General features: G+C 42.7%; 2 protein-coding genes, 2 long non-coding RNA genes, 1 pseudogene and 1 gene segment (V, D, J or C); all 6 read right to left on the bottom strand.

Moving 5' to 3' along the window:
* Positions 1-2,806: 2,806 nt before the first annotated feature.
* LOC135564884 (Ig lambda chain C region-like) lies at positions 2,807-4,286 on the bottom strand (the record flags this gene model as incomplete). The annotated part of the segment is given in 2 exon segments: positions 2,807-3,382; positions 4,247-4,286. Coding segments are annotated over 2 exon segments (366 nt in total), but the record flags the coding sequence as incomplete, so codon positions are not given.
* An 18,823-nt stretch (positions 4,287-23,109) lies between these two features.
* LOC135564883 (NLR family CARD domain-containing protein 3-like) lies at positions 23,110-34,376 on the bottom strand (annotated as a pseudogene).
* A 16,806-nt stretch (positions 34,377-51,182) lies between these two features.
* Positions 51,183-54,458, bottom strand: LOC135564743 (uncharacterized). The gene is made up of 2 exons (XR_010461255.1): positions 51,819-54,458; positions 51,183-51,679 (listed from the first exon to the last, which is right to left on the bottom strand). It is a non-coding gene; the product is annotated as an uncharacterized LOC135564743 (long non-coding RNA).
* Positions 54,459-54,494: 36 nt separating this feature from the next.
* LOC135564737 (NACHT, LRR and PYD domains-containing protein 12-like) lies at positions 54,495-87,496 on the bottom strand. Of its 4 annotated transcripts, XM_065010714.1 has the most exons (16): positions 87,427-87,496; positions 83,988-84,132; positions 76,259-76,375; positions 74,784-74,927; positions 72,336-72,452; positions 72,001-72,085; positions 71,643-71,871; positions 69,492-71,268; positions 69,022-69,195; positions 68,407-68,580; positions 67,085-67,258; positions 65,389-65,562; positions 63,706-63,879; positions 63,426-63,472; positions 62,708-62,844; positions 54,495-58,347 (listed from the first exon to the last, which is right to left on the bottom strand). In XM_065010714.1, the coding sequence occupies exons 2-16, from the start codon at positions 84,113-84,115 to the stop codon at positions 58,327-58,329; spliced, it is 3,672 nt and encodes a 1,223-aa protein (XP_064866786.1). In that variant the 5' UTR covers positions 84,116-84,132; positions 87,427-87,496; the 3' UTR covers positions 54,495-58,326. The 4 variants fall into 4 exon arrangements, with proteins under 4 accessions (XP_064866786.1, XP_064866785.1, XP_064866783.1 ...); XM_065010713.1 differs by lacking the exon at positions 54,495-58,347 and having other exon boundaries at positions 58,900-62,844; positions 74,784-76,050; XM_065010711.1 differs by lacking the exon at positions 54,495-58,347 and having other exon boundaries at positions 58,900-62,844.
* Positions 87,497-92,797: 5,301 nt separating this feature from the next.
* On the bottom strand, positions 92,798-98,717 carry LOC135564742 (uncharacterized). Its single transcript, XR_010461254.1, has 3 exons — positions 98,641-98,717; positions 96,001-96,133; positions 92,798-93,327 (listed from the first exon to the last, which is right to left on the bottom strand). It is a non-coding gene; the product is annotated as an uncharacterized LOC135564742 (long non-coding RNA).
* A 5,313-nt stretch (positions 98,718-104,030) lies between these two features.
* LOC135564740 (epidermal growth factor receptor kinase substrate 8-like protein 1) lies at positions 104,031-119,260 on the bottom strand. The gene is made up of 7 exons (XM_065010730.1): positions 119,209-119,260; positions 116,511-116,619; positions 116,019-116,159; positions 114,967-115,099; positions 108,569-108,734; positions 107,321-107,453; positions 104,031-104,560 (listed from the first exon to the last, which is right to left on the bottom strand). Exons 2-7 carry the CDS (start codon positions 116,583-116,585, stop codon positions 104,474-104,476), a joined length of 735 nt encoding a protein of 244 aa, XP_064866802.1. The 5' UTR covers positions 116,586-116,619; positions 119,209-119,260; the 3' UTR covers positions 104,031-104,473.
* Between the last annotated feature and the right edge of the window lie 69 nt (positions 119,261-119,329).

Here is a 119,329-nt window from a genome sequence, read left to right as displayed (position 1 = left end):
AGATGAGGACACAGATGAAGACAGCAGACAGAATAAATGGCCTTCGTCCATGAAGATTAGAGGAAGGAGGATCCCTAAGCCTTGATCCGTTGATTGACAGGTGAACTGTACAACAATAAACGATAAACTGTCATCTAGTGTAGATGCACACCAATGTTTTATATTTATGAATAGTTTATCGTTATAGCTATCATTATAGTTATTGTCCTTGGTGTGGACGGGCCTTTATAGGACTGATATAGTCTTAACTACATTACTACTACATCCCTCTCTGAACAAGATCAACCAGGAACTGAAGAGAACTTTGTGCTCACAAACACACAAACCTTCATAAACATGATCATTTGTGATTGTGTTGATGATGTGTGATGGACATAATGTAGTCTAGAAATGTTATAATCATTGAAATCCTCATTTCATATTATAATAAAATATTTCTACCTATAGCATCTGTAAATACCAGTGGTGGAAAAAGTACGCAATTGTCATCATTTTATTTAGGAATGTAGTGAAGTAAAAGTAAAAGTTGTCAAAAATATAAAGAGTAAAGTACAGACACTCCCCAAAAACGACTTAAGTTGTACTTTAAAATATTTACATTGTTGTCACGTTCTGACCTTAGTTCCTTTATTATGTCTTTGTTTTAGTATGGTCAGGGCGTGAGTTGGGGTGGGTAGTCTATGTTCCTTTTTCTATGTTGTGTTTATGTGTTTGGCCTGGTATGGTTCTCAATCAGAGGCAGGTGTCTCTGATTGAAAATCATACTTAGGGAGCCTTTTCCCACCTGTGTTTTTGGGGTGATTATTTTCTGTTTTAGTGTTTTCTGCACCTTACAGGACTGTTTCGGTTTTCATTTATTTTCATGTTGTATTTCAGTGTAGAGTAAATAAACCATCATGAACACATACCACGCTGCGCATTGGTCCGATATTGACTCCTCCTCCTCAGAGGAAGAAGAAAACCGTTACATATGTACGTTGGTAAAAACTGCAAATACAGTCCATGATATAGGACTATTTCTGTAATACCGTTGAAACACAAGGTGGCAGCATATTACAATATTTTTCTCACTTCTCTTCCCCCTGCTATTTGCAGATATATAACAGATTCATGTGCAAAATGCTATTGTACATTGCAGTAAGATTATAACACTTTTGCATATTGTAGCTATAAAATATGAATATATTGAATATATCATGTTATTGTATTCTTGTTTTAATTCCTCATACAGTGAAATAGTACCAGAAAATATTGTCAAGGAAATAATGTGATCCCCAATCACATGATTTCTTTACAAATCAACTATATTTTAGATAGATATGGATGATTATTAGATATATACTTTTAGAATACTTTTAGAATGATCTCATGGTACAATCATATCATACTAATGAAGGTTCTCAATTAAGTACTAATTTAAACTAAACTTGTGGTCCATCTCTGGTTATTCATTAACATTACAGTAAACCTGCCCTACATCCTGGATATCTAGATCAACTATTTCTGGATCTGACTAAACCCTCATGTAAAGCTGCTAACACTGATGTTCATCAACATGCTCTATTAGAGTTCAGTTAAACTCCCCTCATGTAGAGCTGCTAACACTGATGTTCATCAACATGCTCTATTAGAGTTCAGTTAAACTCCCCTCATGTAGAGCTGCTAACACTGATGTTCATCAACATGCTCTAATAGAGTTCAGTTAAACTCCCCCTCATGTAGAGCTGCTAACACTGATGTTCATCAACATGCTCTATTAGAGTTCAGTTAAACTCCCCTCATGTAGAGCTGCTAACACTGATGTTCATCAACATGCTCTAATAGAGTTCAGTTAAACTCCCCTCATGTAGAGCTGCTAACACTGATGTTCATCAACATGCTCTAATAGAGTTCAGTTAAACTCCCCTCATGTAGAGCTGCTAACACTGATGTTCATCAACATGCTCTAATAGAGTTCAGTTAAACTCCCCTCATGTATGTTCATCAACATGCTCTAATAGAGTTCAGTTAAACTCCCCCTCATTTAGAGCTGCTAACACTGATGTTCATCAACATGCTCTAATAGAGTTCAGTTAAACTCCCCTCATGTAGAGCTGCTAACACTGATGTTCATCAACATGCTCTAATAGAGTTCAGTTAAACTCCCCTCATGTAGAGCTGCTAACACTGATGTTCATCAACATGCTCTAATAGAGTTCAGTTAAACTCCCCTCATGTAGAGCTGCTAACACTGATGTTCATCAACATGCTCTATTAGAGTTCAGTTAAACTCCCCTCATGTAGAGCTGCTAACACTGATGTTCATCAACATGCTCTATTAGAGTTCAGTTAAACTCCCCTCATGTAGAGCTGCTAACACTGATGTTCATCAACATGCTCTCAGTTCATTAGAGCTTAAACTCCCCTCATGAGTTAGAGCTGCTAACACTGATGTTCATCAACATGCTCTATTAGAGTTCAGTTAAACTCCCCTCATGTAGAGCTGCTAACACTGATGTTCATCAACATGCTCTAATAGTTAAACTTCATGTAGAGCTGCTAACACTGATGTTCATCAACATTAGAGTTCAGTTAAACTCCCTCATGTTCATCAACATGCTAATAGAGTTCAGTTAAACTCCCCTCATGTAGAGCTGCTAACACTGATGTTCATCAACATGCTCTAATAGAGTTCAGTTAAACTCCCCTCATGTAGAGCTGCTAACACTGATGTTCATCAACATGCTCTAATAGAGTTCAGTTAAACTCCCCTCATGTAGAGCTGCTAACACTGATGTTCATCAACATGCTCTAATACAAACACTGGTTCTTTAGAATGTTCTTTATTGAATATCCACAATACAGCAAAGCTCTAACTATTCCTCTATTATACATCTGCAAAACAACCCATTTCAAATATAACAAGTCTACTTATCATGTAGCCAATGATATCAGTGTGATTAGCTATTTATCTTTTATGGAATATAATGTATATATGCAGGTAAAACTTGTAATGAATTAACAATAACTTGAACAGTGATGTAGACTATCAAATTGACATTACAATGGATCTCAGGCTATTCAGTGCTGCATTCAGACTTCTTGATGTCTTTCTCAGCGAACTTGGATCCCGCGGTGACTTTACATGAGAACACTTTGTCCTGGTTCCATTCTGACGTGTCAACGGTCAGACAGCTGCTGAGCTGGAACGTCTTGTCAGCTTGCGGTACCGGGCCACTCGTTGCGATGCCGCCGGTGACCGGATTCCCTCCCGCTGTCCAGCTGACATCGGCGTAGCCCATGGCCATCTGACTGGCCAGACACATCAGGGTGACTTTGCTGGACTTCAACTCATCGCTGGACGGAGGGAGGATGGTCAAGACAGGCGGAGGGAGGGTAGAGTCTGGACCAATAGAATGAGCAGAATAAATATTACGCAAAATCATTTGATAAGTTAGTAGAATGAAACGGGGTTGTGTGATTATACTGTAGAATAAAAAATACGTTTTCTCAAAGGCTTCAAACAATTAACATTCTGGCCTCATAAATTAAAAGGCACTAAAACCATGTAATTCTATTGTTACATGTTACTCACAAATCTCTGTTTGTACCTGGTCTTAGTTTTAAACTTCCTAAGTAACTCTCCATATGTGACTTTTCAGAGGTGAAGCAGATTTCTGTACAAGTGGATAATGAGTTCAGATCTCTAGGTTTAAACATAATCAAGTAGTCAGATGTGCTGAATGAGGGATACAATCAAACATATATCCTACTACTAGTCGCCCAGGAAACAGAGTTACCAACTGTAATGTCCTAGCCTGCAATGTAATGAATCATGTAGCAACATTGTGTAACTACCATATACATTGTTTTATCATTATTTAATATAACGTGGGACCAATACCTTAAAGGTTGATACAACTTTATGTAGCATTCACATTCAAATCTACCTCAGAGTAAATAGATGATTATTGTATGAGACATTATAAATGAGTATTGTTGTCAAGTGACAGCAGTAACCTACATGGTCAAATTGCCATTAGATTTGTTAAGTTTAAATGAGAAATCAACAACTACAGATGTACAGTAGGCTATGAAGATGTCACATGGTGTCCATGACTCTTGATAATCAGTCAACAAAGTAGGTTATTTACACTAAATAAATATGAAATAAGAATATAATGTTCAATATGTAACTCTATTAACTATTACGTTTTACAAAAAACCTTGAAAACAAAACACATAAGGTTAAATAAAGGGAACTCACCAGTAACAATGAGCTTGGTTCCTGGTCCGAATACCACAGTGATTCAGTTTGTTTACACAGCCGTACAATAACCTCCTCACTCTCTACTGAGAGGACAGGAACTGAAACATCCCATCCAGACAGAGCTTCACTCTCTCTACTGAGAGGACAGGAACTGAAACATCCCATCCAGACAGAGCTTCACTCTCTCTACTGAGAGGACAGGAACTGAAACATCCCATCCAGACAGAGCTTCACTCTCTCTACTGAGAGGACAGGAACTGAAACATCCCATTAAGACAGGGCTTCACTCTCTCTACTGAGAGGACAGGAACTGAAACATCCCATCCAGACAGAGCTTCACTCTCTCTACTGAGAGGACAGGAACTGAAACATCCCATTCAGACAGGGCTTCACTCTCTCTACTGAGAGGACAAGAACTGAAACATCCCATCCAGACAGAGCTTCACTCTCTCTACTGAGAGGACAGGAACCGAAACATCCCATTAAGACAGAGCTTCACTCTCTCTACTGAGAGGACAGGAACTGAAACATCCATTCAGACAGAGCTTCACTCTCTCTACTGAGAGGACAGGAACTGAAACATCCCATCCAGACAGATCTTCACTCTCTCTACTGAGAGGACAGGAACTGAAACATCCCATCCAGACAGAGCTTCACTCTCTCTACTGAGAGGACAGGAACTGAAACATCCCATTCCGACAGAGCTACACTCTCTCTTATCTAAGACGACAGGAACTGAAACATCCCATTCAGACAGAGCTTCACTCTCACTGCTGAGAGGACAGGAAATGAAACATCCCATTCAGACAGGGCTTCACTCTCTCTACTGAGAGGACAGGAACTGAAACATCCCATTAAGACAGGGCTTCACTCTCTCTACTGAGAGGACAGGAACTGAAACATCCCATTCAGACAGGGCTTCACTCTCTCTACTGAGAGGACAGGAACTGAAACATCCCATTAAGACAGGGCTTCACTCTCTCTACTGAGAGGACAGGAACTGAAACATCCCATTAAGACAGGGCTTCACTCTCACTGCTGAGAGGACAGGAACTGAAACATCCCATTCAGACAGAGCTTCACTCTCTCTGCTGAGAGGACAGGAACTGAAACATCCCATTCAGACAGAGCTTCACACTCTCTACTGAGAGGACAGGAACTGAAACATCCCTTTAAGACAGGGCTTCACTCTCTCTACTGAGAGGACAGAAACTGAAACATCCCATTAAGACAGGGCTTCACTCTCACTACTGAGAGGACAGGAACTGAAACATCCCATTCCGACAGAGCTTCACTCTCTCTTATCTAAGAGGACAGGAACTGAAACATCCCATTCAGACAGAGCTTCACTCTCACTGCTGAGAGGACAGGAACTGAAACATCCCATCCAGACAGAGCTTCACTCTCTCTACTGAGAGGACAGGAACTGAAACATCCCATCCAGACAGAGCTTCACTATCTCTACTGAGAGGACAGGAACTGAAACATCCCATCCAGACAGAGCTTCACTCTCTCTACTGAGAGGACAGGAACTGAAACATCCCATTCAGACAGGGCTTCACTCTCTCTACTGAGAGGATAGGAACTGAAACATCCCATCCAGACAGAGCTTCACTCTCTCTACTGAGAGGACAGGAACCGAAACATCCCATTAAGACAGAGCTTCACTCTCTCTACTGAGAGGACAGGAACTGAAACATCCATTCAGACAGAGCTTCACTCTCTCTACTGAGAGGACAGGAACTGAAACATCCCATCCAGACAGAGCTTCACTCTCTCTACTGAGAGGACAGGAACTGAAACATCCCATTCCGACAGAGCTTCACTCTCTCTTATCTAAGAGGACAGGAACTGAAACATCCCATTCAGACAGAGCTTCACTCTCACTGCTGAGAGGACAGGAACTGAAACATCCCATTCAGACAGGGCTTCACTCTCTCTACTGAGAGGACAGGAACTGAAACATCCCATCCAGACCGAGCTTCACTCTCTCTACTGAGAGGACAGGAACCGAAACATCCCATTAAGACAGAGCTTCACTCTCTCTACTGAGAGGACAGGAACTGAAACATCCCATTAAGACAGGGCTTCACTCTCTCTACTGAGAGGACAGGAACTGAAACATCCCATTAAGACAGGGCTTCACTCTCACTGCTGAGAGGACAGGAACTGAAACATCCCATTCAGACAGAGCTTCACTCTCTCTGCTGAGAGGACAGGAACTGAAACATCTCATTCAGACAGAGCTTCACTCTCTCTACTGAGAGGACAGGAACTGAAACATCCCATTAAGACAGGGCTTCACTCTCACTACGGAGAGGACAGGAACTGAAACATCCCATCCAGACAGAGCTTCACTCTCTCTACTGAGAGGACAGGAACTGAAACATCCCATCCAGACAGAGCTTCACTCTCTCTACCGAGAGGACAGGAACTGAAACATCCCATTCAGACAGGGCTTCACTCTCTCTACTAAGAGGACAGGAACTGAAACATCCCATCCAGACAGAGCTTCACTCTCTCTACTGAGAGGACAGGAACCAAAACATCCCATTAAGACAGAGCTTCACTCTCTCTACTGAGAGGACAGGAACTGAAACATCCATTCAGACAGAGCTTCACTCTCTCTACTGAGAGGACAGGAACTGAAACATCCCATTAAGACAGAGCTTCACTCTCTCTACTGAGAGGACAGGAACTGAAACATCCATTCAGACAGAGCTTCACTCTCTCTACTGAGAGGACAGGAACTGAAACATCCCATCCAGACAGATCTTCACTCTCTCTACTGAGAGGACAGGAACTGAAACATCCCATCCAGACAGAGCTTCACTCTCTCTACTGAGAGGACAGGAACTGAAACATCCCATTCCGACAGAGCTACACTCTCTCTTATCTAAGACGACAGGAACTGAAACATCCCATTCAGACAGAGCTTCACTCTCACTGCTGAGAGGACAGGAAATGAAACATCCCATTCAGACAGGGCTTCACTCTCTCTACTGAGAGGACAGGAACTGAAACATCCCATTAAGACAGGGCTTCACTCTCTCTACTGAGAGGACAGGAACTGAAACATCCCATTAAGACAGGGCTTCACTCTCACTGCTGAGAGGACAGGAACTGAAACATCCCATTCAGACAGAGCTTCACTCTCTCTGCTGAGAGGACAGGAACTGAAACATCCCATTCAGACAGAGCTTCACTCTCTCTACTGAGAGGACAGGAACTGAAACATCCCTTTAAGACAGGGCTTCACTCTCTCTACTGAGAGGACAGAAACTGAAACATCCCATTAAGACAGGGCTTCACTCTCACTACTGAGAGGACAGGAACTGAAACATCCCATTCCGACAGAGCTTCACTCTCTCTTATCTAAGAGGACAGGAACTGAAACATCCCATTCAGACAGAGCTTCACTCTCACTGCTGAGAGGACAGGAACTGAAACATCCCATTCAGACAGGGCTTCACTCTCTCTACTGAGAGGACAGGAACTGAAACATCCCATTAAGACAGGGCTTCACTCTCTCTACTGAGAGGACAGGAACTGAAACATCCCATTAAGACAGGGCTTCACTCTCACTACGGAGAGGACAGGAACTGAAACATCCCATCCAGACAGAGCTTCACTCTCTCTACTGAGAGGACAGGAACTGAAACATCCCATCCAGACAGAGCTTCACTCTCTCTACCGAGAGGACAGGAACTGAAACATCCCATTCAGACAGGGCTTCACTCTCTCTACTGAGAGGACAGGAACTGAAACATCCCATCCAGACAGAGCTTCACTCTCTCTACTGAGAGGACAGGAACCAAAACATCCCATTAAGACAGAGCTTCACTCTCTCTACTGAGAGGACAGGAACTGAAACATCCATTCAGACAGAGCTTCACTCTCTCTACTGAGAGGACAGGAACTGAAACATCCCATTCCGACAGAGCTTCACTCTCTCTTATCTAAGAGGACAGGAACTGAAACATCCCATTCAGACAGAGCTTCACTCTCACTGCTGAGAGGACAGGAACTGAAACATCCCATCCAGACAGAGCTTCACTCTCTCTACTGAGAGGACAGGAACTGAAACATCCCATTCAGACAGGGCTTCACTCTCTCTACTGAGAGGATAGGAACTGAAACATCCCATCCAGACAGAGCTTCACTCTCTCTACTGAGAGGACAGGAATCGAAACATCCCATTAAGACAGAGCTTCACTCTCTCTACTGAGAGGACAGGAACTGAAACATCCATTCAGACAGAGCTTCACTCTCTCTACTGAGAGGACAGGAACTGAAACATCCCATCCAGACAGAGCTTCACTCTCTCTACTGAGAGGACAGGAACTGAAACATCCCATTCCGACAGAGCTTCACTCTCTCTTATCTAAGAGGACAGGAACTGAAACATCCCATTCAGACAGAGCTTCACTCTCACTGCTGAGAGGACAGGAACTGAAACATCCCATTCAGACAGGGCTTCACTCTCTCTACTGAGAGGACAGGAACTGAAACATCCCATCCAGACCGAGCTTCACTCTCTCTACTGAGAGGACAGGAACCGAAACATCCCATTAAGACAGAGCTTCACTCTCTCTACTGAGAGGACAGGAACTGAAACATCCCATTAAGACAGGGCTTCACTCTCTCTACTGAGAGGACAGGAACTGAAACATCCCATTAAGACAGGGCTTCACTCTCACTGCTGAGAGGACAGGAACTGAAACATCCCATTCAGACAGAGCTTCACTCTCTCTACTGAGAGGACAGGAACTGAAACATCCATTCAGACAGAGCTTCACTCTCTCTACTGAGAGGACAGGAACTGAAACATCCCATCCAGACAGAGCTTCACTCTCTCTACTGAGAGGACAGGAACTGAAACATCCCATTCCGACAGAGCTTCACTCTCTCTTATCTAAGAGGACAGGAACTGAAACATCCCATTCAGACAGAGCTTCACTCTCACTGCTGAGAGGACAGGAACTGAAACATCCCATCCAGACAGAGCTTCACTCTCTCTACTGAGAGGACAGGAACTGAAACATCCCATCCAGACAGAGCTTCACTATCTCTACTGAGAGGACAGGAACTGAAACATCCCATCCAGACAGAGCTTCACTCTCTCTACTGAGAGGACAGGAACTGAAACATCCCATTCAGACAGGGCTTCACTCTCTCTACTGAGAGGACAGGAACTGAAACATCCCATCCAGACAGAGCTTCACTATCTCTACTGAGAGGACAGGAACTGAAACATCCCATCCAGACAGAGCTTCACTCTCTCTACTGAGAGGACAGGAACTGAAACATCCATTCAGACAGAGCTTCACTCTCTCTACTGAGAGGACAGGAACTGAAACATCCCATCCAGACAGAGCTTCACTCTCTCTACTGAGAGGACAGGAACTGAAACATCCCATTCCGACAGAGCTTCACTCTCTCTTATCTAAGAGGACAGGAACTGAAACATCCCATTCAGACAGAGCTTCACTCTCACTGCTGAGAGGACAGGAACTGAAACATCCCATCCAGACAGAGCTTCACTCTCTCTACTGAGAGGACAGGAACTGAAACATCCCATCCAGACAGAGCTTCACTATCTCTACTGAGAGGACAGGAACTGAAACATCCCATCCAGACAGAGCTTCACTCTCTCTACTGAGAGGACAGGAACTGAAACATCCCATTCAGACAGGGCTTCACTCTCTCTACTGAGAGGACAGGAACTGAAACATCCCATTCAGACAGGGCTTCACTCTCTCTACTGAGAGGACAGGAACTGAAACATCCCATCCAGACCGAGCTTCACTCTCTCTACTGAGAGGACAGGAACCGAAACATCCCATTAAGACAGAGCTTCACTCTCTCTACTGAGAGGACAGGAACTGAAACATCCCATTAAGACAGGGCTTCACTCTCTCTACTGAGAGGACAGGAACTAAAACATCCCATTAAGACAGGGCTTCACTCTCACTGCTGAGAGGACAGGAACTGAAACATCCCATTCAGACAGAGCTTCACTCTCTCTACTGAGAGGATAGGAACTGAAACATCCCATCCAGACAGAGCTTCACTCTCTCTACTGAGAGGACAGGAACCGAAACATCCCATTAAGACAGAGCTTCACTCTCTCTACTGAGAGGACAGGAACTGAAACATCCATTCAGACAGAGCTTCACTCTCTCTACTGAGAGGACAGGAACTGAAACATCCCATCCAGACAGAGCTTCACTCTCTCTACTGAGAGGACAGGAACTGAAACATCCATTCAGACAGAGCTTCACTCTCTCTACTGAGAGGACAGGAACTGAAACATCCCATCCAGACAGAGCTTCACTCTCTCTACTGAGAGGACAGGAACTGAAACATCCCATTCCGACAGAGCTTCACTCTCTCTTATCTAAGAGGACAGGAACTGAAACATCCCATTCAGACAGAGCTTCACTCTCACTGCTGAGAGGACAGGAACTGAAACATCCCATTCAGACAGGGCTTCACTCTCTCTACTGAGAGGACAGGAACTGAAACATCCCATCCAGACCGAGCTTCACTCTCTCTACTGAGAGGACAGGAACCGAAACATCCCATTAAGACAGAGCTTCACTCTCTCTACTGAGAGGACAGGAACTGAAACATCCCATCCAGACAGAGCTTCACTCTCTCTACTGAGAGGACAGGAACCGAAACATCCCATTAAGACAGAGCTTCACTCTCTCTACTGAGAGGACAGGAACTAAAACATCCCATTAAGACAGGGCTTCACTCTCACTGCTGAGAGGACAGGAACTGAAACATCCCATTCAGACAGAGCTTCACTCTCTCTGCTGAGAGGACAGGAACTGAAACATCCCATTCAGACAGAGCTTCACTCTCTCTACTGAGAGGACAGGAACTAAAACATCCCATTAAGACAGGGCTTCACTCTCACTGCTGAGAGGACAGGAACTTAAACATCCCATTCAGACAGAGCTTCACTCTCTCTACTGAGAGGATAGGAACTGAAACATCCCATCCAGACAGAGCTTCACTCTCTCTACTGAGAGGACAGGAACCGAAACATCCCATTAAGACAGAGCTTCACTCTCTCTACTGAGAGTACAGGAACTGAAACATCCATTCAGACAGAGCTTCACTCTCTCTACTGAGAGGACAGGAACTGAAACATCCCATCCAGACAGAGCTTCACTCTCTCTACTGAGAGGACAGGAACTGAAACATCCATTCAGACAGAGCTTCACTCTCTCTACTGAGAGGACAGGAACTGAAACATCCCATCCAGACAGAGCTTCACTCTCTCTACTGAGAGGACAGGAACTGAAACATCCCATTCCGACAGAGCTTCACTCTCTCTTATCTAAGAGGACAGGAACTGAAACATCCCATTCAGACAGAGCTTCACTCTCACTGCTGAGAGGACAGGAACTGAAACATCCCATTCAGACAGGGCTTCACTCTCTCTACTGAGAGGACAGGAACTGAAACATCCCATCCAGACCGAGCTTCACTCTCTCTACTGAGAGGACAGGAACCGAAACATCCCATTAAGACAGAGCTTCACTCTCTCTACTGAGAGGACAGGAACTAAAACATCCCATTAAGACAGGGCTTCACTCTCACTGCTGAGAGGACAGGAACTGAAACATCCCATTCAGACAGAGCTTCACTCTCTCTGCTGAGAGGACAGGAACTGAAACATCCCATTCAGACAGAGCTTCACTCTCTCTACTGAGAGGACAGGAACTGAAACATCCCTTTAAGACAGGGCTTCACTCTCACTACTGAGAGGACAGGAACTGAATCATCCCATTCAGACAGAGCTTCACTCTCTCTACTGAGAGGACAGGAACTGAAACATCCCATCCAGACAGAGCTTCACTCTCTCTACTGAGAGGACAGGAACTGAAACATCCCATTCCGACAGAGCTTCACTCTCTCTTATCTAAGAGGACAGGAACTGAAACATCCCATTCAGACAGAGCTTCACTCTCACTGCTGAGAGGACAGGAACTGAAACATCCCATTCAGACAGGGCTTCACTCTCTCTACTGAGAGGACAGGAACTGAAACATCCCATCCAGACCGAGCTTCACTCTCTCTACTGAGAGGACAGGACCCGAAACATCCCATTAAGACAGAGCTTCACTCTCTCTACTGAGAGGACAGGAACTGAAACATCCCATTAAGACAGGGCTTCACTCTCTCTACTGAGAGGACAGGAACTGAAACATCCCATTAAGACAGGGCTTCACTCTCACTGCTGAGAGGACAGGAACTGAAACATCCCATTCAGACAGAGCTTCACTCTCTCTGCTGAGAGGCCAGGAACTGAAACATCCCATTCAGACAGAGCTTCACTCTCTCTACTGAGAGGACAGGAACTGAAACATCCCTTTAAGACAGGGCTTCACTCTCTCTACTGAGAGGACAGGAACTGAAACATCCCATCCAGACAGAGCTTCACTCTCTCTACTGAGAGGACAGGAACTGAAACATCCCATTCCGACAGAGCTTCACTCTCTCTTATCTAAGAGGACAGGAACTGAAACATCCCATTCAGACAGAGCTTCACTCTCACTGCTGAGAGGACAGGAACTGAAACATCCCATTCAGACAGGGCTTCACTCTCTCTACTGAGAGGACAGGAACTGAAACATCCCATCCAGACCGAGCTTCACTCTCTCTACTGAGAGGACAGGAACCGAAACATCCCATCAAGACAGAGCTTCACTCTCTCTACTGAGAGGACAGGAACTGAAACATCCCATTAAGACAGGGCTTCACTCTCTCTACTGAGAGGACAGGAACTGAAACATCCCATTAAGACAGGGCTTCACTCTCACTGCTGAGAGGACAGGAACTGAAACATCCCATTCAGACAGAGCTTCACTCTCTCTGCTGAGAGGACAGGAACTGAAACATCCCATTCAGACAGAGCTTCACTCTCTCTACTGAGAGGACATGAACTGAAACATCCCTTTAAGACAGGGCTTCACTCTCTCTACTGAGAGGACAGAAACTGAAACATCCCATTAAGACAGAGCTTCACTCTCACTACTGAGAGGACAGGAACTGAAACATCCCATTAAGACAGGGCTTCACTCTCACTACTGAGAGGACAGGAACTGAATCATCCCATTCAGAAAGAGCTTCACTCTCTCTACTGAGAGGACAGGAACTGAAACATCCCATCCAGACAGAGCTTCACTCTCTCTACTGAGGGGACAGGAACTGAAACATCCCATTCCGACAGAGCTTCACTCTCTCTTATCTAAGAGGACAGGAACTGAAACATCCCATTCAGACAGAGCTTCACTCTCACTGCTGAGAGGACAGGAACTGAAACATCCCATCCAGACCGAGCTTCACTCTCTCTACTGAGAGGACAGGAACCGAAACATCCCATTAAGACAGAGCTTCACTCTCTCTACTGAGAGGACAGGAACTGAAGCATCCCATTCAGACAGAGCTTCACTCTCTCTACTGAGAGGACAGGAACTGAAGCATCCCATTCAGACAGAGCTTCACTCTCTCTACTGAGAGGACAGGAACTGAAGCATCCCATTCAGACAGAGCTTCACTCTCTCTACTGAGAGGACAGGAACTGAAACATCCCATCCAGACAGAGCTTCACTCTCTCTACTGAGAGGACAGGAACTGAAACATCCCATCCAGACAGAGCTTCACTCTCTCTACTGAGAGGACAGGAACTGAAGCATCCCATTCAGACAGAGCTTCACTCTCTCTACTGAGAGGACAGGAACTGAAGCATCCCATTCAGACAGAGCTTCACTCTCTCTACTGAGAGGACAGGAACTGAAGCATCCCATTCAGACAGAGCTTCACTCTCTACTGAGAGGACAGGAACTGAAGCATCCCATTCAGACAGAGCTTCACTCTCTCTCCTGAGAGGACAGGAACTGAAGCATCCCATTCAGACAGAGCTTCACTCTCTACTGAGAGGACAGGAACTGAAGCATCCCATTCAGACAGAGCTTCACTCTCTCTACTGAGAGGACAGGAACTGAAGCATCCCATTCAGACAGAGCTTCACTCTCTCTACTGAGAGGACAGGAACTGAAACATCCCATCCAGACAGAGCTTCACTCTCTCTACTGAGAGGACAGGAACTGAAACATCCCTTTAAGACAGGGCTTCACTCTCTCTACTGAGAGGACAGGAACTGAAACATCCCATTAAGACAGAGCTTCACTCTCTCTACTGAGAGGACAGGAGCTGAAACATCCCATCCAGACAGAGCTTCACTCTCTCTACTGAGAGGACAGGAACTGAAACATCCCATTCCGACAGAGCTTCACTCTCTCTTATCTAAGAGGACAGGAACTGAAACATCCCATTCAGACAGCTTCACTCTCACTGCTGAGAGGACAGGAACTGAAACATCCCATTCAGACAGGGCTTCACTCTCTCTACTGAGAGGACAGGAACTGAAACATCCCATCCAGACCGAGCTTCACTCTCTCTACTGAGAGGACAGGAACCGAAACATCCCATTAAGACAGAGCTTCACTCTCTCTACTGAGAGGACAGGAACTGAAGCATCCCATTCAGACAGAGCTTCACTCTCTCTACTGAGAGGACAGGAACTGAAGCATCCCATTCAGACAGAGCTTCACTCTCTCTACTGAGAGGAAAGGAACTGAAGCATCCCATTCAGACAGAGCTTCACTCTCTCTACTGAGAGGACAGGAACTGAAACATCCCATCCAGACAGAGCTTCACTCTCTCTACTGAGAGGACAGGAACTGAAATATCCCATCCAGACAGAGCTTCACTCTCTCTACTGAGAGGACAGGAACTGAAGCATCCCATTCAGACAGAGCTTCACTCTCTCTACTGAGAGGACAGGAACTGAACCATCCCATTCAGACAGAGCTTCACTCTCTCTACTGAGAGGACAGGAACTGAAGCATCCCATTCAGACAGAGCTTCACTCTCTACTGAGAGGACAGGAACTGAAGCATCCCATTCAGACAGAGCTTCACTCTCTACTGAGAGGACAGGAACTGAAGCATCCCATTCAGACAGAGCTTCACTCTCTACTGAGAGGACAGGAACTGAAACATCCCATTCAGACAGAGCTTCTGTAACGATCTGAGTGTAGTGGGTGAGGAGTCAAGCGCAGGAAGCAGAGAGTTCAGGTGAGTGCCATTTTAATGCACCGACAAACGGCGAACATAAGCCAACCCACACGAACACACACGGCGTAATGAACAAACAGGGGAACTTAAACGGTCCAGGGAAAACCCATAAAATGGGAAAAACACAAAACCCATAGACGTGCACACAAGTACACTAAAACAGATGGTCACAATAATTAATCCCGCACAAGGAACTCTGCGGGCCGGCTGACTAATAAAGCCTACTACCTAATTCAAAACAGGTGCACTCAATCAACACATAAGGAGGGGGAGGAAATAATCAGTAGTAGCTAGTAGGCCGGCGACGACGACCGCCGAGCGCCACCCGAACGGGAAGGGGAGTGTCCTTCGGTCGGAGTCGTGACAGCTTCACTCTCTCTACTAACATCTCAGGCTTTTCTAGAGTTTCTCTCTATGAAGTAACAGTATACATAATAGCATCATATTCCACTGTTTCTGTCTGGTCCTTTTGAATGCATCAGTTAAAGCAAAATCCATATGATGCAGTATTGACCTGATGATGATGATGATGATGATGATGATGATGATGATGATGATCACAACAAGAGAGACAACATCAGTTTCCTTTCAGACAATGTCTTCTTATAATCTTTTTGACATGTAGTAATGGATGGTTCCTCCATTTCCAGATCTCCCATTGTGTCTTGTATATAATGTTATAATAATCACTGATCAACTGCTGTTTCTTAGAGTTCACCCCTCTGCCACGATGCAGAAGTGAGTGTATTTGGGGAGGAGGTTTTTGTCATGGTGTATATCACTGTTATACGATTTCATTAGCATCATGTGTCTTACAATAATACACTGCTGAGTCTGTCTCCTCCACATTGTTAATAATCAAACAATAATCTGATTTAGACTGATGATTAGATGTGAATTTAGGAGAGGAGAAACCAGAACCATATTCTTATGTCCTCCTCTGGTGGACGTTGACAGAATGGACAGAACTGCACTCTCTATTCTGATCACTGATGCATATTGTAAGACATAACGTGACACTGAGTGTAGAAAACATTAAGAACACCTACCTAATATTGAGTTGAATCTTACAAGGTCATAGTTCTCATTCATGATACTGAGTCCAACATCTAATGTTAATACTAGACCGTTTAAACCATGTAATAATGGCAGACAGGGATGCAACTTGTCCCCCCCCCCCCCCCCCCCACATTCTGAAATGTAATTGTTGTCCCCACTAGTTTTATCATTGCAATGTGATACAGAAAGTCTACAAAGCTCAGGTGAATTTTGCATTATATTCAGTGATTGATAAAAACTTCCATCTTGAATTGATGGGTAGTAGCAACAGTAGCTACGGGACAGCAGCTTAAGTTTAAAGCTACAGTCTGGGATCTGGGAATAAAGGTCATTTCAATTATTGAACCATTGATTCTATTCTTGGATAATATAATGTATAATGTACACCAAGGTAATTCTCATTTTAGGAGGATCAGATAGTGGTCTCAGCAGGGTCAGGCAGCCAGGGAAGACCAGTCTGTGGCGGAGGTGAGGTGAATTTTATTCTCTTTATCCAGCTAAAATTAGACAAGTCAGATGCTTTTTTAAGGCAGTCTGACAAACCTCCAAGTTGATTTCCAAACTGTATCAAGGGTTGATAGAGGCTTTTCCCGATGACACAAAACATGTTAAACAAACATATGAGGAAGACCTGGGAGATGCTATTGATGATGATGACTGGATACAGACAAAACATGTTAAACAAACATGTGAGGAAGACCTGGGAGATGCTATTGATGATGATGATGACTGGATACAGACAAAACATGTTAAACAAACATATGAGGAAGACCTGGGAGATGCTATTGATGATGATGACTGGATACAGACAAAACATGTTAAGCAAACATGTGAGGAAGACCTGCGGGATGCTATTGATGATGATGACTGGATACAGACAAAACATGTTAAACAAACATATGAGGAAGACCTGGGAGATGCTATTGATGATGATGATGACTGGATACAGACAAAACATGTTAAACAAACATGTGAGGAAGACCTGGGAGATGCTATTGATGATGATGACTGGATACAGACAAAACATGTTAAACAAACATGTGAGGAAGACCTGGGAGATGCTATTGATGATGATGATGACTGGATACAGACAAAACATGTTAAACAAACATGTGAGGAAGACCTGCGGGATGCTATTGATGATGATGACTGGATACAGATATGTGTGAATGCCCCGTCAGGTTCATATCATCTCAGACATGCATTAGTGCAGTTTCAGACCATCCATAGAATGTACTATATGCCAGTGAAACTGAATATCATGCACTCAGAAATGTCATTCCTCTGTTTGAGGTGTAAAGCACAAAAGGGGACATCATTTGCATATGCTGTGGTCTTGTGAAGGCTGGCTGAATTCTGGCAAAGCGCATGTTCTTTTATCTCAACATATCTACAGATTCTCCCTTCTTCCTGTTTTTGTTTGCTTGGAAATGTTGATACTGGAGACTGTTATCATAAGAAACTGTGTAACCTAGCATTTATAGTGGCAAAAAAATGCAATGCCATTAATTGGAAGGTTGGTTATCCTCCCACAATGTCAAGTTATGTACATTATCAATGGATTTGATTTAAGATTAAGGACATACAATGCAACTTTCATAAGTTCTGTCTGGATGCCTTATTTGGAACACTGTACGACAAAAGGAGTCTGTATTGAAAACATGCCCAAGTCAGGTGAGATATCTATTTAGGCAATCCCTAGCTGCTGTGCTGCTCAGTCCTGGCCCTGGGGGTCGGCCTTGGCCAAATACACATGAAACCAAAAAGATACAGTTGAAGTCGGAAGTTTACATACACTTTGGTTGGAGTCATTAAAACTTGTTTTTCCAACCACCACAAATTTCTTGTTAACAAACTATAGTTTTGGCAAGTCGGTTAGGACATCTACTTTGTGCATGACACAAGTAATTTTTCCAACAATTGTTTACAGACAAATTATTTCACTTATAATTCACTGCATCACAATTCCAGTGGGTCAGAAGTTTACATACACTAAGTTTACTGTGCCTTTAAACAGCTTGGAAAATTCCAGAAATTATGTCATGACTTTAGAAGCTTCTGACATCATTTGAGTGGATGTATTTCAAGGCCTACCTTCAAACTCAGTGCATCTTTACTTGACATGATGGGAAAATCAAAAGAAATCAGCCAAGACCTCAGAGAAAAAAATCTGGTTCATCCTTGGGAGCAATTTCCAAAAGCCTAAAGGTACCACGATCATCTGTACAAACATTAGTTCGCAAGTATAAACTCCATGGGACCACGCAGCCGTCATACCGATCAGGAAGGAGACACATTCCGTCTTCTAGAGATGAATGTACTTTGTTGCGAAAAGTGAAAATCAATCCCAGAACAACAGCAAAGGACCTTGTGAAGATGCTGGAGGAAACATATCCACATATCCACAGTAAAAACGAGTCCTATATTGACATAACCTGAAAGGCTGCTCAGCAAGTGAGAAGCCACTGCTCCAAAACCGCCATAAAAAAGCCAGACTACGCTTTGCAACTACACATCTTTATGTTTGGAGGAAAAAGGGGGATGCTTGCAAGCTGAAGAATACCATCCCAACCTTGATGCACGGAGGTGGCAGCATTGTGTTGTGAGGGTGCTTTGCTGCAGGAGGGACTGCTGCACTTCACAAAATAGATGGCATCATGAGGACGGAAAATCATGTGGATATATTGAGGCAACATCTCAAGACATCAGTCAGGAAGTTAAAGCTTGGTTGCAAATGGGTCTTCCAAATGGACAATGACCCCAAGCATACTTTCAAAGTTGTGGCAAAATGGCTTAAGGACAACAAAGTCAAGGTATTGGAGTGGCCATCACAAAGCCCTGACCTCAGTCCTATAGAAAATTTGTGGGCAGAACTGAAAAAGTATGTGCGATCAAGGCCTACAAACCTGATTCAGTTACACCAGCTCTGTCAGGAGGAATCTGCCAAAATTCACCCAACTTATTGTGGGAAGCTTGTGGAAGGCTCCAGAAACGTTTGACCCAAGTTAAACAATTTAAAGGCAATGCTACCAAATACTAATTGAGTGTATGTAAACTTCTGACCCACTGGGAATTTGATGAAAGGAATAAAAGCTGAAATAAATCATTCTCTCTACTATTATTCTGACATTTCACATTCTTAAAATAAAGTGGTGATCCTAATTGATCTAAGATAGGGAATTTTTACTAGGATTAAATGTCAGGAATTGTGAAAAACTGATTTTAAATGTATTTGGCTAAGGTATATGTAAACTTCTGACTTCAACTGTATGTTTCACTAAGATCCTAAAGCTGAGTGGGGTGTGTTGGGTTGGGGCGCTACAGGGCTGTGGACCCCTAAGGGCAGGACAGGGTGACTCAGCTATATTGTGTGCAAGTAAAAATAACTCTACAGTACTATTAGTCCTACAATATGAATTTTATTCTCTATTTCGGTTAGGCCAGGGTTTGACTATGGTGGGCATTCTAGTTTCTTTATGTTTTTCTGGTTCTCAATCAGGGACAGCTGTCTATCGTTGTCTCTGATTGGGAATCATACTTAGGTAGCCTTTTTCTCTTTTGTTATTGTGGGTAGTTGACTTTGTTAATGGCATTATTGCCCAAGTTGAGTGTCACGGTCGTTTTTTTTGTTTTGTTGGCGACATTCTAAATAAAAGAAATGTAAGCTCATCACGCTGCACGTTGGTCCGGTCATTTCCACCCCGACGACTGCCATGACAGAGGGTGTACTGTTTCTGTGTGTTAATGTGTAGGTGGATGTGTGCTTTCATTCAACTTTTGTTTTCCAAATCCCTTGAGACATAAAAAAGAAGATGGGAAAGAGTTGAGTTACTGATCAGACTGGTGGGGGTTGGGCGTGTAGGCTGGGCGGTCTGGGTGAAATGTGATATAGAGGATGTCAGAAAGACAATCTTTGTCTTTGCACTTTATTTGTAAGAGTTGTTAATTTGTTAGGCTAGTGGTTAAAGTTGCAACACAATATTGATCATGGATCTAGTTGTCTCATTAATCACAAACATATTTAATCATCTTTTAGCTTTTTGACCTGGCATTTTTGCTTACTTTTTGTTGTTCTAAATAGACGGCTAGAAGTTCCATGGGCCATATTAGATGCAGGAAATGTGCTTTAGATGCACCAACAAATGGGAGGACCTCCAGACTCCCTGCCAAGTTATACTCCCCACTGCAAATAGCACTGCTGGATCATTTAAAAGTCAATCAATCCATTTTCTAATAATACTCTTAGAATTTTTTAATTTTTTAATGTACAATATATAGAATCTATGAGAATAGAAAGGTTCAGAACTTTTGTGAAACATCACGTTACAGCTAAAAATCAAAACTGGATGATGTTCAGAGATAGATTGGGGTTGAGTGGAGCTGAAGGATGAGACCAATTATTAAATAAGATAACTATTGTAAAATACACTGTGTCCATAAAATGTATTTGGTATGTATACGCTGGAAGTACAAGCCTAAGCGTTGTTGTCCATTATTTTACTCCAATTAGGGGAGAGGTGGGAGGGTTAGGGGAAAAAATATAAAATATATATATTTGTGCCTCCCCCCTTCTAAAACCAATGTTGCACCTCTGATGCAGGCCATGGAAGAACTGGAACATTTTCAGCTTCCAGGAACTGTGTACAGATCCTTGCGACATGGGGCCAAGCATTATCATGCTGAAACATGAGGTGATGGCGGCAGATGAATGGCACGTCAGGTCTCAGGATCTTGCCACGGTATCTCTGTGCATTCAAATTGCCACAGATAAAATGCAAATGTGTTCATTGTTCATAGCTTATGCCTGCACATAACATAACCCCACCGCCTCCATGGGGCACTCTGTTTACAACATTTTAACATCAGCAAACCACTCGTCCACACGATGCCATGTCTGTCATCTGCCCGGTACAGTTGAAACCGGGATTAATCCCTGAAGAGCACACTTCTCCAGCGTGCCAGTGGCCATCTGTGAGCATTTGCCCACTGAAGTCGGTTACGACTCCGAACTGCAGTCAGGTCATGACCCTGGTGAGGACGACGGGCACGCAGATGAGCTTCCCTGAGACGGTCTCTGACAGTTTGTGCAGAAATTCTTTGGTTGTGCAATCCCACCGTTTCATCAGTTGTCCGGATGGATGGTGTCAGCTGATCCTGCAGGTGAAGAAGCCGGATGTAGAGGTCCTTGGTTGGCGTTGTTACACGTAGGTCTGTGGTTGTGAGGCCAGCTGGACGTACTGCTTTATTCTCTAAAACAATGTTGGAGGCGGCTTATGAGAAATGAACATTAAATTCTCTCATAACAGCTCTGGTGGACATTCCTGCAGTCAGCATGCCAATTGCACACTCCCTCAAAACTTGAGACATCTGTCGCGTTGTGCCATGTGACAAAACTGTACATTTTAGATTGGCCTTCTATTGTCCCCAGCACAAGGTGCACCTATGTAATTATCATGGTGTTTAATCAGCTACATTGTTATGCCACACCTCTCCTTGGCAAAAGAGAAATGCTCACTAACAGGGATGTAAACAAATTTGTGCACAACATTTGAGAGAAATAACTTTATTGTTCATTTCTGGGATCTTTTATTTCAGCTCATAAAACATGGGACCAACACTTTACATCTTGCATTTATAGTTTGCTCGGTGTATGATGACAGAATAGTGGATATTATAATGTGATTACTAAATGCACAGTATCACTTCCTGAAGCTGCTTGCGTGCAACGTCACAAGGGTGTGAGCTTACGCAGGAGTCGTCATTGTAGACAACTAGTAACCTAGCAGGCATAAAATAATTGCCAGAGCGGCGTTTCTGTCTTGCTGGTCTTTATGTGACAAAATGAACTGGTGGGGAGGTTCTCTTCGGTCCTGTTGAACCAATCCAGTAAATGTGGAGTAGTTCAGATGGAGTGTTGCTTTGTTAATGTCCAAAAGAGGAAATCACGTCACATGATCTCTTTCCATTTCCCCTGAATGTTTCTGACCCCACAGAGGGTGTTGTACCAGAGATGATAGAGAAAGGAGATTCACTGAAAACACACCACTTCAATACAGCTACGACCTCATTGAAGTTGACATTTTACATGGTTAAGGTCTGTGTGTGTGTGATCATAACAGCTTCCTCTTCAACTGAATGAGTCCCATTTCTATGTACTGAACCCCTATTACTGTACTCCATGTACTGTCATATTGTGATCAATATTAAAACATTTACACCTCTCTTCCATCTATTACTGTACTGTCATATTGTGATCAATATTAAAACATTTCCACCTCTCTTCTTCAATCTATTACTGTACTGTCATATTGTGATCAATATTAAAACATTTACACCTCTCTTCTTCAATCTATTACTGTACTGTCATATTGTGATCAATATTAAAACATTTACACCTCTCTTCCATCTATTACTGTACTGTCATATTGTGATCAATATTAAAACATTTACACCTCTCTTCCATCTATTACTGTACTGTCATATTGTGATCAATATTAAAACATTTACACCTCTCTTCTTCCATCTATTACTGTACTGTCATATTCTGATCAATATTAAAACATTTACACCTCTCTTCTTCCATCTATTACTGTACTGTCATATTCTGATCAATATTAAAACATTTACACCTCTCTTCTTCCATCTGGTTGATTAACTTTATTAGTCACATCTGGCACATGTATATTTCATTCAGTGGAATTGAGTTTAAACAAAAACAAGATTGTTGTGTCAAGAATTTGACAAATTAACATTCTACAGACAACAATATTTACAAACACCAAGAAGTCCAATAACAACAAGATCAGTGATTTCTAAATGAAAACAGTTTTTACAACACAGTGTGGTGATTCATTCTATTAATGACTGACTCTAGTTGACAATGTCTGTCAACTTCAATGGTGTTTATTCATGAATATTTACAATCATATGTTTACACACTAGAGAGATATTCTACATTGTTGCTCCAGTGTGTCTTACTGAACATGACCAGAATTAAGAGTGAAACATCATGTTGTGTTTGACACAGGGAACACCTGACACAGGGACACTGAGGAGTCATACCAAACCCTAAACCCTGGATAGAGGGGCTCAGTGAATGAGGTGTGGAATGTGTACAGGTGGGTCAGTGTGTCAGAGGAGACTCTGTAAAAGGACAGAGTGCCGGCTGGCCAGTTCAGATACACTCCTACTCTGTGGGAGCTGGAGGAGGGGATGGCTATTGTAGTGAGATTATCATTGTGCCTTGCATGGTAACTGTTGTCAGAGCATTGTAGACTCCAAGACCTGTCATTGAATCCAATGACACAGTCATTACCCTCTCCTCTCCTGCTGATTCCTTTATATGTCACTCCTATAACAGCCCCTTTTCCACTCCACTCCACTCCCAGTAACAGCACCCAGTCAGACCCTCTCTACACAGCACCTGTTCCCTGTCCTCAAATCTATCTGTGTGATCAGGATACGGCTGCTCCTCTCTCCTCCATGTCACCTTTCTGTTCTCCTCAGACAGAGAGAGGAGTCTGTTTACTGTGTTTGGGTCCATTGTGAGATCACAGGCATCTGATGGATGACACCAGACACAATATTAGAAATCCTCATCATTCACATTAGAACTCACTTTTCACTAATTAATTTAATGTAGATGTTTCTATGTATCTACAGGATAAAGTAAGGTAACTTGACACACACATATGCATGCATGAACACACACACACACATTTCTTATGTAACACGAACACGCCATACACATTGTCAAAGCAACTCTTTCTAAACTTTGGTGTCTCTGATTTCTGCTTCTGTTGAACTACAGCTTATATTTAATATGACCATGTAAGTAATGATGGTGGTCTTTAACTTTGAATGAATTTGAACTAAGACTTATTCTTAGTCATATTCTTCACACAAGTCAACACTCACATTTTCTAAGCCCAGGTTTCATTGTGTACTCTCCACCATGTTCCACACTGTAGTGGTAAGCAGAAGAACAGTCATTGAGTGATACACGTGAACTCACACACACGCACACACACACACACACACACGTACACACGCAAAACACACAGACACACACAGACACACACACAGTCAGCATATAACAATGTCCAAGGGGTGGTAAGAATGTTTGTCTTAACTAGCCTAATAACTCAAACATGTCTGATATGAACATTGATGAAAACCCTCTACATACCAGAGTTTCTCCAGTCTGCAGTGTGGATCCTCCAGTCCAGCAGAGAGCAGTCTGACTCCTGAGTCTCCTGGGTGATTGTAGCTCAGGTCCAGCTCTCAGGTGTGAGGGGTTTGACCTCAGAGCTGAGACCAGAGAAGTACAGCTTTCCTCTGTGACGAGACAGCGTGACAGCCTGAAAAGAGTCAAATCATATTAAAATCACAGTGCTTTTCTTTGGTGTTGAAAATAGAGTGGCGGTATATTTGAACAACATGTTCAGATATATCAGTGTCCTGAAACCTGCCTTCAGAAAGTGTTCACCCCTTTGACTTTGTTGTGTCCACAAAGTGGGATTAAAATGGATTTAATTGTCATTTTTTGGCAACGATCTATCATTATTCACGATTCACATAATCATGGTAGCATCTAAATTGAAAGTAGAATTGTTTAGAAACATATTATTTTCTTATTTACAATAAAATATAAAAGAACACAATTAATTATACAGTGCATTGGGAAAGTATTCAGACCCCTTCCCTTTTTCACATTTTGTTATGTTACAGCCTTATTCCAAAATTGATTAAATACAAGAAAAGCATTGTGATTTTAATATGATTTGACTCTTTTCAGGCTGTCACGCTGTCTCGTCACAGAGGAAAGCTGTATGTTCCGAAGGGTTCAAGGGTTCTGGGCTCTGGCATGGGCCCCTCAAGGTCATTCAGAGACTTGTTCCAAAGCCACTCCTGCGTTGTCTTGGCTGTGTGATTACAGTCTTTGCCCTGTTGGAAGGTGACCTTCACACAAGGCTGAGGTCCTGAGGTTTTCATCAAGGATCTTTCTGTACTTTGTTCTGTTCATCTTTCCCTCGATCCTGACTAGACTCCCAGTCCCTGCCGCAGAAAAACAACCCCACAGCTTGATATTGCCACCACCATGCTTTATCATAGGGATGGTATCAGGTTTCCTCCAGATGTAACACTTGGCATTCAGGCCAAAGAGTTCAATCTTGGTTTCATCAGGCCAGATAATCTTAATTGTCATGGTCTGAGAGTTTTTAGGTGCCTTTTGGCAAATTTCAAGCAGGATTTCATGAGCCTTTTACTGAGGAGTGGCTTCCCTCTGGCCACTACCATAAAGGCATGATTGGTGGAGTGCTGCAGAGATGGTTGTCCTTCTGGACGTTTCTCCCATCTCCACAGAGGAACCCTAGAGCTCTGTAAGACTGACCATCGGATTCTTGGTCCCCTCCCTGACCAAGGCCCTTCTCCTCCGATCAATTTGGCCGGGCGGCCAGCATGAGGGAGAGCCTTGCTGGTTCCAAACTTCTTCAATTTAAAAATTATGAAGGCCACTGTGTTTTAGGGACCTTCAATGTTGCAGAAATTGTTTGGTAGCCTTCCCCAGATCTGTGCCTCAACACAATCCTGTCTCAAAACTCTACGGACAATGCACTGTCAATTGTGGGACCTTATATAGAAAGGTGTGTGCCTTTCCAAATCATGTCCAATCAATTGAATTTACCACAGGTGGACTCCAATCAAGTTTTAGAAACATCTCAAGGATGATTAATGGAAACAGGATACATTTTAGATCAATTTCGAGTCTCATAGCAAATGGTCTGAATAGTGATGTGAGGTATTTCTGTTTTTATTTTTACTACTTTTGCAAAAATTTCTAAAAACCTGTTTCCGCTTTGTCATTATTGGGTATTGTACATAGATTGATGATCATTTTTAATAAGTCTGTCACGTGACAAAATGTTGAAAAGGTCAAGGGGTCTGAATACTTTCCCAATACACTGTACATACATTATTAATTAACTGACCTCAGAGTATCCAATTTACAGTGGGGATTCCCCAGTCCAGCAGAGAGCATCTTCACTCCTGAATCCTTCAGGTCATTGTTACTCAGATCCAACTCTCTCAGATGTGGGGTTTGACTTCAGAGCTGAGACCAGAGAAGCACAGCCTTCCTCAGTGACTCCATAGCCTGACAGCCTGACAAAGAGGTCATCATGATTTTACAAACACACTGTTCATTTAACACCAAATCAAACAGAAAATTCAACAAGGTTGTAGAGTCACAAGCTTGATGTAAAATCAAAATCAAATCAAATACACATGGTCACATACACATGGTTAGCAGATGTTAATGCGAGTGTAGCGAAATGCTTGTGCTTCTAGTTCCGACAATGCAGTAATAACCAACGAGTAATCTAACTAACAATTTCACAACAACTACCTTATACACACCCGTGTAAAGGGAGGAAGAATATGTACATAAAGATATATGAATAAGTGATGGTACAGAACGACATAGGCAAGATGCCGTAGATGGTATCGAGTACAGTATATACATATGAGATGAGTAATGTAGGGTATGTAAACATTATATTAAATGGCATTGTTTAAAGAGTCTAGTGATACATTTTTTACATCAATTTTTCCATTATTAAAGTGGCTGGAGTTGAGTCAGTATGTTGGCAGCAGCCACTCAATGTTAGTGGTGGCTGTTTAACAGTCTGATGGCCTTGAGATAGAAGCTGTTTTTCAGTCTCTCGGTGCACCTGTACTGACCTCGCCTTCTGGATGATAGCGGGGTGAACAGGCAGTGGCTCGGGTGGTTGATGTCCTTGATGATCTTTATGGCCTTCCTGTAACATCGGGTGGTGTAGGTGTCCTGGAGGGCAGGTAGTTTGCCCCCGGTGATGCGTTGTGCAGACCTCACTACCCTTAGAAGAGCCTTACGGTTGTGGGCGGAGCAGTTCCGTACCAGGCGGTGATACAGCCCGACAGGATGCTCTCGATTGTGTATCTGTAGAAGTTTGTGAGTGCTTGTGGTGACAAGCTGAATTTCTTCAGCCTCCTGCACCTTCTTCACCACGCTGTCTGTGTGGGTGGACCAATTCAGTCCGTGATGTGTACGCCGAGGAACTTAAAACGTACTACCCTCTCCATTACTGTCCCGTCGATGTGGATATGGGGGTGCTCCCGCTGCTGTTTCCTGAAGTCCATGATCATCTCCTTTGTTTTGTTGACGTTGAGTGTGAAGTTATTTTCCTGACACCACACTCTGAGGGCCCTCACCTCCTCCCTGTAGGCCGTCTCGTCGTTGTTGGTAGTCAAGCCTACCACTGTCGTGTCGTCTGCAAACTTGATGATTGAGTTGGAGGTGTGCATGGCCACGCAGTCATGGGTGAACAGGGAGTGCAGGGGAGGGCTCAGAACGCACCCTTGTGGGGCCCTAGTGTTGAGGATCAGTGGGGTGGAGATGTTGTTACCTACCCTCACCACCTGGGGCGGCCCCGTCAGGAAGTCCAGTACCCAGTTGCACAGGGTGGGGTCGAGACCCAGGGTCTCAGGTTTGATGACGAGTTTGGAGGGTACTATGTTGACGTTAAATGCTGAGCTCGATGAACAGCATTCTCACATAGGTATTCCTCTTGTCCAGATGGGTTAGGGCAGTGTGCAGTGTGGTTGCGATTGTGTCGTCTGTGGACCTATTTGGGCGGTAAGGAAATTGGAGTGGGTCGAGGGTGTCAGGTAGGGGGGAGGTGATATGGTCCTTGACTAGTCTCTCAAAGCACTTCATGTTGACAGGAGTGAGTGCTATGGGCGGTAGTCGTTTAGCTCAGTTACCTTAGCTTTTTTGGGAACGGGAACAATGGTGGCCCTCTTGAAGCATGTGGGAACAGCAGACTGGGATAAGGATTGATTGAAATTGTCCGTAAACACCCCAGCCAGCTGGTCTGCGCATGTTCTGAGGACGTGGCTCGGGATGCCGTCTGGGCCTGCAGCCTTGCGAAGGTTAACACGTTTAAATGTTTTACTCACGTCGGCTGCAGTGAAGGAGAGTCCACAGGTTTTGGTAGCGGGCCATGTCAGTGGCACTGTATTGTCCTCAAAGCGAGCAAAGAAGTTGTTTAGTCTGTCTGGGAGCAAGACATCCTGGTCCGCGATGGGGCTGGTTTTCTTTTTGTAATCCGTGATTGACTGTAGACCCTGCCACATACCTCTTGTGTCTGAGCCGTTGAATTGCGACTCTACGTTGTCTCAATACTGAAGCTTAGCTTGTTTGATTGCCTTGCGGAGGGAATAGCTACACTGTTTGTATTCGGTCATGTTTCCGGTCACCTTGCCCTGGTTAAAAGCAGTGGTTCGCGCTTTCAGTTTTGCACGAATGCTGCCTTCAATCCACAGTTTCTGGTTTGGGAATGTTTTAATAGTTGCTGTGGGTACAACATTGCCAATGCACTTGCTAATGAACTCGCTCACCGAATCAACGTATTTGTCAATGTTGTTGTTTGACTCAATGCGGAACATATCCCAATCCACGTGATCGAAGCAATCTTGAAGCCCGGAATCAGATTGGTCGGACCACCGTTGAACAGACCTGAGCACGGGAGCTTCCTGTTTTAATTTCTGTCCATAGGCAGGGAGCAACAAAATGGAGTCGTGGTCAGCTTTTCCGAAAGGAGGGTGGGGGAGGGCCTTATATGCGTTGCGGAAGTTCGAATAACAATGATCAAGGGTTTTACCAGTCCTGGTAGCACAATCGATATGCTGATAGAATTTAGGAGTCTTGTTTTCAGATTAGCCTTGTTAAAATCCCCAGCTACAATGAATGCAGCCTCAGGATATGTGGTTTCCAGTTTACACAGAGTCAAATAAAGTTTGTTCAGGGCCATTGATGTGTCTGCTTGGGGGGCTGTGATTATAATCGGAGAGAATTCTCTTGGTTGATAATGTGGTCGACATTTGATTGTGAGGAATTCTAAGTCAGGTGAACAGAAGGACTTGAGTTCCTGTATGTTGTTATGATCACACCACGTCTCGTTAATCATAAGGCATACACCCCCGTCCTTCTTCTTACCAGAAAGATGCTTGTTTCTGTCAGCGCGATGCGTGAAGAAACCAGCTGGCTGTACCGACTCCGATAGCGTGTCTCGAGTGAGCCATGTTTCCGTGAAGCAAAGAAAGTTACAGTCTCTGATGTCCCTCTGGAATGCTACCCTTGCTCGGATTTCTTCTACCTTGTTGTCAAGAGACTGGACATTGGCGAGTAGTATGCTAGGGAGTGGTGCGCGATGTGCCTGTCTCCGGAGCCTGACCAGAAGACCGCTTCGTCTGCCCCTTTTACGGCGTCGTTGTATTGGGTCGCCGGCTGGGATCCGATCCATTGTCCCGGGTGGTGGGCAAAACACAGGATCCACTTCGGGAAAGTCGTATTCCTGGTCGTAATGATGGTGAGTTGACGTTGCTCTTATATCCAGTAGTTCCTCCCGACTCTATGTAATAAAACCTAAGATTTCCTGGGGTAACAATGTAAGAAATAACACGTAAAGAAACAAAATACTGCATAGATTCCTAGGAACGTGAAGCGAGGCGGCCATCTCTGTCGGCGCCGGATGACTGCAGGGAAAGAGTATGGGACCAAATACTAAACTTTTGACTAAATGAATTTGTCCAAATAATTACAACTTCTCCAAATGGGAGGACTAGATATATAAAGTGATTCATTTCTAATCGGTAAAACAGATGTATAAATACCCTCAAATAAAAACGGACATTATGTACTGTCGCCTAATATGAAACATATCAAATCCAAAATGCTGGAGCAGAGCAACACATTTAAAACTGTGAGCTTCACTGTCCAAACACATACTGTATGGTGTGGACTGTGTGTGCCTGTTGAGGATCTGGTGAACAGTTATCACTTGTTGACTAGGAATAGGAATACTGACCTCAGAGTCTCCAGTTTACAGTGGGATTTCCCAGCCCAGCAGAAAGCATCTTCACTCCTGAATCCTTCAGGTCATTGTTACTCAGATCCAGCTCGCTCAGGTGTGAGGAGTTTGACTTCAGATCTGAGACCAGAGAAGCACAGCCTGCTTCTGTGACTAGACAGCCTGACAGCCTGCAAGGAGTAAAACTTTTTTTTTAAATCACACTGCTATTCTTTGGTGGTGAAAAGACTTTTAGATATATCAGTGTCCTTAAACCTGATACAGTGCATTCAGAAATGATTCACCCCTATGACTTTTTCCACATTTTGTTGTGTTACAAAGTGGGATAAAAATAAAAAACATTTTTTGTCAATGATCTACACGAAACACACTAATGTCAAAGTGGATGTAGAATTCTAACTTTTGCCTCCCAAAAATAATAAAACCTGACAAAATTGGGACAGTGACACATGTGTTGTTGTTTTGGCTCTGTACTCCAGCACTTTGGATTTGAAATGATACAATGACTGTGATGCTGACGTGCAGACTATCTTTCATTTGAGGCTTTTTTCATCCATATAGGTTGATCTGTTTAGAAAATGACATATTCCTAGCATGCAACTATTACATGAAGCTTGTGACTCTACAAACTGGTTGGATGCATTAGCTGTTTGTTTTGGTTGTTTCAGATTATTTTGTGCCCAGTATAAATGAATGGTGAATAATGTATTGTGTTATTTTGGAGTCATTTTTATTATAAATAAGAATAGAATATGTTTCTAAACACTTCTACATTATTGTGGATGCTACCATGATTATGGATAGTCCTGAATTAATTGTGAATAATGATGAATGAGAAAGTTAGAAACACAAATATCATACCCCCAAGACAGCTAACCTCTCAACATTACAATAAAGGGGGAGGTTAGCATTTTTTGGGTGTATGATATTTGTGCATCTGTCATTTTCTCACTCATAATTATTCACGATTCCCTGAGGAAGGCTACAATCATGGTAGCATCTATATTACATATGGAAATGTTGAGAAACACATTATATTCTTATTTATAATAAAAGGGACTTAAAAATAACACAATACATTATACATACAGTACATTATTTACTGACCTCAGAGTCTCCAGTTTACAGTGGGGATTCCCCAGTCCAACAGAGAGCAGCTTCACTCCTGAATCCTTCAGGTCATTGTTACTCAGATCCAGCTCTCTCAGGTATGAGGAGTTTGACTTCAGAACTTCAGAAGCCAGAGAAGCACAACTTTTCTCTGTGACTCCACAGCCTGACAGCCTGACAGAGAGAACATCATGATTTCACAAACACACTGTTCATTTAAGTAGTGTAGAAGGACAATGGCATTAGGTTTAGTCTCTTAAAAAACATATAGATTCATCTTCAGTCTCCTAGAATGTTATGTGCACAATGTTATACTAATGTGAACATCAATGCATTGATTCAGTTTATCAATAATACATATTTTTCTCTGAAGTAAATATTTATTCCTAAATGTAATTTGATGTACTCACAGAGCAGCTCTGGATGCTTTGACCACTGGGAGCAGCCTCAGAAGACCTTCCTCTGATCTGGAGTATTTCTTCAGGTCAAACACATCCAGCTCCTTTTCTGAAGTCAGCAACACAAAGACCAGAGCTGACCACTGTGCAGGTGACAGTTTGCCTCTAGAGTGACTTCCTGAGCTCAGATATCTTTGGATTTCATCCACTAGAGAATGGTCATTCAGTTCATTCAGACAGTGGAACAGATTGATGCACCTCTCTGGAGAGGGATTCTCCCTGATCTTCTCCTTGATGTACTTGACTGTTTCTTCATGGCTCTGTGAGCTGCTTCTTGTCTTTGTCAGTAGACCTCGTAAGTGCTTCTGATTGACTCCAGTGAGAGGCCCAGAAGGAAGCGGAGGAAAAGGTCCAGGTTTCCCGTCTCACTTTGTAAGGCTTTATCCACAACACTCTTGTAGAAAGTAACTTCACGCCTGTCTCTGAACAGAGCAAGAAAGTTGCTGGATGTTGATTGTGGTTTGGCCATTAGATTCTCGTTGTTGTTGATGAATGAGAGGAATACATATAGAGCAGCCAGAAACTCTTGAATGCTCAGATGCACAAAGCAGTACACCTTGTCCTGGTACAGCCCACATTCCTCTTTAAAGAGCTGTGTGCACAATCCTGAGTACACTGAGGCTTCATTGACATCAATGCCAGCCTCCTTCAGGTCTTCTTCATAGAAAATCAGATTGCCCTTCACAAGCTGTTGAAAAGCTAGTTTTCCCAGTGACAGAATGCTCTCTTGATTCCAGTGTGGACCTGTCTCTTCTTTCCCAAGATACTTTTCATTCTTCTGTTTGGTATGAAACACCACAAGGTGTGTGTACATCTCAGTCAGAGTCTTGGGCATCTCTTCTCTCTTATGCTTCAGCATGTGTTCAAGGACTATTGCAGAAATCCAACAGAAGACTGGAATGTGGCACATGATGTGGAGGCTCCTTGATGTCTTTATGTGTGAGATGATACTGCTGGCCAGGTCCTCATCATCACTGAATCTCTTCCGGAAGTACTCCTCCTTCTGTGGGTCATTGAACCCGTACCTCTGTCACCTGGTCAACACACCCTGAAGGGATCTGATTGGCTGCTGAAGGTCGGGTAGTTATCCAGAGGAGAGCAGCGGGAAGCAGATTTCCCTTGATGAGATTTGTCAGCAGAACATCCACTGAGGTTGACTCTGTGACGTCACAACAGATCTTGTTTTTCTGGAAGTCTAGGGGCAGTCGACACTCATCCAGACCATCAAAGATGAACAGAACTTTGTACCTGTCATAGTTGGAGATTCTTGATTCTTTAGTTTCCGTTGAGAAGTGATTGAGAAGTTCAATCAAATTGTGTTTTTCCTCTTTCATCAAATTCAACTCCCGAAAAGGGAATGAAAAAACAAATTGGACATCCTGATTTGCTTTTCCTTCAGCCCAGTCCAGAATGAACTTCTGCACAGAGACTGTTTTTCCAATGCCAGCGACTCCCTTTGTCAGCACAGTTCTGATATGTTTGTCTTGTCCAGTTAAGGGTTTGAAGATGTCATTACATTTGATTGCAGTCTCTGGTCTTGCTTGTTTCCTGGTTGTTGTCTCAATCTGTCTCAGCTCATGTTCATTATTGACCTCTCCTGTTCCACCCTCTGTGATGTAGAGCTCTGTGTAGATCTTATTGAGAAGTGTTGGGTTTCCTTGTTTAGCGATCCCCTCAAATACACATTGAAACTTCTTCTTTAGATTAAGTTTGAGTTCACGTTGGCAAATCACAGCAAGATCATCTGAATCTAGAAATAACACAGAGGATATTAATAATACGTCTGTTTTATTGCCTACAGTATTGTAGGAATGTGTTATAAAGTTGTACATTATAATATTTTCTTCTCTTAACTGACTGTATAAATGTTTAAGTGTTTTCATAATCATTGCACACTGGAGTGACAGAGTATATTTGTATTATTGATATTATCATTAATGTTGTGTCTCTGTCTATCTCTCATCTCTCCTCTTTCTGACTAAATGAATCAACACAACACATCCCTCCTGTTATTTGATTAGGTCACTGGGTGTTAAGGCTTCTACAATATCATTGAGTTACACAGCTACTTTATCTGTACTTTAGCTACAGCTTTTAAATGTTTGTTACAAAACAGCATTCAACATGAGGCAGACAGATTTTACTTTTCTCCAGTGTGTCAGAAATGTCCCTCTCTATGGCACTGCTCTCCTGCTTCTCATCTTCAGCATTCACCACTTCCTCATCCTCCCTGTGACTTTCAAAGTCTTCTGGGAGTTCTGGACTAAGAATCACACATACAGGGAATGTTGTGTTTGTTAAATATTTTTTTAAGGCTATGAAAATTGAAAAAAGGATTAGCCTATGGATTATGAACACCACAAAAATAAATGGGAAAATGGGAGAGCAGAAATGACTAGAGACAGTGTTGTTTAACTCACTGACCCATGAGTTTTTCTTACCTTTGTTCAGTAGAAAAGTCTCCCTCTCTAAACTTTATAGGTTCAAGCATAGAACAGCCACTCTTCATGGACACACAGCTGGGTACAGGGGAGGCTGGTCTCTCCTGCTTGATTGGACTTCAACACAAACATTAGGAATCTCATTCTAAGCTCAGATGGGGAAACATGAGAAACGTTTCCTTCCAAAATGATATATATCCATTTTTGGGAAATGCTAGTACATTTGATCTTATTATTTAAATAAATTATGAAAGCAATTGGTGTGTTTGTTTCACTATGTCATCGTGGCATTGTGTTGTTCAATGAAAATAAAATATATTTTATATATTATACATCTGCCTCACTCTCATAGAAATATGTAATAAATAGTTATTTGTTACATTTGACTGTGTTAAACCCAGAAGTACTACAGTACTTCTTTGTGACAATAATATATATATATATATATATATATATATACATACAGGGGTGCAAAAAAGTATTTAGTCAGCCACCAATTGTGCAAGTTCTCCCACTTAAAAAGATGAGAGAGGCCTGTAATTTTCATCATAGGTACACTTCAACTATGACAGACAAAATTAGAAAAAAAATCCAGAAAATCACATTGTAGATTTTTTTATGAATTTCCTTTAGGCAAGTTCTAGACTACTTTACATATACAGCTGCAGACTGGCCTAGTGAGTTTCTTCTTCTTGTGTAGAGATTGAGTAATTATCATACTTAATCATATATTCTATACAACATTTAGATGTAAACTTGACACACTTTCAAAGATACAGTTACTTTGTTATACTGTCCTTAACTTGTTATGGCTGCAATCCTAATATCGGGATAAGTGTCATCGACAACTGCTGAATAGCATAGCATTTATGCATTTATTTATGAAATAACAAGTGCAAAAGCAATCAAATGCATTGTTTACCTTTGATGATCTTCAGATGTTTTCACTCGCGAGACTCCCTGTTACACAACAAATGTTCCGTTTGTTCCATAAAGATGATTTTATATCCAAAATACCTCCGTTTGTTTGTCGCGTTATGTTCAGAAATCCACAGGAAAGAGCGGTCACGACAACGCAGACGAAAATTCCAAATAGCTTCCATAATGTCCACAGAAACATGTAAAATGTTTTTTATAATCATTCCTCAGGTTGTTTTTAAAATATATAATCGATAATATATCAACCGCAAATGTCTTTCACAGTAGGAAAGGGGAAAACAATGGCTGTCCAAATTCTGCTGCGCGAGCAAAACTCATGTGACCACTTGACGCGATGTTATCGTTCTGGCTCATTTTTTCTAAATAAAAGCCTGAAACTATGTCTGAATACTGTTGACACCTTGAGGAAGCAATAGGAGAAATCCAGCAAAGGGAGGCTATGGAACATGGAGTTTTCAAAATAGAAGTCACTTCCTGTTTTGATTTTCCTCAGGTTTTCGCCTGCAAAATCAGTTCTGTTATACTCACAGACAATATTTTGACAGTTTTGGAAACTTTAGAGTGTTTTCTATCCAATACTAATAATACTATGCATATATTAGCAACTGAGACTGAGGAGCTGGCCGTTTACAATGGGCACATTTTCATCCAAGCTACTCAATACTGCCATAAAAAGTTAATGGCATCACAAAATAATAAACAATTGTGACAGGATTATTCTTTAGACCCCCCGGACCATTCTTAACATTCCTATTTTATGAATATTGTTCTAAAGTTCATTCTCTTGGAGAAAAAGGTTTTGGCGGAAAAAGTCTCTGGAACAGAGATATTTCAGTCTTCCCATACTAGAGAGCCAGAGGGAGAGTTTCTGCAAACTATTTATGACCGGCCCAACTCCCCCCCTCTTTTCTCCTGTGGGAGAGAGAGAGTGGGGGGTCTGGCTATCTGTCAGCCACTTTTCCAAGCTGATCTGGTACCTTTGACCTCACCAAGGTGAGAGAGTCATGACACAGTCTACTCAAATATTTCTACAATATATGTATCTATCTACAAGCAATACTTTGATAATTGGTCATTACTAATAGTGATACATTATTTTATGAATATATATGGCAGGTTTCAGGACAAAGATATATCTGAATATGTTGAAAAAATATACTGCCACTATTTTCACCACCAAAGAATAGCAGTGTGGTTTTAAAATAATTTGACCCTTTGCATAATGTCATGCTGTCAAGTCACAGAGGAAGGCTGTGCTTCTCTGGTCTCAGCTCTGAGGTCAAACCCCTCACACCTAAGTGAGCTGGATCTGTGTAACAATGACCTGAAGGATTCAGGAGTGAAGCTGCTCTCTGCTGGACTGGGGAATCCCCACTGTAAACTGGAGACTCTGAGGTCAGTATTCCTGTAGTTGGTCAACAAATGATAACTGTTCACCAGATCCACATGTGTTTACCAGGCACACATAGTCCACGCCATATGTGTTTGGACAGTGAAGCTTACAGTTTTAAATTTGGCGTTATGCTCCACCATTTTGGATTTGAGATAGAATGTTTCATATTAGGTGACAGTACAGACTGTCCCCTTTTATTTGAAGGTATTTATACATATCTGTTTTACTGTTTAGAAATGAAAACACTTCATATATCTAGTGCTCTTATTTGAAGAAGTTGTAATTATTTGGACAAATGCACTTACAGTGGGGCAAAAAAGTATTTAGTCAGCCACGAATTATGCAAGTTCTGACTAAATACTTTTTTGCCCCACTGTATATTGTATTAAAGTAGTCATAAGTTTAGTATGTGGTCCCATATTCCTTACCCGCAGTGATTACATTAAGCTTGTTACTCTACAAACTTGTTGAATGTATTTGCAGTTTGTTTTGGTTGTGTTTTGGATAATGTTTTTCCTTATAGGTACTGAATGGTGAGTAATGTCCTGCGTCATTTTGCAGTCACTTGTATTGTAAGCAAGAATAGAAGATGTTTCTGAACACTTCTACATTCATGTGGATACTACCATGATTAGGAATAATCATGAATGAATTGTGAATGATGATGAATGAGAAAGTTACAGAGGCACAAAGATCATACCCCCTCTGTTATTGGTAATGGTGAGAGGTTAGCTGTCTTGTTGTAACCTATGTAACTTTCTCACTCATTATTATTCATGATTCATTCATCATTTTTCTTAATCATGGCATCATTAGGATTAATTAAGTAATGTTTAGAAACATGTTATCTACTCACTTAGACAGAAGATTAATCCTGTCATCATCCACTATTCAGTTTCTATTGGGAAAAACATAACCCAAAACAAGAACAAAACAAACTGCAAATGCAACCAATGAGTTTGGGACCAAAAACTTTGGACTACTGTTAATACACTATAAGTGACTTGGTCAGAATACTTCAAAGACTTCTTCAAATGGGGGGACTAGATACATAAAGTGCTTTCCTTGTGAAACAGATATGTATGAAAGTACCCTCAAATAAAATATGACATTATATACTGTCACCTCATATGAAACAGTTACAATGTTAGCTTCAATGTCAAAATAGATATGCTGGGGACTGTATACCCAATACAATACAAATCTGATACCTCACTGTCTGTCTTTTGACTGATTCTCCTTTGTATAATGGTCTGGTCAGTCTACTCCAATATTTCTGCTATATATGTTTCTATCTTCAAGCAATACTTTGATCACTTGTCATTTCTAATGATACATTAATTTAGAAAAAGATATGACACGTTTCAGGACATCTGAATATGTTAAAAAAATATACTGCCACTATTTTCACCACCAAAGAATAGCAGTGTGACATTCAAATTATTTTAATCTTTGCAGGCTGTCAGGCTGTCTAGTCACACAGGATGGCTGTGCTTCTCTGGTCTCAGCTCTGAGGTCAAACCCCTCACACCTGAGAGAGCTGGACCTGAGCTACAATCACCCAGGATACTCAGGAGTCAGACTGCTCTCTGCTGGACTGGATGATCCACACTGCAGACTGGAGAAACTCAAGTATGGAGAGGGTTAATGTCAATGTTCATATCAGACATGTTTGACTTATCAGGCTAGTTAAGACAAACATTCTTACCTCTGTGTGTGAGTTCATGTGTATCAATCAATGACTGTCTGTTCTTCTGCTTACCGCTACAGTGTGGAACATAGTGGAAAGTACACAATGAATCCTGGACTTAAAAAATGTAAGTGTTGATTGCTGTGAAGAATATGACTAAGAATAAGTCTTAATTCATGTTAAGTCATAGTCAAAGACCACCATCATTACTTACTTGGTCATATTAAATATAACCTGTAGTTCTACGGAAGTAGAAATCAGGGACAACATGGAAGCCTCTGTAACTTTCTCAATCATCATTTTTCATGATTCATTCATGATCTTTCTTAATCATGCCATCAGCAGGATTAGTATTGTTTTGAAACATGTTACCTACTCAGATGATTAATCCAGTTGTCATCCACTGTTCAGTTACTATTGGGCAAAACATAACCCAAAACACAACCAAAACAAACTGCAAAAGCTACCAATGAGTTTGGGACCAAGTACTAAACTTTTGACTACTTTAATACACTATAGGTGAATTGGTCAGAATACGTATGACTTCTTCAAATGGGGGGACTAGATACATAAAGTGCTTTCATTCTGAAACGTGAAAAAGATACAGTTGAAGTCGGAAGTTTACATACACTTAGGCTGGAGTCATTAAAACAAGTTTTTCAACCACTCCACAAATTTCTTGTTAACAAACTATAGTTTTGGCAAGTCGGTTAGGACATCTACTTCATGCATGATACAAGTAACTTTTCCAAGAGTTGTTTACAGACAGATTATTTCACTTATAATTCACTGTATCACAATTCCAGTGGGTCAGAAGTTCACATACACTAAGTTGACTGTGCCTTTAAACAGCTTGGAATATTCCATAAAAGTATGTCATGGCTTTAGAAGCTTCTGATAGGCTAATTGACATAATTTGAGTCACTTGGAGGTGTACCTGTGGATGTACTTCAAGGCCTATCTTCAAACTCAGTGCCTCTTTGCTTGGCATCATGGGAAAATCTAAATAAATTAGCCAATACCTCAGAAAAATAATTGTAGACCTCCACAAGTCTGGTTCATCCTTGGGAACAATTTACAAATACCTGAAGGTACCACTTTCATCTGTACAAACAATAGTACGCAAGTATAAACACCATGGGATCACGCATCCGTCATATGGCTCAGGAAGGAGACGCATTCTGTCTCCTAGAGATGAAAGTACTTTGGTGTGAAAAGTGCAGATCAATCCCAGAACAACAGCAAAGGACCTTGTGAAGATGATGGAGGAAACAGGTACAAAAGTATCTATATCCACAGTAAAACGATTCCTATATCGATATAACCTGAAAGGCAGCTCAGGAAGAAGCCACTGCTCCAAAACCCCATAAAAAAGCCAGACTACGGTTTGCAACTGCACATGGTGACAAAGATCATACTTTTTGGAGAAATGTCCTCTGGTCTGATGAAACAAAAATAGAACTGTTTGGCCATAATGACTGTCGTTATGTTTGGAGGAAAAAGGGGGAGGCTTGCAAGCCGAAGAACACCATCCCAACCTTGAAGCACGGGGGTGGCAGCATCATGTTGTGGGGGTGCTTTGCTGCAGGAGGGACTGGTGCACTTCACAAAATAGATGGCTTCATGAGGGAGGAAAATTATGTGAATCTATTGAAGCAATATCTCAAGACATAAGTCAGGAAGTTAAAGCTTGGTCGCAAATGGGTCTTCCAAATGGACAATGACTCCAAGCATACTTCCAAAGTTGTAGCAAATGGCTTAAGGACAACAGAGTCAAGGCATTGGAGTGGCCATCACAAAGCCCTGACCTTATTCCTATCGAAGTTTAAGTTTGAATGTATTTGGCTCAGGTGTATGTAAACTTCTGACTTCAAAAGTATATTCGAAAATACCCTCAAATAAAAGATTACATTATAAAGATCACCTCATATGAAACATTTGAAATGTTAGCTTAAATATCAAATTAGATATGATGTGGACTGTATACTCAATGCAATTTAAATCTGATACCTCACTGTCTGTCTTTGACCGATTCTGCTTTATAAAATGGTCTGGTCAGTCTACTTTGACAATGTTTGTGTCTGTGTATGTGTGTGACATGTTCGTGTAAAATTAGAAATGTGTGTGTTCAGACTTCCTGAATGGATTTCTGAGGAAAGGCTGTGTGCTGATCAAGCTCTGTGACAATTTTTGCCTAAATTAAACTTTGCGAGTTAAAAATACATATTTGACCTTCTAAATCGGACCGGCAACGAGTACGGATAAATATTCAAGTGAAAGACGGCATCAAAGAGAAGATAATCCGCTATGTTCACCGTGTTTAAATTGCTCACAGAGCCCAACTCCACGAGGTGGTAGAGGCCAAAACAGTGATGGCGGAGGTTCATCTCTCATGGCATAGCTGAAGTTATTTAGACGAGAAACAGCCAACTCACTCGGCAAAATGCAAATCTCTATCGATGGCATGAAGGCTACTCTAGAGAAAAATGATAAACGGATGACCCACATTGAAAAGAAGAATGAGGAACATGTCGAAAAGTTAATAGAACAAGACCAGGCTATTAGCTACCTGATGGGCCAGGTAGAGGAGTTGCAAAAGAAGGGAGACTTGTTGGAAAGGTTTTCACGTCGTAATAATATTCACATCTTTGGGGTCGAAATCAATGCAGAAAGGGGGCAGAAAATGTCTACACTTGTGGAGAAAAGGCTGAGGGAGATCTTGGAAATTGCTACTGCTACACCTTTGGTCATAGAGAGGGCCCATAGAACCGCACCTGCAGCCCGGAGCAGGCCCGGAGCGAAGGACACACAGAGGCCCAGCGCTATCATCGTGCGCCTTCGCAACTTCAAAACGAAACAGGATATAATGCAGCTGTCGAGAACCAAGAGAGAACTGTTCTACAAAGACAAACGCATATCTATCTTCAATGACTGTTCTACAGAGCTTTTGCGGAAGAGAAAAGATTACGACGGTATCAAGTGAGAACTGTTCTACAAAGACAAACACATATCTATCTTCAATGACTGTTCTACAGAGCTGTTGCGGAAGAGAAAAGATTACGACGGTATCAAGTGAGAACTGGCAGCCAAAAACATCACATACTCTCTGATGTTCCCTGCGAAGCTGTTCGTCACCCTTGAGAGCAAGACCCACATCTTGGATTCTGTATTTGATGTCGAGTCCTTCCTGCGCTCCATTGGGATTACAGATATGAGGACAGGGTCCAGAAAAATATGCCGACTATGTGGTAAATTGTTTGGCCCAGAAGGAGTGAGCGACAGAAGGACACAAGGCCTAAGAAGTAGCCTAAATATACCGCGGAACACTGTCCAGTCCACATTGACTACTGAATCTTAAGGACTGGAAACTACCGCGATTTATGCTCATAATTGGGATCTTATTGCTGGACTAATTCATCAATCTTTGACCTACCTAGTTTATTGGGATGATAAGGTAATTATTTAATCTGGTGAAAAACAGAATAGCCTGTTTTCCTCATTCCCACTTTCTCTTTTAGTAGGGTATAGAGTAAAGATTATCAATGCTTTATGTTTTTTTTATGGCAATTACATATAGGCTACCCAAGTGTAGGTTATATTAGCATAAAATGTGCTGACTCTTTATTGATTATACAAGGCTTTTGGATTACGTTGAATTTCCAGCATTTAACCCTTACTGTTTAGGACAACCTGTTTAGAGGGAGAGACAGTTAGCCTGCCCGCATATGCTTATATTATTTATTTGATTTTTGCATTCTGTTTTCTTATAGCCTAATATTATTTGAGTTGGGAAAACATTTAATAGGCTATGTAGCTATATTTCATAGTTTATAACGGAGTGCAGGGAATGTCTCATCCATGCGGGTCTGTTTATGGGCTCCTCAACTTTTTTGTTTCTTTTTATTTATTTATTTTTGCATCCAGGCTACTCTTTAAATTGATAGGTCGCTGAAGTAAAATTGTCTAGTGATAAATATTAGGTCAGATATACTATAATATAGGCTGAAATATCACTTAGTTTCCACAATTGCCCGCTACTGGATCTTGTGAAGAACCCCGCCTTGTTTAAAGAACACCACACCACCAAGATCTACCACCCAGGAATGTGGCATTCTTAAGTGTTCTTCTTTTAATTTCACTGTTCCTGCTCCCTTTGTTCTAGTGGAGACACTTGTTTTTGTGTTGATGTTCTTGTTTCTCTGTGTGTTTTGTACAAACAAAAAACAAAGGAGCATTTCTGTCTGCAGTTATGGGTTCAAGGAAAAGGCCAATTCAAATCAAGGTCTGTAGTGTTTTATATTGACACTTTACGCTGACAATAAAGTTACTTAACATTTTGATTTATAACGCGAAGGGCTTAAACCATGTGATTAAACGGGGAAAAAATATTACACTGCTAACACAAATGGATCGTGACATTGCCCTCCTCCAGGAGACCCACTTATCAGACGAGGGGCACAAAAAGCTTAAAAAGGAATGGCTAGGTCAGACCTTTTCTCCTCTCACTCCTCCTCAAAGTAAATGGTGTTTGTATACTGGTTAATAAGAGGCTGTCTTTTACATTGAGAAATCAGGTAACTGATTCAGAGGGTCGGTTTGTTATTGTTCATGGCCTATTATTTGGCATAATTTTACTTTTGCTAATTTGTATGCACCAAATGATGATTCCCCACAATGTATTAATATATGTTTCTTAGAGATTGATAAGCATTCAAATATACATTATGTAGTTGGAGGTGACTTTAATTGCACATTATCTCCACATTTGGACAAGTCATGACCAAGTGGTCCCACATTAAAAATGTTGAGAGTAGTTCAATTTCACTGTGATGAACAAGGGCTTATTGATATTAGGAGAAAGTTCAAGTTAAACCTAACAACAAAAGATGATACTTTATTTTCAAATCCTCATGGCACTTACTCTAGGATAGACTTTTTTCTTATCACTCAGACCTTAAGCTCATCAGGTAGAAAACGGTATTATTAATAACATCACCATCTCAGATCATAGTCCGGTATCACTGAAACTAAAGTTAAAAGATCAACAACCTGATCCATACAGGTGGAGGCTAAATGCTTCTCTTCTTGGAGAAACTTATTTTCAAAGTGTTATTCAAGCTGAACTTACAATGTTTTTGGAATTGAACTCAACAGAAGGTATCAGCCAACCCTTTTATGGGAGAGTGCTAAAGCTTATCTTAGGGGTCTGATATCAGAAGGTATCAGCCAACCGTTTTATGGGAGAGTGCTAAAGCTTATCTTAGGGGTCTGATATCAGAAGGTATCAGCCAACCCCTTTATGGGAGAGTGCTAAAGCTTATCTTAGGGGTCTGATATCAGAAGGTATCAGCCGACCCCTTTATGGGAGAGTGCTAAAGCTTATCTTAGGGGTCTGATATCAGAAGGTATCAGCCGACCCCTTTATGGGAGAGTGCTAAAGCTTATCTTAGGGTCTGATATCAGAAGGTATCAGCCGACCCCTTTATGGGAGAGTGCTAAAGCTTATCTTAGGGTCTGATATCAGAAGGTATCAGCCGACCCCTTTATGGGAGAGTGCTAAAGCTTATCTTAGGGGTCTGATATCAGAAGGTATCAGCCGACCCCTTTATGGGAGAGTGCTAAAGCTTATCTTAGGGGTCTGATATCAGAAGGTATCAGCCGACCCCTTTATGGGAGAGTGCTAAAGCTTATCTTAGGGGTCTGATATCAGAAGGTATCAGCCAACCCTTTTATGGGAGAGTGCTAAAGCTTATCTTAGGGGTCTGATATCAGAAGGTATCAGCCAACCCCTTTATGGGAGAGTGCTAAAGCTTCTCTTAGGTGTCTGATATCAGAAGGTATCAGCCAACCCCTTTATGGGAGAGTGCTAAAGCTTCTCTTAGGGGTCTGATATCAGAAGGTATCAGCCAACCCCTTTATGGGAGAGTGCTAAAGCTTCTCTTAGGGGTCTGATATCAGAAGGTATCAGCCAACCCCTTTATGGGAGAGTGCTAAAGCTTCTCTTAGGGGTCTGATATCAGAAGGTATCAGCCAACCCCTTTATGGGAGAGTGCTAAAGCTTATCTTAGGGTCTGATATCAGAAGGTATCAGCCAACCCTTTATGGGAGAGTGCTAAAGCTTATCTTAGGGGTCTGATATCAGAAGGTATCAGCCAACCCCTTTATGGGAGAGTGCTAAAGCTTATCTTAGGGGTCTGATATCAGAAGGTATCAGCCAACCCCTTTATGGGAGAGTGGTAAAGCTTATCTTAGGGGTCTGATATCAGAAGGTATCAGCCAACCCCTTTATGGGAGAGTGCTAAAGCTTATCTTAGGGGTCTGATATCAGAAGGTATCAGCCAACCCCTTTATGGGAGAGTGCTAAAGCTTCTCTTAGGTGTCTGATATCAGAAGGTATCAGCCAACCCCTTTATGGGAGAGTGCTAAAGCTTATCTTAGGGGTCTGATATCAGAAGGTATCAGCCAACCCCTTTATGGGAGAGTGCTAAAGCTTCTCTTAGGGGTCTGATATCAGAAGGTATCAGCCAACCCCTTTATGGGAGAGTGCTAAAGCTTCTCTTAGGGGTCTGATATCAGAAGGTATCAGCCAACCCCTTTATGGGAGAGTGCTAAAGCTTCTCTTAGGGGTCTGATATCAGAAGGTATCAGCCAACCCCTTTATGGGAGAGTGCTAAAGCTTATCTTAGGGGTCTGATATCAGAAGGTATCAGCCAACCCCTTTATGGGAGAGTGCTAAAGCTTCTCTTAGGGGTCTGATATCAGAAGGTATCAGCCAACCCCTTTATGGGAGAGTGCTAAAGCTTCTCTTAGGGGTCTGATATCAGAAGGTATCAGCCAACCCCTTTATGGGAGAGTGCTAAAGCTTCTCTTAGGGGTCTGATATCAGAAGGTATCAGCCAACCCTTTATGGGAGAGTGCTAAAGCTTATCTTAGGGGTCTGATATCAGAAGGTATCAGCCAACCCCTTTATGGGAGAGTGCTAAAGCTTATCTTAGGGGTCTGATATCAGAAGGTATCAGCCAACCCCTTTATGGGAGAGTGCTAAAGCTTATCTTAGGGGTCTGATATCAGAAGGTATCAGCCAACCCTTTATGGGAGAGTGGTAAAGCTTATCTTAGGGGTCTGATATCAGAAGGTATCAGCCAACCCCTTTATGGGAGAGTGCTAAAGCTTATCTTAGGGGTCTGATATCAGAAGGTATCAGCCAACCCCTTTATGGGAGAGTGCTAAAGCTTCTCTTAGGTGTCTGATATCAGAAGGTATCAGCCAACCCCTTTATGGGAGAGTGCTAAAGCTTATCTTAGGGGTCTGATATCAGAAGGTATCAGCCAACCCCTTTATGGGAGAGTGCTAAAGCTTCTCTTAGGGGTCTGATATCAGAAGGTATCAGCCAACCCCTTTATGGGAGAGTGCTAAAGCTTCTCTTAGGGGTCTGATATCAGAAGGTATCAGCCAACCCCTTTATGGGAGAGTGCTAAAGCTTCTCTTAGGGGTCTGATATCAGAAGGTATCAGCCAACCCCTTTATGGGAGAGTGCTAAAGCTTATCTTAGGGGTCAAATCATAGCCTATTCATCGCTGCAAAAAAAGTATGCATACAAAACCAAGAGAAGATTGAGAGAGAAACCTCCCAATTAGAAGAAAGACATAAGAAACAAGGGGATCAGGACTCGAATTCAGTTGACTGCATCGAAAGGGGAGATTAATATGCTTCTTACTTATAAAGCGGAGGGTTCTATGCAATTTGCCCAAAATAAATACTATACTCAGGGAGACAAACCAGGGAAACTTCTTGCACTGCAACTTAAAAAGGATGCATCTGAATGATGTATTCCCAATATTAGAACTGTGCAGGGCAAAGTTACTTCTTGTCCCAAAGAAATAAATAAGACGTTTGCTGAGTACTACGAGACCCTATATAAGAAACCTAAAGATGTTTCCTCTCCGGAGGACTTTCCCACACATTTGAAGCTGCCAGAGCTATCGTGTGAAGATAATGAAATGATAGACGCCCCCATTACTGACTCAGAGATAGAAGCAGCCATCAGAAGCATGCAAAATGGGAAGTGTCTGGGTCCCGATGGGTTCCCCTGTGAGTTCTATTAAACATTCAGGAAAGAACTAATACCGCTGATCAGAGGGGTTCTTCATGAGGTTATAGATGGCAATAAATCTCCAGATACTTGATGTGAAGCAATCATCACCATGTTAAAGAAGCAAGGTAAAGACCCACTAGACTGCTTCCCATAAACCAGTAAGTTTACTAAATTGTGACTCTAAAATACTAAGATTTTAACAAAAATAATTTGAGGAGGTAGTTACAAAATTAATCAAACCGGGTTCATTATAGGACGTCACTCAACATCGAATATAAGATGTATTCTGAATATCATCAATTACTCTTAGATCCAACTCAAACAAACTGTTATACCATCTCAAGTATCAAGCACCCTCAAGTATCAAAGACAACTACAAATCTAAGTGGACTGACACAGGCGTGCGTTACTTGGGTGTTAATATTACATCAGACTATGGGAAACTATATGCTTTGAACTCCCCCCTGTGATGAGTAACATCACTGAAGATCTAGACCGTTGGATGCTGCTCTCTCTATCTCTAGCAGGTCGGGTTGCTTCAGTGAAAATGTATGCCTTTCCAAGACTGCTCTATCTGTTTTCAATGCTTCCTGTTAAAATCCCTGCTAAAACCTTTACTCGCCTAAATTCAGCAATAGGCACATTTTTATGGCAAAATAAAAAGGCTCGTATTAGTTATAAAAAACTACAGATGTTCAAAGAATCGTGTGGGCTTGGCCCTTCTAACCTGAAGTCATATTACTGGGCAGCGCAACTTAATCACATAGCATCATGGATTCAACAACCGAAGGATTTGTCATGGTTTGAAATTGAGAGTCAATATTGTGATATGCCTTTACATGGTATTTTCTTTATAGCAGACCCTATTTCTATTGACAGGATTAAGCAAAACCCTATTTCTCTTCCATTGAAGACATGGAGGGAGGTTCAACGCCAATATAAACTGAGTAATGACATTTCTAGACACGCGCCTATATTTCACAACCCAGCCTTTCTTCCTGCTACTATGTCCCAAGGATTTAGGGTTTGGGAAGAGGGCTTAATAGAGTCTCTCAACTATTCAAAGACTCAATTGTTTAATAATTTAAAGAAATCCAGGAGGAATTCATGATATCCCAAACCAATTTTTATAGGTACCTTCAAGTAAGGCAGTTCACTGTTACAAAAAATGACTGAGACGATTACGCCTATTGATGAGATGATTGAATCACTTTATCAAGGGGAAAACATTGGAACCATTTCAATTTATTATCACAATATCCTTAACATGCAAATATTATCTTTAGATAATCTTAGGAACTCGTGGCAGGTTGAATTACAGGTTCAGATATCAGAGGAGAGCTGGGGGAACATATGGAAATCACTATATAAAGCCACTACATGTAACCGAACAAGGGAGTATCAATTCAAAGTACTACATCGCTTTTCTATGAGCCCTGATAGACTTAATAAAATGAAAAAAGGAATATCCGCCACATGTTGGAGGCAGTGTGGACAAATAGGTACTTTATCACAGATATTTTGGCAATGTTTAAAAATCGAGTCGTTTTGGCCTGAAATTCTCCATGTTATTCAGGACATCACAGGTATTATTATTCAACCAGACCCATCTCCTTCCAGGTATTGTTCCTGTGGAGACACTCCAATCCTCTCCACTTTAATTGATAGATTATATTTTAGCAGCAGCAAGGAAATGTGTAACAAAATGCTGGAAAATGAACACCTTCAAAAGAGATGTGGTGAGGTCTATGTGGGGAACTTGCTGACATGGAGAGAATGACATCAACCTGTCAACATAGACAGCACGGGTATGAAGGTGTCTGGTCAGAGTCCCTGACATATCCTACGGGTCTTACTATGTCATTTATGGCCTTTTTCTTTGTTTCTGTTGTTTTTTGTGTGGATTAGTCCAAATTGTGTACTTATTCAGACTCTTGAAATATTTGCTCTATACAGCCAAAATGTACCCTTAACATGTGAATGTAACTACGCTCCTTAGTAAAGACAGCAAAGATACATTGTGTATGTATGGTACATGTTCTTTATGTGCTCTTTAATAAAAATTTATGTTAAAAAATAAATGTGTGTGTGTTCATACATGTGTGAATGGTATGTGATTAAGTGTGTTTTATATTACCATACACTATAACATATAATCATTCAACAAGTCTCAAATTATCTTAACTTGATACCTAGAAACATCTACGTTAAATTAATTTGTGAAATGTGAGTTAACATTCTAATGTGAATGATGATGATTTCTAATATTGTGTCTGATTTCATCCATCAGATGCCTGTGATCGCACACTGGACCCAAACACAGTAAACAGACTCCTCTCTCTGTCTGAGGAGAACAGAAAGGTGACACGTAGGAGAGAGGAGCAGCCGTATCCTGATCACCCAGAGAGATTTGAGTACCGTGGACAGGTGCGGTGTAGAGATGGTCTGACTGGGCGCTGTTACTGGGAGGTAGAGTGGAGTGGGAGAGGGACTAATATAGGAGTGACATATAAAGGAATCAGCAGGAGAGGAAGTGGTTATGACTGTATTATTGGATTCAATGACAAGTCCTGGAGTCTGGACTGCCATGACAACAGTTACGTAGCCTGGCACAATAATAACAACACTACCATAGACGTCCCCTCCTCTGGCTCCCACAGAGTAGGAGTGTATCTGGACTGGTCAGCCGGCACTCTGTCCTTCTACAGAGTCTCCTCTGACACACTGACCCACCTGTACACATTCCACACCAAATTCACTGAGCCCCTCTATCCAGGGTTTAATGTTTGGGGTGATGACTCCTCAGTGTCCCTGTGTCAGGAGGTCCCTGTGTCAAACACAACATGATGTTTCACTCTAATCATGTGTTTTATGTTTGATCACACACACACCAGTTTGGTCCAGTTTATTCCAGTAAATAATAACAATGGTAACTCTCTGTCTCTCTCTTTCCGTAACCCTGAGAGAAAGGTTCAGATGCAACACACACACACTGGACACACACACACACACACACACACACACACACACTGGACACACACACCCTGGACACACACACACACACACTGGACACACAAACATACACCCTGGACACACACACACACATCGGACACACACATTGGACATACACACACACACACACACACACACACACACACACACACACACACACACACACACACACACACACACACACACACACACACATACACTGGACACACACACACACACTGGACACATACACTGGACATACACACACACAGGACACACTCACACACACACACACACACTGGACACACACACACATACTGGACACACACTGGTCACACACACACACACACACACTGGACACACACACACACTGGACACACACACACAGACACACTGGACACACACACACACAGTGGACACACACTGGACACACTAGACACGTAAACACACTGGACCCACACATACCAGTTTGGGCCAGTTTATTCCTGTAAATACACTGAACAAAAATATAAAGGCAACATGTAAAGTGTTAGTCCCATGTTTCATGAGCTGAAATAAAAGTTCCCAAGAATGTTCCATACGCACATAAAGCTTATAAGTTTTACATTCCTGTTAGTGAGCATTTCTCCTTGGCCAAGATAATCCATCCACCCGACAGCTGTGACATTTCAAGAAGCTGCTTATTTCAACGGTACACCTTGTGCTGGGGACAATAAAAGGCAGTTTTGTGCAGTTTTGTCACAAACCCCAATGCCAGAGATGTCTCAAGTTTTAAGGGAGCGTCCAATTGGCATTCTGACAGCAGGAATGTCCAACAGAGCTGTTGCTAGAGAATTTAATGTTCATTTCTCTAAGCCGCCTTGAACGTTGTTTTAGAGAATTTGGCAGTACTTCCATGTGGTCTGCGGCCTAAAAACCGCAGACCACGTGTATGGTGTCATGAAGGCGAGTGATTTACTGATGACAATGTTGTGAACAGAGTGCCCCATGGTGGTGTGAGGTTATGGTAGTGTCCGGCATAAGCTACGGAAAATGAACACAAGTGCATTTTATCGATGGCAATTTGAATGCACAGAGATACCGTGGTGAGATCCAATTGTCGTGCCATTCATCCACCGCTATCACCTCATGTTTCAGAATGATAATGCATGGCCAGATGTCGCAAGGATCTGTACACAATTCCTGGAAGATGGAAAAAAAACAGTTCTTCCATGGCCTGAGTACTCACCGGACATGTCACCCATTGAGCACGTTTGTGATGCTCTGGATGGACGTGTACGACAGTGTGTTCCAATTCCCGCCAATATCCAGCAACTTCACACAGCCATTGTAGAGGAGTAGGACAACATTCCACAGGCCAACATCAACAGCCTGATCAACTCTATGTGAAGATGTGTCACGCTGCATGAAGCACATGGTGGTCACTCAAGATACTGACTGGTTTTCTGATCCACGCTCCTACTTTCTTAATAAAATATCTGACCAACAGATGCATATCTGTATTTCCAGTCATGTGAAATCCATAGATTAAGGTCTAATTCATTCATTTTCTTAGATGAACTGTAACTCCGTAAAATTTGAGAAATTGTTGCCTGTTGCGTTTATATTTTAGTTCAGTATAATAAAAAAGAGCAGTTCTAAATGTTTTATGTTTGACATATTACCTCAACTAACCGGTGCCCCCGCACATTTTTATTAAAATTTTTTATTTAACCTTTTTTTAACCAGGTAGGCCAGTTGAGTTCTCATTTACAACTGCGACCTGGCCAAGATAAAGCAAAGCAGTGCGACAAAAACAACAAACAAGAGTTACACATGGAATTAACAAGCATACAGTCTATAACACAATAGAAAAATCTGTATACAGTGTGTGCAAATGAAGTAAGGAGGTAAGGCAATAAATAGGCCATAGTGGCAAAGTAATTACAATTTAGCAATTAACACTGGAGTTTGCAGATGAGGATGTGCAATTATAAATACTGGTGTGCAGAAAAACAAATATGGCGATGGGGTAGGTTGTTAGATGGATGGGCTATTTCAAATCAAATCAATTTTATTTATATAGCCCTTCTTACATCAGCTGATATCTCAAAGTGCTGTACAGAAACCCAGCCTAAAGCCAGCAAGCAATGCAGGTGTAGAAGCACAGTGGCTAGGAAAAACTCCCTAGAAAGGCCAAAACCTAGGAAGAAACATAGAGAGGAACCAGGTTATGAGGGGTTATAACAGAACATGGCCAAGATGTTCAAATGTTCATAAATGACCAGCATGGTCAAATAATAATAATCACAGTAGTTGTCGAGGGTGCAACAGGTCAGCACCTCAGGAGTAAATGTCAGTTGGCTTTTCATAGCCGATCATTGAGAGTATCTCTACCGCTCCTGCTGTCTCTAGAGAGTTGAAAACAGCAGGTCTGGGACAGGTAGCACGTCTGGTGAACAGGTCAGGGTTTCATAGCTGCAGGCAGAACAGTTGAAACTGGAGCAGCAGCACGGCCAGGTGGACTGGGGATCATCATGCCAGGTAGTCCTGAGGCATGGTCCTAGGGCTCAGGTCCCCCGAGAGAGAAAAAAAGAAAGAAAGATAGAAAGAAAGAAAGAATTAGAGAGAGCATACTTCAATTCACACAGGACACCGGATAAGACAGGAGAAATACTCCAGATATAACAGACTGACCCTAGCCCCCTATTTACAGATAGATTGTGTACAGCTGCAGCGATCGGTAAGCTGCTCTGACAGCTGATGCTTAAAGTTAGTGAGGGAGATATAAGTCTCCAACTTCAGTGATTTTTGCAATTCATTCCAGTCATTGGCAGCAGAGAACTGGAAGGAAAGGCAGCCAAAATAGGTGTTGGTTTTGGGGATGACCATTGAAATATACCTGCTGGAGCGCATTCTACGTTCCTATGGTGACCAGTGAGCTGAGATAAGGCGGAGCTTTACCCAGCAAAGACTTATAGATGACCTGGAGCCATCGGGTTTGGCAACGAATATGTAGCGAGGGCCAGCCAACGAGAGCATACAGGTCGCAGTGGTGGGTAGTATATGGGGCTTTGGTGACAAAATTGATGCCACTGTGATAGACAGCATCTAATTTGCTGAGTAGAGTGTTGGAGGCTATTTTGTAAATTACATTGCCTAAGTCAAGGAACGATAGGATAGTCAGTTTTACGAGGGTATGTTTGGCAGCATGAGTGAAGGAGGCTTTGTTGTGAAATAGTAAGCCGATTCTAGAATTAATTTTGGATTGGAGATGCTTAATATGAGTCTGGAAGGAGAGTTTGCAGTCTTGCCAGACACCTAGGTATTTATAGTTGTCCACATATTCTAAATCAGAACCGTTGTCGTGGAATTATCAGAATATGTTGGTAACATTTGTAAGATGTTTAATATTCATCAAATGTGTGTAAATTACTTCTCATAAGAATGTATTTTGTTGTACTATAGTGGTGGCCATTGGCAGTTATCTGTTCTATGTCAGGACTAAGTTGCATGGGCCACATGAGAGGGGAGAGGTCAAAGTGTCATCATGTGTAAACATATCTTATACTCCCTAACTTTCCCAGTGGGGAAAGGAGGGGTTGCAGTGTCTGGAATCATTCTATGCTCCCTCTTATTGTTGTTTCTATCGTAATCTATAGCCTCACCTCCTATCCGTGAGTTTGTCCAGGAGTTTGTGTTTAGAGTGGGTTGTATATAAATGACAATTTGATATATGCCTGTTGATATGGAGGATTTGGTTTATGGTTCTGGGGTTTGGGGAAGGAGACAAAGCTGAACGATGAATTATGTCTATGCTGTCTGACTATGGGTGTCTTTGCTATTAAAGGAACTCAGTTGCATTGTAAGGGGACTCTCAGAAAATTCACTGGGGAGACACTGAATTTATCTGAGAGTCACGGGATTGTGATAAGAGCTCATATAATTAAAGATGGACTTTTATAACTAACTCTGACGTGTGTGTGTGGTTTGCTCCCATGATTTGGTAAATAGAGGAAATTTCCACGACACCGTCCAGAGTAGGGATGCTGGACGGGCGGGCAGGTGCGAGCAGCAATAGGTTGAAGAGCATGCATTTAGTTTTACCAGCATTTAAGAGCAGTTGGAGGCCACCGAAGGAGTGTTGTATGGCATTGAAGCTCGTTTTGAGGTTTGTTAACACCGTGTCCAAAGAAGGGCCAGATGTATACAGAATGGTGTCGGCTGCATAGAGGTAGATCAAAGAATCACCCACAACAAGAGCAGCATCATTGATATATACAGTGGGGCAAAAAAGTATTTAGTCAGCCACCAATTGTGCAAGTTCTCCCACTTAAAAAGATGAGAGAGGCCTGTAATTTTCATCATAGGTACACTTCAACTATGACAGACAAAATGAGAAGAAAAAAATCCAGAAAATCACATTGTAGGATTTTTTATTTATTTATTTACAAATTATGAATGTGGTGATTGACAGAGTCGAAAGCCTTGGCCAGGTCGATGAAGATGACTGCACAGTACTGTCTTTTATCGATGGCAGTTATGATATCGTTTAGGACCTTGAGCATGACTGAGGTGCATCTGTGAACAGCTCGGAAACCGGATTGCTTAGCGGCGAAGGTACGGTGGGATTTGAAATGGTCGGTGATCTGTTTGTTCACTTGGCTTTCGAAGACTTTAGAAAGGCAGGGTAGGATGGATATAGATCTATAACAGTTTGGGTCTAGAGTGTCTCCCCATTTGAAGAGTGGGATGCCCGCTGCCGCTTTCCAATCTTTAGGAATCTCAGACGATACGAAAGAGAGGTTGAACAGACTAGTAATAGGGGTTGCAACAATGGCGGCGGATAATTTTAGGAAGAGAGAGTCTAGATTGTCTAGCCCAGCTGATTTGTAGGGATCCATATTTTGCAGCTCTCTCAGAATATCAGCTGTCTGGATTTGGGTGAAGGAGAAGCGGCGGGGGGTGGGGGCTTGAGCCAGTTGCTGCGGGGGGGACAGAGCTGTTAGCTGGGTTTGGGGTAGCCAGATGGAAATAATGGCCAGCCATAGAGAAATGCTTGTTGAAATTCTCAATTATCGTGGATTTTTCAGTGGTGACCGTGTTTCCTATCCTCAGTGCAGTGGGCAGCTGGGAGGGGGAGCTCTTATTCTCCATGGACTTTACAGTGTCCCAAAACTTCTTGGAATTAGTGCTGCAGGATGCAAATTTCTGTTTGAAAAAGCTAGCCTTTGCTTTCCTAACTGACTGTGTATATTGGTTCCTGACTTCACAGAAAAGTTGCATATCGCAAGGACTATTCGATGCTAGTGCAGTACGCCACAGGTTGGTTTTGTGCTGGTCAAGGGCAGTCAAGTCTGGAGTGAACCAAGGGCTATATCTGTTCTTAGTTCTACATTTTTTGAAAGGGCCATGCTTATTTAAGCACTTTTAAAGAACAACCAGACATCCTCTACTGACTGAATGAGGTCAATATCCTTCCAGGATACCCGGGCCAGGTTTATTAGAAAGACCTGCTAAGTGTTTTAGGGAGCGTTGGACAGTGATGAGTGGTGGTCGTTTTTGGTGGCCTTCCTAGGCCAGGATTCAGACACGCGCTAGGACATCAGGGTTGGTGGAATGTGCTAAAGCAGTGAATAAAACAAACTTAGGGAGGAGGCTTCTGATGTTAACATGCATGAACCCAAGGCTTTTACGGTTACAGAAGTCAACAAATGAGAGCACCTGGGGGGTGGGAGTGGAGCTAGGCACTGCAGGACCTGGATTAACCTCTACATCACCAGAGGAACAGAGGAGAAGTAGGATAAGGGTACGGCTAAAGGCTATACGAACTGGACATCTAGCACGTTTGGAACAGAGAGTAAAAGGAGCAGGTTTCTGGGCACGATAGCATAGATTCAAGGCATAGTGTACAGACAAAGGTAAGGTAGGATGTGAGTACATTGGAGGTAGACCTAGGCATTGAGTAATGATGAGGGAGATATAGTCTCTAGAGACATCAAGAAGTCAGAAGGAGTAGGATGAGGGTACGTCTAAAAGCTAAAAGAACTGGTCATCTAGTGCGTTGGGAACAGAGAATAAAAGGAGCAGATTGAGGGCATAATGTACAGACAAGGGTATGGTAGGGTGCGAGTACAGTGGAGGTAAACCTAGGCATTGAGTGACAATGAGAGAGGTTGCCAGTTAAGCTAGGTACGGTCTCCGATTGTGTGGGGGGTGGGGCAAAGGAGCAACCTAAGGCAAGTTGAGATAGACTAGGGGCTCCGTAGTAAAATTAAACCATGAGAGCTACCCTAAACAACAGTAGACAAGGCATATTGACATTAGAGAGAGGCATAAAGCAATCACAGGTGTTGATTGGGAGAGCTAAAACAACAACGGGTAAATGGCGATGAATGGGCAGAGAGGGTCAGTTAGCTACGCACAGGGCCTGAGTTCGAGGCTTGGGCCGACAGATAACAAAATGAAGTACCAGGTACCCCCCTGTGTATAGTCTCGCTATTGTTATTTTACTGCTGCTCTTTAATTACTTGTTACTTTTTTTCTTATTCTTATCCGTATTGTTGCATTGTTGGTTAGGGGCTCGTAAGTAAGCATTTCACTGTAAAGTCGACACCTCCATCAGGTCTGACCCATGATCAGAATGTATCTCTGTGTCTAATTACAGCTCTGACATTTCTACCTGTCCTGATCTAGTGTTTCACGGCTGACCTCCTCACACCGTCTCACTGCTTTTAGCTTCCACCTCTACTTCACTGTGTTATAATGGACCTTAAGCTTGCTATGTCACCTCTGTAACCAGTTCTCAAACATAGTAACCTTTCTGACCCTATCCCATGGTCCTACCTTTTATATCTTAACAATTAAATTCATCCATGAGTATTGTTTAGTGTCCATTTACTAATTTACTTATGTATTTGTTGTATATTGGGGTTGTGCTGCAGAGCATCATGGGGGTTTGTATGTGTTGAGATGATCACGTTCCAGATAAATGGTTGAACTGATTCCTGTCTCCTGTCTGATCATTATTGAATTGTTATACAGACGTGGTTATGAAACCCACCAGACATAACAACAGACTGGTGATGAGTCTGAATCTACAGGAACTATTCTGTAATGAAACCCACCAGACATAACAACAGATTGGTGATGAGTCTGAATCTACAGGAACTATTCTGTAATGAAACCCACCAGACATAACAACAGACTGGTGATGAGTCTGAATCTACAGGAACTATTCTGTAATGAAACCCACCAGACATAACAACAGACTGGTGATGAGTCTGAATCTACAGGAACTATTCTGTAATGAAACCCACCAGACATAACAACAGACTGGTAATGAGTCTGAATCTACAGGAACTATTCTGTAATGAAACCCACCAGACATAACAACAGACTGGTAATGAGTCTGAATCTACAGGAACTATTCTGTAATGAAACCCACCAGACATAACAACAGATTGGTGATGAGTCTGAATCTACAGGAACTAGTCTGTAATGAAACCCACCAGACATAACAACAGATTGGTGATGAGTCTGAATCTACAGGAACTATTCTGTAATGAAACCCACCAGACATAACAACAGATTGGTGATGAGTCTGAATCTACAGGAACTATTCTGTAATGAAACCCACCAGACATAACAACAGATTGGTGATGAGTCTGAATCTACAGGAACTAGTCTGTAATGAAACCCACCAGACATGACAACAGATTGGTGATGAGTCTGAATCTACAGGAACTATTCTGTAATGAAACCCACCAGACATAACAACAGATTGGTGATGAGTCTGAATCTACAGGAACTAGTCTGTAATGAAACCCACCAGACATAACAACAGACTGGTGATGAGTCTGAATCTACAGGAACTATTCTGTAATGAAACCCACCAGACATAACAACAGATTGGTGATGAGTCTGAATCTACAGGAACTAGTCTGTAATGAAACCCACCAGACATAACAACAGACTGGTGATGAGTCTGAATCTACAGGAACTATTCTGTTATGAAACCCACCAGACATAACAACAGACTGGTGATGAGTCTGAATCTACAGGAACTATTCTGTAATGAAACCCACCAGACATAACAACAGACTGGTAATGAGTCTGAATCTACAGGAACTATTCGGTCTGGAAGATGTCGCTTTTTACAAATGTTTAAAACCGTTATTTTCTGTGGTGCAGTATAGGCTAATGTTAGCGCAGTATATTGCTAGCAGAGGCAAGTGCATAGTCGAGCTAGCTAAGAAAGAGAGAGTTTTTTATTTTATTTCACCTTTATTTAACCAGGTAGGCTAGTTGAGAACAAGAAAAACCTGGCCAAGATAAAGCATAGCAGTGTGAACAGACAACACAGAGTTACACATGGAGTAAACAATTAACAAGTCAATAACACAGTAGAAAAAAAGGGAGTCTATATACATTGTGTGCAAAAGGCATGAGGAGGTAGGTGAATAATTACAATTTTGCAGATTAACACTGGAGTGATAAATGATCAGATGGTCATGTACAGGTAGAGATATTGGTGTGCAAAAGAGCAGAAAAGTAAATAAATAAAAACAGTATGGGGATGAGGTAGGTAAAAATGGGTGGGCTATTTACCGATAGACTATGTACAGCTGCAGCGATCGGTTAGCTGCTCAGATAGCAGATGTTTGAAGTTGGTGAGGGAGATAAAAGTCTTCAACTTCAGCGATTTTTGCAATTCGTTCCAGTCACAGGCAGCAGAGAACTGGAACGAAAGGCGGCCAAATGAGGTGTTGGCTTTAGGGATGATCAGTGAGATACACCTGCTGGAGCGCGTGCTACGGGTGGGTGTTGCCATCGTGACCATTAACATCGTCAGGGACGGCAGAAAAGGACCTGAGACGTTGGAGCAGGAAAACAATGTGATTGAAAAGGTAGGAATATACATTGGTTAAAGGAAAGGACATTTATTCAACTGTGAAGACGAACTTTAGAATTAAAAACTGCTAAATTAGCAAATTTAGGAGGAAACTTCAATGAGTGAAGTGATTGAAGATCACGTTACAGGAAACTATTTGTTGTGCATACATTTTTTGTGACATTTAATTTACTAGGCAGCCTGCTCATTATTGTTATTTTATAGTTATTTTTTACTTTAATTCATTTGGTAAAAAATGTCTTAACTCTTTCTTGAACTGCACTGTTGGTTAATGGCTTGTAAGTAAGCATTTCACGGTAAGGTCTACTCTTATTGTATTCGGCGCATGAGACAAATAAAGTTTAGGAAACAGAATTTGAGAAAGCAGGGAGATGGGAAAACATGCTGGTAAGACAAGACGGACTGGCAACAGACAAACAGAACACAGGTATAAATACATTGGGGAGAATGAGGAAGATGAGCGACACCTGGAGGGGGGTGGAGAAAAGCACAAAGACAGGTGAAACAGATCCGGGTGTGACAATTTTATTTAAAGATGGTGATCTAGATGTTCAAATGACAATATTTACAAAATAATCTAAATTGATATTTACAAACTCCACAACTAACAGGTCAATGAAAAGACAATACTTTGGAGAAAGCAAACCTGTCTATTCCATTAGACTCATTGTAGAATTACGTTGTAGAATAATAGTGAAGACATCAAAACTATGAAATAACACATGGAATCATGTAGTATCAAAAAAGTGTTGCACAAATCAAAATATATTTTATATTTGAGATTCTTCAAAGTAGCCGCCCTTTGCCTTGATGACAGGTTTGCAAACTCTTGGCCTTCTCTCAACCAGCTTAATGAGGTAGTCACCTGGAATGCATTTCAATTAACAGGTGTGCTTTGCCTTCTTTCCTTCTTAATGTGTTTGAGCCAATCAGTTGTGTTGTGACCAGGAAGGGGTGGTATACAGAAGATAGCCCTATTTGTTAAAAGATCAAGCCCATATTATGTCAAGAACAGCTCAAATAAGCAAAGAGAAATGACAGTCCATCATTATTTTAAGACATGAAGGTCAGTCAATCTGGAACATTTCAAGAACTTTGAAAGTTTCTTCAAGTGGAGTCGCAAAAAAGCGCTATGCTTTGCTGGTGACACTGTCAGGGATTTATTTAGAATTCAAGGCACACGTAACTAGCATGGCTACCACAGCATTCTGCAGCGATACGCCATCTCATCTGGTTTGGGCTTAGTGGGACAATCATTTGTTTTTCAGCAGGACAATGACCCAACACACCTCCAGGTTGTGCAAGGGCTATTTGACCAAGAAGGAGAATGATGGAGTTCTGAATCAGATGACCTGGCCTCCACAATCACCCGACCTCATCACAAATTGAGATGGTTTGGGATGAGTTGGACTGCAGAGTGAAGGGAAAGCAGCCAGCAAGTGCTCAGCATATGTGGGAACTCTTTCAAAACTGTTGGAAAAGCATTCCTTGTGAAGCTGGTTGAGAGAATGCCAAGAGTGTGCAAAGCTTTCACCAAGAGAAAGGGTGGCTATTTGTTTAACACTTTTTTGATTACTACATGGTTCCATATGTGTTATTTCATAGTTTTATGTCTTCACTATTATTCTACAAAGTAGAAAATAGTAAAAATAAATAAAAACCCTTGAATGAGTAGGTGTGTCCAAACTTTTGACTGGTACTGTAAGTATATCATATGATTGAGTGTAGTCTGGCCCAGGAGTGGGAAGGTGAACGGAAAGGCTCTGGAGCAACGAACCGCCCTTGCGGTCTCTGCTTGGCCGGTTCCCCTCTTTCCACTGGGATTCTCTGCCTCTAACCCTATTACAGGGGCTGAGTCACTGGCTTACTGGGGCTCTCTCATACCGTCCCTGGGAGGGGTGCATCACCTGAGTGGGTTGAGTCACTGATGTGATCATCCTGTCTGGGTTGGTGCCCCCGCCTTGGGTTGTGCCGTGGCGGAGATCTTTGTGGGCTTTACTCAGACTTGTCTCAGGATGGTAAGTTGGTGGTTGAAGATATCCCTCTAGTGGTGTGGGGGCTGTGCTTTGGCAAAGTGGGTGGGGTTATATCCTTCCTGTTTGGCCCTGTCTGGGGGTGTCCTCGGATGGGGCCACAGTGTCTCCTGACCCCTCCTGTCTCAGCCTCCAGTATTTATGCTGCAGTAGTTTATGTGTCGGGGGGCTAGGGTCAGTTTGTTATATCTGGAGTATTTCTCCTGTCCTATTCGGTGTCCTGTGTGAATTTAAGTGTGCTCTCTCTAATTCTCTCTTTCTCTCTTTCTTTCTCTCTCTCGGAGGACCTGAGCCCTAGGACCGTGCCCCAGGACTACCTGACATGATGACTCCTTGCTGTCCCCAGTCCACCTGACTGTGCTGCTGCTCCAGTTTCAACTGTTCTGCCTTATTATTATTCGACCATGCTGGTCATTTATGAACATTTGAACATCTTGGTCATGTTCTGTTATAATCTCTACCCGGCACAGCCAGAAGAGGACTGGCCACCCACATAGCCTGGTTCCTCTCTAGGTTTCTTCCTAGGTTTTGGCCTTTCTAGGGAGTTTTTCCTAGCCACCGTGCTTTTACACCTGCATTGTTTGCTGTTTGGGGTTTTAGGCTGGGTTTCTGTACAGCACTTTGAGATATCAGCTGATGTACGAAGGGCTATATAAATACATTTAATTTGATTTGATTTGATTTGATTCTGATCGTGGTGCAGACCTGACCTGAGACACCCAAACAGAAGATGCCATAGAAAAGTCCTGGCCAGTAGGTTATGTGGGATTTCCTTTCATCAAAATCCAGAACACTGACATGAGGCATCTGTCAATATAAAGTTACTTTAGAGCTTTAGTGAAAGGATGAAATGACTTAGTGTTACTATCATTTAGTGAAAGGGTGGAATGACTTAGTGTTACTACCATTTAGTGAAAGGATGGAATAACTTAGTGTTACTACCATTTAGAGAAAGGATGGAATAACTTATTGTTACTATCATTTAGTGAAAGGATGGAATGACTTATTGTTACTATCATTTAGTGAAAGGATGGAATGACTTAGTGTTACTACCATTTAGAGAAAGGATGACTTAGTGCTTACTAACATCATATCAGTAAAGAGAGTCACACACAGCGAATAAATTATGAGCTATAAAAAAATAACGTGCTGACTAACGGCGAATAAACTATAGACTTTAAAAATAAAGAGAGTCACACACTCCATATATAAACTCCCAGTCATTTATTGGGTAAATCACCAACGTTTCGGCAAGGTACAGTGTTAGATGACTGCGAGTTTATATATGGAGTGTGCAACTGTTTATTTTAAAAGTTTATTCGCCGTTAGTCAGCACCTCCACACAAAATCTTTTTTTATATTCTATTAACATCATATCAAACATAAAACATTTAGAACTGCTCTTTTTTGTTATACTGAACTAAAATATAAACGCAACAATTTCTAAGATTTTACTGAGTTACAGTTCATATGAGGAACCCAGTCAATTGAAATAAATTCATTAGGCTCTAATCTATGGATCTCACATGATTGGGAATATTAAATTATCTAGCAACAGCTCTGTTGGACATTCCTGCAGTCAGCATGCATATTGCATGCTCCCTCAAAACTTGAAACACGTCTTGCATTGTGTTATGTGACAAAACTGCACATTTTTTATTGTCCCCAGCACAAGGTGTACCTTTGTAATAATCATGCAGTTTAATCAGCTTCTTGAAATGTCACACCTTTCAGGTGGATGGATTATCTTGGCAAAGGAGAAATGCTCACTAACAGGGATGTAAAATTTATAAGCTTTCTGTGCGTATGGAACGTATTTAAACGTCATATTCTGATCAAACATAAAACACATGATTAGAGTGAAACATCATGTTGTGTTTGACACAGGGACCACCTGACACAGGGACACTGAGGAGTCATCACAAACACTAAACCCTGGATAGAGGGGCTCAGTGAATGTGGTGTGGAATGTGTAACGGTGGGTCAGTGTGTCAGAGGAGACTCTGTAGAAGGACAGAGTGCCGGCTGGCCAGTCCAGATACACTCCTACTCTGTGGGATCTGGAGGAGGGGACGTATTTGGTAGTGAGATTATTATTGTGCCTGGCTGTGTAACTATTGTCAGAGCAGAACAGACTCCAGGATTTGTCATTCTGTCCAATCCCACAGTCATTAACCCTTCCTCTCCTGCTGATTCCTTTATATGTCACTCCTATATCAGCCCATCTCCCACTCCTCTCTACCTCCCAGTAACAGCGCCCAGTCAGACTCTCTCTACACAGCACCTGTTCATCATCCTCAAATCTCTCTGGGTGATCAGGATACGGCTGCTCCTCTCTCGTACATGTCACCTTTCTGTTCTCCTCAGACAGAGAGAGGAGTCTGTGTGCTGTGTTTGGGTCCAGTGTGAGATCACAGGCATCTGATGGATGAAATCAGACACAATATTAGAAATCATCATCATTCACATTAGAATGTTAACTCACTTTTCACTAATTAATTTCATGTAGATAATTCTAGGTATCAAAAGGAGAAGTTAAGGTAACTTGAGACTTGTAGAAAGAGGAGGGAGGGAAGCGCTACTAAGGTACACAATAGTACATTTTGGTAGATAGAAGGTGCTCTTTGGTAAAAGGGGTAAATTGGTCATCAAAAAGAAAGGAGAACCTCTTCATATAATTGATGAAAAATGTAACTTGAGAGACTTGTTGAATGATCATATGTTATCCTGTATGGTAATATAAAACACACTTATTCCATTAATTACACACAAACACCTGTACGCGTCATGAACACACACAAACATTTGTAATGTAACACGAACACGACACACACATTGTCAAAGCAACACTTTCTAAACTTTGGTGTCCCTGATTTATGCTTCTGTAAAACTAAACTTATATTTAATATGACCAAGTAAGTAATGATGGTGGTCTTTGACTTTGTCTTAACTTGAATTAAGACTTATTCTTAGTCATATTCTTCACAACAGTCAACACTCACATTTTCTAAGCCCAGGTTTCATTCTGTTCTCTCCACCATGTTCCACACTGTAGCGGTAAGCAGAAGAACAGACAGTCCTTGAGTGATATACATGAACTCACACTCACGCACACACATATAACTTAGTCCAACCTATCTGAGGGGTTGGATGCATTCAGTTGAACAACTGACTCGGTATCCCCCTTTCCCTTTTCCCAATAGGTGGTAAGAATGTTTGTCTTAACTAGCCTGATAACGCAAACATGTCTGATATGAACATTGACATAAACCCTCTCCATACTTGAGTTTCTCCAGTCTGCAGTGTGGATCCTCCAGTCCAGCAGAGAGCAGTCTGACTCCTGAGTCTCCTGGGTGATTGTAACTCAGGTCCAGCTCTCTCAGGTGTGAGGGGTTTGATTTCAGAGCTGAGACCAGAGAAGCACAGCCTTCTTCTGTGACTAGACATCCTGACAGTCTGCAAAGAGTAAAATAATAAAACATTTAAAAAATGCTATTATTTTCTTTAGATACACGTATATTAGTGTCCTGAAACCTGCCATATCTATTCATAAATGAATGTATCATTATTATAAATGACAAATTATCAAAGTATTGCTTGAAGAGAGAAAAATAGAAATAACAAAATATTTGAGTAGACTGGCCAGACCAGTTTAAAAAGCGGTATCAGTCAAAAGACAGACAGTGAAGTATCAGATTTAGATTGTATTGAGTATACAGCCCACACCATATCTCAATGGTCACCCCAAAAGCCAATTCTTCCTTTGGCAGCCTTTCCTTCCAGTTCTCTGCTGCCAATGACTGGAACGAACTGCAAAAATCTCTGAAGCTGGATACTCATATCTCCCTCACTAGCTTTAAGCACCAGCTGTCAGAGCAGCTCACAGAGCCCCTGTACATAGCCCATCTGTAAACAGCCCATCTATCTACCTACCTCATCCACATATTGTATTTATTTATCTTGCTCCTTTGCACCCCAGTATCTCTACTTGCCCATTCATCTTCTGCACATCTACCATTCCAGTGTTTAATTGCTATATTGTAATTACTACGCCACTATGGCCTATTTATTGCCTTTTACCTCCCTTATCCTACCTCATTTGCACACACTGTATATATACTTTTTCTACTGTATTATTGACTGTATGTTTGTTTATTCCATGTGTAACTCTGTGTTGTTGTATGTGTCGGACTGCTTTGCTTTATCTTGGGCAGGTCGCAGTTGTAAATGAGAACTTGTTCTCAACTGGCCTCTGGTTAATAAATAAAGGTGAAATAAATCAAATAAAAAATCAAATATATTTTGACAGTGAAGCAGCATTTTTAATTTGGCTCTATAATCCAGCATTTTTAATTTGGCTCTATAATCCAGCATTTTGGATTTCAGATCAATTGTTTAATATGAGGTGACAGTATATAATGCCACTTTTATTTTAGGTTATTTGAATACACATCTGTTTCACCGTTTAGAAAAATAAAAGCAGAAGTCATAAATATTCTGACAAATTCACTCAAAGTGTAATAAAGTCATTAAATGTTTAGTATCTGGTCCCATATTCGTTCAACGCGACGACTACATCAAGCTTGTTTTGACTGTGTTTTGGGTGTGTGTCCAGCGTTTGTCCAGTGTGTGTGTGTGACTTGTGTGTGTGTATGTGTGTGTGTGTGTGTGTGTGTGTGTGTGTGTGTGTGTGTGTGTGTGTGTGTGTGTGTGTGTGTGTGTGTGTGTGTGTGTGTGTGTGTGTGTGTGTGTGTGTGTGTGTGACTTGTGTGTGTATATGTGTGTATATGTGTGTCGCTTAATATGAAACATTCTATCTCAAATCCAAAATGCTAGAGCCAAATTTAAAACTGTTAACTTCACTGTCCAAACACACATGGTATGGACTACAGTATGTGTGCCTGGTAAACACATGTGCATCTGGTGAACAGTTATCACTTGTTGACCAACTACAGGAATACTGACCTCAGGGTCTCCAGTTTACAGTAGGGATTCCCCAGTCCAACAGAGAGAAGCTTCACTCCTGAATCCTTCAGGTCATTGTTACTCAGATCCATCTCTCTCAGGTGTGAGGGGTTTGACCTCAGAGCTGAGACCAGAGGAGCACAGCCTTCCTCTGTGACTAGACAGCGTGACAGCCTGCAAAGAGTAAAATCATTTAAAAACCACAACACCATTATTTTCTTTAGATATATCAGTGTCCTGAAACCTGCCATATCTATTCATAAATGAATGTATCATTAGTATAAATTACAAATGATCAAAGTATTGCTTGTAGAGGGAAACATATAAAGTACAAAATATTTGAGTAGACTGACCAGACCAGTTTAAAAAGCAGTATCAGTCAAAAGACAGACAGTGAGGTATCAGATTTAGATTGTATTGAGTCCACATCATATCTAGTTTGACAGTGAAGCCAACATTTTAATTTGGCTCTATAATCCAGCATTTTGGATTTCAGATCAATTGTTTAATATGAGGTGACAGTATATAATGTCACTGTTTATTTGAAGTTATTTTCCTACATATCTGTTTCACTGTTTAGAAAAATAAAAGCACTTTATGTATCTCATCCCCCCCCATCTGAAGAAGTCATAAATATTCTGACAAATTCACTCAAAGTGTAATAAAGTCATTAAATGTTTAGTATCTGGTCCCATATTCGTTCAACGCGATGACTACATCAAGCTTGTTTTGACTGTGTTTTGGGTGTGTGTCCAGCGTTTGTCCAGTGTGTGTTTGTGTGCCCAGTGTGTGTGTGTGTGTGTGTGTGTGTGTGTGTGTGTGTGTGTGTGTGTGTGTGTGTGTGTGTGTGTGTGTGTGTGTGCGTGTCCAGTGTGTGTGTGTGTGTGTGCGTGTCCAGTGTGTGTGTGTCCAGTGTGTGTGTGTGTGTCCAGTGTGTGTGTGTGTGTGACTTGTGTGTGTGTATATACGTATATGCTGTGTGTGTGTGTCCAGTGTGTGTATGTGTGTGTGTGTGTCCAGTGTGTGTGTGTGTGTGTGTCCAGTGTGTGTATATGTGTGTGTGTGTGTCCAGTGTGTGTGTATGTGTGTGTGTATGTCCAGTGTGTGTATATGTGTATGTGTGTGTCCAGTGTGTGTGTGTGTGTGTGTGTGTGTGTGTATACGTATATGCTGTGTGTGTCCAGTGTGTGTATGTGTGTGTGTGTGTGTCCAGTGTGTGTGTCCAGTGTGTGTGTGTGTATATACGTATATGCTGTGTGTGTGTGTCCAGTGTGTGTGTGTGTATACGTATATGCTGTGTGTGTGTGTCCAGTGTGTGTGTGTGTCCAGTGTGTGTGTGTGTGTATACGTATATGCTGTGTGTGTGTGTCCAGTGTGTGTATATGTGTGTGTGTGTGTCCAGTGTGTGTGTGTCCAGTGTGTGTATATGTGTGTGTGTGTGTGTCCAGTGTGTGTGTGTGTGTGTGTGTCCAGTGTGTGTATATGTGTGTGTGTGTGTCCAGTGTGTGTGTGTGTATGTCCAGTGTGTGTATATGTGTATGTGTGTGTCCAGTGTGTGTGTGTGTGTGTCCAGTGTGTGTATGTGTAACTTCACTGTCCAAACACACATGGTATGGACTACAGTATGTGTGTCTGGTAAACACATGTGGATCTGGTGAACAGTTATCACTTGTTGACCAACTACAGGAATACTGACCTCAGGGTCTCCAGTTTACAGTAGGGATTCCCCAGTCCAACAGAGAGAAGCTTCACTCCTGAATCCTTCAGGTCATTGTTACTCAGATCCAGCTCTCTCAGGTGTGAGGGGTTTGACCTCAGAGCTGAGACCAGAGGAGCACAGCCTTCCTCTGTGACTAGACAGCGTGACAGCCTTCAAAGAGTAAAATAATTAAAAACCACAACACCATTATTTTCTTTAGATATATCAGTGTCCCGAAACCGGCCATATGTATTCATAAAGGAATGTATCATTACTATAAATGACAAATTATCAAAGTATTGCTTGTAGAGAGAAAAATATGAAGTACAAACTATTTGAGTAGACTGGCCAGACCAGTTTAAAAAACAGTATCAGTCAAAAGACACACAGTGGTGTATTAGATTAGGATTGTATTGAGTGTACAGTCCACATCATAGCTAGTTTTACAGTGAGGCCAACATTTTAATTTGGCTCTATAATCCAGCATTTTGGATTTCAGATCAATTGTTTAATATGAGGTGACAGTATATAATGTCACTGTTTATTTGAGGTTATTTTCCTACATATCTGTTTCACCGTTTAGAAAAATAAAAGCACTTTATGTATCTCATCCCCCCATCTGAAGAAGTCATAAATATTCTGACAAATTCACTCAAAGTGTAATAAAGTCATTAAATGTTTAGTATCTGGTCCCATATTCGTTCAACGCGACGACTACATCAAGCTTGTTTTGACTGTGTTTTGGGTGTGTGTCCAGCGTTTGTCCAGTGTGTGTGACTTGTGTGTGTCCAGTGTGTGTGTGAGTGTGTGTCCAGTGTGTGTGTGTCCAGTGTGTGTGTGTGTTTGTTTCCAGTGTGTGCATGTTCACGTGTATACATAACCACAGACACACACACTTCATTCATCATAACCACACACACACACACACACACACACACACACACACACACACACACACACACACTTAATTTGTGATTATTCAAACACATACGGTGTACAGCATATGTATATATATGAATAATTATGACTTCTTCAAATAGAATCAAATGGGAGAACTAGATACTTAAAGGGCTTTCATTTCTAAACAGTAAAACAGATATTTATGAATACCTTCAAATAAAAGGTTAGATACTCTGTTCTGTCGCTTAATATGAAACATTCTATCTCAAATCCAAAATGCTGGAGCATAGAGACAAATTTAAAACTGTTAACTTCACTGTCCAAACACACATGGTATGGACTACAGTATGTGTGCCTGGTAAACACATGTGCATCTGGTGAACAGTTATCACTTGTTGACCAACTACAGGAATACTGACCTCAGGGTCTCCAGTTTACAGTGGGGATTCCCAAGTCCAGCAGAGAGAAGTTTCACTCCTGAATCCTTCAGGTCATTGTTACTCAGATCCAGCTCTCTCAGGTGTGAGGGGTTTGACCTCAGAGCTGAGACCAGAGAAGCACAGCCTTCCTCTGTGACTAGACAGCCTGACAGCCTGCAAAGAGTCAAATATATTTCAAATCACTCTGCTATTCTTTGTGTTGAGTCATTTTGTTTCAAAGTGAGTAGATAACATGTTTCTAAACACTACTAAAGTAATCCTGATGGTGCCATGATTGAGAAAGATCATGTATGAATCATGAACAAGAATGAGTGAGAAAGTTACAGAGGCTACAACAAAACATGCTAACGTCTCACCATTACCCTCAAATAAAATGTGACATTCTGTACTGTCGCCTAATATGGAACATTCCACCTCAAATCCCAAAATTCTGCAGCACAGCGCCAAATTCAAAACTGTAAGCTTCACTGTCTAGGCCGTCATTGTAAATAATAATTTGTTCTTAACTGACTTGCCAGGGTAAATAAAGGTTACATTAAAAAAATATTTTTTTTAAACTGTTAACACTTGTTGACCAACTACAGGAATACTGACCTCAGAGACTCCAGTTTACAGTGAGGATTCCCCAGTCCAGCAGAGAGCAGCTTCACTCCTGAATCCTTCAGGTCATTGTTACTCAGATCCAGCTCTCTCAGGTTTGAGGGGTTTGACTCCAGAGCGGAGACCAGAGAAGCACAGCCTTCCTCTGTGACTCCACAGCCTGACAGCCTGACAAAGAGATCATCATGATTTCACAAACACACTGTTCATTTAACACCAGTAGTGTAGAAGTACAATGTCAGATGCATTTGGTTTATTCTCTCAAACAACATATAGATTCATCTTCCATCTCCTATAATTATATGGTCATTTTGTGATACTAATGTGAACATCAATGCATTGATTTAATATGTTTATCAATATAATATTATATATTATATAAATATTATAATACATATTTTTGTCTAAATTGAAAATGTCTTTCTTCCTGATGATTAGTACTTAAATGTCATGTTTGTACTCACAGAGCAACTCTGGAGGCTTTGACCACTGGCAGCAGCCTCAGCAGACCTTCCTCTGATCTGGAGTATTTCTTCAGGTCAAACACTTCCACCTCCTTCTCTGAAGTCAGCAGCACAAAGACCAGAGCTGACCACTGTGCAGGTGAGAGTCTGGCTTCTGAGAGACTTCCTGATCTCAGGTATCTTTGGATCTCATCCACTAGAGAATGGTCATTCAGTTCATTCAGACAGTGGAACAGATTGATGCACCTCTCTGGAGAGGGATTCTCCCTGATCTTCTCCTTGATGTACTTGACTGTTTCTTCATGGCTCTGTGAGCTGCTTCTTGTCTTTGTCAGTAGACCTCCTAAGTGCTTCTGATTGGACTCCAGTGAGAGGCCCAGAAGGAAGCGGAGGAAAAGGTCCAGGTTTCCCGTCTCACTTTGTAAGGCTTTATCCACAGCTCTCTTGTAGAGAGTAACGTCAGACTCGTATCTGAACAGAGCAAAAAAGTAGCTTAACATTGATTGCGGTTTGGCCATTAGATTCTTGTTGTTGTTGATGAATGAGAGGAACACATATACAGCAGCCAGAAACTCCTGAATGCTCAGATGCACGAAGCAGTACACCTTGTCCTGGTACAGCCCACATTCCTCTTTAAAGAGCTGTGTGCACAATCCTGAATACACTGAAGCTTCATTGACATCAATGCCAGCCTCTTTCAGGTCTTCTTCATAGAAAATCAGATTGCCCTTCACAAGCTGTTGAAAAGCCAGTTTTCCCAGTGACAGAATGCTCTCTTGATTCCAGTGATACTTTTCATTCTTCCATTTGGTATGAAACACCACAAGGTGTGTGTACATCTCAGTCAGAGTCTTGGGCATCTCTTCTCTCTTATGCTTCAGCATGTGTTCAATGACTATTGCAGAAATCCAACAGAAGACTGGAATGTGGCACATGATGTGGAGGCTCCTTGATGTCTTTATGTGTGAGATGATACTGCTGGCCAGGTCCTCATCATCACTGAATCTCTTTCTGAAGTACTCCTCCTTCTGTGGGTCATTGAACCCTCGTACCTCTGTCACCTGGTCAACACACCCTGAAGGGATCTTATTGGCTGCTGCAGGTCGGGTAGTTATCCAGAGGAGAGCAGAGGGAAGCAGATTTCCCTTGATGAGATTTGTCAGCAGAACATCCACTGAGGTTGACTCTGTGACGTCACAACAGATCTTGTTTTTCTGGAAGTCTAGGGGCAGTTGGCACTCATCCAGACCATCAAAGATGAACAGAACTTTGTACTTGTCGTAGTTGGAGATTCTTGATTGTTTGGTTTCCATTGAGAAGTGATTGAGAAGTTCAATCAAAGTGTGTTTTTCCCTTTTCATCAAATTCAGCTCACGAAAAGGGAATGAAAATACAAATTGAACATCCTGATTTGCTTTTCCTTCAGCCCAGTCCAGAATGAACTTCTGCACAGAGACTGTTTTTCCAATGCCAGCGACTCCCTTTGTCAGCACAGTTCTGATAAGTTTGTCTTGTCCAGTTAAGGGTTTGAAGATGTCGTTACATTTGATTGCAGTCTCTGGTCTTGCTTGTTTCCTGGTTGTTGTCTCAATCTGTCTCAGCTCATGTTCATTATTGACCTCTCCTGTTCCACCCTCTGTGATGTAGAGCTCTGTGTAGATCTTATTGAGAAGTGTTGGGTTTCCTTGTTGAGCGATCCCCTCAAATACACATTGAAACTTCTTCTTTAGATTAGATTTGAGTTCACGTTGGCAAATCTCAGCAAGCTCATCTGAATCTAGAAATAACACAAAGGATAATAATATATCTGTTTTAATGCTTACAGTATTTTAGGATTGTGTTCTAAAGTTGTACATTACAATATTTTATTCTCTTTACTGTGTAATTAAATGTGTAAATGTTTTCATAATGCATTACACAGTGGTGTGACTGATTTATATAATTATTGGTATTAGTGATGGTATTGTTCATGTTATCTCTCTCTCGGTCTCTATCTGTCTCTCATCTTCTCTCTGTCTAAATGATTCAACATAACACATCCTTGCTTCTACTTGATGAGGTCACTAGGGGTTGTGTTAAGGCTGCTATTTCATCATTGAGTTACACAGCTACTTTAGCTGTACTTTAGCTACAGCTTTTAAATGTTTGTACTTTTCTCCAGTGTGTCAGCAAGCTCCTTCTGGTTCATTTTCCTCAGGATGTGCAGTGTGATCTTCAGAGCCCCCTCTCTGGCAATTCTCTCCTGCTTCTCATCTTCAGCATCCACCACTTCCTTATCCTGCTTCTGACTCTCAAAGCCTTCTGGGAGTTCTGGACCAAGAATCCTCTTAAACATCTTCAGCTCATTCTTCACAAATGTCATAATATTCTCTTCAAGCAACTGAAATAAATAAAGTAAATAAGTTAAGCAAGAGAAGAAACACTTTCTCATCAACACATTAATGAATGATTGACAGATCAACTTGACTTGATGTAAACCAAAACAAATGTACATAACAGGACCACATACATTGAATATGGAGGTCAGGTCTATATGTTGACCCTGGGAAGACTGACCACTGAGAATCTCTGACTCTGATCTCTCCTGTTGGTTGCTGTGGACAAAACATGAGATTATATCTCCTCATCCAGGGAGGTCACACACACACACACACACACACACACACACACACACACACACACACACACACACACACACACACACTGTTAATTGTTTTAGGACTATGGAAATGGGGGGGAAAGGATTAGCATATGGATTATGAAAACGGCAAAAGTAAATGGGAAATGGTGGAGAAATAAAAGTGTTGTTTAACTCACTGACCATGACCCATGAGTTATTCTTACCTTTGTTCAGTAGAAAAGTCTCCATCTCTAAACATTATAGGAGGATCCATAGACTCATCACTCTTCATGGACACACAGCTGGGTACAGGGGATGCTGGTCTCTCCTGCTTGATTAGACTTCAACACAACAGAGACAAACATTACATCTCTCATCTACTCCGAGTTCAGATGGGAAAACATAAGAAGAGTTTAATTCCAAATGTTGAATTAAATTAGCTTATATTGTTCAAAGAAATTCTGAAAGAGATTGGTGTGTTTTGTCACTATCTAATCATGGCATTGGGTTGTTCAATGACAGACATGTATTTGTTTAAAATCTATCAATTCATGGTTTCATTTGAGACAAATATATATATATATATTGTTAAATGTAAGTAGTACTGCTTGGTTTTACACAGTCAAATGTAACAAATACAGTGGGGCAAAAAAATATTTAGTCAGCCACCAATTGTGCAAGTTCTCCCACTTAAAAAGATGAGAGAGGCCTATAATTTTCATCATAGGTACACTTCAACTATGACAGACAAAATGAAGGAAAAAAATCCAGAAAATCACAATGTATGAGTTTTAATGAATTTATTTGCAAATTATGGTGGAAAATAAGTATTTGGTCACCTATAAACAAGCAACATTTCTGGCTCTCACAGATCTGTAACTTCTTCTTTAAGAGGCTCCTCTGTCCTCCACTCGTTACATGTATTATCACCTTCTTCAACCCACGACGGCCGTTACAGAATTTTTTAGTAACTGCAGATATGCAGGTAATTTCTAAGGGCCTTAAGTAAAATGATGGTCTTGAAGATTTGCACAAACATGACAGATATGGCAAACCTGCAACTCCATATTTGGAAGCGCTTAGATCACCTGACTTTTGGCAGGGATTTGACGACAAGAAAAATACAAAAAGTTCTCACGTGATTTGTAGTCGTAGAAAAAAAGTTGCGCTGTACACCCGTTCATCACCCAAATAGTTGAATTAGCTGGCCAGTGTGATAACACCAATACATTTGGCATGATTTTGATCCCATACATATCCTTCACATTTAGTGGTGTTATCATTTGGGTGATGAACGGGTGTACACCACAATAGTGTTGCAAATATAGAGTAATCTAGGGCTTTGGTTTTGATTATTTACGTTGGACATACTATGGTTACATACATGGTTAACATATTATGGTTACCATAGTTTTTGCTACCTTGAAAGGCAGGCATCAACATTGCCGAACGAGGGGTACAAACCTTTTTTCTATTAACACAAATCGCTTTCTATTTCTATTCGTGACCTTTAGATATTTCTTGTCATCAAATCCCTGCCAAAAGTCAGCTCTTCCAAACATGGAGTTGCAGGTTTACCATATCTGTCATATTTGCGCATATCTCTCCTATGTGCAAGTCTTTAAGGCAGTCAGTTTACTTAAGGCCTTTGGAAATGACCTGCATTTCTGCAGTTATAAAAATAAATGTAATGCAATACATCGATTTACAAATACAAATCAAAAGGTGTTTGTTTGTGGACAGTGAACTGCATTTGTGGATTGGTGATTTACATTTGTGGATTGGTGATTTACATTTGTGGATTGGTGATTTACATTTGTGGATTGGTGACTTACATTTGTGGATTGGTGACTTACATTTGTGGATTGGTGATTTACATTTGTGGAATGGTGACTTACATTTGTGGATTGGTGACTTACATTTGTGGATTGGTGACTTACATTTGTGGATTGGTGACTTACATTTGTGGATTGGTGACTTACATTTGTGGATTGGTGATTTACATTTGTGGATTGGTGATTTACATTTGTGGATTGGTACTTATTTGTACAGATCATGATACACAAATACAAAATGCGGTAAATTCATAATATATTTAGCATTTTATTGATCCCATAGAAAGACACATCTTAAAACAGCCTAAAATCCATCGCTATCTGGAAACTGTGTCAGAGTGACTTACAATACAAGTTACCGTACTGTAGTGTATTCAAGCTTTAAAAAAGACTTCTATTGTTTGTAATTTCCAATTTAAAAAATGTCCATCTTAATTAGCCTTAACACATATTTGTAATGCGTTATAAAACACATAATAGATCACATGTCCTGTTGCTGCAGGATTATTTCCCTGCTGTGCGAAACTGGGTCAAATTAACATCTATCTGTAAGTGCATTCATCTTAAGATATCTAGGTGACACAATCACATATCACAGTCAAATAATCAGGATACCAACATTCCATTCCAGTTAAACATTGGGGATATAGCTTTTTACAACAACAAAAAACTACTTTCATACACATCTAAAAACTATTAATAAAACATTTTGAGAACAGTAATATTGAATGTACCCACGAGCAATAATGTCTGATGAAAAAACTAATGTGAAAGAATTGTGGATATAGGTTTTTGGAAATAAACATAATAAATTCTTAAAGAAAATGGTCATCTCACCTCTTAGCTTTGGTGTCATGTTCCCCAGAGAGACTCATTTTAGAGGCAGGGACCCCTTCCCCTCTCTCCCCAGAGAGACTCATTTTAGAGGCAGGGCCCCCCTCCTCTCTCTCCCCAGAGAGACTCATTTTAGAGCACTGACCCCTAAACAGAGATCCAGCATGTTGGTTGTGGTTAACACAATGACAACTAATTATTTAATGTCAATCGTTCTCATTTATTCATTGTCTCTTATAAATAAAACATGAACTAATAGATACATCCAAATAGTTAAGGGACTTAATGCAATTACATGAACATCACTTCTCCATGGTAACTGTCAATAATAATAATATTCACTGTTTGTTAAGGTAGTTATAGACAGTGTGGAAACACAAGGCCATGTCTCACACTTATTTTTATAAAATTTTATCAATTTATTGTCTTTTAATTGGTTATTTTCTAAACGTATCTGAGAATGTAGACCGAAGGGCTAAAATGGGCATGATTGATCTGAGGGGGAAATCATTGAGGTTTTTTTGCAACAAGTAAGAGATTTTTATATTGAGTAAAGCAGGCTAGGTTGAAATGTGCGACAGTGGTTTGTTAGTGATATTCAGATGAATGTCTTTACCTCGGCTATAGCCTACATATCCTAGATGACCAGCCTAAACCTGTTCAGATCAGTTCACATAATATACTGGCCTACCAGTAAGTAGCAGGACAGAGCATGTACACTATACTGTATATACAAAAGTATGTGGACACCCCTTCAAATGAGTGGATTAGGCTATTCTAGCCACAGCCGTGACTGACAGGTGTATGAAATTAAGCACACAGCCATGCAATCTCCATAGATTGGCCGGTACTGAAGAGCTCAGTAACTTTCAACGTGGCACCGTCAAAAAGTCAATGTGTCAAATCTCTGCCCTGCTAGAGCTGCCCCGATCAACTCTAAGCGCAGTTATTGTGTAGCGGTTACGTCTAGGAGCAACAACGGCTCAGTCGCGAAGTGGTAGGCCACACAAGCTCACAGAACGGGACCGCAAAGTGCTAAAGCACATGAGAGTCGTCTGTCCTCGGTTGCAACACGCACTACCAAGTTCCAAACTGCATCTGGAAGCAATGTCAGGACAAAAGCTGTTTGTCGGGAGCTCCATGAAATGGGTTTCCATGGCTGAGAAGCCGCACACAAGACTAAGATCACCATGTGCAATGCCAAGCATTGGCTGGAGTGGTGTAAAGCTTGTCGCCATTGGACTCTGACTCTGATCTCTCCTGTTGGTTGCTGTGGACAAAACATGAGATTACATCTCCTCATCCAGGGAGGTCTCACACACACACACACACACACACTGTTAATTGTTTTTGGACTATGGAAATGGGAAAAAAAGGATTAGCATATGGATTATGAAAACAGCAAAAGTAAATGGGAAATGGGAGAGAAATGACAGTGTTGTTTAACTCACTGACCATGACCCATGAGTTCTTCTTACCTTTGTTCAGTAGAAAAGTCTCCATCTCTAAACATTATAGGAGGATCCATGGACTCATCACTCTTCATGGACACACAGCTGGGTACAGGGGAGGCTGGTCTCTCCTGCTTGATTAGACTTCAACACAACAGAGACAAACATAACATCTCTCATCTACTATGAGTTCAGATGGGAAAACATAAGAAGAGTTTAATTCCAAATGTTGGTAAATTAGCTTTTATTGTTCAAAGAAATTCTGAAAGAGATTGGCGTGTTTTGTCACTATCTAATCATGGCATGGGGTTGTTCAATGACAGACATGTATTTGTTTAAAATCTATCAATTCATGGTTTCATTTGAGACAAATATATATATATATATTGTTAAATGCTAAACATCTTCCTCAATCTCAGAGAAGTAAGTAGTACTGCTTGGTTTTACACAGTCAAATGTAACAAATAACTACATTTTTTATAAAGAGCTGTACAAATGATAGATCTGTGACATCAATATTTATATTTATATGCAAAACTTAACAAATAATGATATACAGTAATCTGTATGTAAAATATTTACTTTTGAATTTAGCAGATGTTTTCATCCAGGGCCCGGTTTCACAACGGCATCTTAAGGCTAAATTCATCATTAAAACCTTCATAGGAGCATTGTGAAATCTCTGAGTGGTTTCCCAAAACCATCAAAAACGCTCAAAATCTAACACCTGCCCTTGACCAAGCATAGAACAGCTAAGGTCATTGGTAGATGCTTTTTCGCCCTCCCGCATCATTTTATACACAAAAGAGCTCAGTTAAAAATAGAATCACCAGTGGTAAAGGGCGCTGTACTGCAGCGCCAGCTGTGCCACCAGAGACTCTGGGTTCACGCCCAGGCTCTGTCGTAACCGGCCGCGACCGGGAGGTCTGTGGGGCGACGCACAATTGGCCTGGGTTAGGGAGGGGTTGGCCGGGAAAGGGATATCCTTGTCTCATTACGCACCAGCGACTCCTGTGGCGGGCCGGGTGCAGTGCAAGCTAACCAAGGTTGCCAGGTGCACAGTGTTTCCTCCGACACATTGGTGCAGCTGGCTTCCGGGTTGGATGCGCGCTGTGTTAAGAAGCAGTGCGGCTTGGTTGGGTTGTGTATTGGAGGTCGCATGACTTTCAACCTTTGTCTCTCCCGAGCCCGTATGGGAGTTGTAGCGATGAGACAAGATAGTAATTACTAAACAATTGGATACCATGAAATTGGGGCGAAAATGGGGTAAAAAATGTTTTTTTTAAATAATAAAATAAAATAGAATCACATGGTTACTCTGTCTCTCTGTGACTTCTGATCATTTCAGTACATAGTTGACTACAAATACAAAGTTGCAAGTGTCTTTGAAATGTATAGAAACAAGCGATGTATAAAATTATGCTTCAAATGAAAGCTCAGATGACTGCATTAAAATATTAACAGTAGGCTATAGACCTATTTCAATCATATTGAAATACATTTCATGGTCAATCAATTGAGCTAAATGTTGCTTCTTGTAGACTACGGTCTGTAATTTGCCTCAGTACATTTTTATTGGGTAAGCATTAGAATAAGCCGCCTCAATATTTTCAGGCGTAGGCGATAATATCTCTCTAGGAGCTGATCCATCATCAGTATTGTGAAATAATTATAATGTTAAGGAAAGATGTGAATGGAGAAAACTGATTCAATCCGCTAAATAACAATATGCTCCAACAACGCTCTTAGTGACTGTTCTCTCTGCGTGATGCATGGGAAACACATGTCACATCTTCAGCCGTTGTAGGAAAGATATGGGATCAATAAAATGCTAAATGTATTGTGAACTTACAGCATTTTGTATTTGTGTATCATGATCTGTACAAATAAGTACCAATCCACAAATGTAAATCACCAATCCGCGAATGTAAATCACCAATCCACAAATGTAAATCACCAATCCACAAATGTAAATCACCAATCCACGAATGTAAGTCACCAATCCGTGAATGTAAATCACCAATCCACAAATGTAAATCACCAATCCACAAATGTAAATCACCAATCCACAAATGTAAATCACCAATCCACAAATGTAAATCACCAATCCACAAATGTAAATCACCAATCCACAAATGTAAATTCCACAAATGTAAATCACCAATCCACAAATGTAAATCACCAATCCACAAATGTAAATCCATTTCCTCAAATGTAAATTACTATCCACAAATGCAGTTCACTATCCAATAACAATCACCTTTAAATTTGTATTTGTAAATCGATATATTGCATTTGAATGTGTCACGTTCTGACCTTAGTTCCATTTTTATGTCTCTATTTTTGTTTGGTCAGGGCGTGAGTTGGGGTGGGCATTCTATGTTTTTCTTTCTATGTTTTGTTCTGTGTGTCCTATTTCTATGTGTTCGGCCTGGTATGGTTCCCAATCAGAGGCGGCTGTTTATCGTTGTCTCTGATTGAGAACCTAACCGTAGCCTGTTCCCACCTGGGTTTGTGGGTAGTTGCTTTCTGTTTTTGTGTCTGCACCAGACAGAACTGTTTCGGTTGTTCTCTTTGTTTTGTTTTTTATTCATTTAGGCCAGCAGCATACCACCCTGCATACCACTATTGGCTTTCTTCTGAAGCTAAGCAGGGTTGGTCCTGGTCAGTCCCTGGATGGGAGACCAGATGTGGCTGGAAGTGGTGTTGGAGGGCCAGTAGGAGGCACTCTTTCCTCTGGTCTAAAAAAAATCTCCCAATCTCCCAGGGCAGTGATTGGGGACACTGCCCTGTGTAGGGTGCTGTCTTTCGGATGGGACGTTAAACGGATGTCCTGACTCTCTGAGGTCATTAAAGATCCAATGGCACTTATCGTAAGAGTAGGGGTGTTAACCCTGGTGTCCTGGCTAAATTCCCAATCTGACCTTCAAACCATCACAGTCACCTAATAATCTCCTGTTTACAATTGGCGTATTCATCCCTCTCCCCTGTAACTATTCCCCAGGTCGTTGCTGCAAATGAGAACGTGTTCTCAGTCAACTTAGCTGGTAAAATAACAGATAAATAAATGAAATAATATTCCGTGTTCAGTTGCACCTTGGTCCTCACCTTCTTCAACCCATGACGGACGTTACAGAATTTTTAATAACTGCAGATATGCAGGTAATTTCTAAGGGCCTTAAGTAAAATGATTGTCTTGAAGATTTGCACAAACATGACAGATATGGCAAACCTGCAACTCCATATTTGGAAGCGCTTAGATCACCTGACTTTTGGCAGGGATTTGACGACAAGAAAAATACAAAAAGTTCTCACGTGATTTGTAGTCGTAGAAGAAAAGTTGCGCTGTACACCCGTTCATCGCCCAAATAGTTGAATTAGCTGGCCAGTGTGATAACACCAATACATTTGGCATGATTTTGATCCCATACATATCCTTCACATTTAGTGGTGTTATCACGCTGGCCAGCTAATTCAACTATTTGGGTGATGAATGGGTGTACACCACAATAGTGTTGCAAATATAGAGTAATCTAGGGCTTTGGTTTTGATTATTTACGTTGGACATACTATGGTTACACACATGGTTAACATATTATGGTTACCATAGTTTTTGCTACCTTGAAAGGCAGTGTAACGGCGTTCTTCGTTTGTTGAAAGATTTATATATAATATAAACCCATGTCACACCCTGGCCTGACCAAATAATAAAGAAAACACAAAATACTAAGACCAAGGCGTGACAGAACCCCCCCCCTAAGGTGCGGACTCCCGGACGCACCTCAAAACCATAGGGAGGGTCCGGGTGGGCGTCTGTCCATGGTGGCGGTTCCGGCTCGGGACGTGAACCCCACTCCATTAATGTCCTAGTTCCTCCCCTTCGCGTCCTGGGATAATCCACCCTCGCCGCCGACCATGGCCTAATAGTCCTCACCCAGAACCCCACAGAACTGAGGAGCAGCTCGTGACTGAGGGGCATCTCGGGACTGAGGGGCAGCTCGGGACTGAGAGGCAGCTCGGGACTGAGGCAGCTCGGGACTGAGGGGCAGCTCGGGACTGGGGGGCAGCTCGGTACTGAGGGGCAGCTCGGGACTGAGGGGCAGCTCGGGACTGAGGCAGCTCGGGACTGAGGGGCAGCTCGGGACTGGGGGGCAGCTCGGAACTGAGGGGCAGCCCGGAACTGAGGGGCAGCCCGGAACTGAGGGGAAGCTCGGGACTGAGAAAAAGCCCAGTACTGAGAGGAAGCCCAGTACTGAGAGGAAGCTCAGGTAGGTAGTAGGCTCCGGTAGATCCTGGCTGGCTGGCGGATCTGGAAGATTCAGGCTGACTAGCAGATCTGGAAGATTCTGGTTGACTGGCAGATCTGGTAGAATCTGGTTGACTGGCAGATCTAGAAGATCATGGCTGACTGGCAGATCTAGCTGCTCTATGCAGACTGGCAGATCTGGAAGAGACTGGTTGACTGGCAGATCTGGAAGAATCTGGTTGACTGGCAGATCTAGAAGATCATGGCTGACTGGCGGATCTAGCTGCTCTATGCAGACTGACAGCTCTGGCTGCTTCATACAGACTGACATCTCTGGCTGCTTCATGCAGACTGACAGCTCTGGCTGCTTCATGCAGACTGACAGCTCTGGCTGCTTCATGCAGACTGACAGCACTGACTGCTCCATGCAGGCTGACAGCACCCTGCAGACTGGCAGCTCCTTGCAGACTGACAGCTCCTTGCAGACTGGCAGCTCTTTGCAGACTGACATCTCTGGCTGCTTCATGCAGACTGAGAGCACCTTGCAGACTGACAGCTCCCTCAGACTGGCAGGAGGCTCCGGCAGCGCTGTAGAGGAGGAAGGCTCTGATAGCGCTGAACAGGCGGGAGACTCCGACAGCGCAGGAGAGGAGAAAGGCTCTGGCTGCGCTAAACAGGCGGGAGACTCCAACAGCGCAGGAGAGGAGACAGGCTCCGGCTGTGCTGAACAGGCGGGAGGCTCCGGCAGCGCTGTAGAGGAGGAAGGCTCTGGCTGCGCTGAACAGGCGGGAGGCTCCGGCAGCGCTGTAGAGGAGGAAGGCTCTGGAAGCGCTGAACAGGCTGGAGACTCCGGCAGCGCAGGAGAGGAGAAAGGCTCCGACAGCGCTGGAGAGGCGGGAGGCTCCGACAGCGCAGGAGAGGAGGAAAGCGCTGGCTGCGCTGAACAGGCGAGGCGCACTGAAGGCCTGGTGCGTGGTGCTGGAACTGGTGGTACTGGATCGAGGACACGCACAGGAAGCCTGGTGCGGGGAGCTGCCACCGGAGGACTGGTATGTGAAGGTGGCACAGGATGGACTGGACCGTGAATGTGTACTGGAGAGCCTGAGAGCAGGACTGGCACAGGACGTGCAAGGCTAGGTAGGTACACAGGAGGCCTAGTGCGTGAGGCTGGCACATTTTTCACCAGCCGACTAACACGCACCTCAGGACGAGTTTGGAGCGCTGACCCAGGTGCCATTAAATCCCCGACATGATCCGTCGGACGAATATCGTATCTATAGCACCAAGCTAGCAACTCCCTCATTACTCTCCACTCCAATTTCCCCATTAACTCCTTCACAGTCTCCGCTTCGCTCACCTCTAACACCGGCTCTGGTTCTGGTCTCCTCCTTGGCTCCTCACGATTAACAAGGAGAGTTGGCTCAGGTCTGACTCCTGACTCAGCCACTCTCCCTCTGAGCCCCCTCCCAATACATTTTTGGGGGTGACTTTCGGGTTTCGCTCTGCGCCGCCGTGTCTTTCTTTTCGACTCCATTCGCCTATAGCCCTCTTCGCACTGTTCCAGCGAATCCCATGCGGGCTCAGGCACTCTCTCTGGGTCGGCCGTCCACCTGTCTATTTCTTCCCACGTCGTATACTCCAAGCCTCTGCTGTCCATAACGTCCTCCCTTCGCTGCTGCCTGTTAACACGCTGCTCGGTCCGAGTGTGGTGGGTGATTCTGTAAAGGCGTTCTTCGTTTGTTGAAAGAGAGTCAGACCGAAATGCAGCGTGGTGGTTACTCATGTCTTTAATGAATGAAAAGCGATACATGAAATAACTTAATAAATACAAAACAACAAACGGAACGTGAAACCTAATTACAGCCTATCTGGTGAACACTACACAGAGACAGGAACAATCACCCACGAAATACACAGTGAAACCAAGTCTACCTAAATACGGTTCCCAATCAGAGACAACGAGAATCACCTGACTCTGATTGAGAACCGCCTCAGGCAGCCAAGCCTATACAACACCCCTACTCAGCAGCAATCCCAAATACTACAAACCCCAATACGAAAAATACAATATATAAACCCATGTCACACCCTGGCCTGACCAAATAATAAAGAAAACACAAAATACTAAGACCAAGGCGTGACAGGCAGGCATCAAAATTGCCGAACGAGGGGTACAAACCTTTTTTCTATTAACACAAATCGCTTTCTATTTCTATTCGTGACCTTTAGATATTTCTTGTCATCAAATCCCTGCCAAAAGTCAGCTCTTCCAAACATGGAGTTGCAGGTTTACCATATCTGTCATATTTGCGCATATCTCTCCTATGTGCAAGTCTTTAAGGCAGTCAGTTTACTTAAGGCCTTTGGAAATGACCTGCATATCTGCAGTTATAAAAATAAATCTAATGCAATACATCGATTTACAAATACAAATCAAAAGGTGTTTGTTTGTGGACAGTGAACTGCATTTGTAGATTGGTGACTTACATTTGTGGATTGGTGACTTACATTTGTGGATTGGTGACTTACATTTGTGGATTGGTGACTTACATTTGTGGATTGGTGATTTACATTTGTGGATTGGTGATTTACATTTGTGGATTGGTGACTTACATTTGTGGATTGGTGACTTACATTTGTGGAATGGTGATTTACATTTGTGGATTGGTGATTTACATTTGTGGATTGGTGATTTACATTTGTGGATTGGTGACTTACATTTGTGGATTGGTGATTTACATTTGTGGATTGGTGACTTACATTTGTGGATTGGTGACTTACATTTGTGGATTGGTGACTTACATTTGTGGATTGGTGACTTACATTTGTGGATTGGTGATTTACATTTGTGGATTGGTGATTTACATTTGTGAATTGGTACTTATTTGTACAGATCATGATACACAAATACAAAATGCGGTAAATTCACAATATATTTAGCATGATATTGATCCCATAGAAAGACACATCTTAAAACAGCCTAAAATCCATCGCTATCTGGAAACTGTGTCAGATTGACTTACAATACAAGTTACCGTACTGTAGTGTATTCAAGCTTTAAAAAAGACTATCGTTTGTAATTTCCAATTTAAAAAATGTCCATCTTAATTAGCCCTAACACATTTTTGTAATGCATTATAAAACACATAATAGTTCACATGTCCTGTTGCTGCAGGATTATTTCCCTGCTGTGAGAAACTGGGTCAAATTAACATCTATCTGTAAGTGCATTCATCTTAAGATATCTAGGTGACACAATCACATATCACAGTCAAATAATCAGGATACCAACATTCCATTCCAGTTAAACATTGGGGATATAGCTTTTTACAACAACAAAAAACTACTTTCATACACATCTAAAAACTATTAATAAAACATTTTGAGAACAGTAATATTGAATGTACCCACGAGCAATAATGTCTGATGAAAAAACTAATGTGAAAGAATTGTGTATATAAGTTTTTGGAAATAAACATAATAAATTCTTAAAGAAAATGGTCATCTCACCTCTTAGCTTTGGTGTCATGTTCCCCAGAGAGACTCATTTCAGAGGCAGGGACCCCTTCCCCTCTCTCCCCAGAGAGACTCATTTTAGAGGCAGGGCTCCCCTCCTCTCTCTCCCCAGAGAGACTCATTTTAGAGCACTTGACCCCTAAACAGAGATCCAGCATGTTGGTTGTGGTTAACACAATGACAACTAATTATTTAATGTCAATCGTTCTCATTTATTCATTGTCTCTTATAAATAAAACATGAACTAATAGACACATCCAAATAGTTAAGGGACTTAATGCAATTACATGAACATCACTTCTCCATGGTAACTGTCAATAATAATAATATTCACTGTTTGTTAAGGTAGTTATAGACTGTGTGGAAACACAAGGCCATGTCTCACACTTATTTTTATACAATTTTATCAATTTATTGTCTTTTAATTGGTTATTTTCTAAACGTATCTGAGAATGTAGACAGAAGGGCTAAAATGGGCATGATTGATCTGAGGGGGAAATCATTGAGGTTTTTTTGCAACAAGTAAGAGATTTTTATATTGAGTAAAGCAGGCTAGGTTGAAATGTGCGACAGTGGTTTGTTAGTGATATTCAGATGAATGTCTTTACCTCGGCTATAGCCTACATATCCTAGATGACCAGCCTAAACCTGTTCAGATCAGTTCACATAATATACTGGCCTACCAGTATGTAGCAGGACAGAGCATGTACACTATACTGTATATACAAAAGTATGTGGACACCCATTCAAATGAGTGGATTAGGCTATTCTAGCCACAGCCGTGGCTGACAGGTGTATGAAATTAAGCACACAGCCATGCAATCTCCATAGATTGGCCGGTACTGAAGAGCTCAGTAACTTTCAACGTGGCACCGTCAAAAAGTCAATGTGTCAAATCTCTGCCCTGCTAGAGCTGCCCCGATCAACTCTAAGCGCAGTTATTGTGTAGTGGTTACGTCTAGGAGCAACAACGGCTCAGTCGCGAAGTGGTAGGCCACACAAGCTCACAGAACGGGACCGCAAAGTGCTAAAGCGCATGAGAATCGTCTGTCCTCGGTTGCAACACGCACTACCAAGTTCCAAACTGCTTCCGGAAGCAATGTCAGGACAAGAGCTGTTTGTCGGGAGCTCCATGAAATGGGTTTCCATGGCTGAGAAGCCGCACACAAGACTAAGATCACCATGTGCAATGCCAAGCATTGGCTGGAGTGGTGTAAAGCTTGTTGCCATTGGACTCTGGAGGATTGGAAACGTGTTCTCTGGAGTGATGAATCACGTTTCACCATCTGGCAGTCCAACGGACTAATCTGGGTTTCGCGGATGACAGGAGAATGCTACCTGACCCAATGATTTGTGCCAACTGTAAAGCTAGGTGGAGGAGGAATAATGGTCTGGGGCTGTTTTCCATGTTTCGGGCTAGGCCCCTTAGTTCAAGTGAAGGGACATAGTAACGCAACAGCATACAATGATTCTGTACTTCCAACTTTGTGGCAACAGTTGGGGAAGACCCTTTTCTGTTTCAGCATGACAATGGCCTGTGCACAAAACGAGGTCCTGACAGAAATGGTTTGTCGAGATTAGTGTGGAAGAGCTTGACTGGCCTGCACAGAGCTCTGACCTCAACCCTAGTGGGATTAATTGGAACGCCGACTGCGAGCCAGGCCTAATCGCCCAACATTAGTGTCCGACCTCACTAACACTCTTGTGGCTGAATGGAAGCAAGTCCCCTCAGCAACACTTCAACATCTAGTGGAAAGCCTTCCCAGAAGAGTAGAGGTTGTTATAGCAGTAATGTTCTAACACAGTGGAAAGCCTTCCCAGAAGAGTGGAGGTTGTTATAGCAGTAATGTTCTAACACAGTGGAAAGCCTTCCCAGAAGAGTGGAGGTTGTTATAGCAGTAATGTTCTAACACAGTGGAAAGCCTTCCCAGAAGAGTGGAGGTTGTTATAGCAGTAATGTTCTAACACAGTGGAAAGCCTTCCCAGAAGAGTGGAGGTTGTTATAGCAGTAATGTTCTAACACAGTGGAAAGCCTTCCCAGAAGAGTGGAGGTTGTTATAGCAGTAATGTTCTAACACAGTGGAAAGCCTTCCCAGAAGAGTGGAGGTTGTTATAGCAGTAATGGTCTAACACAGTGGAAAGCCTTCCCAGAAGAGTGGAGGTTGTTATAGCAGTAATGTTCTAACACAGTGGAAAGCCTTCCCAGAAGAGTGGAGGTTGTTATAGCAGTAATGTTCTAACACAGTGGAAAGCCTTCCCAGAAGAGTGGAGGCTGTTAAAGCAGCAAAGTGGAACCAACTCCCTATTAATGCTCATGATTTTGGAATTAGATGTTAAAACAAGCATTATTTTGGTCATGTAGTGTATATAGCCTAATCTATAGCCTAGGCCAGACATTTTCACAATATGTCCAATGCAGACCATCAGGTCGGTCGGCATGATAAGTGATCATAATGTAGCTCAAACCTACTTTGACTATTGAATGTCTGACGACGACCTAAATTTATAATAGTTAGTAGTCTACACACCACAATCAGCCCTTCAAATCAACAAATATATCCCTCTTCTAATGGTGCCAAGACATATGCGCCACAGTTTCAGACATTTTGTAACTGCGTAGGTAATATTTCTGATTGTCACTGGGCAAGTTCGTTTTCCATGGCCCGGTTACCCAGATGAGCAGAGTTTGCACATTGTAGACTATTATTGGTCCTGAAGTGAAATGTCCACTCACTCAAAGCACCGGGTCATGCCAAACGAACTGTCCCACTGGTGCAGGGCACAGAGTTCTAAACCCAGGCGCAACATCACAAGACTTCAGGGAATGTTTCATGGCACAACACCTTTATATAACAACAGTAACCAGAGGTTGGCGCTAACAGTCAGTTGCATGCCACAGCAGTAACTCATGACATTGTACGAATCTTGTTTTGTTTCAGGTTTGTAGTCCTCCTTCAAGACTTCTCTCTTACATTAATTTAGCTAAACATATACTTTACTGGAAACCAGGTTTAGTTGTATTTTTTTCCTCGAATGTGAATTACTGTAGTCCTTTAAAAATTGTAAACGGGCCTGCCCTACAAACCCAAAAAAGGTTTTAATTTGAGAATGTTCATTTGTATGCCTCAAATATTAAACTGTCTTAAAACATTTGATGATTAGTTGACTCAGGTGTGTAAGTGCTGGGCAAGAACAAAAGGACTGAGAAACCCTGAGATAAACATAAAGCCCTATAATGTAAATGCTCCTCCACCATCTTTACCAGACGTTTGACTGATAACATGTAGGTCTACTGACTAGTTTCCACTTAGAAAACTGCTGTCTGTCAGCTTCTCAGCTCAAGTAGCAGTTCTACTAACTAGTAATATCTCATTCCAAGTATTCATTCTCTTACTCTGTCCATTAGAATAGATTATTGTTCAGAAATACTTACTTTATTATTACTTCTCTCCAGATAGTGTTTTCTGCTCTGTCATCTCAAAATGGATTCTGTACAAAGGAACAAATGTACTTTCTGTTTCAGCTCGGTGGACTCCCACCCTGATAATAAAGTATTTCATTAGTATCTTCCACTAGATGGCAGTAAACACCTGCAGTATCTAGACTTTACAACAGTATGTGTTCCGTGTCTTGGTCATGGTGAATCCACTTCTCCATAAAGGCAGTGTACTAGAAATGGACTACAGTACGACATCGGAGGAACCGATGAAACAGACAGTATTCTGCCTTTTATGTATGAAAGGTTTTTCCAGCACACCGCAAACAGAGGATTTAAACGTCCCGACAACTCCCCCGGGATCCTCAACCCACTCGCTACACATTCCACCCATGCCACACCCTGGCCTGACCAAATAAATGAAGATAAACACAAAATACTTCGACCAGGGCGTGACAGAACCCCCCCAAGGTGCAGACGCGGACGCACACCAAAACCATAGGAGGGTCCGGGTGGGCGCCTGTCCATGGTGGCGGCTCCGGCGCGGGACGTGGACCCCACTCTAACAAAGTCTTAGTCCCTCCTCCTCGCATCCTTGGATAGTCCACCCTCGCCACTGACCATGGCCTAGTAGTCCTCACCCAGAACCCCACTGGACTGAGGGGCAGCTCGGGACTGAGGGGCAGCTCGGGACTGAGGCAGCTCGGGACTGAGGGGTAGCTCGGGACTGAGGGGTAGCTCGGGACTGAGGGGTAGCTCGGGACTGAGGGGTAGCTCAGCACTGAGAGGAAGCTCAGCACTGAGAGGAAGCTCAGGCAGGTAGTAGGCTCTGGCAGATCCTGGCTGGCTGGTGGTTCTGGCAGATCCTGGCTGACTGGCGGTTCCGGCAGATCCTGGCTGACTGGCGGATCCTGGCTGACTGGCGGATCCTGGCTGACTGGTGGATCCTGGCTGAATAGCGGATCCTGGCTGAATGGCGGATTTGGAAGATCCTGGCTGACTAGCAGCTGTGGGCTGCTCCATGCTGACTGGCAGCTCTGGCTGCTCCATGCTGACTGGCTGCTCTGGCTGCCCCATGCTGACTGGCTGCTCTGGCTGCTCTATGCTGACTGGCTGCTCCATGCTGACTGGCGACTCTGGCTGCTCCATGCTGACTGGCGGCTCTGGCTGCTCCTTGCTGACTGGCGGCTCTGGCTGCTCCTTGCTGACTGGCGGCTCTGGCTGCTCCATACAGACTGGCAGCTCTGGCGGCTCCTTGCAGACTGGCAGCTCTGGCAGCTCCTTGCAGACTGGCAGCTCTGGCGGCATCCTGCAGACTGGCAGCTCTGGCAGCTCCTTGCAGACTGGCAGCTCCTTGTAGACTGGCAGCTCCTTGCAGACTGGCAGCTCCTTGCAGACTGTCAGCTCCTTGCAGACTGGCAGCTCTGAACAGGCGGGAGACTCCGGCAGCGCTGTAGAGGCGGAAGGCTCTGGCAGCGCTAAATAGGCGGGAGACTCTGACAGCGCTGGAGAGGAGGAAGGCTCTGACTGCGCTGAACAGGCAGGAGACTCCGGCAGCGCTGTAGAGGAGGAAGGCTCTGGCAGCACTAGATAGGCGGGAGACTCTGGCAGCGCTGGAGAGGAGGAAGGCTCTGGCAGCGCTGGACAGGAGAGGCGCACTGTAGGCCTGATGCGTGGTGCTGGCACTGGTGGTACTGGGCCGAGGACACACGCACAGGAAGCCTGGTGCGGGGAGCTGCTACCGGAGGGCTGGGGTGTGGAGGTGGTACTAGATAGACCGGACCGTGCAGGCGCACTGGAGCTCTTGAGCACCGAGCCTGCCCAACCTACCCGGTTGAATGGTCCCGGTCGCCCTGCCAGTGCGGCGAGGTGGAATAGCCCGACACTGGGCTATGCAGGCGAACCGGAGACACCGTGCACAAGGCTGGTGCCATGTAAGCCGGCCCAAGGAGACGCACTGGGGACCAGATGCGTAGAGCCGGCTTCATGGCACTTGGCTCGACGCTTACTCTAGCCCGGCCGATACGCACTGGGGACACCGTCTCACTAGCCCCGTAAGCACAGGAGTTTGCGCAGGTCTCCTACCTGGCGTGGCCATACTCCCTGTGAGCATCCCCCCAAGACATTTTTGGGGCTGACTCTCGGGCTTCCGTCCGCGCCGCCGTGCTTGCTTCGCCAACTCCATTCTCCGATAACCTTCCGCGCACTGCTCCATCGAATCCCAGGCGGGCTCCGGCACTCTCCTGGGTCGACCGCCCACCTGTCTATCTCCTCCCAAGAAGTATAGTCCATACTCTGCAGTCCAAACCGTACTCCCCATGTCCATTCCGCTTGCGTTGCTGTTGCCCGTTACCACGCCGCTTGGTCCTGTTGTGGTGGGTGATTCTGTAAGGGTTTTCTTCTGGTGAAAGAGGTGGACCAAAATGCAGCGTGGTGGTTATTCATGTTTAATTTATAAAGACACTATACATGAACAGACTAAACAAAACAAGAAAAGTGAAAACCTAAACAGTCCTATCTGGTACAAACACAGAGACAGGAACAAGGACATCAGGACACTAAGGACAATCACCCACGAAACACTCAAAGAATATGGCTGCCTAAATATGGTTCCCAATCAGAGACAACGATAAACACCTGCCTCTGATTGAGAACCACTTCAGACAGCCATAGACTTAACTAGAACACCCCACTAAGCTACAATCCCAATACCAACACACCACATACAAAAACCCATGCCACACCCTGGCCTGACCAAATAAATGAAGATAAACACAAAATACTTGACCAGGGCGTGACAATATTTTTATATTTAATAACCTATTTTGTATGTATTATTTTCTATCAGACTCCTCGGCGAAAACGGCACAGAAGGCCACATACATCTAGAGCTGGGGGATCCTATGTAACACCCTATGTTTCACAGAAACATGGCTCTCTCGGGATATACTGTCTTTGTCTACACAGCCAGCTGGGTTCTCAGACAGGAGTAAAGAACTCTCCGGGAAGAAGAAAGGTGGGGGTGTTTGTTTCATGATTAACTACTCATTGTGTGATTGTGATAACATACAGAAACTCAAGTCATTTTGTTCACCCGACCTAGAATACCTCATATGTTCCGGGTAGCCTCAAAGAATAACATTGGCAAATACACGGATACAGTGACTGAGTTTGTCAGGAAGTGTATAGGAGATGTTGTACCCACTGTGACTATTAAAACCTACCCAAACCAGAAACCGTGGATAGAGGGCAACATTCACACAAAACTGAAAGTGAAAACCATCGCATTTAACCATGGCAAGTTGACTAGAATATGGCCGAATACAAAAACTGTAGTTATTCCCTCCGTAAGGCAATCAAACAGGCAAAACGACAGTATAGAAACAAAGTGGAGTCGCAATTCAATGGTTCAGACACAATACGTATGTGTCAGGATTATAAAGTAAAAACTAGCCAGAGACAACAATAAACACCTGCCTCTGATTGCTTCAAGGCACAGACGTTTTGCTTCCGTACAAGCTAAACACCTTCTTCGCCTGCTTTGAGGATAACACAGTGCTGTCGACACAGCCCGTTACCAAGGACTGTGAGCTCTCCTTCTCCGTGGCCAACATGAATAAGGTATTTAATATAATTGAACCATTATTTAACTAGGCAAGTCAGTTAAGAACAAATTCTTATTTAAAATGATGGCCTACACCAGCCAAACCCGGACGACGCTGGGCCAATTGTGCACCGCTCTATGGGACTCCCAATCATGGCCCCACTTGCTTCAAGATGTCCACCATTGTTATTGTACCCAAGAAAGCAAAGGTAACTTAACAAAATGACTCTCGCCCCATAGTACTCACTTCTGTCATCATGAAGTGCTTTTCCTCCTACTTGGAGGATTCCCAGATTTCCTACTTATTCCCTCCCTAATTTGGGAAATGTGTAACATTAACATATAACCGAGAAGTAATCCTGTCTAACCCTAACCAGGTCAGACAGCAGCAGGGGAAATGTGCAACATTAACAGAAAACCTAGAAGTGTCATACCCTGATCTGTTTCACCTGTCTTTGTGCTTGTCTCCACCTCTCTCCAGGTGTCGCCCATCTTCCCCATTATCCCCAGTGTATTTATACCTGTGTTCTCTGTTTGTCTGTTGCCAGCTCGCTTTGTTCATCAAACTTAAAGCGTTTCCCCCTTGCTCCTGTCTTGTTCTAGTTTCGGTTTTCTAGTTTTCCCGGTTTTTTACCTTTCTGCCTGCCCTGACAATGACCCTGCCATTCTGTACCTTGTCACACCACATTGGATTATTAACCTCTGCCTGCCCTGGCCCTGACCCTGTTCTGTACCTCGTCACACCACACTGGATTATTGACATCTGCCTGCCCTGACCCTGACCCTGTTCTGTACCTCGTCACACCACATTGGATTATTAACCTCTGCCTGCCCTGACCCTGACCCTGTTCTGTACCTTGTCACACCACACTGGATTATTAACCTCTGCCTGCCCTGGCCCTGACCCTGTTCTGTACCTCGTCACACCACATTGGATTATTAACCTCTGCCTGCCCTGACCCTGACCCTGTTCTGTACCTTGTCACACCACACTGGATTATTAACCTCTGCCTGCCCTGGCCCTGACCCTGTTCTGTACCTCGTCACACCACACTGGATTATTAACCTCTGCCTGCCCTGACCCTGACCCTGTTCTGTACCTTGTCACACCACATTGGATTATTAACCTCTGCCTGCCCTGGCCCTGACCCTGTTCTGTACCTTGTCACAGCACATTGGATTATTAACCTCTGCCTGCCCTGACCCTGACCCTGTTCTGTACCTTGTCACACCACATTGGATTATTAACCTCTGCCTGCCCTGGCCCTGACCCTGTTCTGTACCTTGTCACACCACATTGGATTATTAACCTCTGCCTTACCCTGACCCCGAGACTGCCTGCTGTTCTGTACCTTAGGGACTCTGATCTGGATTACTGACCCCTGCCTGCCCTTGATCTGTCGTTTTGCCTGCCCCCTGTTCTAGTAATAAACTTGTGTTACTTCGACACTGTATGCTTCTGGGTCTTCTCCTAAAATGTGATATACTGCTTACAGGGTAAAGGCGTCAGCAGGCTTCAGTTTGGCTGGCGCCTAGCTGAACTCGGCTAGCCGAACTGAACAAAAAAATCGTCAACAGTACTGTTGGTCCATTTTGAGATGCCGTAACCAGTATACACCTCCTCAAAATAGTCAGATTGGTTCTAAGATACTGTAACTCAAGAAATCTGTCATTAATTTTGACATTTTTTCAGAGGACATCTTAGTCATGCAATTGTCCATCTAAAGATGTTTGGTGCAGTATTTCTCAATGAAAACTCTTGCATGAAAATGAGTCATCTCTCATTGAATGACAACAAAGACTTTATTGAAAAATCCCTACTGTTGACCAATCATGGACGAAGGGGCGTAGACTTCGGCTCAAAACTTCTGCTTGCATCCAGAAAAATGTTGTGCCTGAACAGCCTAAAAAACCTTCACCAATGTCCAAAACAAACAACGTCACAAAATGTCATCATAATATAAGCACAAACTCTTCCGAACTGTTTTGGCTGGGAAGCATGCGGACGCCTTAAGAAAACCAAGTAATTTTATAGTTTGGGTGAACTACCCTTTAAAAGTGAAATCTCTGTATCAGAGTCTCCATACAGACAATGTTAGTGAGTTTGTGTGTCCTCTTAAACAGTGACAGTAATGTTATTGTGTTGGCATCCATCAACCAGTGATATCTGTGTTTCAGTGATATACATGTGTATAGCTTGTTCTTGGTCACAGCCTCCTGCTCTCCAGCTGGAAGTCTGCTTTTTGTTTCTGTTTCTCCATCATTGTCTCCAGCTCTGTAGATTTGCGGACATCCTAATAGAAATGGAGAGAGAGACCGAGAAAGAAAGGAAGAAATACAGTCTGTTAAGGCGCTAGTAGTTACTTTGCTAACATTAGGGAGCTAGTAGAGTTACTTTGCTAACATTAGGAGCTAGTAGTTACTTTGCTAACATTAAGGAGCTAGTAGTTACTTTTGCTAACATTAGGGAGCTAGTAGAGTTACTTTGCTAACGTTAAGAAGCTAGTAGAGTTACTTTGCTAACGTTAAGAAGCTAGTAGAGTTACTTTGCTGACATTAAGGAGCTAGTAGAGTTACTTTGCTAACGTTAAGAAGCTAGTAGAGTTACTTTGCTAACGTTAAGAAGCTAGTAGAGTTACTTTGCTGACGTTAAGAAGCTAGTAGAGTTACTTTGCTGACGTTAAGAAGCTAGTAGAGTTACTTTGCTAATGTTAAGAAGCTAGTAGAGTTACTTTGCTGACGTTAAGAAGCTAGTAGAGTTACTTTGCTGACGTTAAGAAGCTAGTAGAGTTACTTTGCTAACGTTAAGAAGCTAGTAGAGTTACTTTGCTGACGTTAAGAAGCTAGTAGAGTTACTTTGCTAACGTTAAGAAGCTAGTAGAGTTACTTTGCTAACGTTAAGAAGCTAGTAGAGTTACTTTGCTAACGTTAAGAAGCTAGTAGAGTTACTTTGCTAACGTTAAGAAGCTAGTAGAGTTACTTTGCTGACGTTAAGAAGCTAGTAGAGTTACTTTGCTAACGTTAAGAAGCTAGTAGAGTTACTTTGCTAACATTAAGGAGCTAGTAGAGTTACTTTGCTGACGTTAAGGAGCTAGTAGTTACTTTGCTAATGTTAAGAAGCTAGTAGAGTTACTTTGCTAATGTTAAGAAGCTAGTCTGTAGCAAAGCACAGTAATGAAAGGTCAAGTCACTACTGGTTGGTCAGATTATAAAATGTGAGTGACCTACTCTCACTTCCAGTGAGACAGTATGTGCTGTGATATTGTAGTGAACTCAGGGGGAAGCCCAGACTGGGACTCCAACCCAAGTCCAGCCAACATCTAGCAACCTCGTCAAGAGGTTCAGACCTCTTGGCGTAACGGTCATTACCCCCTTCCTTCTGGAGAGTGTATCCCCACGCTTTACCAAGTCCCTCATGTGTACACACCTCTCCGATGGAGGTGCTTTCCTTGAGTCATCCCCCTTCTGACATGTAGTCCTGGCTACAGTGTAGCAAATTCAGGGGTAGCCCAAACCGGGACTCTAACCCTGGTCCAGTGACTGTCAAGTTAACACCCTAACCATTACACCAAGAGGTCTGAACCTCTTGAGGAAGTCTCTTGGTGTTGGATTAAGGTTCTACAATATATTGGTTAGATTCCAAAATGGAAAATATAAAGTATAGTCCGTTTAACATAACTTGACATTTTAAACAACCTTGTCCATCCAACAATATATTGTATGAGATTCATGTGTTACACATCTAACACCAGTCCGTCATTAGAAGTATTAATTCATCTACACCCAGAAACTCCCAGAGACTCCCAGTCACACTGAATAGGAAAGAGGAGAGAGAAGGAGGGAGGGAAGAGGAGAGAGATGAAGAGGAGAGAGGGGAGAAGGAGGGAGGGAAGAGGAGAGAGAGGAGGAGGGAGGGAAGAGGAGAGAGATGAAGAGGAGAGAGGGGAGAAGGAGGGAGAGAAGAGGAGTGAGAGGAGAAGGAGGGAGGGAAGAGGAGAGAGGGGAGAAGGAGGGAGGGAAGAGGGGTGAGAGGAAAAGGAGAGAGGAGTGAGGGAAGAGGGGTGAGAGGAGAAGGAGGGAGGGAAGAGGAGAGAGAGAGGAGAAGGAGGGAGGGAAGAAGAGAGAGAGGAAAAGGAGAGAGGAGTGAGGGAAGAGGGGTGAGAGGAGAAGGAGGGAGGGAAGAGGGAGAGAGAGGAGAAGGAGGGAGGGAAGAAGAGAGAGGAAAAGGAAAGAGGAGAGGAGGAGGGAAGAGGAGAGAGGAGAAGGAGGGAGGGAAGAGGAGAGAGAGGAGAAGGAGGGAGGGAAGAAGAGAGAGAGGAAAAGGAGAGAGGAGTGAGGGAAGAGGAGAGAGGAGAAGGAGGGAGGGAAGAGGAGAGAGAGGAGAAGGAGGGAGGGAAGAGGAGAGAGGAGAAGGAGGGAGGGAAGAGGAGAGAGAGGAGAAGGAGGGAGGGAAGAGGAGAAGGAGGGAGGGAAGAAGAGAGAGAGGAGAAGGAGAGAGGAGTGAGGGAAGAGGAGAGAGGAGAAGGAGGGAGGGAAGAGGAGAGAGAGGAGAAGGAGTGAGGGAAGAGGAGAGAGGAGAAGGAGGGAGGGAAGAGGGAGAGAGGAGAAGGAGGGAGGGAAGAGGAGAGAGAGGAGAAGAAGGGAGGGAAGAGGAGAGAGAGGAGAGAAGGATGGAGAGAAGAGGGAGAGAGAGCGGGAGAGAAGGAGGGAGAGAAAAAGCATGGGAACCAAGGATCTATCTATAATGTGAGAGTTGTGTCAACCAGAAGAGAAGGAAACAGAGGGAAATTAGAAATAAGAGGATTACTGAGGAAGTGATGTGTTTTGATACAACACTATAAGAGTTGTGATGAGAATGGGGTTGCCAGTGTATGAGGCTGCCAGTGTATGAGGCTGCCAGTCAATAGTGTTGCCAGTCAATGGGGTTGCCAGTCAATGGGGTTGCGAGTTAATAGGGTTGTTTGTACCTCCAGTAAAGCCTTCTGCACCATCATCTGGCTGTACACTCTGGCACCCTCCTCTGGTGAAAACATACGCAGGTCCTCTTTACTCAGGGCGAAGAGCTCAGCACCAGTGAGTCTCCCCAGCAGTGTTACTGTCCTGAATGGAGAGAGAGATAAGAAACAGTAAGGTGGTCAGAAGTGTTACTGTCCTGAATGGAGAGAGAGATAAGGGACAGTAAGGGGGTCAGAAGTGTTACTTTCCTGAATGGAAAGAGAGATAAGGGACAGTAAGGTGGTCAGAAGTGTTACTGTCCTGAATGGAGAGAGAGATATGGGACAATAAGGTGGTCAGACATGTTACTGTCCTGAATGGAGAGAGAGATATGGGACAGTAAGGGGGTCAGAAGTGTTACTGTCCTGAATGGAAAGAGAGATAAGGGACAGTAAGGTGGTCAGAAGTGTTACTGTCCTGAATGGAGAGAGAGATATGGGACAGTAAGGGGGTCAGAAGTGTTACTGTCCTGAATGGAAAGAGAGATAAGGAACAGTAAGGTGGTCAGAAGTGTTACTGTCCTGAATGGAGAGAGACAATGAACAGTAAGGTGGTCAGAAGTGTTACTGTCCTGAATGGAGAGAGACAATGAACAGTAAGGTGGTCAGAAGTGTTATACTGTCCTGAATGGAGAGAGACAAGGAACAGTAAGGTGGTCAGAAGTGTTACTGTCCTGAATGGAGAGAGAGATATGGGACAGTAAGGGGGAAAGCCTTCCCAGAAGAGTGGAGGTTGTTATAGCAGTAATGTTCTAACACAGTGGAAAGCCTTCCCAGAAGAGTGGAGGTTGTTATAGCAGTAATGTTCTAACACAGTGGAAAGCCTTCCCAGAAGAGTGGAGGTTGTTATAGCAGTAATGTTCTAACACAGTGGAAAGCCTTCCCAGAAGAGTGGAGGTTGTTATAGCAGTAATGTTCTAACACAGTGGAAAGCCTTCCCAGAAGAGTGGAGGTTGTTATAGCAGTAATGTTCTAACACAGTGGAAAGCCTTCCCAGAAGAGTGGAGGCTGTTATAGCAGTAATGTTCTAACACAGTGGAAAGCCTTCCCAGAAGAGTGGAGGTTATTATAGCAGTAATGTTCTAACACAGTGGAAAGCCTTCCCAGAAGAGTGGAGGTTGTTATAGCAGTAATGTTCTAACACAGTGGAAAGCCTTCCCAGAAGAGTGGAGGTTGTTATAGCAGTAATGTTCTAACACAGTGGAAAGCCTTCCCAGAAGAGTGGAGGTTGTTATAGCAGTAATGTTCTAACACAGTGGAAAGCCTTCCCAGAAGAGTGGAGGTTGTTATAGCAGTAATGGTCTAACACAGTGGAAAGCCTTCCCAGAAGAGTGGAGGTTGTTATAGCAGTAATGTTCTAACACAGTGGAAAGCCTTCCCAGAAGAGTGGAGGTTGTTATAGCAGTAATGTTCTAACACAGTGGAAAGCCTTCCCAGAAGAGTGGAGGCTGTTAAAGCAGCAAAGTGGAACCAACTCCCTATTAATGCTCATGATTTTGGAATTAGATGTTAAAACAAGCATTATTTTGGTCATGTAGTGTATATAGCCTAATCTATAGCCTAGGCCAGACATTTTTCACAATATGTCCAATGCAGACCATCAGGTCGGTCGGCATGATAAGTGATCATAATGTAGCTCAAACCTACTTTGACTATTGAATGTCTGACGACGACCTAAATTTATAATAGTTAGTAGTCTACACACCACAATCAGCCCTTCAAATCAACAAATATATCCCTCTTCTAATGGTGCCAAGACATATGCGCCACAGTTTCAGACATTTTGTAACTGCGTAGGTAATATTTCTGATTGTCACTGGGCAAGTTCGTTTTCCATGGCCCGGTTACCCAGATGAGCAGAGTTTGCACATTGTAGACTATTATTGGTCCTGAAGTGAAATGTCCACTCACTCAAAGCACCGGGTCATGCCAAACGAACTGTCCCACTGGTGCAGGGCACAGAGTTCTAAACCCAGAGGCGCAACATCACAAGACTTCAGGGAATGTTTCATGGCACAACACCTTTATATAACAACAGTAACCAGAGGTTGGCGCTAACAGTCAGTTGCATGCCACAGCAGTAACTCATGACATTGTACCGAATCTTGTTTTGTTTCAGGTTTGTAGTCCTCCTTCAAGACTTCTCTCTTACATTAATTTAGCTAAACATATACTTTACTGGAAACCAGGTTTAGTTGTATTTTTTTTTCCTCGAATGTGAATTACTGTAGTCCTTTAAAAATTGTAAACGGGCCTGCCCTACAAACCCAAAAGGTTTTAATTTGAGAATGTTCATTTGTATGCCTCAAATATTAAACTGTCTTAAAACATTTGATGATTAGTTGACTCAGGTGTGTAAGTGCTGGGCAAGAACAAAAGGACTGAGAAACCCTGAGATAAACATAAAGCCCTATAATGTAAATGCTCCTCCACCATCTTTACCAGACGTTTGACTGATAACATGTAGGTCTACTGACTAGTTTCCACTTAGAAAACTGCTGTCTGTCAGCTTCTCAGCTCAAGTAGCAGTTCTACTAACTAGTAATATCTCATTCCAAGTATTCATTCTCTTACTCTGTCCATTAGAATAGATTATTGTTCAGAAATACTTACTTTATTATTACTTCTCTCCAGATAGTGTTTTCTGCTCTGTCATCTCAAAATGGATTCTGTACAAAGGAACAAATGTACTTTCTGTTTCAGCTCGGTGGACTCCCACCCTGATAATAAAGTATTTCATTAGTATCTTCCACTAGATGGCAGTAAACACCTGCAGTATCTAGACTTTACAACAGTATGTGTTCCGTGTCTTGGTCATGGTGAATCCACTTCTCCATAAAGGCAGTGTACTAGAAATGGACTACAGTACGACATCGGAGGAACCGATGAAACAGACAGTATTCTGCCTTTTATGTATGAAAGGTTTTTCCAGCACACCGCAAACAGAGGATTTAAACGTCCCGACAACTCCCCCGGGATCCTCAACCCACTCGCTACACATTCCACCCATGCCACACCCTGGCCTGACCAAATAAATGAAGATAAACACAAAATACTTCGACCAGGGCGTGACAGAACCCCCCCCAAGGTGCAGACTCGCGGACGCACACCAAAAACCATAGGGGAGGGTCCGGGTGGGCGCCTGTCCATGGTGGCGGCTCCGGCGCGGGACGTGGACCCCACTCTAACAAAGTCTTAGTCCCTCCTCCTCGCATCCTTGGATAGTCCACCCTCGCCACTGACCATGGCCTAGTAGTCCTCACCCAGAACCCCACTGGACTGAGGGGCAGCTCGGGACTGAGGGGCAGCTCGGGACTGAGGCAGCTCGGGACTGAGGGGTAGCTCGGGACTGAGGGGTAGCTCGGGACTGAGGGGTAGCTCGGGACTGAGGGGTAGCTCAGCACTGAGAGGAAGCTCAGCACTGAGAGGAAGCTCAGGCAGGTAGTAGGCTCTGGCAGATCCTGGCTGGCTGGTGGTTCTGGCAGATCCTGGCTGACTGGCGGTTCCGGCAGATCCTGGCTGACTGGCGGATCCTGGCTGACTGGCGGATCCTGGCTGACTGGTGGATCCTGGCTGAATAGCGGATCCTGGCTGAATGGCGGATTTGGAAGATCCTGGCTGACTAGCAGCTGTGGCTGCTCCATGCTGACTGGCAGCTCTGGCTGCTCCATGCTGACTGGCTGCTCTGGCTGCCCCATGCTGACTGGCTGCTCTGGCTGCTCTATGCTGACTGGCTGCTCCATGCTGACTGGCGACTCTGGCTGCTCCATGCTGACTGGCGGCTCTGGCTGCTCCTTGCTGACTGGCGGCTCTGGCTGCTCCTTGCTGACTGGCGGCTCTGGCTGCTCCATACAGACTGGCAGCTCTGGCGGCTCCTTGCAGACTGGCAGCTCTGGCAGCTCCTTGCAGACTGGCAGCTCTGGCGGCATCCTGCAGACTGGCAGCTCTGGCAGCTCCTTGCAGACTGGCAGCTCCTTGTAGACTGGCAGCTCCTTGCAGACTGGCAGCTCCTTGCAGACTGTCAGCTCCTTGCAGACTGGCAGCTCTGAACAGGCGGGAGACTCCGGCAGCGCTGTAGAGGCGGAAGGCTCTGGCAGCGCTAAATAGGCGGGAGACTCTGACAGCGCTGGAGAGGAGGAAGGCTCTGACTGCGCTGAACAGGCAGGAGACTCCGGCAGCGCTGTAGAGGAGGAAGGCTCTGGCAGCACTAGATAGGCGGGAGACTCTGGCAGCGCTGGAGAGGAGGAAGGCTCTGGCAGCGCTGGACAGGAGAGGCGCACTGTAGGCCTGATGCGTGGTGCTGGCACTGGTGGTACTGGGCCGAGGACACGCACAGGAAGCCTGGTGCGGGGAGCTGCTACCGGAGGGCTGGGGTGTGGAGGTGGTACTAGATAGACCGGACCGTGCAGGCGCACTGGAGCTCTTGAGCACCGAGCCTGCCCAACCTTACCCGGTTGAATGGTCCCGGTCGCCCTGCCAGTGCGGCGAGGTGGAATAGCCCGCACTGGGCTATGCAGGCGAACCGGAGACACCGTGCACAAGGCTGGTGCCATGTAAGCCGGCCCAAGGAGACGCACTGGGGACCAGATGCGTAGAGCCGGCTTCATGGCACTTGGCTCGACGCTTACTCTAGCCCGGCCGATACGCACTGGGGACACCGTCTCACTAGCCCCCCGTAAGCACAGGGAGTTTGCGCAGGTCTCCTACCTGGCGTGGCCATACTCCCTGTGAGCATCCCCCCAAGACATTTTTGGGGCTGACTCTCGGGCTTCCGTCCGCGCCGCCGTGCTTGCTTCGCCAACTCCATTCTCCGATAACCTTCCGCGCACTGCTCCATCGAATCCCAGGCGGGCTCCGGCACTCTCCCTGGGTCGACCGCCCACCTGTCTATCTCCTCCCAAGAAGTATAGTCCATACTCTTGCAGTCCAAACCGTACTCCCATGTCCATTCCGCTTTGCGTTGCTGTTGCCCGTTACCACGCCGCTTGGTCCTGTTGTGGTGGGTGATTCTGTAAGGGTTTTCTTCTGGTGAAAGAGAGGTGGACCAAAATGCAGCGTGGTGGTTATTCATGTTTAATTTATAAAGACACTATACATGAACAGACTAAACAAAACAAGAAAAGTGAAAACCTAAACAGTCCTATCTGGTACAAACACAGAGACAGGAACAAGGACATCAGGACACTAAGGACAATCACCCACGAAACACTCAAAGAATATGGCTGCCTAAATATGGTTCCCAATCAGAGACAACGATAAACACCTGCCTCTGATTGAGAACCACTTCAGACAGCCATAGACTTAACTAGAACACCCCACTAAGCTACAATCCCAATACCAACACACCACATACAAAAACCCATGCCACACCCTGGCCTGACCAAATAAATGAAGATAAACACAAAATACTTCGACCAGGGCGTGACAATATTTTTATATTTAATAACCTATTTTGTATGTATTATTTTCTATCAGACTCCTCCCCGGCGAAAAACGGCACAGAAGGCCACATACATCTAGAGCTGGGGGATCCTATGTAACACCCTATGTTTCACAGAAACATGGCTCTCTCGGGATATACTGTCTTTGTCTACACAGCCAGCTGGGTTCTCAGACAGGAGTAAAGAACTCTCCGGGAAGAAGAAAGGTGGGGGTGTTTGTTTCATGATTAACTACTCATTGTGTGATTGTGATAACATACAGAAACTCAAGTCATTTTGTTCACCCGACCTAGAATACCTCATATGTTCCGGGTAGCCTCAAAGAATAACATTGGCAAATACACGGATACAGTGACTGAGTTTGTCAGGAAGTGTATAGGAGATGTTGTACCCACTGTGACTATTAAAACCTACCCAAACCAGAAACCGTGGATAGAGGGCAACATTCACACAAAACTGAAAGTGAAAACCATCGCATTTAACCATGGCAAGTTGACTAGGAATATGGCCGAATACAAAAACTGTAGTTATTCCCTCCGTAAGGCAATCAAACAGGCAAAACGACAGTATAGAAACAAAGTGGAGTCGCAATTCAATGGTTCAGACACAATACGTATGTGTCAGGATTATAAAGTAAAAACTAGCCAGAGACAACAATAAACACCTGCCTCTGATTGCTTCAAGGCACAGACGTTTTGCTTCCGTACAAGCTAAACACCTTCTTCGCCTGCTTTGAGGATAACACAGTGCTGTCGACACAGCCCGTTACCAAGGACTGTGAGCTCTCCTTCTCCGTGGCCAACATGAATAAGGTATTTAATATAATTGAACCATTATTTAACTAGGCAAGTCAGTTAAGAACAAATTCTTATTTAAAATGATGGCCTACACCAGCCAAACCCGGACGACGCTGGGCCAATTGTGCACCGCTCTATGGGACTCCCAATCATGGCCCCACTTGCTTCAAGATGTCCACCATTGTTATTGTACCCAAGAAAGCAAAGGTAACTTAACAAAATGACTCTCGCCCCATAGTACTCACTTCTGTCATCATGAAGTGCTTTTCCTCCTACTTGGAGGATTCCCAGATTTCCTACTTATTCCCTCCCCTAATTTGGGGAAATGTGTAACATTAACATATAACCGAGAAGTAATCCTGTCTAACCCTAACCAGGTCAGACAGCAGCAGGGGAAATGTGCAACATTAACAGAAAACCTAGAAGTGTCATACCCTGATCTGTTTCACCTGTCTTTGTGCTTGTCTCCACCTCTCTCCAGGTGTCGCCCATCTTCCCCATTATCCCCAGTGTATTTATACCTGTGTTCTCTGTTTGTCTGTTGCCAGCTCGCTTTGTTCATCAAACTTAAAGCGTTTCCCCCTTGCTCCTGTCTTGTTCTAGTTTCGGTTTTCTAGTTTTCCCGGTTTTTTTTACCTTTCTGCCTGCCCTGACAATGACCCTGCCATTCTGTACCTTGTCACACCACATTGGATTATTAACCTCTGCCTGCCCTGGCCCTGACCCTGTTCTGTACCTCGTCACACCACACTGGATTATTGACATCTGCCTGCCCTGACCCTGACCCTGTTCTGTACCTCGTCACACCACATTGGATTATTAACCTCTGCCTGCCCTGACCCTGACCCTGTTCTGTACCTTGTCACACCACACTGGATTATTAACCTCTGCCTGCCCTGGCCCTGACCCTGTTCTGTACCTCGTCACACCACATTGGATTATTAACCTCTGCCTGCCCTGACCCTGACCCTGTTCTGTACCTTGTCACACCACACTGGATTATTAACCTCTGCCTGCCCTGGCCCTGACCCTGTTCTGTACCTCGTCACACCACACTGGATTATTAACCTCTGCCTGCCCTGACCCTGACCCTGTTCTGTACCTTGTCACACCACATTGGATTATTAACCTCTGCCTGCCCTGGCCCTGACCCTGTTCTGTACCTTGTCACAGCACATTGGATTATTAACCTCTGCCTGCCCTGACCCTGACCCTGTTCTGTACCTTGTCACACCACATTGGATTATTAACCTCTGCCTGCCCTGGCCCTGACCCTGTTCTGTACCTTGTCACACCACATTGGATTATTAACCTCTGCCTTACCTGACCCCGAGACTGCCTGCTGTTCTGTACCTTAGGGACTCTGATCTGGATTACTGACCCCTGCCTGCCCTTGATCTGTCGTTTTGCCTGCCCCCTGTTCTAGTAATAAACTTGTGTTACTTCGACACTGTATGCTTCTGGGTCTTCTCCTAAAATGTGATATACTGCTTACAGGGTAAAGGCGTCAGCAGGCTTCAGTTTGGCTGGCGCCTAGCTGAACTCGGCTAGCCGAACTGAACAAAAAAATTGTCAACAGTACTGTTGGTCCATTTTGAGATGCCGTAACCAGTATACACCTCCTCAAAATAGTCAGATTGGTTCTAAGATACTGTAACTCAAGAAATCTGTCATTAATTTTGACATTTTTTCAGAGGAGATCTTAGTCATGCAATTGTCCATCTAAAGATGTTTGGTGCAGTATTTCTCAATGAAAACTCTTGCATGAAAATGAGTCATCTCTCATTGAATGACAACAAAGACTTTATTGAAAAATCCCTACTGTTGACCAATCATGGACGAAGGGGCGTAGACTTCGGCTCAAAACTTCTGCTTGCATCCAGAAAAATGTTGTGCCTGAACAGCCTAAAAAACCTTCACCAATGTCCAAAACAAACAACGTCACAAAATGTCATCATAATATAAGCACAAACTCTTCCGAACTGTTTTGGCTGGGAAGCATGCGGACGCCTTAAGAAAACCAAGTAATTTTATAGTTTGGGTGAACTACCCTTTAAAAGTGAAATCTCTGTATCAGAGTCTCCATACAGACAATGTTAGTGAGTTTGTGTGTCCTCTTAAACAGTGACAGTAATGTTATTGTGTTGGCATCCATCAACCAGTGATATCTGTGTTTCAGTGATATACATGTGTATAGCTTGTTCTTGGTCACAGCCTCCTGCTCTCCAGCTGGAAGTCTGCTTTTTGTTTCTGTTTCTCCATCATTGTCTCCAGCTCTGTAGATTTGCGGACATCCTAATAGAAATGGAGAGAGAGACCGAGAAAGAAAGGAAGAAATACAGTCTGTTAAGGCGCTAGTAGTTACTTTGCTAACATTAGGGAGCTAGTAGAGTTACTTTGCTAACATTAGGGAGCTAGTAGTTACTTTGCTAACATTAAGGAGCTAGTAGTTACTTTGCTAACATTAGGGAGCTAGTAGAGTTACTTTGCTAACGTTAAGAAGCTAGTAGAGTTACTTTGCTAACGTTAAGAAGCTAGTAGAGTTACTTTGCTGACATTAAGGAGCTAGTAGAGTTACTTTGCTAACGTTAAGAAGCTAGTAGAGTTACTTTGCTAACGTTAAGAAGCTAGTAGAGTTACTTTGCTGACGTTAAGAAGCTAGTAGAGTTACTTTGCTGACGTTAAGAAGCTAGTAGAGTTACTTTGCTAATGTTAAGAAGCTAGTAGAGTTACTTTGCTGACGTTAAGAAGCTAGTAGAGTTACTTTGCTGACGTTAAGAAGCTAGTAGAGTTACTTTGCTAACGTTAAGAAGCTAGTAGAGTTACTTTGCTGACGTTAAGAAGCTAGTAGAGTTACTTTGCTAACGTTAAGAAGCTAGTAGAGTTACTTTGCTAACGTTAAGAAGCTAGTAGAGTTACTTTGCTAACGTTAAGAAGCTAGTAGAGTTACTTTGCTAACGTTAAGAAGCTAGTAGAGTTACTTTGCTGACGTTAAGAAGCTAGTAGAGTTACTTTGCTAACGTTAAGAAGCTAGTAGAGTTACTTTGCTAACATTAAGGAGCTAGTAGAGTTACTTTGCTGACGTTAAGGAGCTAGTAGTTACTTTGCTAATGTTAAGAAGCTAGTAGAGTTACTTTGCTAATGTTAAGAAGCTAGTCTGTAGCAAAGCACAGTAATGAAAGGTCAAGTCACTACTGGTTGGTCAGATTATAAAATGTGAGTGACCTACTCTCACTTCCAGTGAGACAGTATGTGCTGTGATATTGTAGTGAACTCAGGGGGAAGCCCAGACTGGGACTCCAACCCAAGTCCAGCCAACATCTAGCAACCTCGTCAAGAGGTTCAGACCTCTTGGCGTAACGGTCATTACCCCCTTCCTTCTGGAGAGTGTATCCCCACGCTTTACCAAGTCCCTCATGTGTACACACCTCTCCGATGGAGGTGCTTTCCTTGAGTCATCCCCCTTCTGACATGTAGTCCTGGCTACAGTGTAGCAAATTCAGGGGTAGCCCAAACCGGGACTCTAACCCTGGTCCAGTGACTGTCAAGTTAACACCCTAACCATTACACCAAGAGGTCTGAACCTCTTGAGGAAGTCTCTTGGTGTTGGATTAAGGTTCTACAATATATTGGTTAGATTCCAAAATGGAAAATATAAAGTATAGTCCGTTTAACATAACTTGACATTTTAAACAACCTTGTCCATCCAACAATATATTGTATGAGATTCATGTGTTACACATCTAACACCAGTCCGTCATTAGAAGTATTAATTCATCTACACCCAGAAACTCCCAGAGACTCCCAGTCACACTGAATAGGAAAGAGGAGAGAGAAGGAGGGAGGGAAGAGGAGAGAGATGAAGAGGAGAGAGGGGGAGAAGGAGGGAGGGAAGAGGAGAGAGAGGAGGAGGGAGGGAAGAGGAGAGAGATGAAGAGGAGAGAGGGGAGAAGGAGGGAGAGAAGAGGAGTGAGAGGAGAAGGAGGGAGGGAAGAGGAGAGAGGGGAGAAGGAGGGAGGGAAGAGGGGTGAGAGGAAAAGGAGAGAGGAGTGAGGGAAGAGGGGTGAGAGGAGAAGGAGGGAGGGAAGAGGAGAGAGAGGAGAAGGAGGGAGGGAAGAAGAGAGAGAGGAAAAGGAGAGAGGAGTGAGGGAAGAGGAGAGAGGAGAAGGAGGGAGGGAAGAAGAGAGAGAGGAAAAGGAGAGAGGAGTGAGGGAAGAGGGGTGAGAGGAGAAGGAGGGAGGGAAGAGGAGAGAGAGGAGAAGGAGGGAGGGAAGAAGAGAGAGAGGAAAAGGAGAGAGGAGTGAGGGAAGAGGAGAGAGGAGAAGGAGGGAGGGAAGAGGAGAGAGAGAGGAGAAGGAGGGAGGGAAGAAGAGAGAGAGGAAAAGGAGAGAGGAGTGAGGGAAGAGGAGAGAGGAGAAGGAGGGAGGGAAGAGGAGAGAGAGGAGAAGGAGGGAGGGAAGAGGAGAGAGGAGAAGGAGGGAGGGAAGAGGAGAGAGAGGAGAAGGAGGGAGGGAAGAGGAGAGAGGAGAAGGAGGGAGGGAAGAGGAGAAGGAGGGAGGGAAGAAGAGAGAGAGGAGAAGGAGAGAGGAGTGAGGGAAGAGGAGAGAGGAGAAGGAGGGAGGGAAGAGGAGAGAGAGGAGAAGGAGTGAGGGAAGAGGAGAGAGGAGAAGGAGGGAGGGAAGAGGAGAGAGGAGAAGGAGGGAGGGAAGAGGAGAGAGAGGAGAAGAAGGGAGGGAAGAGGAGAGAGAGGAGAGAAGGATGGAGAGAAGAGGAGAGAGAGCGGGAGAGAAGGAGGGAGAGAAAAAAGCATGGGAACCAAGGATCTATCTATAATGTGAGAGTTGTGTCAACCAGAAGAGAAGGAAACAGAGGGAAATTAGAAATAAGAGGATTACTGAGGAAGTGATGTGTTTTGATACAACACTATAAGAGTTGTGATGAGAATGGGGTTGCCAGTGTATGAGGCTGCCAGTGTATGAGGCTGCCAGTCAATAGTGTTGCCAGTCAATGGGGTTGCCAGTCAATGGGGTTGCGAGTTAATAGGGTTGTTTGTACCTCCAGTAAAGCCTTCTGCACCATCATCTGGCTGTACACTCTGGCACCCTCCTCTGGTGAAAACATACGCAGGTCCTCTTTACTCAGGGCGAAGAGCTCAGCACCAGTGAGTCTCCCCAGCAGTGTTACTGTCCTGAATGGAGAGAGAGATAAGAAACAGTAAGGTGGTCAGAAGTGTTACTGTCCTGAATGGAGAGAGAGATAAGGGACAGTAAGGGGGTCAGAAGTGTTACTTTCCTGAATGGAAAGAGAGATAAGGGACAGTAAGGTGGTCAGAAGTGTTACTGTCCTGAATGGAGAGAGAGATATGGGACAATAAGGTGGTCAGACATGTTACTGTCCTGAATGGAGAGAGAGATATGGGACAGTAAGGGGGTCAGAAGTGTTACTGTCCTGAATGGAAAGAGAGATAAGGGACAGTAAGGTGGTCAGAAGTGTTACTGTCCTGAATGGAGAGAGAGATATGGGACAGTAAGGGGGTCAGAAGTGTTACTGTCCTGAATGGAAAGAGAGATAAGGAACAGTAAGGTGGTCAGAAGTGTTACTGTCCTGAATGGAGAGAGACAATGAACAGTAAGGTGGTCAGAAGTGTTACTGTCCTGAATGGAGAGAGACAATGAACAGTAAGGTGGTCAGAAGTGTTATACTGTCCTGAATGGAGAGAGACAAGGAACAGTAAGGTGGTCAGAAGTGTTACTGTCCTGAATGGAGAGAGAGATAAGGGACAGTAAGGTGGTCAGAAGTGTTACTGTCCTGAATGGAGAGAGACAATGAACAGTAAGGAGGTCAGAAGTGTTACTGTCCTGAATGGAGAGAGACAAGGAACAGTAAGGTGGTCAGAAGTGTTACTGTCCTGAATGGAGAGAGAGATATGGGACAGTAAGGTGGTCAGAAGTGTTACTGTCCTGAATGGAGAGAGACAAGGAACAGTAAGGTGGTCAGAAGTGTTACTGCCCTGAATGGAGAGAGATAAGGAACAGTAAGGTGGTCAGAAGTGTTACTGTCCTGAATGGAGAGCGATAAGGGACAGTACGGTGGTCAGAAGTGTTACTGTCCTGAATAGAGAGAGAGATATGGGACAGTAAGGGGGTCAGAAGTGTTTACTGTCCTGAATGGAGAGAGCGATGGGACAGTAAGGTAAGGTGGTCTTTATTATGGCCATGCTAGAAAGGATAGACGTGTGACAGAAGTATAGTGTATATCAAGTATACTGTAATAGACTGAACTAGCTCTACTACACCCACTCACGGCTCAGTGAAGCCCTTCCCTCTCAGCCAGCCCTCTACCTCCGCAGGAGGGGAGTGGTAGTCCAGGGGGGCCGAGGTGTCTGTGGTGCGGGGTATCACTAGGGGACGGATGGAGCCCGCCCTGCCGTTGGCCAGCCGCTGGAGGAGCTCATCGTTCACCATAAAGCCTGTGTACAGGGGTCACACACACATTTAATGTCAGTTAAGAATGTGCACATACTGTGTACACACACTGTTACAAGCAGTTCTATGCACACAACTACACACGCACACGCACATGCACACACACACACACACATTGACTACACATTGACTACACAGCTTTAGGGTTAGACATTACATTGACTACATAGACTTGGACTACACAGCTTTAGGGCTAGACATTACATTGACTACATAGACTTGGACTATACAGCTTTAGGGCTAGACATTACATTGACTACATAGACTTGGACGACACAGCTTTAGGGCTAGACATTACATTGACTACATAGACTTGGACTACACAGCTTTAGGGTTAGACATTACATTGACTACATAGACTTGGACTACACAGCTTTAGGGTTAGACATTACATTGACTACATAGACTTGGACTACACAGCTTTAGGGCTAGACATTACATTGACTACATATACTTGGACTATACAGCTTTAGGGCTAGACATTACATTGACTACATAGACTTGGACTACACAGCTTTAGGGCTAGACATTACATTGACTACATAGACTTGGACTATACAGCTTTAGGGCTAGACATTACATTGACTACATAGACTTGGACTACACAGCTTTAGGGTTAGACATTACATTGACTACATAGACTTGGACTACACAGCTTTAGGGCTAGACATTACATTGACTACATAGACTTGGACTACACAGCTTTAGGGTTAGACATTACATTGACTACATTGTAGTCATTTAACCCATTTTATCCAGAGGGATCTAGAATGGGTGGATATTATCAGGAGGCTTAGCAACATGATACAGAACATGCAGGTATAACACAACCACTAAACCTTTAGAAGTAGCCAGCCGGTCTGCAGTGCTATGAACAGAAAACACAGTGTCTGATAAGAGTAGTGCTAAACTGAATCCCAAATGGCACCCTATTCCCTATATAGTGTACTATTTCTGGTATTGAATTGTAAAAAAAAAAAAGAGTAGTGCACTACATAGGGAATAGGATTGTTAAAACAGCCACCCATTCAGATTGAGTATTTCTCTATACACCCCTAGTTTGTCCCTTTATTTAGAATGCCTGACAGCTCATCAGTCAATCACCCCTAACTTTCTACCCAATCAGAGGCCTTCTCTTCCACCTGTTAGTTGTAAGTCCCGCCTCCAGCCAGTGAGTTGCAGGGATGGAAAGTTTGGCTCTTTTTACTGACTCGGATCTTTCAGACTCGTTCAGTCAAAAGAACAAATGTTTCGACTCATTAGGTTCATTTGAGTCAGTAATGCCCAGAGCGTGCAGGACCCCCTACCGGCGAACAATGAACTGAAAACTCAAAAAAAGTAATGATTCTATAAGCCTCTCATTCACATGTTGTTCACCATAAGGGGCTTATTGGAGCTGTGTGACTGAGACATGTCAAAGGTTTAAAACATCTATGTTTATTGATTGCTAAACATACAAATAAAAACATTCTTGATATATTTGAAACGAGGTCTACTTGTGGCCGCAACCGGACTAGATTGTGAACGACTCTTGGACTAGATTGTGAACGACTCTTGGACTAGATTGTGAATGACTCTTGGACTAGATTGTGAACGACTCTTGGACTAGATTGTGAACGACTCTTGGACTAGATTGTGAACGACTCTTGGACTAGATTGTGAATGACTCTTGGACTAGATTGTGAACGACTCTTGGACTAGATTGTGAATGACTCTTGGACTAGATTGTGAACGACTCTTGGACTAGATTGAGAACGACTCTTGGACTAGATTGTGAATGACTCTTGGACTAGATTGTGAACGACTCTTGGACTAGATTGTGAACGACTCTTGGACTAGATTGTGAACGACTCTTGGACTAGATTGTGAATGACTCTTGGACTAGATTGTGAACGACTCTTGGACTAGATTGTGAACGACTCTTGGACTAGATTGTGAATGACTCTTGGACTAGTTTGTGAACGACTCTTGGACTAGATTGTGAACGACTCTTGGACTAGATTGAGAACGACTCTTGGACTAGATTGAGAACGACTTGACTGCCATGAGGGTGATCAGCACAATGTGGTTCGTGAAATGCAGCCCCTAAACGATTCATTCTCCAGTTCGGGTTTGTTGAGCAGAGGCTGTGTATGTTTTGGTTTTACTAAGGTAGGTCCATCATACCATTCAATAATCATTGAGTTGGCTTCATTTTTGCACCATGTGATCAATGATCAGTTCTAAACATGTCTTTTTCTTCTCTATGCTCATGATTTATTTCCCCGAGGACATGATGACAGACAGTTGGTGGTCGGAATACATCTCTGGAGCCGCTGAGCCAGAGGGACGTGTATTAATCCTGCTGTAGGACTCATTGAGGCCAGTACTAGCAGGTCAAACAGACGACTAAAATAAAAGAGTCACAAAAAAGAAAAATCGTTACTCTCGAGTCAGTAAAAGTGGTCGTTGAAAAAGAACTAATCGTTATTCAACCTGCACATAAATAGTGAGGTGAAGACAGAGAACAGAGAGTTTGTGAGTTCTCCTCAGAAGTATCAAGACGAGTTCCAAGTTATTCAACCTGCACATAAATAGTGAGGTGAAGACAGAGAACAGATAGTTTGTGAGTTCTCCTCAGAAGTATCAAGACAAGTTCCAAGTTGCACCATGTTTAGCTGTATTTGTGCTGCAGAAAACAAGTGAGGATTACCAGTACATGGTGTCTATGACATGCTGTCTGTCAGGGGACAAAGTCATGTGGTACCTTTGTAGTGTGTATGAGATAATCATCATTGCTAGCTAAGTAGCCAGTTAGTATAGACTACAGCTAGCCAGGCTAACTAGATACCTTTTTATGTGTCATGAGTATTTCAGTTACTTTATTTCTATAAGACAGTCATATCTTTGTAACAGCAGTTACATTATGTCTATAAGACAGACATATATCAGTTATAGTGTTTACATTATGTCTATAAGACAGTCATATCTTAGTTATAGTGTTTACATTATGTCTATAAGACAGACATATATCAGTTATAGTGTTTACATTATGTCTATAAGACAGTCATATCTTAGTTATAGTGTTTACATTATGTCTATAAGACAGACATATATCAGTTATAGTGTTTACATTATGTCTATAAGACAGTCATATCTTAGTTATAGTGTTTACATTATGTCTATAAGACAGACATATATCAGTTATAGTCTTTACATTATGTCTATAAGACAGTCATATCTTAGTTATAGTGTTTACATTATGTCTATAAGACAGACATATATCAGTTATAGTGTTTACATTATGTCTATAAGACAGTCATATCTTAGTTATAGTGTTTACATTATGTCTATAAGACAGACATATATCAGTTATAGTCTTTACATTATGTCTATAAGACAGACATATATCAGTTATAGTGTTTACATTATGTCTATAAGACAGTCATATCTTTATTATAGTGGTTACTTTATGTCTATAAGACAGACATATCTTTATTATAGTGGTTACTTTATGTCTATAAGACAGTCATATCTTTATTATAGTGGTTACTTTATGTCTATAAGACAGACATATCTTTATTATAGTAGTTACTTTATGTCTATAAGACAGTCATATCTTTATTATAGTGGTTACTTTATGTCTATAAGACAGTCATATATTAGTTATAGTAGTTACTTTATGTCTATAAGACAGACATATCTTTATTATAGTGGTTACTTTATGTCTATAAGACAGTCATATCTTTATTATAGTGGTTACTTTATGTCTATAAGACAGACATATCTTTATTATAGTGGTTACTTTATGTCTATAAGACAGACATATCTTTATTATAGTGGTTACTTTATGTCTATAAGACAGACATATCTTTATTATAGTGGTTACTTTATGTCTATAAGACAGTCATATCTTTATTATAGTGGTTACTTTATGTCTATAAGACAGACATATCTTTATTATAGTGGTTACTTTATGTCTATAAGACAGACATCTTTATTATAGTAGTTACTTTATGTCTATAAGACAGTCATATATTAGTTATAGTAGTTACTTTATGTCTATAAGACAGACATATCTTTATTATAGTGGTTACTTTATGTCTATAAGACAGTCATATCTTTATTATAGTGGTTACTTTATGTCTATAAGACAGACATATCTTTATTATAGTGGTTACTTTATGTCTATAAGACAGACATATCTTTATTATAGTGGTTACTTTATGTCTATAAGACAGACATATCTTTATTATAGTGGTTACTTTATGTCTATAAGACAGACATCTTTATTATAGTAGTTACTTTATGTCTATAAGACAGTCATATATTAGTTATAGTAGTTACTTTATGTCTATAAGACAGACATATCTTTATTATAGTGGTTACTTTATGTCTATAAGACAGACATCTTTATTATAGTAGTTACTTTATGTCTATAAGACAGACATATCTTTATTATAGTGGTTACTTTATGTCTATAAGACAGACATATCTTTATTATAGTGGTTACTTTATGTCTATAAGACAGACATATCTTTATTATAGTAGTTACTTTATGTCTATAAGACAGACATCTTTATTATAGTAGTTACTTTATGTCTATAAGACAGACATATCTTTATTATAGTGGTTACATTATGTCTGTAAGACAGTCATATCTTTATTATAGTGGTTACTTTATGTCTATAAGACAGACATATCTTTATTATAGTAGTTACTTTATGTCTATAAGACAGTCATATCTTTATTATAGTAGTTACTTTATGTCTATAAGACAGACATATCTTTATTATAGTGGTTACATTATGTCTGTAAGACAGTCATGTCTTTGTTACAGCAGTTACATTCTATGCAGAGTTAGTGTTATACTGTACAGCCTCCTCACTACTGCAGCAGCTTATTAGTCATGTATAGCATGTTGAGTTGGGTTAGTGAGCTATGAAGAGCTAACATGGCTGTCATAGAATGTTGTAGTGTCATGTAAATGAAGAGCTAACATGGCTGTCATAGAATGTTCTAGTGTCATGTAAATGAAGAGTTAACATGGCTGTCATAGAATGTTGTAGTGTCATGTAAATGAAGAGTTAACATGGCTGTCATAGAATGTTCTAGTGTCATGTAAATGAAGAGTTAACATGGCTGTCATAGAATGTTGTAGTGTCATGTAAATGAAGAGTTAACATGGCTGTCATAGAATGTTCTAGTGTCATGTAAATGAAGAGTTAACATGGCTGTCATAGAATGTTGTAGTGTCATGTAAATGAAGAGTTAACATGGCTGTCATAGAATGTTGTAGTGTCATGTAAATGAAGAGTTAACATGGCTGTCATAGAATGTTGTAGTGTCATGTAAATGAAGAGTTAACATGGCTGTCATAGAATGTTCTAGTGTCATGTAAATGAAGAGTTAACATGGCTGTCATAGAATGTTGTAGTGTCATGTAAATGAAGGGCTAACATGGCTGTCATAGAATGTTGTAGTGTCATGTAAATGAAGAGTTAACATGGCTGTCATAGAATGTTGTAGTGTCATGTAGTGTCATGTAAATGAAGAGTTAACATGGCTGTCATGGAATGTTGTAGTGTCATGTAAATGAAGAGTTAACATGGCTGTCATAGAATGTTGTAGTGTCATGTAAATGAAGAGTTAACATGGCTGTCATAGAATGTTGTAGTGTCATGTAAATGAAGGGCTAACATGGCTGTCATAGAATGTTGTAGTGTCATGTAAATGAAGGGCTAACATGGCTGTCATAGAATGTTGTAGTCATGTAAATGAAGAGTTAACATGGCTGTCATAGAATGTTGTAGTGTCATGTAAATGAAGAGTTAACATGGCTGTCATAGAATGTTGTAGTCATGTAAATGAAGAGTTAACATGGCTGTCATAGAATGTTGTAGTGTCATGTAAATGAAGAGTTAACATGGCTGTCATAGAATGTTGTAGTGTCATGTAAATGAAGAGTTAACATGGCTGTCATAGAATGTTGTAGTGTCATGTAAATGAAGAGTTAACATGGCTGTCATAGAATGTTGTAGTGTCATGTAAATGAAGAGTTAACATGGCTGTCATAGAATGTTGTAGCGTCATGTAAATGCATCATAATGCAGAAACCTCATTGGCTAAACTATTTAAATACATGGAGGAAAGTGTGCCAACGGTCAGAGGGAGGAATGTGTACCTGGAGGGTGGTGGTGACACTGACCACTATAGACCACCAAACCACAGGCTTACCTTTGTCTCTGTCGCCCCCTGTTATGGTGGAGGGGGACATGCTGTGAGGACGCCGGGGCACGGCGGGGAGGTTGGCCCCTTCTCGGCTGGAGGGGGTGTAGGAGAAGTGCCTTGCAGGGGCGAAGGGCACCTTCTGTCAAACAGAGACACGAACACACAGGGTAACTCAGATGAGTCGGTGAGTATGTGTCTATTAAGCCCAGTTCAGATACAACAGCCGAGACGGTTTTATGCCATTTTAGAACGAAATTAGCTTGATCTGTTGTAGTTTTAGAACGTCTCATGTTGTCTGCTGTAGTTTCCAAGATTCAACACCTCAAATCTTAGCTAAAGATGAAACGGATCCGTTTAGCCAATCTGAAAACAGTGTGCTGACATTCTGTGTTTAGCCAAGCAGCTAGCTAGCTAACCAAGCAGACCACTAGCTAGCTAACCAAGCAGACCACTAGCTAGCTTGCTGATATTTATCTGACAAGTCACAAAGTGTGTAATTTGTATTTTTTTATTTTATTGAACCTTTATTTAACTAGGCAAGTCAGTTAACAAATTCTTATTTTCAATGACGGCCTAGGAACAGTGGGTTAACTGCCTGTTCAGGGGCAGAACGACAGATTTGTACCTTGTCAGCTCAGGGATTTGAACATGGTTGCTAGTCCAATACTCTAACCACTAGGCTACCCTACTTGTTTGCTACAACAAGTGGGGACTTTGTATCAAAGTTGTATCACATCATTGTAAAGAGGCACCGTGGAAACGGTGTCAACCGTGTGTGTGTGTGTGTGTGTGTGTGTGTGTGTGTGTGTGTGTGTCTGTGTCTCTGTGTGTGTGTGTGTGTGTGTGTGTGTGTGTGTGTGTGTGTGTGTGTGTGTGTGTGTGTGTGTGTGTGTGTGTGTGTGTGTGTGTGTGTGTGTGTGTGTGTGTGTGTCTCTGTGTGTGTGTGTGTGTGTGTGTGTGTGTGTGTGTGTGTGTGTGTGTGTGTGTGTGTGTGTGTGTGTGTGTGTGTGTGTGTGTGTGTGTGTGTGTGTGTGTGTGTGCGAGCGTCCATCCATTACCTTGGACTGTCTGAGTGCCACTGGGCTATCCCTATGGTTGTTGTTGAGGGCAGACAGAGGCTCCAGAATGTTGAAGGGAACAAACCCAATCTGGTCAAAGTTATTGCGGCACTTCCACCAACGATTTGACGACTCAATCACCTAAAAGAGAGAGGATTTGAATTAGGATTTTTATTTATAATATGGAATTGTGATTCACTTGTTGTTATAAATAATGTGTTCAATGGCCATGTCAGATATACTGAATCAAGACAATAAAGCTCACAGAATGGAATTAATTTGTGAGATCGTTTTAAGTAAGGAGGATAATTCAATACATGTGAACTTCTGTAAATTATAGTTGAGTGACACAAGTAGACCTTATAGGCTCTGGTCAAAGGAAGCGTACTATATAGGGAGTAGGGTCTTGTTTGAGACTCAGACAGTATTTAACATGCAGTTCACACATTATTATAGTGTTGTCATGTAGTACAAACATTCTAGAATAAAAACCTCCAGAGTTTCTCCCTGCAGCACGGAGAGTTCACTGCTGTTCCTGGCAACAAAGCCGTAGCTGCAGCTGAACATTCTCTCGCCCTCAGGTGGAAGTTCACTGCCATCTCTGGAGGAGAAACAGACAGTCATAGGGTCAATCTCAGTTGTCAGACAGTCCTAGGGTCAATCTCAGTTGTCAGACAGTCCTAGGGTCAATCTCAGTTGTATCAGACAGTCCTGGGGTCAATCTCAGTTGTATCAGACAGTCCTGGGGTCAATCTCAGTTGTCAGACAGTCAAAGGGTCAATCTCAGTTGTCAGACAGTCCTGGGTGTCAATCTCAGTTGTAACAGACAGTCCTAGGGTCAATCTCAGTTGTATCAGACAGTCCTAGGGTCAATCTCAGTTGTCAGACAGTCCTAGGGTCAATCTCAGTTGTATCAGACAGTCCTGCGGTCAATCTCAGTTGTAACAGACAGTCCTAGGGTCAATCTCAGTTGTAACAGACAGTCCTAGGGTCAATCTCAGTTGTATCAGACAGTCCTGGGGTCAATCTCAGTTGTATCAGACAGTCCTGGGGTCAATCTCAGTTGTCAGACAGTCAAAGGGTCAATCTCAGTTGTCAGACAGTCCTGGGTGTCAATCTCAGTTGTAACAGACAGTCCTAGGGTCAATCTCAGTTGTACAGACAGTCCTAGGGTCAATCTCAGTTGTCAGACAGTCCTAGGGTCAATCTCAGTTGTATCAGACAGTCCTGCGGTCAATCTCAGTTGTAACAGACAGTCCTAGGGTCAATCTCAGTTGTAACAGACAGTCCTAGGGTCAATATCAGTTGTATCAGACAGTCCTAGGGTCAATCTCAGTTGTATCAGACAGTCCTAGGGTCAATCTCAGTTGTATCAGACAGTCCTAGGGTCAATCTCAGTTGTATCAGACAGTCCTAGGGTCAATCTCAGTTGTAACAGACAGTCCTAGGGTCAATCTCAACTGTATTTCCTTGATTCCTCAAGTCCAATCTCCTCGCCAACTTCTCAGCCATATTGGATTAGAAGGTTGACAGTCCCTCCCCTCTAAACCTAATTGAGAATTAAGGAAATATGAATTTGCCACCCTTCTGCCAAAGCATGCACTTGCCCACTCCTTATCATGGATTTAAGCATTGGCTTGGTCGTCTAAGCATTGGCTTGGTCTAAGCATTGGCTTGGTCGTCTAAGCATTGGCTTGGTCTAAGCATTGGCTTGGTCTAAGCATTGGCTTGGTCTAAGCATTGGCTTGGTCTAAGCATTGCCTGGAGTGAGTTTCCAACGTTGGTAAATCCATAATGGGGAATGTGCACATGAAGAGACGGGTGTAGATTAATGAAACTCCCATTGAACTGTGTGATCAGTTTGTGTTACCTGTCATCTAACTGTGTGATCAGTTTGTGTTACCTGTCATCTAACTGTGTGATCAGTTTGTTGTTACCTGTCATCTAACTGTGTGATCAGTTTGTTGTTACCTGTCATCTAACTGTGTGATCAGTTTGTGTTACCTGTCATCTAACTGTGTGATCAGTTTGTGTTACCTGTCATCTAACTGTGTGATCAGTTTGTGTTACCTGTCATCTAACTGTGTGATCAGTTTGTGTTACCTGTCATCTAACTGTGTGATCAGTTTGTGTTACCTGTCATCTAACTGTGTGATCAGTTTGTGTTACCTGTCATCTAACTGTGTGATCTGTGTGATCAGTTTGTTGTTACCTGTCATCTAACTGTGTGATCAGTTGGTGTTACCTGTCATCTAACTGTGTGATCTGTGTGATCAGTTTGTTGTTACCTGTCATCTAACTGTGTGATCAGTTTGTGTTACCTGTCATCTAACTGTGTGATCAGTTTGTGTTACCTGTCATCTAACTGTGTGATCTGTGTGATCAGTTTGTTGTTACCTGTCATCTAACTGTGTGATCAGTTTGTGTTACCTGTCATCTAACTGTGTGATCAGTTTGTTGTTACCTGTCATCTAACTGTGTGATCAGTTTGTGTTACCTGTCATCTAACTGTGTGATCAGTTTGTGTTACCTGTCATCTAACTGTGTGATCAGTTTGTGTTACCTGTCATCTAACTGTGTGATCAGTTTGTGTTACCTGTCATCTAACTGTGTGATCAGTTTGTGTTACCTGTCATCTAACTGTGTGATCAGTTTGTGTTACCTGTCATCTAACTGTGTGATCAGTTTGTGTTACCTGTCATCTAACTGTGTGATCAGTTTGTGTTACCTGTCATCTAACTGTGTGATCAGTTTGTGTTACCTGTCATCTAACTGTGTGATCAGTTTGTGTTACCTGTCATCTCTCACACACAGATGTTGTTTCTTTGTAATATTGATGGTGTTTTGAAAAACAGTAGGACTGTTCATTACAGCAGGAAAAAAGAGTTAATAACATGGTTGTAATGGAAACTAGTTTTAATGACTTACTTTTTTACTATATTAATGATGTATTATTAATAATGTTATATATTATATATGAAATATATAAATAATAGAAAAGTAATAACTTTTAAAAAAAACACCCCTCTGTTTTATGGACACAGGAAGTTATTGGATGCAAGTACTCATCATAAAACTTAGTGAAAAGTGAAAGGTGCCATAATCAGTGGTGAAACTATGTTTCTCGTGAACTGTGTGAATCAGTAAACAAAAAGCATTACAGCAGTTATTGGGGAAGTCAGAAACGTACGATTCGTCAGTGTGCTGGACTGAGCTGGGTCCTTCTTCAGCCTGGTTAGGAGGGTCCTAAATTAGGGAAGGAATCAGAAGGAATGATTACATAATTACATCTAATCCATTACAATCTAAAT

The sequence above is a fragment of the Oncorhynchus nerka genome, linkage group LG26 (assembly GCF_034236695.1).
Source record: "Oncorhynchus nerka isolate Pitt River linkage group LG26, Oner_Uvic_2.0, whole genome shotgun sequence".
In the NCBI taxonomy this organism is placed as follows: Eukaryota; Metazoa; Chordata; class Actinopteri; order Salmoniformes; family Salmonidae; genus Oncorhynchus; species Oncorhynchus nerka.
The sequence above is the reverse complement of the archived record's forward strand: the minus strand, read 5'-3'. Positions and strand labels throughout refer to the sequence as shown.

Bases quoted from the DNA above. Each gene is read 5' to 3' on its own strand.
- LOC135564740 (XM_065010730.1), bottom strand. From the start codon at position 116,585: ATGTTCAGCTGCAGCTACGGCTTTGTTGCCAGGAACAGCAGTGAACTC. The intron at 108,735-114,966 runs GTAAGCCTGTGG...CCCTGTACACAG, and splicing joins AGGGGGCGACAGAGACAAAG to GCTTTATGGTGAACGATGAG. The intron at 104,561-107,320 runs GTACAAACAACC...CATTTCTATTAG, and splicing joins TGCAGAAGGCTTTACTGGAG to GATGTCCGCAAATCTACAGA.
- LOC135564737 (XM_065010711.1), bottom strand. From the start codon at position 84,115: ATGAGTCTCTCTGGGGAGAGAGAGGAGGGGAGCCCTGCCTCTAAAATG. The intron at 76,376-83,987 runs GTGAGATGACCA...GTTGTGTTGAAG, and splicing joins CATGACACCAAAGCTAAGAG to TCTAATCAAGCAGGAGAGAC. The intron at 65,563-67,084 runs GTCAGTATTCCT...TACTCTTTGCAG, and splicing joins TGTAAACTGGAGACCCTGAG to GCTGTCACGCTGTCTAGTCA.